Here is a 144,179-nt window from a genome sequence, read left to right on the forward strand (position 1 = left end):
TAAACAAACTAGGGAAATGAAGTCTAGATGATATTGCTATAAAGTGGGTGCCCAAATGGTTGAAAGAGTAGTTATCATTGGTTTGCTGTCAAACTGGCAGCGGGGAGGGGGGGCGGGATATATTGTGGGACTCTGCAGAGCTCAGTCCTGGGTCTGGTACTATTCAATGTTTTCATTAATAACTTGGATAATGGCCTGGAGAATATGCTTATAAAATTTGTGGATGACATCAAGCTGTGAGGGGTTGGTAGCATTCGAATTCAAAACAACCATGACAAATTGTAGAGTCAGCCTGAAATCAACGAGATGCAATTCAATAAAGACAAGTGCAAAATACGACGCTTGGGCAGGAGAAGAATCAGATGCACAACTACGAAATAAGAACTAATTGGCTATATCATAGTGCTGCTGAAAAGGGTCTGGGGTTATAATGGATCACAAATTGAATATGAGTTGACATTGTAGGAAAGATGTAGACAAATTGGAGAGTGTCCCAAGGTGAGCAACAAAAATGATAAAGGTTTACTAAACCTGGCCTATGAGGAAAGTTTGAACAAAAGGGCTTGTTTAGTCTTGAGAAAAGAAGACTGAGTTGCGGGGACTTGATAACAGTCTTCAGATATGTTTAGGGCTGTTATTAAGAGGAAAATGGTCAATTGTTCTTCATGTTCAGCTAAAGTAGAACAAGAAGCAATGGGCTTAATCTGCTGCAAGAGAGATCTAGGTTAGATATTCAGAAAACCCTTCTAACTGCAAGGGTAATTAAAATCTGGAATAGGTTTCTAAGGGAGTTTGGAATCTCCATCACTGAGGTTTTGAAGAAGAGGTTGGACAAATGAGGTTTACTTGGTCCTTCATCAGTGCAGGGGGCTGGACTTATCATAGAATCATAGAATCATAGAATATCAGGGTTGGAAGGGACCCCAGAAGGTCATCTAGTCCAACCCCCTGCTCGAAGCAGGACCAATTCCCAGTTAAATCATCCCAGCCTTGACTTGATGACCTCTTGAGGTTTGGGGGATTCTGTAACAGGTTTGGGGGATTTCCTCCATCGTCAAGTCCCTCTTCCCCACTCCAGATTTCAAACCAGAAATTCTCCGGGGGCTCTGATGCTCTCAGAAAAGAGCCAGTTTTCATAGTCCTTACCATCCAGACCCCAAAACCTGTGCGCTTTGTAATGAAAGTTTAACATAAAGATTTCCCCCAATATGTTTGCAAAAACAGCATTAGAGTAATAGTAAAGGATTAAAATAAATTGAAATTAACAACCTTATATATAGATAATTTATATATAATTTGGTAAAACTTTAGCTCTTAGTTGGTGGGAAGAATCAGTGCATCCAGAGTGTAATTATTTTTACAAAACACAGATTTAATGTAGTAGCCAAAGTCAGATTAAAGATCCCACCTTATCTATTGGCAATAATATTTCTAAAGATGTGTATGATTAGTAGAAAAGTATACAGTGGCATTCAGGGGCCTCCAACCCTGGGAGCCAAAACCCTTCCTCAGGGCCTCCCACCCCATATTTCTCTGAAATTAATTTGAAAATGTTGGTCAGTAGGGCTAGCAAAAAGACTGCTGCAGATTACTTCCCCTGGAAAAAAGGGGAAGCAGAAACCTGATTGTGACTCTGCTTCTGTGACTTTGCTCCTGGGGCAACACAGCTATGAACTATCCTTTACTGATGCTGAATTGTAGGGTTACAATCCCGTTCTTAATATTTACTATGAGAAAGATTTTCAAAAGCACTCAGTGGGAGCAATTAAGCCAGTGCTGAACTCAATGGTAAAACAACTGACTTCAGTGGAAGCAGACGCAGACCAATGCTGAACACTTTTTGAAAAGCCATCCAATTATTTAAATTGTTAAATGCATATTAATTAATGCCTTTGATTAAATGTAAGTAACATACTGAAAATATGCTGAGAAATTGTTAGAATCTGGGGAAAATTGTCCTCTGAATTCTAACTAAATATATGTTAAACATCTCTCTCTCTTACAAAGAAACTGTAAACAATAGCCAAGGTTTATATAGCATCTACTGTTCACAGACTTTAACCAAGAAGGAACCATCATGATAATCTAGTCTGACCTCCTCCTGCACATGCAAGCCACAAAACCTCACTCACCCACTCCTGTAATATACCCATAATTTTTGGCTGAATTACTGAAGTCCTCTTTAAAGACTTAAAGTTACAGAGAATTCATCATTTATTCCAGTTAAAACCTCCAAGTGACCTGTGCCCCATATAGCAGAGGAAGGCGAAAAATTCCCAAGGTCTCTGCCAATCTGACCCAGGGGAAAATTCTTTCCTGACCCCAAACATGATGGTCATTTGGACCCAGAGCATTTCAGCAAGACAGTCAAACAGTCAAGTACCTGGAAAATAATACTCTGTAGTAACTCAGAGCCCTTCCCATCTAGCATCACTGTTGCTCCAGAGCTGAAGAAAGTGGGGATGTTAACAAACTCTGTTCCCAAAACTAGGCTAGCATCACAGTTGATTCACAAAAAATGATGTGAACAAAAAGAAAATAGTTGTGTTCACGTGTGCTAAAAAAAAAAAAAAAGTGGGGGTACCCCAACAAGTTTGCCAAATAGAAAGAGGCAAAATGAATCGGGAAATATTAACTTTAAATTTTTAAGAGGGTACCACAAGCAATGGAAGATAAAAATGAAAAAGTATTTGACACTCTGTAAAAAATTAATTATAGACACATGTATTACTCCACAGTGACACTGCACCCCATATTCTTCATAGTGATATTACTATGATATGGTGGTAGCATAATTATGATGCATTTTATGCAAGATAAATCATGAGAGGTATCATTGGAAAAGTTATGATTTGCTGAATATGATTATCCTATTTGTATACATGTATCATTTTTATCTGAAGTTATGAATACTGACTATGTATCTGTATTTCAAATGTAGTTACACCTGGATAACGCCCACTAGACAAGATGCTTTCAGTCTAGACGGTGGGGAAGGGCCTGTTCATGGCAATGGGCCATTAGGAAAGAACAACAGGCCTTAGGAGACGCTTATCTCCCACCTGGGAAACCTTTCTGAGAATGCTCAGACAATGCTCAGACAATACATAGAATGCTCAAGTAATGGCTGCTATGACTCTCTACAAGGACATGGGACCAGACCACGTCTTTGGACTCCATCTTGGGATGTCAGTATTTTTCCACAGACTGGTTTGGGAACCAAGCTTTGGGAACAAAGGCTTCCTGCCATATGCAAAAGCTATATAAGGCAGGGAGTGACATCATCTGTGGTTCTTCACTTCCCATACAAGAAGACTCCTGGTAACACCTGAGGAACAAAGACTGAACTGGGGGAAGTGCTGGACCCAGGCTAAAGGGATTTTTAGCCTGTGAATGAAATTCCTGGGGATTCCAAGCTGTAAAGCAAGTGCAGCTTGCCCCTTAAGAACCTGCTTGTATAATCTCTTACAGTGAGAATCTGCTAATTCATATCCAGTCTATCTAGTATATTAGGCTTAGTTTGTGTTTTTTGTTTATTTGCTAGGTAATCTGCTTTGATCTGTTTGCTATCCCCTATAATCACTTAAATCTATCTTTTGTAGTTAATAAACTTGTTTTTGCTTTATTTAAACCAGTGAGTTGGAGTAAAGTATGTGGGAATTTTAGCTCAAGGGGCAAAGGTTGTTGCATATTCCTCTCCACATTGAGGGAGGGGGCGAGCTTTATGAGCTTACACTGTATAGTTTCCTGTGCAGCGCAAGATGATATAATTTTCAGTTTACACTCCAGAGGGGGTGTGTGCCTGGGGAGTTGGGAGTTGCCTTAGCTGTAGCCTTTCCATTGTTGGTTCATTGCAGGGACTGGACAGAGAGCCCGCATGTAACTGCAGCTGGATGTGGCACTACCTGTATGAAAGCTGGTAAAAGTGCAGGCTGGAGGGCTTTGCAGCTTGTCACAGCAATACAGTGTGTGAGGGAGCCCAGGCTGGTGGGTCTGGGGGATCAGTGGTACTCTGGGGAAAACCCGTCACACCCATGTTGGCATCAATGAAGCCAGAATTTTACCCAGTGGCTAAACTCCCATTGACTTCAATACGGCCAGGATTTCAGCTTCTGTATTTATCTAGATATGATCTTTTTAAAAGAATCCAATATTTTAACATATTTAGAAATTGAATTTTGCATTGCTTAACTACACAAACTCCCCCACACACACACCTTCCTTGAAGACACAAATTAGCTGGCAATGTTAATTTTAAAATATTTTGTCATTAATGTATACTAATTTGGGCCCCTACAAACACTTGTGCATGTGCTAAACTTTACTCACATGAGTAGTCCCATGGAACTCAGTTATTACTATTGTGTTGAAAGCTAAGCAGGTGTGTAAGTGTTTGCAGGATTGGGATCTTACTGAAAGAAACAGTTCATTGTTTATATAAAAATGAGGTTTCTGGATTTGGCTGATATGTAAAATTAAATAGCAAATACTGCATATCACTTAACTTTTATATCAGACGATTTGTCGGAATCTGGCACTGGAAGTCAGCTAGTCACCTTACTGTTATAAAATCCATCTTTATGGCATAGGACACAGGGACAGACACAAAAGGTTGAAAGCATAGAAGCATATCTTCATAAGAACTAAACAGTCCCCATTGTTGGATGACCAGAGTGAATCATCATTTATGTAGGTTATATCAAAGTTCACAATCTTCAAGTCCTTGTTAAGGTACATGTAATTCAATTTGTTTAACGTTCGAGCAAAGGCATATTTAGATGCACAGCTATGTGCTTCCCAACTGTAGACCTTCTCAAAGTGCATATCAAAATATGGATTATCCTAAAAATGAAGAGAGAATGAAATTACTAGCTTTACAGGCACTAGAACAGCAACATTTATTGTTTTATGCTTAGCCACCTTGTAATCTTTGTCTCACTGTAATGGATTCATAAAATATTAGCACTGGACTTCAGAAATATTTCCACAATCCATAGACAGTCCTGCGGGGTGGTTCTTTTAAATTTTTACCAAGAATGGCCCTAAAACAGTAGTCCTTAATCAGGTATAACTCTCAATGATGTGAGCAGGGGCTTCAGGATTTGGCCAAATGAGCACACTACAATTTACGACAATTATAAGACACAATTTTAAAATGTACAAGGACTGTAGTATTGTCCAAAATGTACTGTATGAAGAGCACTTATCTCCTATTATAAATAAATTCCCCTATCAAATTAAGATTATTGATTGCCTTCTTTGCTTATATTGCAGATCTCTATGTTTACAGGCTCCTCTGCTTGCTTAATGCTAACAATGGCTTTAAAATGAAACCTGTTAAATTAAACTTTGTGAATGTCATCAGCTGTAGTTTATTATGACCATTTATACTAATGTTAATGACTTTATGATTAAATGTTTTTTCATCAGAAATAAGACAAGCCTTGATCATACGCTCTTATGAAAAAAATCTGTGGGAGGAGGTTCTGGAACAGGAAATCTCTGGGAGGATTGCCTCAGGGGATAGCTCCCTCACATCATTGCATTATGGGAGTGGAGTTCATTGTAGCCATGCTATGAGCAAGTCCTTCTGGCTGACATGGCTGTGGGAGCTCTGGGATGTGAAAAGTTCCAGAGGAAAGATAAATCAGCCTTAAACTGTTACTTTTTTGGCCTAAGCTGCATGGAGCCAGAAGGGGCTGGGAGTGGTTGGACATATCCTCCACCCCCAAGCCTCATTCACCCAGATTTACCATAAACACAGAGAGTGTATAAAGTACTCAAAGTATGGGAAGGGGAATGGGACTGACTCTACGCCCTCGTGGGCATGAGGGGAGAATCATGTTCTTGTACCAGACATGGATGAGCTACAGAGCTTGCATATACGCACCAGATGTGTTCATCATAAAATCCTTTCAGGCTTTGCCAGGTGTGGCTGAGATTTGTTTAAATAAGGTATTTTACACACACATCTAGTGACTGAACAGTAAAATACAGTTTAGCATTCCATTACATCTCCCCCTTCAAGTTCTACATTCCCACCATTTACAATATTTACACTATCACACTCTTTGATGTTCAGTACGGATCAGTCTGTTAAGTCTCTGAATTGTGCTGGTTTTCTAATTACATGACCTGAACACATAACAATTTGGTCATTAGTTGCAGTGACTGTCTCTGGTCGGTTTGGAATCTGAGTGTTCTTCTTCACGTTCTGCATTGGCCATTTGTAGAGTTTGTTCAGTTCATTGTTCTTTCTGAGGAACAAACTGTAGATGTTGACAGTTTTTTTTGAACTCTCCACTGTTGGTCTCGATCACATATGATCGTGGCGCTGAATTTTTTCTTTACAGCAGCTGGAGTTGTCCATCCCTTTTCTCCATCCAATTTGACAAAAACATGGTTGCCAGGTTCTAGATCTGGCAGTTCTCTAACCAAGTGACATCTGTTGTAAAAGTGTTCATAAGCTTTTTTAGCCTTTTTATCCTATTGGGCTACTTTTTTCATGTTTGGCCATGTTGGAGATAGAACTACTGCTCAAGCTTTGGAAAAGAACCTGAGTTGTCTTCCCATCAGGAGTTTTGCTGGACTGTATCCAGTAGCTGCTATTGGTGTTGATCTGTTACTCAGAAGGGCAAGGAATGGATCTTCCTGCTGTAGGATTTTCTTGGCTGTCTGTACAGCTTTCTCAGCATCTCCTTTTGCTTGTGGGTAATGTGGGCTGCTAATAATATGATCAAAATCATATTTCATTCAGAATGACTTACATTGTGCTGCAGTGAATTGTGGTCTGCTGTCTGTCATTAGTTTTTCTGGAATACAGAGGTGATCAAAAGATCATTTCAATTTCTCAGTAACACTATGACACGTTATGTCTTTCAAGTACATTATTTCTATATACCTGGAAAAACAGTCCACTATGACCAGATAATGATGTCCTCTGAATTTGCATAAATCGGCAGCTAGTCTCTTCCAAGGTCTCTTTGGTAGGTATGTTTGTATACTGTATGGTTCAACATTGTCTTCTAAGTTGATTTGTACTGGATCTCCTTTCAAAAGTCCCCTATCATCATATCTACCATCAATTTCTTCCAATTTCTTTCACTAGCCCATAATGGTTGCCATATTGCAGCTGAGAAGGTTGTTGGTCTTTGATCCTAGGCACTCTGAACAATTGGAAAAAGGCAAATATAGTTCCCATCTTTAAAAAAGGGAAGAAGGAGAATCCGGGGAACTACAGACTGGTCAGCCTCACCTCAGTCCCTGGAAAAATCATGGAGTGGGTCCTCAAATAATCCATTTTGAAGCACTTGGAGGAGAGGAAGGTGATCAGGAACAGTCAACATGGATTCACCAAGGGCAAGTCATGCCTGACCAACCTGATTGCCTTCTGTGATGAGATAACTGGCTCTGTGGATATGGGGAAAGTGGTGGATGTGATATACCTTGACTTTAGCAAAGCTTTTGTTACTGTCTCCCACAATATTCTTGCCAGCAAGTTAAAGAAGTATGGATTGGATGAATGGACTATAAGGTAGATAGAAAGCTGGCAAGATCATCAGGCTCAACAGGTAGTGATCAATGGCTCGATGTCTAGTTGGCAGCTGGTATCAAGCAGAGTGCCCCAAGGGTCAGTCCTGGGGCCGGTTTTGTTCAATATCTTTATTAATGATCTGGAGGTTGCCATGGATTGCACCCTCAGCAAATTCATGGACGACACTAAACTGTGGGGAGAGATAGATATGCTGGAGGGTATGGATAGGGTCCAGAGTGACCTAGACAAATTGGAGGATTGGGCCAAAAGAATTCTGATGAGGTTCAACAAGGACAAGTGCAGAGTCCTGCACTTAGGATGGAAGAATCCCATGCACTGCTACAGGCTGGGAACCGACTGGCTAAGCAGCAGTTCTGCAGAAAAGAACCTGGGGATTACAGTGGACAAGAACCTGGATATGAGTCAACTGTGTGCCCTTGTTGCCAAGAAGCCCAGTGGCATATTGGGCTGCATTAGTAGGAGCATTGCCAGCAGATCGAGGGAAGTGATTATTCCTCTCTATTCAGCACTGGTGAGGCTACATCTGCAGTAATGTGTCCAGTTTTGGGCCCCCCACTACAGAAAGGCTGTGGACAAATTGGAGAGAGTCCAGCAGAGGGCAACAAAAATGAATAGGGGGCACATGACTTACGAGGAGAGGCTGAGGCTGAGAGATTACTGAGAAATTTAGTCTGCAGAAGAGAAGAGTGAGGGGGGATTTGATAGAAGCCTTCAACGATCTGAAGGGGGGGTTCCAAGGAGGATGGAGCTAGGCTGTTCTCAGTGGTGGCAGATGGCAGAACAAGGAACAGTGGTCTCAAGTTTCAGTGGGGGAGGTCTAGGTTGGATATTAGGAAAAACTATTTCACTAGGAGGGTGGTGAAGCACTGGAATGGGTTACCTAGGGAGGTAGTGGAATCTCCATCCTTAGGGTTTTAAAGGGCTGGCTTCACAAAGCCCTGGGGGGGATGATTTAGTTGGGGTTGCTCCTGCTTTGAGTAGGGTGTTGGACTAGATGCCCTCCTAAGGTCTCTTCCAACCCTAATCTTCTATGATTCTATGATTTTCTATGAATGCACAGATTTTATCTTTGTAAACTGTTTCTGTGATGAACTGGTCCATGCAGTTCAGAATACCTCCAGGGCTACTCAGAGCTGTGTCTGGTGACTTAAGCTCTGGGAGGGGTTGAAGTGATTGTACATCCCTTCTGAGATGACCGTGACATCAGCTCCTGAGTCAGTTTTAAAGTCAATAGTCTTGCCGTGAATATTCAGTTTCACTCTCCAGGCAGGCTCTATGTCATCACAAGTGACAGATTCCAGAAACAATGACTTTTGATTATCTATAATATGAATCAACTCTCTGACTGCTTTGGTGCAGCAAACAGATGCAAAATGTCTGTATATTGTACAATGATTACACCATGTGCCTCGGCTGGACATACATCATCTCTTGGAATATGACTTTTTCCATGCTGTGATGGGGTGTTCACCCTACACTTGCCCTGAAAAGGTTAATGAAGGCTGGGGCATTGTAGATCCCAGACAGACAGCAGGTCTGGAAAGGCTATGAATTCCCTGGAAGGTGAGGATCTTAGTGATCTGGATGGAGGGCTGAGTCATGATGAGGCTGCCATGGTTCCTGGAGTGAGGTGGGTCTGCAGAAGGAGAGGACAATGGGAGAGGCACCACCTGAAGAGAGTGCACCATCTGGCAGAACTAATCCCCAGGATGGCCAGCGGGAGGTGCCACTGTGTGAGTAGACCCTGTGACACATACCTTGTGCATGTAGGCTGGAATTTATTCTTCTTAGACTGGGAGTTCTCTCTCCTTGCCCACAGCAGTTTTATTATGATGACTTTTAACACTCAAGTGTCTGTTATAGCGTCTAAGCTAGTTTCAGGCTTTTCAAGTTGCTCCTGCCTTTTGTTCTGTTTGACTAATTCTGACTGTTTTGCTATCTGTCTAGCTGTGGCTAGGATTAAATTTCTCAGCAGTTGTAGCTACTGTAGCAGGTTTTTATCTGTTAACCCAATTACCAGTCTGTCTCTGATATTTTCATGTCTTGCCTTCCCTAAAATCAGTTTTCAGCCAATGTAGACAGAGCTCTTATAAAACATTCAACGTTTTCCCCTGGTTCTTGAATTCCCTGGTGAAAACATGCTCTTTCATAAACCACATTTCTATGAGGTATAGAGTATGCATCAAACATAGGCAGAACCCTTTCATAGTTATCTTTATAACTATTTTCAGTAAAGTCAAAGGACTTAAAGATATGCTCTGCTTGCTTCCCCATAGCATAAATTAAAGACAATAGCTGTATATCTTCAGTTTCTTTGTTCAGCTTGGTTGCCATGCAAAATCTTGCAAAATATTATTTCCAGTCTGTCCACTCTGAAGGTTTGTCGAAGCTGAAGTTCTCTGGGGCATTGAAGAGTGGCATGTTGATGAGATCCTGCAACCTTTGTTGCTTTGTTTCTTCTGTTTGCAACCTTTGTTGCCTTTTTCCTTCTGTTTCTATTCTTAGTTTACTCCTGATACCATGTCATGTTGTTCTGTATCAGATATGGACTGGCTATAGAGCTTGCCTTTAAACACAAGATATATTCATCATAAGATCCTTTAATGCTCTGCCAGGTATTTTTTAAACGAAGTACTGTATTTCACACACAGAGCCATCTAGTGGCTGAACAGTAAAATACAATTTAGCATTCCATTGAAGGGACAATCTTTTTGGATTCCACTGAATGCATCCGATGAAGTGAGCTGTAGCTCACGAAAGCTTATGCTCAGATAAATCGGTTAGTCTCTAAGGTGCCACAAGTACTCCTTTTCTTTTTGCGAATACAGACTAACACGGCTGCTACTCTGAAACCAATCTTTTTGGGGTGAATGATTCAGACCAAGGTTTGTTTTTGTTGGAAGAAAATTGCACTGATTTTTCTTTGAGAACTCTGGATGAAATCATTTTTATGTAGAATTTATTCCTGTATTTCTACTTGAATTATATTCATTTGGCTGAATGTCTATTAAAATCTTGTATTGTAAATGCAATAAGGTATTTTCCTCAATGCACCTTCATCTTCTGTAAAATTTAATTTAATTCTATCTCTGGGGTTGTTCTTATGTCTGTTTTTAGTGTCAATTTTTCCCCTTCCATAGTTACACTTGAATTACTACTCTGACTTGAATCCCTTAGCCACAGGTCCAGTGATTTAGGGTACTAGGTTAGGACTTAGAAATTAAACCTGGGTCTCCCTAGTCTGCCACACACTTTGTGTGTGACCTTGGGCAAGTCACTTAGCTTCTCTGTGCCTCAGTTCTGTATCTTAATATGGAGATAATAGTACTTCCCCAACTTACTGGGGTGTTGTGAGGATAAATACATTAAAAGATTGGCAGGTGCTCAGATTAGTAATGAGGGCCGTATAAGTAACAAAGATATATAAATCGTGCTTACTTTACTCATGAAAAACATTCAGAGGAACCAAGTAATGTGAGCAAGATTTGGTCCCAAATATTTCAAGATTGCTGTTCATGGGAATGCAGTTGCTAGCTCCATGTTTTTGGGTCCACCTCTTTTTGATTATATTTGTGGGGGTTTTCATGGGAAAGCTCCAGTGTAATAAAATAGTGTATGGTCACTACATCTATTTAAAAAGAGTACATCACTAAAAGGTAAGTGTCTTAGGTCTTGTCTAGATGCACATGGACTTAACCTTTTAAAACTGATTTAGTTAAACCAGTGTGTTTGTATATAAACACTATTTTAGTTTTTTAATTTTTAAAAAGCAAGATTAAATCAACAGATTCGTTAGTTAAAGGTCCATGTTCCCACTCCATATCTATAGGTGCAGGCTCCCTTCTGTGCACATACATTTGTGCCACTTATTCCTCCACTCTGCAACACTTGGGAATGTTCAGGGACTAGGCATGGTCTGGGGATTCCCTGGCAGCACAGCAGTAGGCTGATGCTCTTGCATCCTGAAGAGCTGCTGAGAACCATGTGTACCTCAGAATTTGTGAGCTAAGGGGGCAGAATCCCCAGCTGCTGCTTCCACTGATAGGAATAATTTTGTTCCCACATTCTGCAGAATTTATATAAAGTTCTGCAACTTGAAACTCTGGAATTTTCCTCATCTTTACTCAGGTAATTCCAAGTTCAAATATCCTGCCCTCAGTTATACGTAAGCAACTCAACGGAAGACATTGAGTTAAATTTTCCTTTTAGTTACACCAATGTTAATCTACTGAATTACTCCAGATTTACACTGGTGGAGTTGAAGTCAAAAAGTGACTTGGATAATCTCTATTACTGCAATGACATACAAGCAAGAAATAGGCCATCTTGACTCTCATATCTAAGGTGAGTTTACAGAACTGACAAAAAAAATATTGTAAGCACAGCAAATGTGATCTGGAGTCTCTGACAAGTGATAAATCTGTATCCCCATTATGCCATCTTTTTTTTTACAGAATCTCTTTTCTTAGTAGAACTGCACCTCATCTGTTACGTCACAAATTGTAACATAAATGCATTGTGTTAATAGAAACTTACAATAAAATACAGCACTTACAGTGTCTGCTTCTTTTCCATCAATCATCTCCAGATCTTTCAATAACCACTTTTCAGCCATTTCATATTTCTCATCCAGATCTATTCTGAAGTGTTTCACCATAGATATTTCTACTTCTCCATCTTTAGTCACTGCAAGACAAAAAAATAGTTTACCCAAACAGATAATTGCTTTCCAAAATATCTGAAAATGAAATACTTCATCAAGCTGCATTTTAAACAATAAAAACTAGAGCTATATGAAACTTGATGGGTTTGTTTGCACAGCGAGCAGAATTTAGTCCAATGTTTGCAGCCTATAAAGTCTTTTTGCTTTTAATAGATTCTTTTTTTTTAACCCTAACCCATCCTGTAAAGGCGAATCTTGTTTGTGGGAAAGCTTTTTGTTGGATTTACTAAAGAATACATGCATTAAGGCCCTGATCCTGCCTTTAGATCTGTGCAAGTAGACCCCCATGGGTCTGGAATCCTAGTTACTTCAGTTGTGCACCATGCACATGCAAGGGTCCACTGAGATGTTGGACTGTGACCAAAATCAGTTCTGAGTCTGTGCATTTACATTAATGTTTGTATACTTCCCATGAATGGAAGATCTATGTTTTCCTATAAAATATTAATATAATACATAACAAAAATAACATGTAGTATTTAAGAAACACTACTTGAAGTTCCAACTTATCTGTGGTTATCTCTAGGTTTCATAGATTCATAGATTCATAGATATTTAGGTCAGAAGGGACCATTATGATCATCTAGTCTGACCTCCTGCACAACGCAGGCCCCAGAATTTCACCCACCACTTTCTTTCATGGAAGTTATCATTTTCCTGCTAATCGAGAGCAAGTGAAAGAAGAATAGAAAAACTCTTCATAATCCTCATCAATATTAATTAATTGCAGTAAGCATGGAAAAGGAGATCAGTATTATGGAATATACATGCTAATTAGTGGGGAAAGCACTGGAATTTGAACACCTATATTAGGTAGGTTTATTTTATTTTCTCTTTTTTAATTGTCAGCTGGTGTCTATGGCTTCACACAGAGATTTGTAACTCTTGCACCCTCCTGAGAAGTGGTACACCTCTGACCTAACGGCCTGCTTCTTCAGCCTAGTACTCCTAAACCATTCTTCCCCTGCGACTGCAGCCTGACCTCATCACTAGACATCATCACATACCCTCTGGGGGAGTGGTCTGGTCCGAGAGTAGAGGGCTGTAGAAAAAGGGTGAAGACCAGGTACCAGAGGCACAGCATACTTCAGGGGCACAGTATGTTTTTTAAATGGAATTCCTGGACATCACCTGGCAATAATTTCTTCTTATCCAAATTTCTTTTGCCCTGCCTTGTTAGCAAGAAATTGGTAGTCCTCATGGAGGAAGTTTTACCCTTTTTGTCAATCATTTTACTGTACTTTAAAAAAATAATAGAAACAGATTTAAAAAAAACAAAAAACACGTGTAGGGCCTGATCTTGCAAACCCTAGCTGAGGCACATAACTCCATTTACACAAGAGGGATTACTCCTATAAAAATTACTTCCATGCGCAAGGGTTTACTGGGTCAAGCCCATATTTCATCCTGAAATACAGAAACAAACAAACCCAAAACAACAAATACACTGGATACAGATTTTCCAGCAAATGCACAGTAAAACTGTGTGGCTTGCTTTTTTTTCTTCCTGGTCCTGTCTGTTGGGAAACCCAACTAATTAGTGCATCTTCTAGTGCTAGGCTCTAGACTCCATCTAGGAGTTGAAATCATATGACGTCTGAGAAGAATGTGAGTTAAGAAACAGTCCTAGAAATAGTGAAGTCCTAGCTCATCTAAAATATGTCCTCATTTCTTTGGTAGTTTAGGTTATCCAAGTTCCTATTCCTCATACTCCCTGACAAAAATTGTATAACATCAGCATTTCTCAGATTTCCCATTTAATTTAGGTTTAAAATTTCTTCTTGGGGGAGAGGAGAGACATTATAGTGCCTTGGATTGTTTAAATTGTTCCCTGGGGCGTTTTACAGAAGAAAAATAAATGCAGTTTGGGGATGCTTGTATTTTCCAATGGACTATATTAAGATGTCATTGCAATCCCTCCTAACCACATCAAAACACAGTTGCTAAAATTGGCTAGACATCTCTGCATTTCAGTTTTGCCACTAATTGGGTTGATTAGTGATTCAATGTAGGGGAGTACTAATGGGCACTAATTTCCTCATTCCAGACTTTTACCATTTTCCCCTATGAAAGTGAAGAGAGACAATATTGGGAATATGGCATGGAAATAGCAGCATTTATTTACCCGCATTGTGGTTTTATTGTAGTATAGCTTTAAATGGGACAGGCTCTAAAGGATTCTGTTTGCATCTATGCAAATATTGGTTATTTACAATATTTTCTCTTTCTTACAAGCTATTGACAGGCATAATACAAGTTAACCAGTAAGAATAAATTGAGACTACATTGCAAGGATAAGATTTTAGTTAGACTGTTTTGATCTTACACTAATTGTGCTGCTAGAGTATATACTTGCCACTTGTGAAGAATTAGGAAACATTTGGCTGTATTTAAATTATATTAAAACAGTAACCATTTTGTTTTAAAGGTTTCATGCCTGATATTTGTACATCTTCTAAATGCACAAAAGTACCAACCTGTTTTCAGGGTTCACAGAATTTGTTAAAATAGAAAACTCAGTCAAAAGTAAAACAAGTTTGGGCTCCTTTCCTCCTAATCCCTTATTGATACTGCACAAAGCCATCACCCATTCTGACGTTATCTGATATAACTGGTAGTCTCTATTCAAGAAACTTCCAGGATTAGAAAGGGCTGTTTAGGTCAGGATTAAGGACTATATCCTGCAAGGTGCTGAGCAACTTGAACTGCCAGTGACTGCAGTAGGAATTGGAGGATGCTCACCAACTTTCAGGATCAGATTTACTCTGTGCCCACCACTTACCCAACTATGCTAGAGTGGGTTTTTTCTCTCTCTCACACACATGCACACACACACTCACTCTCCATTCTTAATTTTCAGTATATTTTCCACTATGTCTGCAGAGATTCTCCATTAGGTGAATTTGTTTAGATGATTTCTTCACTGGTTTGTTCTTTTTATTCTGTGGAAACAACACTCAAATATTTCAGAAGGTACTTTTGCTCCCTTTTCCCTTTGAATGTTCTATAACAGAACTTTAGTCTGATTTTAAAACAAATATTTTTATATTTGTCATCGTTGCACAAACTATCAACCTTCACAAAAATTCCTGAAGCCCATATGTAGCACATGGTTTGAACCTCAAGGACAAAAAGGGAGTGGAAAGTAATGTTCACTTCTACCTACTAATCATAATATTTATAAATTCCCTAATTTTGAACAGCTTTCAGTGGTATAAAAACAATACAACTTCATGGATTTCTAAACGTATTTTACTAGGTGATATTTGTCAATGCCTATTTAATAAAGTTATATAGCAGACACATCTGAAATGATTTTTTTGGTAAATATTCAAGTAATAAGGTTGTGCCACCCTGAACGATCTTACTTTATTATAGTAATAAACATTCACAATCCCTTATCTTAAACAAAGATGTACTTCAGGCAGTGAATGACAAGAAACTATACTTCAACACAATGAGGGGATGGGGACTGCAAACACTCTAAAAAAAGACAAAGAGAACAAATGTTTACTGAAAAATGTTATGGTTATTATAAAAATGCAATTCGCATAAAATAGCATCAGTCTTTTAAAGGCAAATTAGCTACACAAAATATGCTTGCAAATTGTGAATAGTTTTCTAACATTTTGTATTGACGATCTCATTTCTTTGTGTATTATAAACAGCTATGTATCTGGTGCCTGTCAGAACTGGTCTGAAGTAGGAGGAAATGTATGCTCTTTTCCAACCCTATTTTCAAAATCCTAAATATGTTGCCTACAACTTTTCAAAAGTTCTGGGATTCTCAGCAATGCAGTAGGTTTCATGCTGTAGACAAGGAAATGCCCCGAACTAGATACAAATGAGAAACACAGAGACACTTAAGACAAGGCTAATGGTTTCAGGCTCCTCTTGCTTTATGTATGTCCACATTTGAAGACCACAAAGGAACTGCTTGATTGAGACTGACAGCAGAGACAGCAATCTGGCAACATACTCGCCTGTCCCAAAAGATTCCAACCCATTTAATGCCATTAACTACAGCGGAGGAAGTGTTGCAGTTTAGTTGCTCGCCACTTATTTCAAATACAATCTCGCATTATAGGCTCCGCTACTTTTTATTCAGGCAACATTCTCATTGAAGTCAATGGGAGTTATGCCCGCATTTGATCGTGCGGGATCAAGAAGCCCTATGTCATAGAACCAAATTCTTCACTGATTTGCCCTTTTCTTGTTCAAAGCATTGATTTCAGTGGCGATGCACTGCTATAACGGGGGTCAAATTTTACTCTCCCCCTCTTCTCCCCGCTGTGTGAACAGTTTATACCCAATCTCAGCGATGCACTTGGAAAATGCACGTGGCTAAGGGGCTATCCAGTTACTGTTCTACACTGTCACTCGCTTTATTACCACACTTACTAAATACAACAGCATGACAGTGTACTTATAGGATATTCCTAAACATCCTCATGTGGAAATCTCGGCTCTTTCTTACTGTGCAATTATAATCTGTTGCACATGCTGTGTGAATTCATGAAAGTGACGCTTTAAATCTTCCATTTAACAAAGGAAGATCCTCCAGACAATGGACAGCGGCGCAGACACGATCGTCAAATGTGGGCTAGATTCGTGTCAACAGCCATACATAAAGGAACGAGGCCCCAGACACCCGTCTCCTCAGGTTTAAGGTTAGGAGTCTGGCACGCAGCGGAGCAAAGGTAGCTGTCAGCTACACTTCAGCAAGAAGAGAGCCACACACAAGGTCTCGCGCAGGAGGCTTCTGTGCCATCTTCTTTACTTGTGTCTACACTTGGTTTAATATCCAAACTATTTTTTGTTCCATCTTAGCTCCTGAGACACAGCCCTGGGGAAGTGCGCCGCTTTTGTTTCAATTACACTAGGCCAAAAGGCTAAGCTGAACGCAGGATCATTCGTTAAAAACCTTTCTGAGAGGCACGGGCGTCCCCCCCCGCCTCGCCAAGGGGGGACAGAGCCTGCATTAAAGCCCTTTGAATACAACTGCAAAATAACAGGTTTCAGAGTAGCAGCCGTGTTAGTCTGTATTCCTAAAAAGAAAAGGAGGACTTGTGGCACCTTAGAAACGAACCAATTTATTTGAGCATAAGCTTTAGTGAGCTACAGCTCACTTCATCGGATGCATTATAGCTCTTCATCAGACTAGTACCCATGCACATCCCAATGGGTATGGGTACTAGTAGCCCAGGATCCGCGAAACGGGAAGGTGCAAGGTCAGGTGCCAGGCCAGCGCGCTGTGGGAAGACTCCCCTGAGTCACAAAACTAGGGCAAACATTCCCCTCCAGCGCCTGGCACCGTTGCCGTTAATGTAAGAGCCCGCTGTGCAATGCAGATGTTGGAATGCGCCTAGTGACCAACGCAAATCAGAGCCCGAGCGGGGCCAGCAGCGGGACCCAGCATCGCTCTCAGGCTCGCTAGGAGCCCGCAGCCCGGACGCGCGTGGGCTAGGGCGAGCCCGCCGCTTGCTCGCAGAGCCCGGGGCTCCTTCCTAGAGACGGATACACCTGCCCCCGCCGCCCCTGCCTTACCTGCGGCACAGAGGTAAAACCTGTCGTGGGCGGAGCACTCGATCTCTATGAACTCCCGCAGGCTCTGCCCCAGGGGGTAAAACAGCTTCTTTTGCAAGTCCTCCTTCACCAGCGAGGACATTTCCTTCGCGGCAGGCGAGGCTGATGGTTTCTCTCTCTCTGGGTCCCTTGCTGCCCCGTTTCGTGGCTCCCGAGCAGGTGCCCGGGGGTCTCGGTCTCTGCAGACACCCCGATCAGGCCTCAGACAAACCTCCAACTTCCCAGCCTCTGACAAGAGCAGCCGCCTGCTGCCACTCTTCAGCGCCCAGCACTGACTCTCTGAGGCTTGTCCGGAGTGTGTGTGTGTGGAGGGGGGGCATACTCGTGCATATGGGTGTTGCAGACGTATATAGCCCCCGGGCTGTTATCCTGCACAGGCATTTTTAATATCAAACCTTCAGTAAAGCCCCACGACCTCGGTTTGATTCCATTATATATCCATCAGTTAACAGCTGACTGGAGGTATCGATTGTGATCATCTTCCATTAAGAATATTACCGCTGGCAAGAGGAAAGGCAGAAGCAAGGCTATCTACCCACCCTTCCGCTCCTACAGTAGCGCGGCTGCTGAACACTTCATTTTCCCCACAGGTCCGTGTGCATTGCTTCAGCGCAAAGTGCCAGCCAGCTCTTGGCTCCAGCCCAAAACGTAGCTTCAGCATTAGCCCAAGTCCAGATTTTCACCAGGGTGAATCTAGCCTATTGGTTGGAAATCTGATCTTCCAAACTGACCCCTTCCTTATCACACAAGGTGTTTGCAGCAATCACTGCTGTGGCTTGTGAGACACCTTTTCAAGTTCTCGCACCCATCTCCTCCTAGGATGACCATTCCCTTCCCTTGTCTTCAAAATTAAATCAGATCTCATGTCCAACTAAAGGTGTGACAAATCTGTCATTATCAACCTCTGTTTGCAGGGGTTATAAACGTCTTTGTAGGCTAATTTCAGCCGAAAGGTGTCATGGATTTTTAATAGCAATTTGAATAGATGGTTTTGCTCCGATGTGATGCTTTTCTGATCTAGCGATGAAAAAAAATCTACTTTTTAACGAACTAACGGCTCTACTGACCCGTCAGTAATATGCACGTATGAAACTCTCATTTAATGGTACAACTTATATGAAGCTGTCCAGTCATTATTTTTGCACCGTATGGTAAGTGGCATGCAGAAACTTGTCGCTGGGAAGACACTACAAAGTCTTTTTTATTTGGAAGCAGAGAGTTTTACTTGAGATTTACAAAGCTGTGAAGGCATATTGTAAACTGATCAGGTCTGCCCTAGCCTGTTGACCTTGAGAACAGCGGGAGTCGCCAGGACAACTGAACAAACTAAAAGGTAGACCATTACAATCAAACAAAAGCTACAGTTCTTTATACAGCCGTGGCAACCTGTACAATGAACCTTCTTCAGGAGGCTATCAAGTCAAATAGTTAACAAGACCTTTTAAAGAGATTGGACAGTTTTATGATCAGTAATAATATCTGCTATTATGGGATAGTTATACCTCATGCTTCTATAAACTGATTACCTGCTTGAGCTAGGAAAGAATCTGCCTGTCCTCATGTAACACTATTCAGGATTGGCCAGATGCAGTTTTGGGGAAAAGAGGAAGCCATCCTCTGAAGTGTTAAATACCCTGTTGGAAGCAGAATACATAACAGGTATGGCTATGCTTATGACCTATGGTTAACTGTGCTTGTCACCCAGCAGATGTTTCCATAAGGTTCCTCAGCAGTACAGTATCCCTTAATTTCAAAACCTGCAATAGAATGTTCCAACCTTTGATTTTCTCCCATTAGATGCCTGTAGCAGCTGGCTGTTGCAATTATTTCTATTTTCATATCACATCCATCAACATGGTATTTAAGCGCTTCATTTATTTTTCATTTCTTGTATTCTCACCCAAATCATTACTTACAGCCAATTTTTATCTCACTGCCTTAGTAGATACTTTCCTTACAAAGGACCACCCCTCCCCCCCACTTCTTCCCTGTACATAGATTGTACCTATGTATGTTAATTTAATATTTTTCAACTTTGAAAACTCAATGGCAACATTTTCATTCACTTCTTTTCTTAAATGAAGTCCGCTCTTTAGCTGCCATATTTCTGGATCACATTTAAACTTTTAACTTGCCAAGTGACTGTCCTCTTTCACTGTCTGAATCATGTTGGTGCTGCTTCTTGTCAACACATCTTTGTTGCCTGGTGGGAGATGCTTAGCTCTTCTTCCCTGTGCACTGAGGCTTTAATTTTAGTTTGTAAAATAATGTTGATTGCAACAGCTTCTCTCTTCTGCAGGGATTGTTGTGTTTCTAATGTCACTAACTGTTGCAAGGAAAAATGATACCAGAGTATGATCTCAATTAGTATGATACAAATCTGTAGTAATGCCACTGATTTTTGCCTCTGACCTATGGACTCCTGCAATGAGGATCTTGCAGATGAGTTATGAATCTGAAGAATATTTTTTCAAAAATAGTTTTGTTTTCATTACTAATATTCTGTAGCATCATAGATAAAGTTGGTGGTTCACTGACATGAAATAAGATGTGGTTACTGAGTTATAGGCTTTTACATTCTCAGAGCCTAATTCTGCTCTTGCTTCCTCTGGTGTAAATTGGGAGTAACTCCAATGAAGTTATGCTGGTGTAAAACTAGTGTGCTTTAACAATAAACTGCCTAAGTATGGGGTAAGAAGAAAGGATACTACAAACAACCAAAACATTTGAATTGTTTAGGTTTGATCTGCATTTTGTTTGTTCCACATTTTTGAAAATATATTTAAGAGTCTTAAGTCTACAGATATATTTCTGCGATGTCAGGAATAAGGTCCAGCAGCTGCACCTGCTCAGTCTTCTGATGCCCTAACAAGCTGGGCCATATTAGCTAGGCTGGCTGACAGACTGCCCCTCCTGATTGGCTGAGGAAGCTAGCAGGCCTGTTCTTAAACCCTGCAGTAGCTTGCTGGCTGTTCAATGTACCTGCTGTGGAATCTCTGTTTCCTGGTGCTTGCCTTGCTTCTGCCCTGTACCTAGCTTTGTTCTAGTCCTCCTGTTCCACCCTCAGAACTAGCCCTGCTCCTGTCCTCCCAGACTCCAGATAATCTGGTTCTGATCTTTTGTTCCGATTCTTGGTTGGCTCTGACTCTGCTTTGACCCTTGGCTCTGGCATTTGGACTCTGACTCTGGGTCTGACCCTGCTCTGACCACTAGGCCAGATCACCCATGACCTGGTCTCCTGATATGCGACTGATTCGAAACATTAAACTGGATTAATTTTGAACAAACAATTCTTACACCCAGATCCTCAGTTACAGCTGAGGAAAGCACAGCATAGTTTAGGAGGCGTGCGAAGGTGGTGGCTTTTATGCCACCCTGATCCTAGGCCAGATCCTATGCTAGGCCAAACCCTGACATAACTTAGAAATGCCTATGGCTGGTATGAGCAACTGGGGATAAGCAAGGCATAATGGTGCTCAGTTCTTTGGCCATGACTCCTCTGCTGGGATGGGTTGGTGTAAGAGAGCCATGAATACTTGATCTTGACTATCTGAGGATGCCCCTACACTGGAATAATCCTCATGTGATTGGTATGCCAGTTCTATGCCCAAACTCTGCCAGGTTAATGCTTAGACTGTAAACTCCTCTTGGTAAGGGAGTCTATGTCTATGTCTTTCTATCTATTTACACAGAATTAACACAAAATGGCTCCTGCCATAATGTGAACACTATGAGATGATGATATAATAATAATAACTTACAATTGAAAATCCCTTAGCTATGTTGCTTTCATAAATAATTGCACTGACTTGACCTGACTTCAGTGGAGTTACTTTATTCTCACCACTGTTAGAAGGGACTCAAGTCCTCTTATTTCACTGGCAGTCTTTTCTGCATAAAGACTGCAGAAGGTCTGGATAGTAAGATTAATAAACACATTGCTTTTGTTTCAAAATATTAAAAGGCCTTAGCTTAAAAAAAATCTGTGTTTTAGTTTAGATCTTGTCAAGAGTTTCAAAAATGTTCGACACTATACAAATAATGAAGCTGTTTATAGATTTTTTTTAAAATGCTCTGAGATGACAATTTACACGGTTTTGTTCTCAGCCAGGCAGAATTTCAAATATCTGAGATATTAATTAAGCCATCAGATATGGGGCTTGCAAATGCATAATAAATATTCAATATTGCATAGTGAGATTTTGTCAATACACTTTCTTGCACACTGACAAAATTATTCTAACAGATTTGCATGGTGAAACTTTACACTGATTGTCTGTTCTCTTTGCATGCACAGAACTCCCCTAGCATATAGGCCAAACAGAATATCAGTCACAATCCACTGTGTGGATTCCTCAAGAGCCCCTAGATAGGCTGTTTACATGCTCACTGCTTGGACCAGGGCAATACTTTTTTTCCCATAACTTCAGGGAAAGTTTAAAAAATAATTGACTCTGCAGATGTACCTATTATCCCTTTTCTGGCTGTTCCCATGTTTTGGATTGGACTTTTTTTAAATCTGCAAATTCAGAGGTATTGTAGAGTGCAACTGTGATGTGGAAAAACGGCTTGCAATCCTCCCACTCTTACTGCCCAGCCTTTGTATCCATCTATCTGTCAAGGACCTGTTGAAGCTTCTGCTGCCTCAGACTTCAGTTCATCACCATCAGTATTTATAGTGTCATGATGAGAGGTTTCAGTGGTTCATAGTCAGTGTCAGAGTCCTCATTAAGAAACTATTATTTGTCTGACTCAGATACAGTACATGGTGCACACTCCGTGCCATGTGCCTGGAATATTTTTGTGACACTTTTTAAAACCATGGGCTTATAGGTACAAACTACCTCTTAAAAACATGTATGGCTCTTTCAAAAAAAGCTTCAAATATATATAAAATCTTCATTTATTTATTACACCCAGGTTCACTGCCAAGGCATTCATGGTGCTGAACAGTTAAAATGCAACTCCATAAAAACAAAATAATTAAATATTAAAAAGCAATCTGAACAGCTCTATTATTAGAGCTGTGCTAAACTCATAAGCTTCTGGAAGGAGGCACAGCAAACTTCCTTTTAGTTTCAGATTGCCTGGATTTGTGCCTTCTCTATTTCACTTTCAATTTTCAGGTAGAATGAAAATCTTTGTGGCTGTGGCTGACTTGTTCCTTTAAGCTTCACTTGAGCAAAACTCAATGAAAATTTGAAAAAAATTCTTGGTTTTGGGACAAAGCCACACATTTCTCATGGGCCCCTTTAGGGAGCAACAGAGCTAAGCATATAATACGGATTTCCAGCAGTATCCTTCCTCCCCTGGCATCTCAGGCAAAACTTTTTTTTATTAAATCATTTAATGTCTTGGTGCCTTAGTTTCTCCAGCTGTAAAATGAGAGCAGTAATACCTACCTCACAGTTGTGTTGTGAGATTTAATGTAGTGATATTTTGAAGCATATTGTGTTCTTGGGATGGAAAGTATTATTTTGGTTCTTAAATATCACTGCAATAGACTTTTTAGAAAAGCCTAGTTAGATAAGGTCCTGAGCCTGCAACTCACTGTAAGTGCAGACCACTGCTGGTCTGCTCATGCAATTCAGTGAAGGATCCAGGCCTAAACTTGGAAATGTCAGTGTACTTGAGCCAAATTTCAGGCTCCGTACAAAATATTAATCAGTTCTGTGTTATTTCACGCTTACTGAAACCTCTCAGGCACATTTACTACATTGAAATATAAAGTACATTTTTCTGTATTTTGAAATTCTTTAGGGAAGGAGAACCATTTCAAGAGGGAGAAAGTGCTTAACACTAACATACAATTTTTCTGTCCGAAGGGTGGGAAAACATTGAAACAATTTTCATGAAACTTTCTTTTATGTATTTACAGTACTTCTGAGCAGTGGTGAAAAGCAATATGCCATCTCAGTCCCAGTTCACCAGACCCCATTCTATTATAAGAAAAGGAGTATTTGTGGCACCTTAGAGACTAACAAATTTATTTGAGCATAAGCTTTCATGAGCTACAGCTCACTTCATCGGATGCATCCGATGAAGTGAGCTGTACCTCACGAAAGCTTATGCACAAATAAATTTGTTAGTCTCTAAGGTGCCACAAGTACTCCTTTTCTTTTTGCGAATACAGATTAACACGGCTGCTACTCTGAAACCTGTCATTCTGTTATACTACTGAGTAGTTTCTTTGCAACTCCTCTTCGATCAAAAATCAGCATAGGGATTAAATTACTTCTGTGACATTGTGACAGGGCAGAGTGGCCCCGTACTGGTACTGTAGGGGTTAACCCTTCCCTCCTTGCAGAGGAAGCCATGCCCCGGAAGCTCTGCTGGGCATGCTCCAACTGGAGAACAGGTGTAAAAGCCTGCAGAGTGGCTCAGTCAGGGCTGATCACTGGAGGGGAAGGAAGTGTGCTGCTGGCTCTTGAGGGGAGACTGCCTGTACTCCTGGATCCAGTGGCCAGCCAAGCTGGGATGTACCCTGAAACCCAGATGGAGGACCCCCTGAAGTAGAGAACCTGGTGGTTCTGGTAAAAAGTGTCCCAGGGGAACTCTAGAGACAAATGGTGTTGGAGCTGCAAGGATGCTTGGTGTGTTGTGGGTGGATCGCTGCTGAGCTGGGGCAAGAGAAAACCCACCATTAGTGGGATCTGGTGGAGAGGATGGGACCTGGTGGAGAGGGTGGGCCTGGGTCCCCCTACCATCCCCCCTGTGACTTGGGCTGTGTTATATGGACTCTGGCTGTTGGGCCATGCTGCCCTGACCAAGGGATGAGTGTGGGGAGACTGACCATTAGGCCATATCAGGATGCCCTTAAAGGGGTGGGTGTGGGAACTTGAGAGTGGCATGGTACCAACACCTCACCCACCCCTGCCACAAAGGGGTGCTGCTGTGCCAGACCCGTCACAGACCTGCTCTTATGAATTCTTAAATGCTGCATTAAGCACACTACCTTGACAATATTAACAAGCTTATGGGGTGGATTTTTATATATGATCTTTTATTAAGAGACAGCCAGTATTCTTGCCCACTGAATTTTGCTCTCTTGCTTAGGATTGATCTCAGAGCCAGCCTCAGCAGATGGAGTTTTTGATCAACACCTTACAGCAGCAAATAACATTCAGGGCTCAACTCACTGATTGGTAGATACGGACATTGGGGTGGTTTTGTAGCATAATGATTTAAACTGGCAGCCTACCCAAAGACAAGTAAAATGACTTTAAAATTAGTGTCCAAAGGAAATCCCAAACCTCTACAATCATTACTGCTGCGGATCATGTGAAAACTTGGAAGTCAAATTCTGCATGCCGATGGTGACAAACTGTTTTGTACAAGCAGCCATGTTTCGTTAGATCACACATTTGGGACAATGGTTCAGTCCCACTTGCACTCAGAAACCCATTGAAGCAGAAAGAGGGCTGTGGATAGCGCATTGCTGGGAAACGAAAAGTTTAAAAAACAAATAATTCATCTCCTTTTAAAAAGACGATAGAGATTTGAGACCCGTCATTTAGCTAGACTGGAACCTGTGGATGCATTTGCAAGTGCTAATATACCATTGGAAGAACTTTATCCTGCAAAGCTACATGAATTCATTCCATGGAATGTACAAAATGTCGGTTGCTTACCAAGTGCGAATAAGTTACAACAGCTTTAACTTCCAAAAGTGTGTACTATGCATTTTGAGACTATGAAGTCTCAAATTAACTTGTGAGTCTTTTGGAATTATTTTGGATGAGTCGACAGATGAGCAAGACAATACATATTGCATGTTTTGTTTGGTTTTTATTTCTGACAAGGCCAAAGATGTACAGACAGGAAAGCTAACAGTGCTTGCTGACAGCATTTACTGTGATGCTGTTAACTACACTACAGTTTCTCAAGAGATAATGAAAACCATTTCAAAATACGGTGCAGACTTTGACAGAGTATATGGTTTCATAAGCGACAATGGAACTTACATGACTAAATCTTTGAAATCTGTTCTCTAAGGTCTAATGCCAAATGCTGTCCATATTACATGTAATGCATATATAATTTCTCTTGTCAGTGATTTGTGGAGATGCAAGTTTTTGGTAAAGTTGATAAACTGGTCAGCTACATTAAAAAGAACTTTAAACACTGCCCTAGCTGCCAACTTCAAAACAGGCAGCATATTGCAAGCACGACTGAAAACGGGGAACAAAAAATTGTACTCCCTTCAGAGCCAGTAATTACTTGTTGGAATTTTGGTTTTGGGCTGTACAATACCATGCAGCTCACCTGAAGTACTACTGAGTTCATCTCAGAAGAGCTGACAGAGACCAAAACCGCAGGATTTAACAGAACTTTCAACCCTTCTAAACAGTGCTCGGCTGAATGAGGAAGTTCAGTTCGTTGCCAAGAATACCACAGAACTGATGGACTTAATCACTTGGTTTGAATCTTAACATGTCACAATCCACCAAACTTACAATAAAGTAACGGTTGTACTGTTCTGGGCTGAAGCACAATCAAACAAAAATCACCCTGACCATGCAGAGTTAAATGCCAGTGCTCAGCAGGTGTTTTCTTGCATGGATAAATGCATGGAGGTTAAGTCCATTAATGGCTATTAGTCAGGATGGGTAAGGAATGGTGTCCCTAGCCTCTGTTTGTCAGAGGGTGAAGATGGATGGCAGGAGAGAGATCACTGGATCATTACCTGCTAGGTTCACTCCTTCTGGGGCAGCTGGCATTGGCCACTGTCGGTAGACAGGATACTGGGCTGGATGGACCTTTGGTCTGACCCATTATGGCCATTCTTATGTTCTTAGTGGAAGGCAGAATCCCACACCTAGCATAGCTATCTGAGTGCTGTTTGACAGTTCCAATGAACTCCATGGATACAGAGAGAGCTCTGTCTAAACACGGAGAAGTGTTTTCAATGCAGAGACAGGGAATGAAGAAAGACAGTCGCTGGATCCTCTATGTTGACATTCAATTAATGATATTTGAAACCAGAACTTTTTTCCCCCACTTGCTTTTGTTAATTTAAGGCAGTGGCTCTCAAGTTTGAGGCTACCAATTGAGATCAGATCACTACCCTACAAAACCACCTTGGATGCCTGTATCTACTAATCAGGGAGTTAAGCCATGAGTGTTTGCTGCTGTAAAGCGTCAATCAATAAATCCTGTTAAGTTCACATGACTTTTCTTTATTTTATTGAAAAAAGCTAATAATTGCATCTGGAAGGGGGGACATTCCCCATATAGTGACCCCTCCTCCTGTAGCTGCAGAGGGATGCAGGCAGGAAGCAAGTGTGTGGGGGAGTGTACAGGGCTTTCTGCAGCCAGAAGAGGTACCTGAGAGCAGCTGTGCAGGGGAAGAGGAAGTCTTGTCCTTGCCCAGCCCAGCCAGGACTAGCAACTAGGAGCCCCCGGGTGGGGCACTGTCAGCAGCATGGAAGAGATAGAACCCAACTCCACCTCCAGGAGCCTCCTCTAGCTGCAGGAAGCTCCAAGGCAACACAAGTGAGGGTGGCAATCCCGCAACCCCCCCCCTCCCCCACTACAGCTTTGTGCCCCCTCCAGAACCTCTATTTGGGTCAGGATCTCCACAGTTACAACACCCTAAAATTTCAGATGTAAACAGCTGAAAATGTGAAACTGACTCATTTTAAAATCCTATTGCCGTGAAATTGACCAGAAAGAACCATGAATTTGGTAGGGCCCTAGTCATTACGTATCATTAAACTTGCAATTATAGTCTAGTCACTAGTTCTAGTTTTTAAATCCTTTCAGGCAGGGCAACCTGTGGAGAACATTGTTGTTTTGGAGATCCGCAAATGGAAGTGTGATCTTCTGCTCCAGGCCAGTGGAAGACAGCCATCTGTATACTAAGAAGATATTTAGATATCTAGTGACTGACCAGCACATCTTGGAAGGAAGAGTGGTTGTGAGTTACAGAGGTGGCCCGAATAAGTATGCCCTGCTCCAGAACATAACCAACTGTCTGGACTTCCTACTCCCGTGCGAAGTTCACTTTCATCACCAGCCAGCAGAAAACTTATAGTAAAATCAACAATCCCATTTACTGTGCTTTACTTAGTCTGGTTACCAAACATGAGGGAAACCGAGGATGAGAATGTTAAACCCTGTGGTCAAGTATTAACTACTACTATTGTCTTTTCTTGCCTTATTTTTTCCTTGCAAACCTTATCTGACTTTGTGTATATATTAATTATGCTCAGCAAAACTCCCATTAACTTGAGCAGGAGCAAGCCCCAAAAGAATAAACCATTGTCTCTAGTACTAAGCTTTTATGGTTTCTCAGACGCAATGTTCTGGGAAAAAGCAATTCATCAGCTTTAGAAAAGATATTTATGATGTGTCCATATAGCTTTTTTGGACTTACTAATGTCCATTAGTATATACATTTAACTGATTACTTGGATCCTGATCCAAAGACCATTAAGCCAATAAAAAGACTTTCACTGACTTCAATGGTTTTGGATCAGGCCCTAATGGAGCAGCAAAATATGCTGTGAATAAGAATGTTTGTTTCATTCTGGGCTAAAGAAAAACAAATTTTTCTGATGCTTATTGTAATTACTTTTAATATATACATTAAAAGTCTCGTAATTTAAACAAATAGCTTTGAAACAAACATTGGCCTAAGCCAATATTCTAGAGTGATTATTCTGTGCTGGTAGGGAGGAGTTCTACAATCAGTTCTTCTAGCCAGGCTCTTTGTCCCTGAATTGGACAGGGACAGAGAGAGCACACAGCTCAAGCCTGGATGGAGTGCCTCTGTTGCTCAATATTGAATCCTACATATATAGGACCTGATCCTGCTCTCATTGAAGGCAATGGAAAAACTCCCCTTGATTTAATGGAAGAAATTCTAGGTTCTTAGAAAGCAGTGTTGAATGAGACTGAAGATTTCTGTCTGTTTTTCCTTACTTGGAAAGATAGTGCTATTGGGGGTAAAGGAAGGAATTAAAACTGTGAAATTCTCAAGAATCTGTCTAAGCTATAAAGGATCCCTAGATACTGAAAGGAGGAGGGGGGGGAATAACTATCATTTTAGGGTACGTCTACACTAACCACAGGATCGGTGGGCAGCGATCGATCCAGCGGGGGTCGATTTATCGTGTCTAGACTAGATGCAATAAATCAACTTCTGAGCGTTCTCCTGTACTCCAGCTCGGAGAGAGGCACAGGCAGAGTCGATGGGGGAGCGGCAGCAGTCGACTCACTGTGGTGAAGACACCACAGTAAGCCAATCCAAGTACGTTGACTTCAGCTACATTATTGCGTAACTTAGATTACCCCCCACCAGCGTAGACCAGGCCTTAAGTGATCTTCATTAGGCTTTACCTCTCTCACAGTTATTGGTTTCAGGCTGTCTGCAGATGCAGTCAGACATCACTGCATCAGTTTACACTATGAAAGTTTTCTTCACAGCTGTAAGGGCTAGAGACCTACTTTTAACTAAAAGGCTTGTTTTTGGAGCACAAGATGGAAATCTTTACTTTAAAAAAACTGATTAGCTGTGCTGCCATGAGCTGACTCAATTCAGCCCTCCAAACAAATTTTAAGAGGACTTTACTAAACTAGTCATTTAATTTAATCTTTTCCATTCTCATTTATTCATGGATTCATTTTCAGTCATGACTTTCCCCACTATTTCTAAAAGCCCTTTACCCGTTATACGGCTACTTAATGGTAAGTGGTTAGTATCTGAATTAATAATAGCTGTAGTTTAGATGTATTGAAGTCTAAAATAAAAAGTAAAACTCTTTCATGCTTCAATAGTGAAATCACAATTAAACAGGGTAATTTTTAACTTGTTTCATGCATTGCTGAAGTAGAAATATGGGAACACTTTATAGAGGAGATATCAACTGGTTAAGAGTGTTTTCAGCTATCTGCTTTAGTACAGCATGTCATTTGAGATTCTGTTAAGAGTTGGAAAAGAGTTAAGAGATGGAAAAATAACAAGGTTTATGGATGCAGAAATGCTGTCTGACTTAGGAACTCACCAATCCTGGTAAAGCAGAACACTTTAAAAGACAACATGATGGGCTTCTATATTATGATGTAACATCTGAGTTTGATTTTTTTTTAATCTTGTTATCCTTTTTATAGAGGTATTTCGTGGGGTGTGTGCATAGATATCTATATTCAAGTTTTATATGAGAATTTATGGTATATTTTGAGGAAAAATATAATTTATTACATCTGAAGAAATATATCACATGTTGAAAAGCCTTCCACTCTGCTTCCCACATTTTTAGAAAATAATCCAGATGGTGGCAAGTATATGGAATCTATCAAAGTAGAGCATAACCTAGGCCTCACTTCTGCAAAGATTTACACATGTGCTTAATTTTAAACATGAGTAATCCCATTGAACTCAAATTGAGCCAATTATGCATGCAAGTCTTTTCAGAATTGGGGGGCCTTATGGAGTAAATCAAGTTAGTAATTTAGGTCCCAGTTCAGCAAAACACTTTAACACAAGCTTAAGTACTTTGCTGAATTGGGCTGCTTTGCTGAATTGCAGCCTTTATATAATTACCAGGATCAAATAGTGGTATGGTCAGCTCAGCTCTCTCTCCTTTTAAAGTAGATAAATGTAGTTCTGCATGGGGGTCTTTCTAAAGACAGATTTTAAAACTATGTGTGCCTAAAGGTAGGCTCTAAGTCCTATGTCTATATTTAGGCAACTAAGTGAGTGGTGATCTCCTGGCAGTTGGAAATCTAGGTTCAGTCACCCACTTTAAAAAATAAATAAATAAATAAAAATCTTGGATCAGAGTCCCCACTGCTGTGTGTAAACTGCAAATTCTATGACACTTTTCATTAGAGTAAAGAAAAAGACAAATAATATTATGTTAAATAAACAAAGCAAATTAGAATTGTTTATGAAATTAACTAAAACTTCCCTTTTGTTTTTTCCCTTTGCTTACATTTTTCTTTGGGTAAATATAGGTTGTCGGATTTTTTTGTTTTTTGCAGTTACCATCGGTCACATTATTAGAAATTCAGTAGCAAGTCTCTAATTTTTAATTTTTATTTACAGCCCTACAGTAAAGATGTTCATGTATCTTGGGCCAGGAACCATTTTATTCCCTCATGAAAAGTGAACATTATTAATGGAAAATAGTTAGTAACTTCAGATTAATATGCATGAGTTATGTTTAAAATCAATACATGAATGTGGGGCAAAGCACTCTTAAAACAGTAAGATTGTATTGGGCATCCAATACATTTTTTTTTAAAGTTCCATAAGGAATCAGGAAACCATAAACTGAGGTAATGTGAATGTGTTATACTATATTGTATATGGGAGATCAATACACTTAACGCTTCTTCTGCCTTAAAATACACTTTATTCTATTCAGTAATTCACAGGTTTATCATGCCTTTCTGGATTATATACTTTAGCCAAACACCAGTTATTGGGCTCAATAGAGGGTATACGGGTGAAATGTAATGGGCTGTGGTATACAGGTATTCCGACTAGATGAGCTAGTGGTCCCTTTTGACCTTAACACTCTCTGAATCTATGCATGGTGCAATTTCAAAATGTTATAAGTGTCAGTTAACAGGTGAACAGGACTTCTAACCCCTCCAGATCTCTCTGAGAACACCCTTCCTCAGGTCTCAAGCTGTTACCTGGCTCTGAGTAGAATCATGTGATTCTCCCACTCCAACTTATGGCCTAGTCAGTCCTCTTGTATTAACCATGTTTACCTCAGTTGGTCTGACTTGGGCTCAGCCCTTGCAGCTCTGTTCCCTCTGAGAGCAATGATAGTAGTAAGCAGTGACCAAACAAGTTCCTTAAAGCAAAGTATCATTTATTTAGCACCAAAACATTTCAGAGAAAACTATCTTAAACAATAGAAACAGAATGTACACATATTTTGCTTTTCCCCAAAGGCTTACCATTCTCTGGATCTAGGAAAGACCAGCTTCTTTAGACTCCCTCCCAAAGACTCTGTCAGCCTGTCACTTTAGACAGCTACTGGCTTTTTAGTCCAGACTCCTCGCTTTGGCAAAACCAAGGCTTGAGCAAGGAGTCAGGATTCATGAAGCAACAGCTCTCCCTAAATATATTTCAAGTTTGTGCTGAGGTGTCCTTATTTTGCTCTATTGTGTGGCTTTCCTGTTTACTCTTCCCACAGCCAGAGGTGAAAGTAAGCCGGTACAGTGTACTGGCAAGAGCTGGTGCGCCGTACCGGGACCGGCTTTCCCAGATGGCAATTTAAAGCCCTGGGGTAGCGGCAGCAGGGCTCCGGCAGGAATTTAAAGGACCCCGGAACTCCAGCCACCGCTACCACCCCGGCCCTTTAAATCCCCGCCAGAGCCCTGCTGCCGAAGCCCTGGGGTAGCGGTGGCGTGGCTCCGTAGGGAATTTAAAGGGCCGGGGCAGTAGCAGCTGCCAGAGCCTCAAGCCCTTTAAATCTCTGCCTGAGCCTTGCTGCCGAAGCCCTGGGGTAGCGGCGGCGGGGCTCTGGCAGGGATTTAAAGGGCCCCAGGGCTCCAGCCTCTGCTATGGCCGCGGGGCCCTCTAAATTGCCACTGGAGCCCTGCTACCCCAGGGTTCTGGCAGCAGGGCTCAGGCGGGGATTTAAAGGGCTCAGGGCTCCAACAGCCACTACCACAGCAGAGCCCCAGGCCCTTTAAAGCTCTGCCAGAGCCCCGGGGTAGCGGTAGCAGCCGGGAGTCCACAGGGCTCCTCAGTGATTTAAAGGGCCCGGGACTCTGCTGCAGTAGCGGCAGCTGGAGCCCTGGGCCCCTTAAATCGCCCCCGGGCTTACCAGCCACCTCTGCAGCTGGTAACTCAGGGGTGATTTAAAGGGCCTAAGGCTCCCAGCCACCACTATTGCAGCTGGAGCCCAGGGCCCTTTAAATCAAGATTTAAAGGGCCCAGGGATTTAAGGCCCTGCCTCTTCTGGTTGAGGCCATGCCCCCCACTCAGGACTCTGGTGTACCGGTAAGTCCTTTAACTTACTTTCAATGCTGCCCACAGCCATCTATTCAGTTTGATTAGTACAGTCATGCACGGAATTTTAATAACCTGCCATAGTTATGCAATAACTGTACCTCACTGCCTTACAATATTCATATGGATCATCATCAGGTGGCTGTTAATTATGCATCTCTTGGTGTGTCTCCCTAGCACACAGGCCCACTGACACCTTTTTATTATAGGATATACTGATATACACTGAGACTTATAAACATGCAGAGAGATTGCCATGTCTTTCCCGTATTTGTACTTCAACACACCACAAATTTTGGTGCCCCAATTTTCATAGGTTCTATCAATTCCTCTCTTAATCATTAACACCTGTCAATTAATCACGATAGCAGCTTGTGGTTAATATATTGCTGACATCTTATTTCAATGAAAATCCCCAATATATTTCAACTGGCGTAATTGGTATCTTGCAGTTATTTTATTTCCCTAATCATCAATGCTTAACAAGGTTATATAGTGGTTAATTTGTCAACTTCTTTTATGCCAAAAGCCTTATTTGGCTAAACGAATATCTCACAGGTCTGAGGCCTGTAGGTCTTGTGTTTCAGCCCTATTTAATCTCAATATTTTATCTATATGCTACATTAATACATGCCTGTCAGTTCTACCCCCCCCCCCCCCCCCGCCCCCCGTACTGGTTTCCCACTTATTTCTTACCTATTATTCCCCCTATTACTAATAAATCCCCACACACACACACCCAACTCCTAAATCATATATTACCAAATGCAAGCTAATTGGCTACAACTCATAAAATGGCGACAATACTGTCATGGTTCTGGATTTAACTGCACCTTTGCTTCCTTTATGGTCTCCTCAAAGATACCCGCTTAGATTTCAGGCCTCTAGCTATCACCTCTTTGTATGTGGGAACCCTCATTCCTTTCCCTGCAGACCAGAGTTTTAGGGTTGCAGTTCCCTTGCAATTCATTGTTCTTACCCCAGCAGGTCTGACCTAAGTCCAGCACCAGCTGTTTGGATGCCTAACATGGGCCAAGGCAGGGTTTACCATTGACCAGCCAACCTCCAGAACATAGTAGATTTATTTAGGACGAAATCATTCAGAAAAAAACATAATATCAAAACAATAGTCTACACACACACTAACCTTACCACATGTCACTCATCTTCCATATGGTTAAAATCTCATGCCCGTTTGAGGGACCTGAGTTATTTCAGGATCACTCTTTACACAGATTGGGGGCCTTTGTTCTCCCAGGCCTCCTGAAACAGGTAAAACCAGACAATGCCCCTTTCCCCAGAAGGCTAAGCTTCAAAGGACTACTCACATAAGTAAGGCAAATGGGGGTATATTGCTCTTTAAATTTAACAATTTCTTAGTGTATGAGACTGCATTAAACACCCCTAGTGATTCCAAATTCCACAGGAAATGCATCCAGTAAAACAGGAATATACAGATACATAAATACTTATTCACAAAAAGAAAAGGAGTACTTGTGGCACCTTAGAGACTAACCAATTTATCTGAGCATAAGCTTTCGTGAGCTACAGCTCACTTCATCGGATGCATACTGTGGAAAGTGTAGAAGATCTTTTTATATACACACAAAGCATGAAAAAATACCTCCTCCCACCCCACTCTCCTGCTGGTAATAGCTTATCTAAAGTGATCACTCTCCTTACAATGTGTATGATAATCAAGTTGGGCCATTTCCAGCACAAATCCAGGTGGGAGGAGGTATTTTTTCATGCTTTGTGTGTATATAAAAAGATCTTCTGTGAATGAAGTGAAGCTGTAGCTCACGAAAGCTTATGCTCAAATAAATTGGTTAGTCTCTAAGGTGCCACAAGTACTCCTTTTCTTTTTGCGAATACAGACTAACACGGCTGTTACTCTGAAATAAATACTTATTGATACAAAGGATATTTTGTGTGGCCATAGTGCTCTACATGTCATACAGTATAGTAGTCTTTGAAAATTTCCATGCCTCCAAAGCTGTACATTTCTTACAGATACTACATACATCACAAAAGAAGCATGAGGCTTGATTAATGTTTATAAAATGCATTTAAATCCTCAGATGAGAAATGCTCCTAAGTGTAAAGTTAGTATTTTCCTGTATGTGTGTTTTCTCTTCTTTTTTTTTTCTAAAGGTGAGTAAAATAGCATCAGCTGTTTTTCTTTCAATCATCATCGCAAAGCTGGGTGAAAGATATGGGGCCTGATTCTCCACTATTTTGTACTTTGTGAAATTATTTACATCTCTGTGCAAAGTGAATATAAAATGCAATCAGATCAAAATGATAGTGTTTTACACCAACTGTGCATATCTGTAGATGACAACATAAGGTGCAAGGCAGTGTGGAGCATCTGGATGGATAGATAGAAGTAGACCCCCTGAGCTTTGTGTAGAGCCATGCATGTTTATGGTGTTATACAAATAAGAATCAAACTCTCAAATATTTGACTCCAATCCAACTCCTGTTGAAGTTTATAGGAATCTTTCCCCTGCACTTGCCAAAGGGAGCTACCTCTGCATAAGGATGACAGCTTCTAATTAGGCCTTGATTATATGTCCTCCTGTAAACCTAAACACCTCTTCACTTTGGCAGTTTGTCTTGATCCTGCAAACTGATCTGTGCAGTGGGCCTCCATGGTCAGGCCCAGCATGGCTTGTATGAGTACATGATCCAAACCAAACCATGACAGCTGGGGCAGCACAGGGGCTGAGACTGACGGCAAGGAGCCAGGCTGGCTGGGTTCCGTTCCCGGCTCTGCACTGAGTCGCTGGGGAGCTTGGGTAGGTACCTTCTCTGTGCCTCAGTTTCCCGGGTGTAAGAGCGGGATATTAAAGTGCCAGGGAGGGGCGGGGAAGGCGAGGGGCAAGCCTGCGGGCTGCTGGGAGTGGCTCCCTAGCACAGCCGCTGTGTGACGGGGCCGAGGTGCTTGTGATGAATTAAGAGGCGGGCAGAGCGTTTCCCAGGTGCTAACCCAACGCCCGCAGCGAACCCAGCCCGGACGGGACGGGGGCAGCCAGAGCGTGGCCGGGCACCGTGAGAGGCAGCTGCTGCCCGGCCCCTGAGCGCGCCGTGACCGCGGCCCCGAGCCCGCCCGGACCCCGGCACGGCAGCGGCGCTCATGGCCTCCGCGCCGGGCCAGGGAAGCGCTGCCCTTGAGCGGCGCGGGGCGGCTGGGCTCAGCGGTGCCTGGCGCCCCCAGGGAGCGGGCGAGCCGCGGCGGCGCTTCCGCAGGGCGGCCCGAGCCCTGGCGCATCTCTGCGGACTGAGCTTGTGGCGGAAAAGGTGCGTGGGCCGGGCGGCGGGTCCCGCGGCGGGGACAGGGCTCGCAGGCGCTCCCGGTCCCAGGGCCATCGGCAGACCCGGCCACCACGGAGCGGGCCCGCTCGCCCCAGGGCAGCTCAGCCAACTCCCCCCGGGGGGAGGGGCGGCGGCAGCAGCAGCAGCTCCTCAATGTAGGCTCAGCCCTGCCCCGCGAAGCGCAAAGGGGTGTTGGCCATTGACGTCAGTGGGCGCAGGACTGGCCCCCGAGCACGCCCCAGAGCGGGAAAGGGGCTGCAGGGCGAGGGCAGGGGGCAGCGCCGTGTAAAAGCGCGCGGCAGAAGGCGGCCAGGAGCGGCCGCGCCTGTCTCAGTCATTAGCGCCCACGGTACGCAGGCAGACGTTGCTGGCGTTTAATTTTAGTAATAGCCGTAGCTAGAGTCGCTGGGGTGATCTGATCGTGTCTGTCAGCATAACAATAATCGTTGCCGCTGTTGTCAGGTTCTGCCCCACCACCAATTTTAAAATCAGTTTCCCCTAAAAATCGCAGCACTCTGCTGCTGAGACATTCACCAAGATACTGAGATTTAGGAAGAGATCCTCCGCTGTGACCATATCCAGGACCTCAGACTCAGGACTAAACTACTTGGCCGTGTCTTTTAAAACTTACTGCTATAGATACTCTTGAGGGCATTTCTGTGCCAAAAAAATTAAAAATTCTGCACACAATATTTTAAAATTCTGCAAATTTTATTTGTCAAATAAATGTGGAAGCTCCACCTTGGCATTGGGGCGCACAGGTCACTGGCTGCACAGAGGTGGGACTTGGGGGATCACCGTGCAGCTCCTCCCTGGGATATGGACTCAGCGGCGAGGTTGCACCTAACCCTGACACAGCACAAGAACCGGATCTCCCACAGAAACACCCCAAAGCCCTGCCCCTCTGTGCCAGGTGGGGGCAGGCAGGCTTAGCAAGGCAGGATCCAAGTGTGAAGGGGCTTAGTGTGGGTGGGATCCAGGTGTGGGTTGAGAGGGTTCTATGTGGGGCATTCTGGGTGCGGGTGGCTCAGTGGAGGATCTGGGTGTGGGGGGAGATCTGGATGCACAGGGGCTTGTTGGGGAGTTCTGTGTGCAACAGTAATGGGAGTCTGTAGGGGGATCCAGGTGAAGGTGGTGGGGGTTCAGCAGGGGGGGTGTCTGGGTGTATGTGGGGGGGATAGAGCTTGGCTGGGGGCTCTGGGGTGGAGAACTCAGTGGGAGGTTCCAGATGCTGGGGGAGTGGGGCTCAGTGGGGTGGGGATCCATGTGCAGCTAGTTGGGGCACAGTAGGGTAGGGTTCTGGGTGTGTGTGGCTTGGGATGATCCAGGTGAGGGGATGAGGGCTTGTCCGGGGGGGGGGGGGGTGGTTCTGGGTGCAGGTGAAGCTTGTCAGGAGGATCTGAGTATGAGGGGGTCTGGATGCACAGGGGTTGGGTGGATGGGGGAGCAGCTCCCTGTACAGGGATCCCTCCTCCTGCAGCTGAGGAGTGACGGGTGTAGGAAGCATGGGGCGGGGGAGAGTTTGCAGAGCTTCCTACAGCCAGGGGAGAAATCTGGGGGTGGGTCTGACACAGCCCCAGATACTGTGCAGGGGAAGAGGAAGTCCTGTCCTCTCCAGCCCAGCTGGGACTAGCTGCTGAGCCCAGTGCAACGTAAGAGCCACCAGCCGGGTCTTCTTCAGTCCTGCCCCATACCCCACAGCGATTTACCTCTCTGCCAGCTGCCATGGGCACCCAAAACATACTGCTGGGGAGGGTCGTATGACTGCTCTTGTGGCTTCCCTTTGCTTTCCCCATCAGAAAGTCATTTTTCTGTGGGGAAGCAAAAAAATATGTGGGAGACATAAATCCTGCACATGCGCAGTGGTGCAGAATTCCCCCAGGAGTATATAGAGACTTCAGCAGGTATCCAACAGCTCTGTATTAGCATCTCTGTTAATTATTCTGTAATTACTTCTCTTCCATGAAAACAAACATTGCAGTGTTAAGTATTTTCTCATTTTATATAGCAAACCCACAGTTGCACCCTCTTTTCTGTTTTTGAGCTACCTCATTGTCCTCCTTCAAATCCATCCTTATAATTCTCTCCTTTTTCTGATGCTTACACAAAATGTAGAGATAGAAGGTGGGTGAAACCAACTTCTGTTCATGAAAGAGACAGGCTTTTGAGCTTACACAGAGCTCTTCAGGTCTAAAGAAGACCCAAAGAAAAGTTTTATGTAAGCTTGACACCTTGTCTCTTTCACCACCAAAAGTTGGCTCCATAAAAGATATTATCTCACCAACCTTGTCTCTTTAATATCCTGGGGTCAACTTCACACAACAACACTGCATACAAAACACTTAACAGGCAGCTAGCAAGCTGAGATCACTGCCTGTGATGCTGACCAATATTGTCTCATTGTTTCCTTGTACTCCCTCTTCTTTGTCTGCATCAGTTTGTTGCTGCTTGTCTTAAACTTAGGCTGTAAGCTCTTTAGGGCAGGGAGTGTCTTTTTGTTCTTTGTTTGTACAGTGCCTAGCACAATGGAGTCCTGGTCCTTTTATTAAGGACCCCAGGCACTATGGTAATACACATAAATAAAAATAATAATGATTATTTGCTCAGTGGCAGCCAAAACTTCAAATTTGGTTATTGGAGCTGTGAGCCTTTTTGCTCAAGAAAATTAAAATGTTGTTTTACTGTTGCTGCCTAGGGTGGTCAAGGGACATTTCTCTGCATTCTGCTTGTCCTAGTTTGGATGATTGTGCCAGGGTTTCTAACTTTCATTCTCTTGGGTGCATCCGACTCTCACTTAATTTTATAGGTTGAGTTTTAATATTAACTAAAATATCATTTCTATCACTAATCTGGGAATGTGAGACCAAATAACTTATTTTAAATTCAAAATATTAAGATGTAAATAATATTGTGGACAGCGCCCGTCCATCTGGTTTAAAATCTAGATCTGATCATGTAGAGTGGAATTAGTCTAATCTTTCACTAGTGCTGCCTGTTGATGTTTAGCAATAACTATGACTTTGCCCATGAATATGTTTTTCCTTGGTTCCTGCTCTTCAAGTCATTAGAGAATGTGGAGCTGGAAAGGCTGTACACTTGGGCCGTTTGCTCATATATGCATAGAGTCCGGGAATGCCCTTTTGGGCATATATATGTGCATATATATCTATAGGCTTGCTTTGATTACATTGGGTGGGGGAAACATAGCACTGCAGAAGTTGAGACAGTGAGAACAATATTTCCATCAAAGCAATACATTCTGAAGGTCAGGTGGCCCGGTCATAAAAAACTTTGTTAAACATGCTTGTGCACTGTCTTGTGTAAATTTGTTGGTATTTAAATGTGATTTCAGAGGGAAATCACTGATGCAGGTCACCTTCCTTTTCCTACTCTCTCAGTATCTGTGTAAAGTGATTCTACCAATATGTCAACTGTATATTGCAATGAATGGACAATATATTTTTTTATTACTAGGTCACAGTGTGAAGACAAAACATTGAAACAATGTGAATGCCTGATGCAGTAGCCTGATGAATCTGGCATCCATGTATAGCTTCAAGCATATAGATCTGATTTTTCTACTGGTTTTCCTCTAGAGATCCAGAAGTGTTTAAATTTGTCACCTTTATATTTGCCTTTTCCTAAGGATAGTTGGCTAGACGGGCCACCTCTATTTTTCATTCCAGCATAGCACTTTATAGCTTTTGCAAAACCTCAGACAACAAGAGATCATCTTCTTGCAAAGTAAAACACATCACTTATAACGATGCTCAAGTCCATCATGAAATACTTGTCCCCAAATGTGTCAGTTTTGACCTCCTTAAGAATGCCCCTAACCTGGGCCAACGCAGCCCTTCACTCAGTTTTTGCAATATATTCCAAATGGATGACAGCCAAGTAATGATAATTAAAAAACAAATAAATTATTTCAGTGCTCTGGCTAGACGAACAACCCAGCATATATGGTGAAATGTTCTTTGAAGGTATTCAAGTATATTGCAACTGGTTGGGGAGTAGGGTGACCGGATGTCCCGATTTTATAGGGACAGTTCCGATATTTGGGAATTTTCTTATATAGGTGTCAATTACTGCCCCCCAATTTTTCACTCTTCCTATCTGGTCACCCTAATAGGGAGCTCTCACCACACCAGCCAAAAACAAAAACATTTTAGAAAAATTCACAGAAAATTCATGTTGGCATAAATTATACATGTAGGTATTGTAGAGTGTCTGTATTTGTTCTAGGAATGTACATGTAATGTCAAACATGGGCTCTTTCTTCCTTGATCTTTTAGGGCCCTAGCAAGCTGCTTAACCTTTTAACCAAATGAATAGTCCAATCAAAATAACAGAATGTTTAAACTTAAGCAGATTCGTAAATGTTCAAGGCCTTAGGATGATTTTCTTCATTTATTTAAGAAACTTTTTGAATACTCTGCTTTTTGTCTAGATATGTTGGAAAGAGTCCAGCATTACAGTGGGCAGTATTTCACCTGAAGAGGCAGACACGTCTTGGAAGTGATCTCTTATTCAACATCAACAATTATTCTACAACTAATCTTGTTGGTATTTTCGATATTTGTGCTATAACTCTGCCATAAGTGGTACCTGTGGTCCCAGTCCTACATTTAGATATGCCCATGGACCTGTGTGTCCATGAAGAGCCTCGTTGACTTCACTGGATTCTGCACAGGTGTAAGGACCTGCCTGTGCAGATCAGATTGCAGGTTTAGTGCCTATGCATTTTTGTGGCAAAAATTCCTATTAATTTCTGCAGGACATCTGGGTATGCAAGGATCAGGTTTTATGCAATTATTAATCTAGTTCTAATGAGGGATTGTTGAGATTTTTTCCTGTATATCTTTTGTCTAACAAAAAAATTAGATATTTGTTCCTGTATAATCTTAAAGCATATCTGAGTATACTAAAACTTCTCATTTAAGATAACTGAAAATATAAAAAGAAAAGGAGGACTTGTGGCACCTTAAAGACTAACAAATTTATTTGAGCATAAGCTTTTGTGAGCATTCCGATGAAGTGAGCTGTAGCTCACGAAAGCTTATGCTCAAATAAATTTGTTAGTCTCTAAGGTGCCACAAGTCCTCCTTTTTCTTTTTGGGGATACACACTAACACGGCTGCTACTCTGAAACCTGAAAATATAATATTTATCACAAGTATTTTAAGATAGATTATGATTACCTCAAAAAGATGGGGAAAAGAAGAATGTTGTCAACATGTTCAAACACTTCCCCCCCCCCCCCCCCCCCCCCCGCCCTCCACCCCAAGTCATTCAGTGGAGTCAGAGTGGAACATACTTGTAACAAACTCACAATGAAGTAGGTTGAAACTCCCAGCCAAATCCTTCACAGAACAATCTAGCTATTGCTAGAATTGTTTGCATATTTCAGTGCATTCAAATAAAATGATTTCCTTATCAGAGTTTTACAGTATGTATGAATTATGTTAATTAATGAATGCGTGTCTTGGAAATGTTAGCCTACATTTGTGGAACAAAAATAAAACCAAAATAAACACACCACTCAAACAGATACCCGTAACTACTGTAGAAACCTTTATTCTATTTAAAGTACACTCAGTGTCCATAGGGACAAGTAGAATACAGTAAACAGGAATACATATACTAATGTTTACATTTTTACTTTTGTTTTAGAGGGGAGATTTTGAAAAGCTGAAGCGTCTGTTGTATATTTGCCCTAAAGAAAGAAGCCAGCAAGATCTCAGGCAGGTAAGGAAAATAAAGCACTTTATTTGATAAATAATTAATCCAATGATACTAGGGCACAGTGATGATTTTCTTATGTCATTTTATTTTTGTAGATAACCATTTAACTTATGCAAACATAATTTAGAAAGAAGAAAACTGTGCTAGTACAGCATGCAAAATTAGTGATTGCGCTGAATGTTTAGACTGCTTCACCTGAAACTGATTACTACTCCCATCTGTTCAGACTTGAGTATTTGAGGACTATTCTGTCTGATGTCAGTTTCCAGATTTTGAGGGAACTCCATCCAACTAGTTCTACTGTGGTGTTAAGGGGTAGCAGATCACAGGCCTCCAATGTAGACACACTAACATTAGCAGTGTAATGTGGGTGGCCCTGGAGAAACTTGACCTATATGGGTATACTTGATTATCCAAAATTCTATACTATTAAGCTTATGAAGGTAAATTCAGATACTCAAATCCACTTCATACTTCAAAAGTAATAAAGTAGGTTGGGTGATTGGTATCAAATAAGGGGAGGGAAGAAAAAAGCAAAAAAAGAACAAAAAAATAAAGGGAGGGAAAGGAAAGGAGTGGAGGAGAAAGGAGAGCGACATCTCATTTTCCATCTGCTAGGAATCAAAGATTTCTAAAATGTCAGATCAAATCTTTTCAAGTCCACTTCTCCAAAAATTTATGCACGCTTTAGCTGCCAGGTCATCCAAGCCTCTGTGCCAGTCTTCTATCCCTAGAGGCAGTCTGTTCTTCAATCTGAGCCCTTTGGCTACAAGCACTGCTCTAGAGACCCAAGCTTTCTGTGAGTTTCAGAATTTCCAAGGTGATGGGATGGATCACAGCTCTGGGAAGTCAATTTTAAGGAAGTATCCATGATCATATTAATCCTCCTGCCTACTTCTAGCCAAAAGGACTGTATCCTGGGACAGTCCCAAAACATGTGAGCCAGGGTGGGTTCGGGAGCCCCCCATCTCAAGCAGCACTCCATTTTGGTAAGGCCCAGGCACTCAAACCTATGTGAGGACCAGAATGAATGAAATAATGTTTTCTGCTGGATCAGCCTTAATCATGGATCAGTAGAAGAGGTTTCTAATTTTTTGCAAGGCACTTCCCCATGGGCTAGGATTCAAGTATGTATGCCAATCTTTGTTCCAGGCCTGGCACAGGCAATCTAAGTTAGGGAGTGTCTTTTGGACCAGGAAGTCATAACAGGCTACAGATGATTGGGTGAACCGCTGGAGCTCTCTCTATATCAACACTTATTCAGGAGTTTCTGGTGCTCCCAGCGCATCAGGACCAAATATGTCCTTCAAGAGATGCTTAAGCTGCTGGTAATGCCAGGCAGCTACACCAGGTAGGTTGTATTGGTTTTGGAGTGCTTGGAATGGGAGAAACTGATCCACAATTAAGAGACCCAAGCTATCCCCTTATCCATCCACTCTCTCTGCATCAATGTTTTCTTGATCATTTTCAGCACTGGGTTGCCCCAAAGTATAGCATCAATGAATGAGAAGGGGTGGAATTTACATTTTCTAGCCAACCTGGCCCATGTTTGTCTGGTAGCCAATATTGTAGGGGACATTTTACAATCAAAATGTTAGTAGGCTGAACCTAAAATTCCTGCCAATGGAAGGTGATGGATCAACTCCTGTTCCACCAGCAGCCCAGGGAGTGATCTTCTCTGTTATGCTCTGGAGTGACAGGGCTGCCTGCCTGCGGATAAGTCCATATGATAATGCTGCAAGTTGGAAGCCTCCAATGTGATTGAGAGTTGCAGTTTAAACGAAGCCAGTCTTGTCCTCCCGCCCACTGGAATAGAAACTGGGAGATCTTTCAGGATACACCATGTTCAGGGAAGGACACATTCATTTTGATGACATTAATTTTGCCCCAAAGGCTAAGAGCATGGGTTCTTCATATGCCCCAAACTCTCACTACCTGAGCTAAAATGGACTCTAAATTAATTTTAACCAGATTCTCTATCTCATTGGGGATGATTTTCCCTAAATATTTAATCCTTTTGGGTTGTGCTTAATATTCCAATTATCATCGATTCCCCTATGAGCTTGTTTACTTATACCCAGAATTTCCAGTTTTTTCCAATTGTTTTTACATCCCGAGAGGTTTCCAAATGCATTAATTAGATTTAATAGGCTAGGAACAAAATTTTCAGGTTTAGATACAAGAACAAAAGCATCATCCGCATAAAGCATGATCTTGTGCTCCATTTGGCCTATCCTGATGCCATGTATATATTGACTTGTATAGTTAGCAGTAGCTAAAGGTTCAAGGGCTAGGTCAAAAGCAAAGGTGAAAGGGGAATGGTTTTAAAGTAATGCCCTGGGTGACAGCCCTGGAAGAGGGATTCATACAAAGAAGTTTAATGTAAGAGATAAATTTGGCAGTCAGTTTAGCAAGCATGTAAAAGTAATCCATGTGTAAAAGGTGTTCTCTGCATCCAAGAAGACTGCAGTTTTGATGAGTCAAAGGAGCCTCTAGCTGCTATGATGTCAATCAGTTGACACAAATTGTCAGCTCATCTGTTTAACTTGTTGACTTATCTGTTAAAAATACTTAACACTTACCACACTAATGCAAACTCCAAAAAGCATCAGGCCTGCATTTTCAGACTAGGATGCCTAAAGCTATGTGTCTAATAATATGGATTTAGATACCACACCATAGTTATCACTGTGTGAAAACACTGCCCATCAGATTTTACCAGATCTAATTAAAGTGCTGTGTTACATTGTTGGGGGAGTGAGGCAACTGCCCTGCATGGTGTCCATTCCCTTTCACTCCTCCCCAAAGTGCTTCTTGCTCACTGAGACATGGAACCACATCAGTTCTGCTACAGGGGAACTCTTCACTGCCATGAATAAGGGGGTAGAATTTGCTTCTTAGGGAGTATTCCGTATTCCTATTTGTACTGATGTTGTGTGATCTTGCGAGTCACAGAACTATCCAGGGTAAATAAAGAACAAAGTGTGTTTCTCTTTACCCACATATCTCAATGAACAATAAAGAGAGAAGAGTATGACTTCATTATGAATAATTTTGAAATCTTGCAGTGGATCTTTACACATATACCAAATATATAGGGTACAGTAAATTAAAGATCTGTGAAAACTGTTTAGATACTATGGTGATGAATGTCCACATTAGACCAAATTCTTTTCTGAAAATGTAGTTGTTTAGACTTTGATCATACTTCAGAGACCAAGAATAGGATTATAGCCTTTTCCCCCCCTTAGAAACTGGGTGGGGACAAGGGAAGGGTCATATTTTTATGCACTTTAAATTTTAATATCCCTAAGTAAATTGGGTAATCATCTCTCACGTACTAATGGACAAAGAAACTTACATTTCATTTTGTTAACTATGACCTTTTAGAGGTCAGATTTTTGTTTAATTTTTCCAGTATAAAAAGCTTTTATGTAAACACAAGGCTCATTCTAAAGCATCTGACAAATATTGACAAAAGTTGTTCCCCTTTTGAAAGACTGCATCATGTGAGTTGTGTGGAGGTGACTGAGAAGCTAGGAGTCCTTTCACATAACACACTTCAGATCTGAGTCATTGCCAGTCACTTGTTACCCATAGTATAATAAAAATAAATCATTTTTCACAATTTGATAAATCTGCTAATGAATTAAACTCCATTAACTCATTGACCATGGATCTGTAGTGTCTTCCAGTTGATTGTGTGGAATTTTAGCAGTAGCTTGGCCTTAGGGATGCTTTAGAATGACACTTGGCCTTAGGGATGGATTCAAGCTCCTGGATCCACCAAAATTTCATCCTCCTCCTTATTTTTTAAGTCTTCTCAGACAGACCCTTTCATCCATCTGCTACGCTGACAGCTGTCTGTCCCTCAATTCTGCTTTCCCATGATGGCAACAACCCCACCAGGCTCTTCCTCCTACACAGGCAGCCCAGTCCTGTGCTGCCAAGTCCCATCCTGGACAGACTGGGTCCTTGCTCAATTTCCCACTTCAAGGACCCAGTCAGAGCTGACTCTTTTCTGTCAAACCAGTATCAAGCTGGCAGTCTGTCTTCTCCTGAAGCAGGGCCAGCTCTAGGTTTATTGCCATCCCAAGCAAAAAATTTGCCACCCCAAGCTCTGAGAGCGCAACTGCCCAAGCAAAAAAAAGGGTGGCCGGAATGATGCCGCCCCTGGAATTGTACCACCTCAAGCACGTGCTTGCTTTGCTGGTGCCTAGAGCCGGTCCTGTCCTTAAGGTACCGATGGAGTGAAATTCACAACTAATGGGATACTTCAAAAACTGTCACAAGGCAGAATGGCAGTGTGGTGAGCATGATGAACCTGTTCCCTTATCCTCCTTCCCCACGCTATGACATGACTTGAAAGACTAAGAGGAGAGACAATGTCCATAGTGCCCCTCTTACTTGCATTATCCTGCTGCAGCAGCATCAGGTGTGTGGCTAGCAGCAATCAGTCGAGAGGCTTGTTGCCTCCTTTAGCCCTCCTGATATGAGAGGTATCAGCTCACTTTACCTTCTCCCCTGCGCCTAAATTTGGTCTCCTACCAGTATGCTGCTAACCAGCAAAATCCAGCTGTGAAGTGTCCATCTACAGCTGCTTTTCTGCATCTCTCTGATTCACTACCAGCTACTATAACTGCTTGAGTACTGGAACTTTTGAATTCTGATCCCTGTCACAGGGATCCATAGGTAATCTACCCTTACATGGTTCTCTTCCAGACTTGACCTAGCTAGAAACTTTCAAATTTGTATATTGCATGGTCCTATCCTAGCAATTCCATTTATCATAATATAAGTTGGTGGATATCAGAATGTAAAAAAAAAAAAAAAAAAAAGTAGTGAATTAGTTAGAATATTTTTCATCTGTATAACTTTTAATTCAGACAAATTATCTGGTTGTGCTGCTGAAAGTGAGATTCTGACATGCAACAAACGTTCTTAGTGCCAAATTCTGTACTAAGATATGTGCGTGTGGCACCCTTTAATTATGTCTGGAGTAACATCATGGGGCCAAACTCTGCTCTCAGCTACAGCAGTGTAAATGCAGAGCAACTCTGACTTTTGTGGAGGTACTAGTGGTGTAAATACAGAGTAACTAGGGGCAGAACTTGGCCCCATGTCTATCAGGCAAGCTCGAGATTAGAGTCACATTCTGAGACAGACAGGGTGAGGAAAGGAAATGGTAATAGTAATACAATAATGTGGTTACTAAATCATGACATTCACAACAGAGAATCCATTATGTTCTGAGAAAATCTTAAAATATAGAGAGAGCCCAATGCATTTGGAAGAAGCATGATGCAAAAAAAAAAAAAAGTACTATTTTCCTTTGTTCCTTATGAACAAGATCCCTACTTTAAAGGGGTTGAGAAGACTTTGTTAGCAGTATCCTCTCAGTCACAAATTTGGTCCTGAATATATATGCACACAGCTCCTGTCTCCCACTGAGTGTAATGGTGCTTAGAGCCCCCAATGAGTATAGAATCTGGCTCTCAAAACCCTGAACTGGAGCTGGGATGGAGGCCAGCCATTCTAGTGGAAGCCTTGGGAGGCATAGTACCTGAAGTAGGCCCAATGCTTCTTGGTGCTGTTTTGAGGGCAAGGAAAGCATGGCTACCCTACAACCCGTAAGGAGAGAAAATCATCCACTCTCCTCTGTACTGGCTGGTGTGGAAAATGGGGCAGGGCCAAGGAAGCCAACAGCATACTAGTCTTGCCGAGCTCAAGCACTGCTGTTGTGGCTGGGTCCTACATGAGGGCCAAGGAAATGGAAAATTCTTCCACCCTCTTCCTCGGCCTGGGCACACACGCAGGGGCTCAACTTGACCACAGTGTAGTTTACAATTTCTTTGGTGTGTTATCTGAGCCTGTTTATTAAATTGAAGTGTGCTGTCTTTTTTTTCCAAGATACAAACATGTCTGAAGAAGAACAGAACATTTCAGTGTTTACCTCATAAAACACAGCTCCAACTTTGCCATGCTGTAGTCTACCAAGAGTAAGTAAGAGACAAGAATGCTACTGTTTCCTTCAGAAACCAAGGTCAGAACATGCACATTTTTCAACAAAACTGTAACTCTTTGAATTAAATATTAATCATACTTCAGAAACACTCACCCCATTAAAATAAAATATTGACAAGCAGAGTGTGACAGGGTTGGGGGAAACCCCCCGTCCTGTGCAGGGCGAGTGTGCCCGCTTCTCTTAGGGAATGTTGTGGGGGGCATATGTACCTTACTTCTATGTCCCTCCCAGCCTGAGTCCAGACACTCATCCTTATCAGCAGGGTGGTGCAGCCTAGTGGCCAGAGTACATAAATTCACCATTGTCAACTGGGCAGTAAGGCCTAGGGGCTAATGTCAGTCAATCCGCCCCTTTTTGCAAGGCAGTAAGGCGCCTAGTGGCCCAAGTCAATAACTTCATCCCTTTTTGCAGAACAATAAGGCCTAGCCGCCAGGGTCAATAAATTCGCCATTGTGAGCGGGGCAGTAAGGTCTAGCGGGCACAGGGGGAGGGGTTGCACCCTCAGCAGAGGGGTCCAGGCCCTCCCTCTCCACCAGACCCCAGCCCGAGGCCCTGTTAATGGTTATAGCGTGGGTCACTGAGTCAGCGGGGAAAGGCTCCGACAAAAACACACTGACTCAAGGCTTTGGCTCACTCACCTGTCCGCCGTCTGATTGCCCTGGGCTGCTTCCTGCCGTCGTCCCTGCTGCTGTGGTCTGGGCATCCCTGTTACCTTTAGGTTCTCCGGTCTGCCCTTTCTCCGGCATCTCCATACCCAGCGTGGCCTTTGGGGTTGCCTTGGAGTCTGCCTGGGCTGCAGCATCCCCAGCTCCTACAGTCCCAGGCTTCCACTGAGCCCTGGTTGGAGTGGCTGGCACGCATCCTTCTTCCACAGCAGTCCACCCCAACTGAGGTGAACTGCTCTCTTTTATACCAGTGCACCTGGAGCATTCCCAGTAGAGTAACGTGGGCATGTCTTCCTCAACCCACAATGTAGGGTTAACCCTTCCCCGTCCAGTGCAAGGTGAGTGCACCCCGTCACCCAGAGCTATATAATACTTCTCTGGTATTTGGTGATTTGGACCGCAGTCCTGAAATGGAGAGCTTCCATACCTGAGATCTAAAAATCCAGTTGGAATGCAAGATCATCAGTGTGCTAGTACAAAAGGCTTCTCCCAAGAAAATACAAAAATAAAGACATAACTATTTAAATTAAAAGATCTCCCCAGGATCCAAGCAATTTAACCACTTCCTGCAGTAAGTCCTGGCTCCCACCTGCCTGACCCCCCAGAAAACCACCTTACCTTTCAATGTCTTGGCCCTCTTGTATCCTGTAATGAACTCGACATCACACTGATGTGTGGATATAGCTGGCTTTTGGGAAAGGCAGGTTCTTGCAGTGCAGAAACTGGACCTTTTGGTGTGAAATATACCATGGAACAGTGAAACATGGACTCAGAGATACCTTAAGACCTCTTTTGTGCTTGCCCCACCCCCGAGACAATATTAATCCTGGCTATGAAATCTACTCTTTTGTTTGAGCAGCATTAAAATTTGAGAACAAATCCCTCTACCCATGCAACTTCAGCAAGTACATTTTCAGATTATAAAAATGGTCTTCTTACATGCTGTCCTGTATCAGAAACGTCGTGGGAGCACGATGTTTTGTTCAAAAGGAATATGCATAATTAGCAAACAGCCTCTACATTTAGTGACAGTTAAGGCTGTGGCAGAGCATACCCCACCCACCCACAATCTTAAAGTGGAAATAAGCTAAGCATTGTGACTTGTGCATTTCTTTCCACTTTCCTGTGACCTACAACTCTGTTGATTAACACATTTTCAGCACTCCATAAGGCTTTTACTTCCATCTCCAACAGATACACAACAGCTTCATCAAATTTGCACTCTACCTCAGAGCCTTAACAGTGACCTCAGCAGTGATAAAGCACAATAACTTCCCACTTGCATGGAATGTGTGACATCCAGATGAACTCCTGTTGATAAAATCGATATAAAAGAGGGTTGAGGTTTTGCATTACAGTTCCAAATTTAATAAAGTTGGCATAGAAATAGCTTTGCTATAGCCTGTAGCAACAACATGTTACACCAGTAGATCTGCCTATTGCTCTCCCTCTTTCCTGCCACTATGAAGCAAACCTTTCAACTAGGGCTGTCAAGCGATTAAAAAAAGTAATCATGATTAATTGCATGATTAAAAAAATTAATCATGATGTTAAACAATAATAGAATACCATTTATTTTGGGGCTCTCAAGTGATTAAAAAAATTAATTGCGATTAATTGCATGATGAAAAAAATTAATCATAATTAATCACACTATTAAACAATAATAGAATACCACTTCAGATTCTTAAACCTTGGGTCGACTGCTGTATTTATCCTTAGAAATCTCACATTGGTACCTTCTTTGAGTTTTGTCAAATCTGCAGTGAAAGTGTTCTTAAAATGAACAACATGTGTTGGGTCATCATCCGAGACTGCTATAACATGAAATATATGGCAGAATGCAGGTAAAACAGAACAGGAGACATACAATTCTCCCCCAAGGAGTCACAAATTTAATTGCAGCAAAGAGTCCTGTGACACCTTATAGACTAACAGACATATTGGAGCATGAGCTTTCGTGGGTGAATACCCACTTCGTCACATGCATTCGACGAAGTGGGTATTCACCCACGAAAGCTCATGCTCCAATATGTCTGTTAGTCTATAAGGTGCCGCAGGACTCTTTGCCGCTTTTACAAATCCAGACTAACACGGCTACCCCTCTGAAGCTTGACAAATTTAATTAACGCAATATTTGTTTAACGAGCATCATCAGCATAGAAACATGTCCTCTGGAACGATGGCCAAAGGATGAAAAGGCATATAAATCCTTAGCGCAGCTGGCATGTAAATATCTTGCGATGCCAGCAACAGCGGTGCCATGCGAACGCCTGTTCTCACTTTCAGGTGACATTGTAATTAAGAAGTGGGCAGCATTATCTCCAGTAAATGTAAACAAACTTGTTTCTCTTAGCAATCAGCTGAACAAGAAGTAGGACTGAGTGGACTTGTAGGCTCCAAAGTTTTATGTTTTGTTTTTGAGTGCAGTTATGTAACAAAAAAACCCCTACATTTGTAAGTTGCACTTTCATGATAAAGAGATTGCACTACAGTACTTATATGAGGTGAATCGAAAAATACTGTTTCTTTTATCGTTTTTACCATGCAAATACTTGTAATCAAAAGTAATATAAAGTGAGCACTGTACAAGTTGTATTCTGTGTTATAATTGAAATCAATATATTTGAAAATGTAGAAAAACATTCAAAAATATTTAATAAATTTCAATTGGTATTCTATTGTTTAATAGTGCGATTAATCACGATAAGTTTTTTAAATTGCGATTAATTTTTTGAGTTAATCGTGTGAGTTAATTGTGATTAATCAACAGCCCTACTTTCAACCTTTAAATATACCAACGAGGGACACCTGCAGATCTGATAGCTGACATCTTGGCCAACATCAGGGATTGAAATGATAAATCCCAGAGCTAAAAGCGTAAGTTTTTATAATGTGCTAAGGACTGAGGCTCACAAGTAGAGAGCTGTCACAGATTTACATCCATTATGAATTGGGCATAGCGGGGCATATACACACACTGACTAGTGGGTTCCAAAAGTAAAATGTTTAGCAAATGACTGAAATGTGTATTCTGGTGATTAACGCCATAATTTAAGATATCATAGTTAAAGTGCAAAATCTGTTTTAAAGTGGTTTTTTTTCAATTTGTGAAACTCTCATAAACATTCCATCACCCCACATAAATCCTATTGCTGATCTGAATCTCTTGATCTTCAGATCCCTAATGTAGGCTCTTACTATTTGAGCTGTAGGCGTAACTCTAGATGAACCCCTGGAGAGGTCTTGAAACATGTTTTCTTAATTATTTACTCGTCAGAAGTAAAATATAGTTTATTAGGAATCTTGGATTCTATAACTAGCTCTTGGAAGGGAGTGTGGGTTTACAGCGGTTAGAGATAGGATAGTGGGATTTACTCCCTTTAAAATGCAGTGTTATGTACTGGATAAGATTGTGGTTTCTCATGTTAGAGTTTTGGGCCTATAGTGATCGTGTATAAACTCTTTGCTAATTTATTTTAAAAATGTGGGCGAGTGTTTAGCTCTTCCTTAACTGTCTTTTAGACTGAGGTTTGGGATTGTAATCAATAATCAGGGTAGTAAAATGCATGGGAATTTAAACAACACTTAGAAGAGGTGGGATTTGAACACCTGGTCTCCTCTTTGCCAGCTCAGGAAACTTTTCCTTAGGCTTCAAGTGTATTTGGGGTGTGTCTTTCTCTCTCATTTGCCTGCAGCAGATTTGTTGTCAAATTAAATATTGGTGGGTTTGCCTCAGTGCACATAACACTCTATAGATAAACACTACCCATGTATAACATACTCCATGATTCAGCACACAAGAAGCCGCAATGATGCCAAAGGACAAGTCCCAGAGTGTCTTAAAGTGCAAAAGGGGTACAAAAAAAGTGAGACAATCAATGACTAAAAAAATCACCAGAAGAGGTGATTTGGAACTGCTCTTATTCGTTCTGTGTCAATTCATTTTTCATCAAACCACCATGAAAAAATCCAGATAGAACTCAAAGTTTATATTCTATGCTTTATTTTTTTTTTTTGCCATTTCAATGGGATTTTTACAAAATAATGTAAAGCTTCTGTTAAAATTGAGCTTTGTAAGGCAGCCTTACCTATGGCATACCTACCATTGCATCATAATAAGTGATATATTGTGCTTATATAGCACTTTCCAACCTAACATCCCAAAGTGCCTTATTAACATTAATGGGTCTAATACTCATTTCACTAAGGCTATTTTATGCTGCTGTGCCAATGTAAAGGGGCCTTAAACAGGGTGTAAATTATGTTTACACCCACTTTAAGGCCACTTTACATGGTGGGGATGGTGTAAAGTTGCCTTAGCATCATGCATTTAGCCTCACCACAAGTCTGTGTAGTGGGTAACTAATGTCTCCGTTGGACAGATGAGAAAATTAGGGCAAAAACAGGTGAAGTGATTCACCTCATTTCACATAGAAAAAGTGTGCTACAGCTGGGAATAGAATTCAGTTTTCCTGACTCTGACTGCTTTCAGGTCTCTGTTAGTGCCCCAGATGTTTTGACAAAGTAGGCTGGCGAGTAGCTTTGTTCCACTGTGTTATTTTGTTATTGGTGACATCAGCTCAGATTCTGGGTTTAGTTATGTTTTTGTCCAGTGAACTAGGATGGAAGCTCTTCACAGCTGAATACGTTAGGCAGTGGTTCTCCACCTGCGGCCCAATCAGCACACAGCTGCAGCCCATGTGACATTCTTGGGGCCATACAGGTAGTATTGGAAGCGGCCCACAATGGTAAATAGGTTGGGAACCACTGCATTAGAGTCTGAGCTTTGGTGATAGTAGTCTGAAAAGTTAGGTAGTTGACAGTAAAGAGTAGCTGTCCTGATAATTATTTAGTGGATTCTGTGGTTCGGGAGAAGGACCTTCTGATTTCCTTCATGTATGTAATATATTATAGTCATTACTGTTTGGTACTTGGCACTTAAATAGCACTTTTCATGCACAGAGATTTAAGCATTTTATAGTGACAGGTAACTACCATGGGTGTGCAAGAACACCACCTTATGTTGTAACTGTGTCATCTTTTAGGAATTCCACTCTCTGTTTTGCAGATTGATCCTTATTGTATCCTGAAACTTAAACAAATCAACCATTAATTAATGGTTGATGTTACATTTCACATATCATGGAAAACATGTAATATTTAAAATTAATGTACCAATAAGCTGTATATCTAATACTAGAAGGATCCTTTTTACAAAATAAATACATGGTGAGATTTCTGAAGGGGAAAACTTTAAATTGGATGGGTCTCAACACAGGCTAAATCATGTGTTATAACTACTCTGATAGAATTCCTCTAAGGTTTAGCAGGGATCCTTGCTGATAAGTATCTTGGCATCAAAGGCTTAGACTTTTAGAATGCTGTGTGCACAGTTTATGTGCAAAAGTATATACCATTTCTGTGTTTAATTTACATGCATGACTGATGCACTTAGGAATGCAGTTGCAGGAAAAGTGCACTCAAATTTGCATTTCAGTACTTGCACACTCATGGTATTTATGCAGTCATGGTAATAGCAGGTGCAGATTAAGTGTATGTACCAGCTGTGGTTCTACAGCTTTGTTCTCCTGACATAATATCAAGTTAGTCTGTTATTAGCGGTTATACTTTTTTCAGTGTGTCATGTTAATTATGGAATAATTTTCATCCAGTCTACTAGGATACGTTCTGATGTCTGTATCTTTCTGTTTACATTTTGCATATTGCAGTCATTGTTCATTGTCAACATTACGTAACTTTTACCTTTTGGGATTTTAATTCTCTTTCTAGGTGTGAAGCTGGAACCATAGTTATAAGGCAAGGACATGTTCCAAGTGAATGTTACTTAATACTATCTGGAAAACTAAAAGTCATATGGGGTGATGCAAATTTCAAAGACCAAACTTTCACCTCTGAAATATTATGTGAAGCTGAAGAAGGAGACTTCGTAGGGGTAAATATTTTCATTTAAAATTTTAATATTATTTGAATGAAAATATGCTTTAAAATGTTTAAAGGGGATATTTCCAAAGACACAAAAGGAAAGTCAGTAGAACCTGGATACCTAATTACCTTAGTCTCTTTTGTTAAGTTTTTAATAACATTTACAAAATTAAAAATAATGTGGTAAAAATTCCTCCTAAGGTGAAGTGTTCCATGAATCCTGTGATCTGTGCAGGAAAAAGGGGCAAGTTGGAGCAGATGTGGGGCATGGACGAGGAGGTGGGCAGAAGAGAGAACTTGGCTCCAGGTCCTATTATCTTTCTGTGACTGCACACCGCAGTACATTCCAGTTGATCCAGGCTTTCATGTTTTGTTTGTTTCTATGGGGCGGGGAGCAGAGGGAAGGGAGACATGCTGTTTCTGGTCTCCAGTGACAGCCTGTAGGAATGTTTGGAAGAAATCTTATATAGATTACCTTCCTTCTCTTTAGCCTCTTCCTTCAGTAAGGGACAATCAGGCCCTTAGACATTTGTTAATAAAAAATTAATTTGATGGGCCCAATAGATTGTCTAGTAGCAATGCAACATGCTGCTATGAGAGAATTCTTGTCTCATACTTCCTGCCTAATGGGATTAAAGGAAAATGAACCTGTGTGATTAAATCTATTTTCATTTTAAAGGCGTTTGTTCCTCATACAATACAAATGGTGGTAACTCTCTTTAGTTTTGCACCCTAAAAATATTAGGCTGGATTTTGCCCCAAAGTACAAGTGTGCATCTTCCACAGAAGGCAGCATTTGGCCCTTTGAAATTAGATGCCCATTTAGAAGGTTGTTTACATTTAGAAAGCCCTCTGATTTCTTTACCTGCAATAATTTTATTTTCCCAACATTTACTTTAGAATTTTCAAGCTTTTTAAAATGTGTCCTTGAGCAGAGTGCATTTGATATTAATTGCAAGGGGCAATTAGGATAAAGCAATATATTACAGTCAATGGAAGTAGATAAAACTTAGTTCCTTGTAGGACTGGGTGCTTACCCAGTGTACTATTATTAATTTATCTTTATACCTTTAATTAAAAGTTGTACAATCCTCTATGCAATCTTAAGTGTTTTATTATAAAAGTAAACTGTACAGCTGAAAGAATTATGCTTCTTGTTTTTGTTTTGCAGGAAATCTGTCTTCTGACTAATACAAACCGATCTACTTCCATTATATGTAAATCCAATGTGGAACTTCTAGTGATAAACAAAGAGGTACTTGGAAAAAAAATGAATGGCAAAATAAGTGGTTTCTTTAATTGAATTTATTCTCTCCTAAAATACTTTTTAATACATTTCACATCTTTGAAGACAAAAATGTCCATTTAAAAATTAATCTCTGAACAATTAATGTTCTGATATTTAATTTCATTAGTAAATTGTTGTGCAAATTCTTTACAAGGAATGAACTCTGAATGTATAATCCACAGTATTAGGGTAGTTTAAAATGATACCGTTAGATGTTAAAAATAATGCAGATACAGCGTTCCAGGAGCCAAAGTATTGTGATGAAGAAAAAAGGCACCTGAGGTAAGCTGCTACAAAGTATTATTTTTTAGGAAATATATAGTGTGGCTTGTTACAGTGGTTTCTTTATATTTTCAGTTAGAACCCCTCTGAGACTCATATCTAACAATACGACGTAGTGGTGCATGAACTGCTAATGTTACAGCAGAAAAACCATCTGATCGCATTTGTATTGGCAGCTGTATCACAATTTGGCATATAAGTCTCTAGGACCGAAACTTAAGTTTTTCAGTGTTTTGGGGAGATGGATTATAAATAAAGAACAATTTTTATTGCTGGTTCTGGGTCTCTTTTTATTTTAAAAATATTGACAAGGTAAATCTCATGAGGCAAAAAGAAAAGGAGTACTTGTGGCACCTTAGAGACTAACCAATTTATTTGAGCATAAGCTTTCGTGAGCTACAGCTCACTTCATCGGATGCACACTATGCATCCGATGAAGTGAGCTGTAGCTCACGAAAGCTTATGCTTAAATAAATTGGTTAGTCTCTAAGGTGCCACAAGTACTCCTTTTCTTTTTGCGAATACAGACTAACACGGCTGTTACTCTGAAACCTTTCATGACGCAGTAAGTCTTAATTCGCAGGGTGATCGCCTAATGCTAGAAGTCTCTTTATGTGGCTTTCTAAAGCTGTTTAGGCCATGAATTCCTGATGTAATGATGACAATAGTTTATCTATCTTGATGTGCCAGGTTGTAGAGTTTATTGCTTAGTCCCTCTCTAGGGAACTTTGAGTAACAGCCTTGATTTGCCTCTGCTGAGGGTGGGGGAATAGGGGAACTCATTGGCTGTTCTGGAACATTATAGATTATCTGTAGGAAGCTTTGTGGCATTAGACTCTAGCCCAAAAGTGCTTTTGGGTGTTGGTGTGGTTACCAGCATGGCCTGGAAAAAGAGCAGAGAGAAAAGAAAAACCATGATGTGGTGGTTTACTCTTATGGAAGCAAATAATGGTTCTGGATGTGTGTAAAAAGGTTAGTTTTTTTTTTCTAGACACCTTTGTCAATACTTATTATGTAAAAATCAATACTTGATATTTGCCAAGATAAATCAGGCTGATATTCTCCTGCTCCTAATAATAGTAGAGCTATGCAAGTGTGATGCATTTCAATATGAAAATGTTAGAGGAAATATCCTGACTGTTTTAGCACTCAAAGATCTCATTAGTTTAATGTGATCACTTTTATTTTTTAAAAACTCAACAGAAGCCCTAGGAATCTGATTACCTGCAACAATTGTGAGAATGGTTAATGTAATAAAATAGTATTGCGATACTGCAAAAATACACCATAAATAAAATCATGCCCTGGATGTGGTTTTCTCTTTTTGAATATCATATTCATTGTATTATTTATAAAATAGAAAAGGAAAGAGAGAGCTCTATTAATCCAATGACTTTTTTTTAACAAAGAATGATAACTGAGTGCTAATGGAAACATTCAAACAGTAGGTTATGTATGTTATGTATATGTAGTGCCCCAAACAGTGTTGTTACATGCTCATCAGTGAAGATTTTCAATTAGTTTTAGCAGCATTTTACAGGCACAATGATTTAGTTTCCTATATGAAAAAAAACATTGTTCATATTTTTGCATCTGGAAGGCTTCCTCCTTTCCCCAATGTTAACTTTTATACCATTTGTTTATGTCAATACAACAGTATTTCTTTTGCTAGCACTTTTCATTTTATTCATGAAGAGAATTAGCATTTTATCCACTGCTGTTGTTTCAGTTCACTTCGAAGCAGAACAATTGTTGTTTTCCACTGCCACTAGTTTCATTCTCTTTTTAGAAATGTGCTTCAGTATGATAGGGCTGCTTTTGAAAATGGATATTTGTTGTTCTGGAAGACAGTCATCACCAGCCTGCCAGGGGTGCTGGAACAATTTGTATAGTGGGGGTGCCGGGAGCCATTGAACCAATCCGTAAACCCTGTCTATAATGAAATCCACTTCAAGCTAGGGGGTGCTGCAGCTTTAATTTGCAGTGTCTAATCTGTATCCACAGTCTCTCTTTAGAGTTTCATACAAACCCCAGTTTTCCTGTTTTGTACATGCTGGGTTAAACTGCTCTTAAAGCTTTCAAGAAGGTGTGTTACCTTTGCTCATCTGGAGTGAGGTCAGGCGAGTCCTGTGTCTCTGGAGTATGAGAGACAGGATGTTCAAATAAGTGTTGCTCTCTCCCCATGGTCTACTGAAATAGGTTTCATTGCACAGTCACACAAGGATAAGCACACAAATTATGACCTCCTCACAAACACATAACACAAACTGCATACTTTACCTGCGTACATATGTTAGCAGTGAATATTTGCTTATGTCACTGAGGTTGTAATTACAGTTTTTTGTTACTCTGTGAAGGAAATTAATATGTAACTTGCCTGTATGGAGGCAGAAGGGAGCTCCTTGTGAAATTGCATGTCTGTCACTGTCAGTTGAAATACACTGTGTGAGCATTAAGGAATGGGTAAGAAATGTCCTACAACTTGGCATTTCCTTGCTCTGAATTTGATATCCCCAAAAAACATACTTATTTAGCCCAAATTACTTAGCCCCAAGCTGTCAAGGAGCTGGACTGCTACTGGTTCAAAGGGGGAAGTACCCATCTCCCAGGAGAAGTTACGTACTTCTGTTAGGGTGACCAGATAGTAAGTGTGAAAAATCAGGATGGGGGTGGGGGGTAATTGGCACCTATGTAAGAAAAATCCCCAAATATCGGGACTGTCCCTATAAAATTGGGACATCTGGTCACCCTAACCACTGTACTAGTTCAGGCATTTCCCAGCCATTTGAGACTGCTCCATTCACAGGCGTAAAAATGTCCACCCAGACTGATCATTGTAAATAGCAATTGGGGTAATGGGAATGAATGCAAATGATCCTCCCTCCCATGTCCTTAAGGTAGAAAGGGTGAGTTGTTTCTGGGTTGTCTGGCTAAATGTTAGTTAGAAAGTCTCCGTGGCCCAGAGATTCCTCTTCCCCACTCTGAAAATAGTGGGGCGTACACGATGCCACTGAGAACACCTTTCACTGAGGGTAGACAGTTCATTCCCCTATCTCTCTGGATCTCCACCCCACACTTAAAAAGACTTCTGAAATAGCCCATTATTCCCGCCTTGGGGTTGAAGAAACTTGTGTGCTGCATACTCCAGTTGGGATGATGATCATTTCTCCCAAGCCACTGAGCTCTTTTTCAAGCTACTCTGCAATTCCTCACCATGGACACATAGTTTTAAAGTTAGAAGAGGAGTTTATACACCATTTTTTGTAATGGAAACACATTAACTGGTGTCTTCATTTGTACCAGCCGCACAAGAAAAGCTATTTCAGAGTTTATAGAGGCTACAGTGTGATCACTGAAAATATGGTAATATGATGATGTAATAAAGTTTATTAAAGAACCTAATTTAACAAAAGATGAGAGTGCTTTGGACTAAAGTCAGAGGTGGAATGGCCTGGGTACAGCATATTTTTTTTGCCAGGGAAATGCCATCTGGGATTTTATAATAATGTGTTTATCACTTTTGTACTATGGCTAATATGTCTATAAATTCATGTCAGTCAACAATAGTCTAGCCATTTAAAAAGAATGTTTCTCTCTCTCTTCACCTTATATGAAGTCATTTATGCATATTTTGACTTTGCAGGTTCCTTTCAAAACAGTGTGTCTGCCAGTCACATACAGAAATATAGAGCTGCCCGTCTACCTTTTTTATGTATTATTAATATCTTTGACTCAGCAGTGCATCTGATTCTCTGTTTGTTTTATATTGCAAGAGGTTGAAGATTAAACTCCATAAGAATCAGTCTACCTAGGGGAATTGAATAATGGAATAAAGAAATAAAAAGATACTTTAAAAGCCTTGTCAGCTCTTGGGACTTAGAGAGGCAAAGTGAGGGAGGCTCTTCTTAAATGCTTTCATTTTATCACCTCTGGAACTGCAAATAAACAGTAGAGCGGAAACAAAAACCATAGACTTCTCCAGTACTTTAGCAATGGTGATCATGCAGTCAATAGGCCTTATTGTGTACTGTAAATCTAAAAACAATTGCATTGATGCTGGACTTTGCCACTCCAAATATTCCACCAGAGTGTGGTGATCAGTGCTGTGGGCCAACCTCCAGACTGCTAAGAATTCTCTTGTGCATATGGGTCATATGGCACTAACTCCATGTGGAGCAGTTCAAGTACGTCTGATCATCCAAAGATTTCTCAGCCAGTAACTGAGTCCAGACAGCTATAAATAGTATTCCAACTTTGGTTAGAACTGGCTTCAAGTCTTGCCTCTGCTGTTCATTTTGTGAACATAAAGATATGACTACCTTCTCATATGTAGCCACCTTTTTTTCCATACACCACCTCAGATTGATTTGTGTACAATTGTTGCTGTTTCAGTTGCCTAGAAGGCAAGTGAAAAACAAAAGCAAGAGGATGCAGCAAACATAGCTGATGTACCATTAGGCTGGAGGAAATGCTGTAGTATGCAACACAGTCATGTTTGTTGAAAATGGGTCAGATGAACATGTCAGAATCTAGTTAAATAAATATGGAGTGTGGACGGGGGTGAGTGAGTGGGTATTTTTTCCTTGTTTTGTCTTGTTTTCATTTTGTTCTGTTTTAGGTTTAATGTAATTTGACTGTGCGATATATGTGATTTCTAGTAGTAATAGTATGTTGTAGATGACTGTCCTGAAGCCCTCCCCAATTGAAATAGATGGGACCCTTTTCCCCCTAACTTTAATGGAAGTTGGATCTGTCCCAAAGTGTGTATGAAAAATAGCTCCACTGTAGTTAAGTACATGCACTACAGCCCATAGATAATATATCAGACAATTCTGTTATTTGAATGAGAGCAGAATCATAGAACTATTTATGTCAATATTATGTATTTTTTCCTGGCTACTACGCAGTTTAGGTACCACTGTGTGGAACAGTGGCTAGAGCACTGGATTGGGACTCTCAAGGGTTGGGTTTTATTCCCAGGTCTGACACTCACCTGCTGTGTGACCATGGCAGAGTCAATTCACCTCTGCATGACTCAGTTTCCCCATCTGTAAAATAGGGTTAATCTTACTGATCTCCTTTGTAAAGTGCTTTGCGATCTAATGGTGCAAAGCGCTTTGTAAAGAGTTATGGTATTGTTGTTTTGCATCTGTAGGTACCTATATACCTTTGAAAATCTGGCCTCAAGTGCCTAAGTGGGACGTGAAAGTGGGACTTGCGCTTCTTAATCATGCAGGTGCTTTAGAAAATATTACCCTTAATTTATAGTGCAGTTGCATCTGTTCCTGTGTGAAAGAGGGATTTTACACTGTATAGTGTACTTGAACATTTTGCTTAGATTTCCATGACTAGAAATAAATTCAGAGGATTTCACCCTGTATTTTAGCTGTAACTCCTGTGTAGCTAATGTATATGATTTTGTGGTATTTACATTTATCAAAACTGTCATTTCAGTTTAGTGTTTCAAATGAAACACGAGCCCAGTAATTCTTTAAACAGTCTGAATTTCAACGTTTAAATGGATTTGAAATGAGGCAAAAATTAATTGCATCCCTAATTGAGACAGCCAACAAAGATGCCAATTAGTGTACTTATAACTTTGTGATTGTTGATATTGTCGACTAATAAATGGACTGTGTTCACCAACTCATTTCACATAGGTCACCTGTGATGGGCCGGATAGGCCCCACACTGGCATCAAGGGGTTGAAGAGAACTTGTGAGCCCAGCTGACCCCACTCCACCACTACTTGCAAAAAATGTCCAGGAAAGAGAGCAGAGCTCTGCTACTTGCTTGACAAGGGAAGCCTTGATTCCAGCCAAGAGCCTGAGGTGTCCCAGAGCCCGGGCTCCAGCCTGAGCCTGAATGTCTCAAGTACAATTAAACAGCCCCTTACCCTGAGCTCCGGGAGCCTGAGTCAGCTGACATGGGTTTTTAATTGCAATGTAGACATGTCCTAAGACACCTTGCTACCTAGATGAGCTATTTGGTGGATGGGACAACTAGGTCCAGGAAGACGGACAAGAAGGGACTAGCTGCATGGAGACCATGCAGCTCCCCAGCCTTACACCCCAGAGCTGTACCATCTTACCCTGGTCAGAAGCCTGACCAGTGTAAGTTTATTACCCAGTCCACCCCTCCCCCAGTGTGGAGAGAACATACACTAGCCTCTTTTTGTAACCTGAGCTGAGATTTCCCAAGCACTTCAAGGAAAATACACCCTTTTAGGTAAAATATAAAACAGATTTATTAACTACAGAAAGATAGATTTTAAGTGATTATAAGTGGTAGGCATAAAAGGTCAGAGATAGACATTAAAAGAAAAAAGATATGCGCACAATCTAAATCTTATGTCTTATGTGACAGGACAAGGCCAGATGGCTATAGAAAAGTAGTGGGAGATAGATATATTAGCTCCAGGCTAAACAAATCCCTGGTACCAGGTTAAGTGAAATGGAAGCTGCTCCAGGTCAATTAAGACACCTGGGGCCAATTAAGAGCTTTCCAGAAGGCAGGGAGAATGCTATGTTGATTGGGACACCTGAAGCCAATCAGGGGCTGGCTGAAACTAGTAAAAGCCTCCCAGTTAGTCAGGTGGGTGTGCATGTCAGGAGCTGTGGGAGGAAGTTGTGCTGTTGGAGAGGCTGAGTAGTACACACCATATCAGGCACAAGGAAGGAGGCCCTGAGGTAAGGGTGAAGTGGAGCTTGAGGAAGTGAGGGCTGCTGTGGGGGAAGTAGCCCAGGGAATTGTACATGTCATGTTTCTAAAAAGTCAGCTACCATAGCTGATACTATTAGGGTCCCTGGGCTGGAGCCCGGAGTAGAGGGTGGGCCCAGGCTCCCCCCCCCGTCCTTTGCCCCCTGATTAATCACTGAGACTGAGAGACAACAGAGACTGTGCAAGGAAGGATAATTTCTCCTCCCCTCCCTCGCTGGCTTATGATGAAAATGGCTCAGTAGACTGTGACCCTTGTCTCTAGAGAAAGAAGGGTTACGTGCAGGGTCACAGTGAGCCTCTGAGGCAAGCGAAATCTGCCAGGAAACGCGGGACCACAGAGGCAAGGACAGAGCTTTGTCACACTTATTACACTAGACAGTATTTAGATCAAGCAATTTTCTCAGCCCACTGGATATTATAGTTCTTAATACACAGGCTTCTCCCTTAGCCTGGACTAGTCTCCTCAGTTGAAGTTTTCTTTTTTCCCAGCATTCTTGTTGCTTCTAGCCTAGGTAGGGGAGGAGAAAGGAAAAAGCATGATGCCACTGTCCCCTATTTTATATCCTTAGTCCATATGCCTAGAAAACACTAGCCCAGGCATGTCTTGGTGAGCTTTGTTTAGTCACAGGGTTGAACAATTCCCCTGGTGTGATCTTGTGCAACTGAATCATAGAGTTCAGTAGTCCCTGTTGTGTGGTGCTTGGGCAGTCCTCATTGAATTGCAAATCCCTTGATTACAACTCTCCTGCTGATTAATGGTCTTTGAGCACTCTCCTGGGAGTTGTTTGCCTTCATTGTATGTCACTAGCAAACTTATAACATATTTCAGTAACAACCATACAGCAAAATCTCATAACTATACACACACTAATGATGATATACGTATTTGTACAGAACAACAGGTTTCAGCAGATCGTGACATTTCATATGATATCTTACATGGCATGCTTTCTATGAAATATCACAACCATATATGAATGATGAACATGGGGATTATAGGGTGCTATTTTGAGGTACATGTCACAGCTAAGAGTAGTAAACAATAAAAAAAATCTTATTTTTGCCAATAATCAGGTGTTGCATGATTATATAAAGGGACCAGTACTATAAGATAAGAAGGTGTCATTGTTATTAAGCCACTTTTCTGACTGTAACCACAATTTAAATAGTTCCCTTCTTTGCTGGAACTGTTGTGGTAAGGTACTTGGATCCAAAGACTTTGAGTTATGGTAAACATAATTTTATTAAAATTACTTAACATTAAGTGGGATGCAATGCTTTTGCTGTGGTTACCAGAAGAATGAATGGTTGTGCACAATATAGGGATATGACTTTAATTATGTTGTTAGCTGTAAGAAGAGTTTTTTGTATGGTTTTATAAAAGTGGGAGTGCTCGCAGAAGAGAAATTTCTCTCCCTCCTTCCTGCACCTCATTTTGGGCCTGATCCTATGAGGCATTGAATACCCTCAGTGAGATATTCAGCACCTTTAACTCATTACTTTTGATGGGGATTGAGAGTGCTCAGCACTTGCAGGCAGGTTCACTCAGTGACTCTCAGGCTTGGGGCCCTTTATTTGTTTTTTTGGAGGATCTTTTTTTTTAAGTATAGAGAATGACACATGGTATACAGCAGGGATCAGCAACCTGTGGCATGGGGCCCATCAGGGAAATCCGCTGGCGGGCCAGGACAGTTTGTTTACCTGCAGCGTCCGCAGGTTTGGACGATCGCAGCTCTCACTGGCCGTGGTTCGCTATTCCAGGCCAATGGGGGCTGCAGGAAGTGGCGTGGGCTGAGGGATGTGCTGGCTGCTGCTTTCCACAGCCCTCATTGGCCTTGAATGGTGAACCGCGGTCAGTGGGAGCTATGATTGGCCGAACCTGTGGATGCTGCAGTAAACAAACCGTCCCAGCCCGCCAGCGGATTTCCCTGATGGGCAACATGCCAAAAGGTGCTGATCCCTGGTATACAGTGTACATAAGAACGGCCAAACTGGGTCAGACCAATGGTCCATCTAGCCCAGTATCCTGTCTTCCGACAGTGGTCAATGCTAGGTTCCCCAGAGGGAATGAACAGAACATGTAATTACCAGGTAATCCATCCCCTGTCGCTCATTCCCAGCTTCTGGCAAACAGAGGCTAGGGACACCATCCCTGTCCATCCTGGCTAATAGCCATCGATGGACCTGTCATCAATGAACTTATCTCGTTCTTTTTTGAACCCTGTTATACACATGAACAAGACTCATATTATTTGAAATATGCTGACAACCTCTGAGTCATAGATGTATTAACAAAGGGATTATACTTGTATTGCATTAAATACCCATCTTTGTGGCAGTTCTGTCATAGGAGAGACAAAGACAAATGTCAGCTGTCATCAGAGGAAAAAAGCTATAACCAATAGGATCAGGGCTAATAAAAGATTTGTTATGAGACATCTGAGGTGAGAAGTGGTCTGAAGGTTTGGGACAATAATTGTAATGTATAGACTGACAGCATGTTTGAGAGAATTTTCAAAATGTACTTGTTTTCAAAACAAAAAAAAACCTGGGTCCTTTTAAACCTTGGTAGCAGTGATTAAGTATGGCACAGATTTTCAAAACTTAAAGTCTTGGCCTATTATGTAACCTATACAGACCAGTTACATGAAAGCATTAATTTCCGGATTTTTTTTCCTCTAAGAAGTCAACCTAAAACAAGATATAAATTAATGAAATCTAAAAAAATCAAAGCAAAATCCCTACCCCAAGCAGAGTTTTTATCCTGAAAAAGGAGAAGTGCCAGACACATTATGGAATTGACTAGGGTTTTTGCAATTACTATTGATTTTAGGTGGAAAGTACTCGGATACTGCTAAAATCCTAAAATAGAGTCAAGTCACGGAGCTACCTCTGCCAGCTTTTTGTGCCTATGAAGATTCCTCCTTTAAAGGGGAATTCTTCAGTGCAGATCCCTTGCCACATTTAGTTCAGTTTGGTCTGCATAAGACTGAATTTAGCAGACTGAAGACTCTGGTTCAAAATGTTTAAAATTAAAGGAGAAAGATGAAGATGATCTATACAGTCAAGTCCAGCACTTCTTAATCAGTGTAACAATTGATGCCATAGAGCAAACTTCGCATTAACTATATTTCATGCCTTGGAAAGTGGGAGAGTCCTATAATACGTTTTTAAGACAGTAATTTGTTTAATCCCCAGAGGCAGCACAATAATCTTGGGTTATTTTAAATAAAAAATGCCTGAGGGGAGAGAATCTCTATCAGTACCACCTGGGTCAGAATGAACATTTAAGGAAGTAGTGTGTTAATACTTAACAGAATTTATTCATACATATTTTATAACTTCTAGCTTTTGTAGCTGAATATAATGAATGGCGCTCTAAGAGGTTGAGTCATCATGCTGGTAGCTGGTGCCAGTTTCCAGGCATTAACTTTAATTATTTATGCTTTCTCTAATAGAATTTGTGGCACATTTTAAAAGTAAAGAATTCTGTCTTACCAAAGGCATGCCTTAGTACCTGGCACACAGACTGAGGTTGGCAGAAGTAAAAATTTAGTTTCCACTTTGACTTAAGTCAAAGATTTATTTTTGGGTTTTGTTTAATTACAATGTATAGTATTTTCACCTTTAGGACTGGTTGTTGTTTTTGAAAAAGGAGCTGTCAAGGTTCCTTCCCCATTCTGAACTCTAGGGTACAGATGAGAGGACCTGCATGAAAAACCCCTCTAAGCTTATTTTTACCAGCTTTAGGTTAAAACTTCCCCAAGGTACAAACTATTTTACCTTTTGTCCCTGGACGTTATTGCTGCCACCACCAAGCGTCTAACAAAATATAACTGGGAAAGAGCCCACTTGGAAACGTCTTTCCCCCCAAAATCCCCCCAAGCCCTACACCCTCTTTCCTGGGGAAGGCTTGATAAAAATCCTCATCAATTTGCATAGGTGAACACAGACCCAAACCCTTGGATCTTAAGAACAATGAAAAAGCAATCAGGTTCTTAAAAGAAGAATTTTAATTGAAGAAAAAGTAAAAGAATCCCCTCTGTAAAATCAGGATGGTAAATACCTTACAGGGTAATCAGATTCAAAACATAGAGAATCCCTCTATGCAAAACCTGAAGTTACAAAAACACACACACAAAAACAGTAATATACATTCCATTCAGCACAACTTATTTTATCAGCCATTTAAACAAAACAGAATCTAACCCATATCTAACTAGATTGCTCACTGATTTTTTACGGGGGTTCTGACCTGCATTCCTGCTCTGGTCCCGGCAAAAGCAACACAGACAGAGAGAACCCTTTGTTCCCCCCCTCCCTCCAGCTTTGAAAGTATCTTGTCTCCTCATTGGTCATTTTGGTCAGGTGCCAGCGAGGTTATCTTCGCTTCTTAACCCTTTACAGGTGAAAGTGTTTTTTCCTCTGGCCAGGAGGGATTTAAAGGTGGTTAGCCTTCCCTTTATATTTATGACAGGAGCGAATTAGTGAATGGAAGAACAAGCCAAGTGGATGGTTGGCCACAACTTACAATGTGACATAATGCTGCATTTTGTGGCCTTGTTGGATTATGGAGTCTGAATATACAGACTCATGCATCTGTCCTAAATATAATGCCAATATTTTGTACTAATGTAGCATTTTTCATTTTCAATGCATTTTACATAAACTAAGTAATTTTCACAATACTCTTTTGGCAGGTAATTATTATCTCCATTGTACAGATGGAGAAGCTGAGACAAAGATGAAATGGCTTGCCCAAGGTTACAGAGAAAACTAGAGTCAGAGTCAGATTTAGAGTTAGGAATTCCTAACATGGAGGGCTAGTATATGCACAATTTGGAACCAAATCATGTTTTAATTCACACCTTCAGTTATAAGAAAAGGAGGACTTGTGGCACCTACCTTCAGTAATGTTGGTGCAAGTCTGTGTGTGGACAGCCATATTCCAGAATAAAATTTACAAAAATGACATAATGTAAATTGAAAAGGTGGTCTTATTCCAGAATAAGTGTGTCCACACACACACTTGAACTGACATAAATAAATTTGTTAATTAAAACCATTTTAGTTGTTTGGGATCCCTTTTGTATCTAGATGAACCTTTACTCTTTTGCATAGACCACATTTCTCATTTAAATGTATTTGATACAAAGGACATTAAGGGAAATGTTGTCAATCTAACTATTTGTGGGTTTCCCTTGTGTTATGCTAGTCAGGGCTCAGTGTAACTGTATGTTAAAGATAAAAGCTTGCAAAGGATTGCTGTTATGAATGAAGCGGTAATGAGAAGCAGCTTTTTTTCTTGTGGATCAAGCAAGGGGCAGGGAGCCAAATTCTAGCCATGGCCCTAATGCTGATTCCCTGTGTCTTAGACAAATCACTTAACCTCTCTGTGCCCATTTCATCATCTGTAAAATGGAAATAATACTTCCCTACTTCATTGAGGTTGGAGGATGAATTAGTTAAAATCCAATGTTCCTGTCCCTCTATGTAAGCAAAGATGAATTTGACCGGATGCAATAGTGGGGCTGTTAGCTCCGTAACATGCTTTCTTTCTCACAACCCCATGTAAGCCATTTAGCAGAATGTAGGCTCTGTGGATGGGGGATGAAATAGGAGGGAGCAAGTTTTGGAGGTGGTTGTCATGCACAACTGCATTGTGCCACCTTCAAACACATGGATGGGCAAACTAGCACAAGTAATGCTGATTGAATCAGCATTATCTTCAGTAAGTTCCCCATCAACATTCTAATCCTCTCAACACCTGAAGGAGAGGTAAGGAGTCATACTTTGGGCTCTGTCAAACAGCAACATCGGATTCATGCTGTCAGTGGGTTACAGGTAACCAAGAGCCAGAGCATCTAAGGAGATGACAGAGTCCTCTGGTGGCTCTCTCGAGATCTCATTAGATGTGTGGACCACTCCCTTTGTCATTTCTGCAGAAGTGCAACCTTCCATGGCCCCAGTAGAAGAATGAAGAGAAAAGTTTGAGTGCAGACTCATGTCATTTCCAGACCCTTGGATTTAGGGGAGTCTGGGGATCTTAATGTTTATACAGCATTTGAAAATGTAAAGCATCATATAAGAACTGTATGTTACAATAATGCATTTTTTCATTCTACCACAGGTAATTGACTCTTTGCATTCCATAGGATTTAAAAAAATATGTACACTTAACAAATGTGGTTCTAAGAGGTTTTACTGAGATTTCCTTTGCTGTATTATTTATATTGTTTATTATTGTTAAGCACTGACTGCTGAACAAGAGACAATTCTTCCTGAGGAGTGTTTAATCTAAATGGACATATAATGCAAAATGCATCGTGAGATTCACAGAAAGGTCAAATATATATCTTCACTTATATATGACCCTATGTATTATGCAGCTGCAGAACACATGCGTTGGCTGCCTTTTTCAGCAGACTTGTGGTAAAAATCCCCTAAGTTTTCATTTGTTTTCAAAAACTTTCTAGCACCTTGAAAATGTGAAGTGTGTAAACTGAATCAATACTGTATTTGTGAATCTGAAGACAGTCTACAATAAAAGCCTAAGAGGTGTGAACTGCCCCATTCATCTCAATGGTTGAATTCTGGAACAAAATAATTATACTTAAATGTCAGTATTGTCTGTCTGTCTGTAGCAATGAGTGTTGCAACTGTGATGGTCCCAGGATATGAAAGAGACAAGGTGGGTGTGGTAATATCTTTTGTTGGACGAACTTCTGCTGGTGAAAGGTGCAAGCTTTCAAGCTACACAGAGCTCTGCTTCTCTGTGTAGCTCGAAAGATTGTACCTTCTACCAACAGAAGTTGGCTCAATACAAGATATTATCTCTATCTACCTAGTCTCTCTCATATTGTGTTTCACTTCCAGTGATTTAAACAGAAATATACATCTAATGTAATTATCCCACAATCCCAAATTGCCTTTCATTTCCCCCCAGATGCTAAAAGTCCCAGCAGTCTCTTACTGAGTTGCGTAAATCTTCAGCTTCCTTTTGTCACCATTCATGATGCAATGATGCATTGTCAATAAAAAAAAAAAAAAAGTCTTCAGCATACTGAAAACTGGCAATGTGGGTATAGCATAAAAAAGCGTATGTCTTATCTTGTCCTTATGGTGTGTGCTCTGGCTTTTTAGACTGATCATGCTAAGATTTAGGCATACGATTATTTTTGTCCACTCTGAATAGTACTGTTGAAGTTGGGATGTTAACCATGTGCCTCGGCCAGATTTTTTAAGGTATTTAGGTGCCTAAAAATGCAGATAGGTGATTTTGAAAATCCCATTAGGACTCCTGTTAAGTCTTTAGGGTGCCACCAGACTTCTTGTTCTATTTAACTGCATCTTTAGGTGCCTAAACACTGTTGCCCTTTTTCAACCCAAGTGGCTAGTATATTTTGGGGCCTTGGGGATGTTCTAGTTGGGAGTAGAAATTAGTGATAGGTATTTCTGGAATGCAGTTTTTGTTTGTTTACCAAAAAAGTACAAACTCCTGTGTTTCTGAACACAGAAGGAACCAAGAACAAAAGGAGACTTTTTTTTGTTTACAGCCCCAAACCCCCTTTAGCCAACAGGCTGAAAAACTCTCCTCCTCACTTTTTCCAGGGACACACTATGCTTACAGGCTACTGTTTGGCTTTCTCACTTTTTGCCTGTACCTCTGTCTCTGTTTTTGTCTGTCCTCACCTCAGTTTTTGTGTGCTCTCCCATACACCCACCCACCTGGTCGAAATAACCAGTTAGACCCTCCGCCCACCTGGAGCTAGTTTCTGGCAGACTCTATTAGGCTTTGTTTTAGGTATAGCCCCTTAATTGTATCTTACAACTATCTTAAATAGAAAAGGAGGACTTGTGGCACCTCAGAGACTAACAAATTTATTAGAGCATGGCGACCACGTGGTTGCCATGCTCTAATAAACTTGTTAGTCTCTAAGGTGCCACAAGTACTCCTTTTCTTTTTGCGGATACAGACTAACACGGCTGCTATTCTGAAAACTATCTTAAATGAGGATCATATGAACAAGATCTTAACTCAACCTATAACAAGGTTTCACACAGCTCATAACTGTACTTTTAAAATTCTGGCCCTACAGCTAGGTGTACACTACAGATATCAGTCAGCACAGGATGTTGGTCAGGGATGCCGAGAGGTGATCTCAGACTGACATAGCTGTGCTGGCAGAAGTCTATAGTGTTGATGCATTTAGGCCAAATTGTGCTTTTACTGGTACACAGTGTTACATGTGTGTGGGATGGTTCTATTATATTGGTGCAAAATACAGCTTTGCCTGTAGAGCTATGTCCACAATAGGAGGCTTTGCTGGTGAAGTGTACTGGTATTCCTATACTGGTAAAGCACTCCCCTTGTATAGACATAACCTTCTGCAAAATCAAGATCTTCAAACAAGAAAATATTTGTTAATTAAGACTTTCCAAAACCTGTCATCAGTTTGTATCTAGTTTAATGGATATTGATACTTTGTTTCCAGTTGTAGCTTGTGTTCAGATGCACGTTTCTCTCTTTTATTGTAGGATTTTGATTGTATTCTTGCAGATTTACTACATGAACAATACCGCGCAACATGTAACTTTCTAAGGTAAAATTTCTTTCCCTAAATGTTGGATATTGGAGATAAAGTAGTGGGTATGTCTGGAATTCAGTTGTATCTGACTCAGTTCGACTTTGTCATGAGAGTTTCATAAAATACTCATGTATTTTAGCTTTTTTTTTTTTTTTTTTTCCTCCCTGTTGGCATTTATATGAATTGAGTCTGAATTGAGTGCATTGGAGTTAATTTGAGTCTTTCCGCTGACTCTCGTGGGCTTTGGACCAGGCCTTAAACGACAGACAGGAGGGTGCTGATAGATTTTCTTATGGATCCATCATCCATCCACATATTGAGATAAATTTATCTCTGGTGTAAGCTGGCACCACTCCCATGGAAGTGTCTGGATATCCCACGGAAGAGTCTGGGATAAATTGATTGGTGACTCAAGTTACATGTAGAGTGTAAGTGGGCTGGAAAATGGCTGTAACTTAGTGATGATATAATGTAACCTGCACCAATTTGGTATTCAGTGGATATGTAAAATGAATGTATTTTACACATCAGAAGCACAAAGAGGGATCTAGCGGGAAAATCAGCTAGAAGGGGAATGTAAAAATAGACAATTTTATCTTGCATCTTCCTGTTAGCTGCTTTTCCTGTTATACCTATTTCTTGCTATACTCATTCTACTCCCTTTTGATCCTTTTATCATTTATCTATTTTATTTGCACTTTCTAGGTCAGAGTTTGAGGTCAATTATGCCAGTATAAATGGAAAGAAGGCAAGAAAGGCATGCAATTGATGCCTATTCCATGAGACATAGAACCAGATTCATGGATGATTTAAACTGAGGTACATGTGGATCAGGAAAGAAGTGTTAGCTTCAAAAACACAAATTGCATCAGTTTAATTAAGTTGGATTATAATTGATTTAGTTAAATTTGTACAGACCCTTGTGTAGTTACACGTATATTGGTTTTAAGCTGATTATTTTGGTTTAGCTTGTGCCTGTAAATTTGTCAACGCAAGCTAAACCAATATAAGCAAGTTGTAAATTGAATTAAGAAGGTTCAGACATGGTTTTTCATTAGGTTAACTAAATCACCTTAATATCACACCTTTAGTTTGACAGATGCAATTTTCTATGAAGCCCTGGCCTTAATGGGCTTAAATGATAAAGCAATCTGTCCTGCACTAATCGGGTATTCACTGAGTGTGCAAAATTGGCCATATTTGAATATCAGTTGCTCCTACCCATGCCTGCTTTCTGACCCACTTCCACCCATGTGTGTAACTTAAACTACTGTTTGAATCACCATTTACTTTGGCTAATTGCATGAGGGACTATGCATTAGCAACATCATTTGTCTGCCTTCTTTTCATATTGTCATTACTAGGCCCCTGCTAGACCCTGCAATATAGTCTTGCTTGTATAGAGGCTAGCTATTAGTATTGTACACTTTGAGAAGTTGTATGACAAATGCTGGTTTGGCAACACAGAGCAGTTTCAACTCATCTGACTGAATATAAAATGCTGGCTCCAAACTGAAATTCTGGAAGGCTTTATTCAACCCCTCCATTGTTCGAAAACGTTTGTTTTTAATTTCTTTCCAGAATAAACATTATCTTTTGGCTTTGTCTATTGCAGTGGTTCCCAAACTTTTTTTTCACAGACCACTTGAAAATTGCTGAGGGTCTCAGCGGACCACTTAATGAGCTTTCCAAATGTTGTTTGTCCCGTTAGCTAATTATTATAAAGCACTTTGGATAAAAGCACTATATAAAAAAAAAATTAATAAAAATAAACATTTTTTGTTCTACAAATAAAAGCACACAACTCATATTTTAATATCAGTTGTCTTACCTTTCTAACGCGATGGATGTGCCCTCTCTCCCCCACTGTGGCAGCCCCCGAGCTGGGGCTGGGAAGGAACTGGGGGGGTCTCTCCCTTTCTCCCCTACTGCAGCAGCCTTCGAGCTGGGGCTGGGAGGGAGCACTGTCTCTCTTGGCAGCCGGAGCCCTGGAGCTGGGGAAAGTCACCTCTTTCTCTGGCTGCTGGAGCCCTGCATGTCCCAAATTCCTCCCCATCCCCTCTTCTCACCCCACTGCCCCCTCCCACCTACCCTCTATTCCCCCCAAGGCCACCACCTCACCTTACATGCGCATCTTCTCCAGGGTCCAGGCACCTAATTAGTGGAGCTACCCATGCGCGGCTCCACTAATTAGGTGGGTGGCCCTTCATTTTCTGATGTGCGGCCGCCCAGGTGTGCACCTTAGAGGGAACTATCCACGGAACACCTGAATAGAGCAGTGGTCCGTGGACCACAGTTTGAGAACCTCTGGTTTATTGCTTTGAATGTATTTTTGGTAATATGAGCTAATTTACCTGTCAGATGCTCATTTTGTAGGCAGTGGTATGTGACCAGTCTTTCCAAAATGTTTGTTTTAGGACATTACTGTTTTATTTTCCAAATTTTTCCAGATTAAATTATGCTTTTTCTATTTGTTCTCCCCCTCTCCTTGTATTGTTCTTCTTCAAGTAATATCCCTATAGGTGCTCCATTTTGGGTGCGCATATACTCCATGTGCCTTTGATTGGAAACATTTGGTAACAATGCCCATTCAGTCTACACATGCACCCTAGCTATCCTTGTGCCCTGTACCAAGGATATATAGAGCCATGTGGGACAAACTGCCATCAGTTCGTTTTCAACAGCCTTGGCCTGAGACGGAGTGTTTTGCAGTGCCCTCTTCTTAGCTAGTTTACCTTAGGGAATAGCTGTTCTTGTTTAACTATTGTTGGTTTTAGGTTTTACCTTTTAGCTCTCTCTAGGTTTTTTTATCCATATTAGCAGGTTTTTTTGAGGAGGGACTTCTTCGGGAGACTCCCCCGATGTTTCTCCTTCCTTTGAAGGAGGCTATCTTGGTTTATGCCTAAATACCTGGATTTGTACCTTGCCTTACTTGCTGGGATCCTATCCCAGTTAGTGCAGTCACTCTCACTTTATCCACTGCTTAAGGGATACCTATGTCCCATCTAAGTGTAAAATTTGCTCAGGGTTTATGAGTGGGTCTAGAAAGAACAGGGCTTGGGCTTGGGCTTCTCATTATGGTACACTCCCTTTGACCTGCCTCTGACCCAGGCCCTGATACCCCCCTATACAACAGTTTTCCAGTGAACACAATGCCTCTGCAGCCAGCTCACCCATTAGATCTTTGCAGGAGAGAACCATGGGAGATAGTACCAAGACTTCCAGAAAGAGGAGCTCCAGAAACCATCAGAGAGAAACAGGTGCCTAGGTTACCACAGAGACCTGCGGCTCCAGAGAGCTCACATCCCAAAAAGGGTACTGCTGAGGCTCAAAGCTCTCCTGGTACTGAGGGTCCCTCCTCTTCTAGGGCTTCAGGTACTTCTAAGTCCCATTGTACTCAGCATCGCTTGATACTGAAGCCAGCCCTGGTACCAGCCAGCTAGGATCGTGGTGCTAGGATCTCTAAGGACTCTGTGTTGAAGAAGCTGGTACTGGCTGCAGCCTCTGCTTCTTCCATGTTATCTACCATACCCAAGTTGAAATCACAAACTGATTGACCGGTGCCATTGAAGCCAAAGTCACCATCAATATCACTAGTTCTCACTGCCAGGCCTCTCCAGGTTGCTGCACAGATTCACCTGGTACCACGGGAGTTTAGATTATCCAGGGACTTGTTTGTTTTTGATGAATCTGAGTCCCCTCTGCTATGGGTGCAAAAGACTCTTTGTATTGGAGCTTCATCTGTCACCATTATCACATCATTCTCCGGTACAGCCTTGCTCCCCAGTACCCACTAGAAAGGACAGACAACTTGCCTAAAAACCACCTCTGACTGCCCCTCCCATGGGCTATGAGGAGCATAACTTCTCTGACGATTTCCATTTGAGGCTCATGTGATCACCAACCTAGAGTTACCTCTGCTGAGATCTTTTCTGAGAGAGAAACTCCAAAACACAGGCAGATTCTAGTCATACCAGGAGGAATAAAGAGGGACGCATCTTGGGTACCTCCTTTTCCTTATGGCCCCCCTCAGTTGCCATACTGGGGGGACCTGTGGGCTGCTTATCGGCAACAGTTTTCCAGAGCACTCTGCTACACCCTGGGGAGTGCCAGAGGCAGCAATTATCTGCTCTTCATGTCCCTCCACATCTCTGTCACAGGAGGAATCTTTAGAGGAGCAGGAGAGAAGGGCTGCTGAGGACGCTACATCACAGACATCTCCTCCTCTTCACCCAGTGAGGTGGTGATCCCTCCCTCCCCCTCATATGTGGATGATTTTAAGCAGTTCCAGGAGCTTATGAAGAGGATCACTGACTCCCTCCAAATCCCCCTGGAGGAGGTCCATGAGACTCAGCATAAACTCTTGGACATTCTCCATGCTGCCACCTCTGGTCAGGTAAGCACATAAATGAGGCTTTACTTGAACCTGCCAAAACAATCCAGCAACCCTGGTCACCAGGCCTCCAAGCTGTAAAAGGGTAGATAAAAAGTATTATGTTCCTGCCAAAAGTGCAGAATTTTTGTTCATACACCCAGCACCCAATTCCTTCATGGTTGATGCTGTGAACAAACTTAATAGGTGTGACGGGGTTCAGTGTGCAATCCAGACCAGTAAGGGATTGTGTCACCTCTTACTGTGTACCCCTGGTTGCCTCACAATGCCTTTCTACTTTAATTGCCTGCCTGGGATGCCTATAGCCTGCCAAGAAGCATGCAGGTATCTGCATATAGCTGAAGCCCTGGTCCAGCAGACTCTGATCCCAACAGCCAGCCAGCAACACTCCAGTTACACTCTGGCTTCCACCAACCTTGGTTATTACTTGTAGAGTGACCCCAGCTCGCTCCCAGTCCCAAATTTTCCCCAAACCATGTGCTCTGTAATGTCCAGCCCTATCCTGGACAGTTCAGAGAAATAATCAGGGTGGTTTGTTCTTGTAAAGACAGAAAAGCACATCACAGCTTATTAACTTAACTAGGTTAAATACATCCTTTCATTTAAGCACCACACTGCTTTTATAGTAAAAATAAAACAAATTTATTAACAATAGGACATAGTTTAAATGATGGTGAGTAATAGAAATAAAGTTAGAAAGGATTAAAAGCAAATAAAAGTGAAAACATGCTTCTAAAAATCTAAAACTTAATCTAGCAAGATACAGGCTTTGTTCAAGATGGTTTCTCTCACCAGGCATTCTTTTCCCAGCCAGGACTGACTTTCCCTCAGTCAGTACCTTGCACAAAAGTACAAAGTACTGGCTTCCCTTGTCTTTCTAGGTGAAAGACCTTTACCTACACAGGTTTCTTACCTATATTCAGTTCCACAGACTTCTACCCCTCCTTGGTTGAAGGACCCATCTTTCTCAGCTCTGTCCTGTTATCTGTCTAATGATGGATGCCAAAGTTCAATGACCTTGTTTCAAGAGGCAGGATGACCTCATGCTGTTCTTCCCTTCTTGTGGGCTTCCCATCTCTCTGTATGATTTCTATGTAAATGGAGCTTCCGTTGTTTCTGATTCTACCATTCTTAACTTACATGGGAGGCAATTAGAGAGCTGTGACATTCCCTCCTGCCTGGGCAGACTACAGCCTAGTATCAGTGAGGATCCATAATTCCTTATATAGTATTAATACATACATTTCACAATGATATTAATCACCAGTGTGTCATTAGCTTTCAGAAAGATCTCTCTATACACTTTTATAATACAGTAATGTAGTATACCTTCAGTTGCTTAGCACTTGAGATTCAGTCCTTCCTGTCTTTATAGACCAGTAAACCTTTCCAATGTATTCTTTGAAAAGTAAAACCCAGACCAAGCTTCTCTATCCTGCTCGGTGTGGACACCATGCTGTCCTTTTCCCCCACTTGTTAGTGTGAGGTTTGCCTCCACCCTTTGTTAGCTGGATGGGTTTGTTTACCCAATATGTAAATAAATTCCCATTGTCTTTCAAAATACTTTGGATGTAATCCCAGGTGGGGAAAACACATTCCTTTGTCTAGTGCAGACTTGTTTACCAGCTCCTGCTGGCAAGTCTGGTTTACATACACTTTAGTCATATTTATAGCATCTGTCCATAACTTTGAATACCCATGACATACATACACCATACAAGAATATTAATGATCAGTGAAAAGAAAAGGAGTACTTGAGGCACCTTAGAGACTAACAAATTTATTTGAGCATAAGCTTTTGTGAGCTACAGCTGAGTTATTAGTTTTCAAATGATACCTCACAAGGGATATTTTGTACAAAGGTTTTTACAGTAGTGTGTGGGGTGGGAATACAGGGGTGCTTAGTGTCATAATAGGTAACACCATTCTAAAGCCACCCCACACAATAAAGACCAAAGACACCTGAGCCTATTTGGTTGCAGGAGTCACTCATCTTCATTAGTGCAACTTAGAATAATCAGTTCCCAAGCTCTGATTGCAAAATATAACCACAGCAACTACAGAATACTTGATTGTAAAGTAAATGTTGATGCCTTGGTTGAGGGGAGTTGTTTGCAGCCCCCTACCTATAGGATGTGTATTTTCGTATCATGATTTATCCGTCTCGCAAGAGGTTTCTATGCAGGGATGGATTACCCACTAGGCAGACTAAGCACGTGCTTAGGGCACCAGCAAAGCAGGGGGCACAAAAAAAATGAGATTTTTATTTGAAAAAAATTGATATTTAATATTTCAAAAAAAGCACCTAAGTAGTCGTCATGGGAAGAATCGGAACTTTGTTAGACTTCCTTACACTCCACTACACACTCTTCCTCCGTTTTTTGTTCTCTTTTTATTACTTATCCCCATCTAAACCAGGGGGGCGTCCTACTAACATAGATTGAAATAATGCGAGGAAATCAGATCCTGTCATGTATTGCAATACATTTGTTTTATTATTGATATATTCTTCTGAGTTATACGTACTTGATTCATTTTTTTCTTATATATACAAAAAAATTGTTGGTTTTTTTTTAAGTTCAGATAACTGAGATAAGGGGCAGGATGAAATGTAACCAACTGAGTGGAGCACAGAAATGTAAACTGGCGGAAGGAAAGAAACAAAAAACTAGTGAAATTTTCCAAAATCTTCCAAAGCTGACATCATTTTTCAAAGCGAATACATCAGAAGCAACATCTTCTCTCAGTAGCACAGACATCGTTCAAAAACCTGTAGGTGTTTCAGAGACTGACCCTTCTTTTATTGATGAAACAAACACCATTCCAGAACATGTAGATGTGTCAGAGACTGTAACTGATCATCCTACTCCTGGTGGTAAAACAGACATTGTTCTAGAAGGTGTGGATGTGTCAGAGACTGAACCTGCTCATGCTGTAAATAATAGGAGAAAAGATCCTGGTATGTGGGTTGATTTCAGTACTGACGATGTCGCTTACTGGCTAGATCGTGGACCCAATGACTGTCAGCACCACACTGGGCCATTTGAGAAATCACGTCGGACTTTTACCAATGGCAAAGAAACAAGATATTGTCCACAAAAAATATTTTTCTGCATGAAAGCGAATGGTGAGAAATACACTCGAGAATAGCTACTGTGTTCACCATCAACAGGGTCTGTGTACTGTTTTGTTTGCAAGCTTTTTGCATATAAACCTTCAACATCCCAGTTTGCTGCAGATGGATTTAGGGACTGGCAGAATACTGTTTTAATTGAACGACATGAAAATAGCACGACTCACAGAGATTCAATGCTGACATATTTAAATTGAAGACAGGGTTTTGGATTGACACAAAAATTGGAAAAACAAATTAAAGGGAAGTGTGAATACTGGCAACATGTCTTGCAGCGTGTTATAGCTGTTGTTCAAACATTAGCTAAATGTGGTCTGCCTTTCCGGAAGGCAGACCACATTTGGATCATTGCAGAATGGAAATTTCTTGGGATTGTTGGAGCTTGTGGCTCAGTTTGACCCATTTTTAGCAGGCCATATCTCAAAATATGGGAATGCTGGCAAAGGTAACCCATCACAATTATCCAAGACAATATGTGATGAACTCATTGGTCTGATGAGTGACAAAGTTCATTCGGCTATTGTGGATGAAATAAGTACTGCTGGGTACTTCAGTTTATCTGTCGACGCTACACCTGATCTTTCACATATTGATCAATTGAGTATTGTACTAGGATATGTGCTTCCCACAGATGGGAAACCAGTTGAATGATTTATAACATTCCTCAATTTGAAAAGCCACACTGGTGAAGAAATGGCAAATCAAGTACTGCATTATCTGTGCCAAGTTTGCAAAATAGATGTCTCAAAGTGCAGAGGTCAGTCTTATGACAACGCTGCCAACATGTCAGGGCGTTATCAAGGAACGCAGAAGAAGCTTTTAGAATAGAATATGCCATATTCATACCATGTGCTGCACACTCTCAATCTTGTTATCCGCAGTGCTGTTGATTGATGTCCGGTGGCAGTAAGTTTTTTTTCTCAACAGTCCAGTTACTTTATACATTTTTCTCTGTCTCAACACACCGATGGGCAGTTCTTAAAACATATTTGGGCAATGATCGTGTGTTGAAATCTCTTTCTAATACTTGCTGAGAGGCATATGCAGTGGCAACAAGTGCAATTCTGGAGTCCTACTCAAAGATTGTGGATGCATTAGAAAGTATAGCTGAAGACCAATCACAAAAGGGAGAAACTACACAAGAGGCAGAAAACATTGCAAACAAGACACAAGAACTAGAGTTTGTATTCATGTTGACCATGTGGAATGAAATTTTACAACACTTTTTTTTTTTTACCACACAAGTCAAGCTCTCCAAGAAAAACAATTGGATTTGAAAACATGTGCAGACCTCTGTCAATCATTAGCAGACCTCTTACACACTTTGAGGAATGATTTCGAAAGATCTGAAGACATATCAAAAGATATCTTGCCTGATATTAACTACAAAGAAGCCCAGTCCCGCAAGTGAAACGATAGCAGTGCAACAGAAACAGCATTGAATCCTAGAGACACATTTCCCGTATATATTTACTATGCTATAATTGATACACTTGAAGCTCATATGGAGAGGAGAGATGAAGTGTACAAAGAAGTATCAAGTAGATTTTCTTTTCTAAATGATATGGACTTATCTGACAAACAATATTCACAAGGTTCCCAAAAACTAGTTGACTCATACCCTGTTGACTTGAACGTGAATCTTTGTGGAGAAGTATGGCAGTTCCACTGTTATATGTGCGCAAAATTTAATGAAACAGGAAAAATGAAATTCAGTCACATTGATCTTCATGGCACAATATTGAAAGATGGAATACAGTGTGTATTTCCAAATGTAGAGATCGCATTATGTATTTTTCTAACATTGATGATTACTAACTGCTCTGCAGAACTCTTTCTCAGCTGAAAAGAATAAAAAACACTCAGAGAACAGCAATGTGTCAGGACAGACTTGATTCACTTTCCCTGTCATGTATGGAAGCAGACATGCTTCATCGAGTCAGCTTCTATGAACATATCCAGAATTTTGCAATCAGAAAATCTAGAAAGAAGCAATTTTAATTTCAGCGTACATGTAAGTTTTGTGTCATTTAGAAAAATAAAATTTTGTTTTACGGTATAGTATTTTTATTTTGAATTACATATGGGGGGGCACCATAATATTTTCAGTGCTTAGGGCCTCTAAAGGTCTTAATCTGGCCCTGTTTCTATACTTCGTGGTCAGACAGGGAGTACTTGAAATATAGAATGCTCTTTGGACTCTCTACTGCCCCCAGCATCCTTATGAAGGTTCTGGTGGTAGGAGCTTCTTAACTACATCCATTAGGAATAATTATCTTCCCATGTATTGACAATTGGCTGATCAAGCAATGAAGTTAATTCTGCAGTAAGGAAAGCTATGATCTTATTTGACAAATTGGGACTTGAAGTCAACAGAGAAAAGTCCACTTTGACACAGTCCAATCAATAGTGTTTGTAGAAGCCATCTCGGATGCCACAACAGTCACTTTACCTACTGACAGATTTATGACACTGAAGAACGTGATTTCAGAGGTTCAAATGAGTGCACAGAAACACCCTTGTCTGTGGCTCCTAGGTCACATGGCAACCTGCAATTTTGTCACACTTCAAGCCAGATTGCTCCTATGTTGCTTCCAAGAATGGTTGAGAACTGTTTACACTCTTAACACACACAGTCTGCAAATTAGTGTCAATCCCTCACCAGATTTTGATGTTGCTCAGTTGGTGGAATGACTTGGAGAAGATCTGTGCTGGAGTCCCCTTCGCTCCACCTCCCCACTCTCTGACTAGGGCATTGGATGCATCTCTCATGAGGGGGAGCTCAATTTTGAATGCGCACTACTCAAGGCAAATGAACTGCCCAAAGGTCCATTCTTCATATCAACCTCCTGGAGCTCAGAGCAATCAGACATGTCTGCAAACATTCCTTCCCATGATCAAGGGCCAGTCCAGAAACATCATGACAGACAACACAGCCACCATGTACTATACAAATAGTCGAGGAGCAAGATCCCCTTCACTTTGTGCAGAAGCAATAAAACTATGGAACTGGTGCATAGCTCAGCAAATCTTCATCTGCACTTCAGGCTTACTGGGTCGTCTTGCTGATGGTTTGAGCAGAAACTTCTGCGAGGGCGAGAGGGAGATCAACAACCTCAAGCAGATGTAAACAGTGTCAGAATGAGCTCCATCCTGACATCTGGTGGTGAGGTGTGGCAAGTTGTGGAAAAGAACTTCAGGGGCCGATCTCATTTGCATAGGCACACCCACCCCCTAGAATGAGGCCATAGCTGCCCAAATGGTCACTTTGGCTGCTGTGGGATCCCCAGTGTCTCTGTTATTGGGGCAGGAAGAGTAAATTGTTATTACCCTGATTATGGGAACTGTGCTTGGAACTGTACTGGGCCTTTTGTTATGATGGAGGGACTCACCGTCAACTAAGTAGCACTTGCTAGGCAAGGGTCATGGGTTCCAAAACTGTGTGAGTTGAGAGAGGCTGGGGACAAGTATTAATACTTGGTGCCATGGGCCCCTTGGTGAGGGCCTTACATGCTAATTGCACTTCCTCCTCTCTCCACTGTGGAATATCAGAGCTAATTTTGATTCCATTAGGAGTCTAGTTACAGGCTGCTGAGCTCACTTTGGGCTAATGGTGTACCAGCACTGAGGCTCCCCTACTACAAGCTGAATTCACCTAAGAGCTGAAATCACTGAGTGTTGTGTTAAGTAGTGGGGAAGCCTGAAGATATATTGTGGAGCAGTTTCTGGGACGGCTGGAGTGCCTTGTGGACAGGCTGGTGGAGCAGTTCATAGGACGGCTGGAGCTGCTTGTGGGACGCGGAGCGGAGCAGTTCATGGGATGGCGGGAGCTGCTTGTGGGCTGCAGAGCGGAGCCAAGCAAAGCAGTTTGTGGGGCAGCTGGTGGAGCGGAGCGAAGGCCTATGGAGCTGTGGGGCGGTCAGCTTCAGATCATGTAAGGTGCCCCTTACCTCTCTTCCCCGCCCCCCACCCATCTCCACCCAGGTTGGGAGGTAAAGCTCTGCAGATAAACTTTCGAATTCTGGGGCTGCCCTGACCAGGGACAGAGACTTTTGGGTCATTGGACTTTTGGGACTTTGGGTGATTTGGGGTTGCTGGACTCAAGAACCAAAGGGAAAGCGCATGCCCCAAATTTGCTTGGGGTGGGTTTTTGCTCATGGGTTGTGTTATGAATCCTGTTGGTGGTGTTTCCCCAACATAATGCCACATTGTTTCTCTCTGTTATTAAAAGGCTTTTTGCTACACTCAGACTATGTGCTTGCGAGAGGGGAAGTATTGCCTCTTGGAGGTGCCCAGCGGGGGTGGTTTATATTTGTCCCAGGTCACTGGGTGGGGGCTCGAGCCAGTTTGCATTGTGTTATTGGAATGGATCCCCTAGATATTGAATCCGGCCCTTGTTGCTCCCAACTCTGACGGGCAGAAGGGTTACACAAATATTCCCTCATCTGGGTTTTTTCTAGAAATAGACCTCTTTGCCACTGCTATCAACAGAAAGTGCTGGAAGGTCTGTTCGATAGGGGGTCTAACCCATCAATCTCTAGGAGAAATCTTCCTCATTTAATGGTTGAGGAATCTCCTCTATGTCTATTCTCCAATGCCATTGCTCCTCAGTGCATACACATCTGAAGTGGAGCACCCATAGGGACTAAAACTCTTCGAGATGTTTGTTTCTGTACAGGGTAAGTAACCTCTTCTGTGCAAAAGGGAAAAACGCAATTTCAGGGATTGCATGGAAATTTTAAAATTAGCCCAACAATGTGATTTCCACCCCCAATAGCAGGGAGGCAGAGGCAGGTATCCCCACTTCCACCTCCCTAACTAGGCTATAGCTCAGGGATGGACAAACTATGGCCTGTGGGCCACATCCAGCCCACCAATTGATTTTAATATGGCCCTCGAGCTCCTGCTGGGGAGTGGGGTCTGGGGCTTGCCCTGCTCCCGTGCTCCAGCCGGGGAGCGGGGTTGGGGGCCACTCTGCGCATTCATGCCACAGCTCTGCGCGGCTCCAAGAAGCAGCAGCGTGTCCCCCCTCTGACTCCTACGTTTAGGGGTAGTAAGGGGGCTCAGCGCACTGCCCCCACCACAAGCGCCGCCCCTGCAGTTCCCATGGGCCAGGAACTGCGTCCTGAGTCCCTCCCCTGCTCCAACCTCCTGCCCTAGCCCTGATCCCCCTCCTGCTCTGGAACCCATTGATCCCAGCCCGGAGCACCCTCCACCCCTATATCCCAACCCCTTGCCCCAGCCTGGAGCCCCCTCCCTCACCCTGAACTCCTCATTTCTGGCCCCACCCCAGAGCCTGCACCCCCAGCCACAGCTCTCACCCCACCATACCCCAATCTTCTGCCCCAGCCCTTATCTCCCTCCCACCCTCTGAACCCCTTGGTCCCAGCCTGGAGCACCCTCATATGCTCCAAATCCCTCATCGCCAGCCCCACCCCAGAGCCCGCACCTCCAGCTAGAGCCTTCATCCCTCCCACACCTGAACCCCCTGGCCCAGCCTGGAGTCCCCTTGCATACCCTGAACTCCTCATTTCTGGCCCCACCCAGAGCCCGCATCCCCAGCCAGAGCCCACACCTCCTCCTACATCCCTACCCCAATTGCATGAGCATTCATGGCCCGCCATACAATTTCCTTACCCAGATGTGCTAACAATGCAGTGATTAGAAGCCCTGGCCTTGCTAAGGGGAGGCACTGCAGCACTGGCTGGTATGGAGCGGGGACTGGGATCCATCTCCCCACACCGTACTCAGCATAGTAGCCAGTGCCACCACTGGTTGGAACATGTGCACGTGTGTGAGGGGGCCCTGCCCCAGCAGGGGGATAATGGTGTGGGGTGGATCCTGGGCTCAGTTCCTCGCCAACCAGGGTCTCCCCAGGGCCTTATCCATATAGTGCTGTCGTTGGTACAAAAGAATTATGAAATCTTTGAACACATCAGAATGTATCTATACACTTATCCAGTGACTTTATTATGACAATTGCCAAGAAATGAAGTTCCTTTTTTGGAACATCCTTCCCTATACAGTATGGCTGACTTCTTTTCATGCTTGCCAAAATATCAGTTTTCTGAACTCCAGCAAGACTATGAATTGAACCATGACTGTCCTAAGACAGTAAACTAAGCGTCTCTGTGGCATTTAATAGTTATCATCATATTTCTAGGTTATTTTTGCTTCAAGACTTAAGGTATATAATGTATCTCTTATTAGGTATATAATCAAGGTTTGCTGAGGTAAAATATGAAGCATTGTTAGGGTTATTTTTAGAAATGTGACGCGAAAACTCATCAATTGGATTTTTCTGCCATATTTGAGGTTTTTCTTAAATATTTTCCCTCTTTTATAAGAACGTAACATGGCAGAGCTTTTTTTTGCAATGGTTTATAATACTAGAATTGTTTAGATAATTAATACTTAGTTATTTTAATTTTTTTGCAAAATATTTGGGCAGTTTAATATTTTTTTCTTTCAAAAGATACAGTAAAATAAACAATGTACATTTAGCTCAGTGTTGTGCTCATGCCATTTGCAGTAGAAGTGCTATAGTTGCTGTCTTGGAATATTTTTCTTTTTGTGTATTGTAAATGAGGAGAGAGTCTAGGAGAGACAGAAAATTTGTATCAAGTTGCTGCTATTACTGACCCATTTCTAATCCTGAAGCTGACCTACAGAGTGCTGACATGCATGTAGTCGGTGCTGCTAATGGTTTGCAGTGAGGTCAAATGTCTTGTCTACAGAGCTCTATAATGCAACAAGTGAGAGTGACGATAAATTGCTTACACTTTTTTGAGTCTTTAATTTTGCACCAGTAGTGGTACTGAAACCTCCCTATTCTTCACCCCACCCATCCCCACCCCAACATTATGAAATTAACTGCAAAAAATGACCACCACCAAACAAAAAACCAGATGGCTGGAGGGTTTGCATGGCTTATGGTGCTCTCAGAGCCAGAATCTGTTTCATTGTCAGCTGGCGTTCAGACCCAAGGGAGTACTGCTATAGAATGCTTTGCTAGACTTTCATCTCTAGTGGATCTTGCTTTTCCTTACTTTTACTCAGGAACAAATAAACATGGTTAATTAGCTACAAGCCTTTTCATGAATAGCCATTCCAGCAGCCTGTCTAACTATAATGGCTTTTTAAAAGCTTAAATGAGAAGATGAATTGGAGGCACTTTTCCTTGGAGCTATGAATGAAGAATCTAAAACTATGGCAAGTGGTTTTTGTTTGATTTTTTTTTCCAAAATAAAAAGCCACTGACTTGGCAACTGGTTTCTTGTTCTACTCTGTGACATGGTCTATCAGGCCGCCTTTATCCCCCTGCTGGAGGCATCCATGCCCTGACATCCCCACTTAAGGAAAATCCACTCAAACTGGGCTCCCAACAAGACACTCCTCCAGAGGCCTAGAAAGGCCTGGAGGACATACTAACCAATCAAGAGTCAGAAAGCCAGTTAATAAGGCTTGCTTGCTTGCTCTCACCTCAGTGGTTGAGCTGGTGAGAACCTGGAACAAAGGAGGAGGTTCTCTGTTCTAGCCGAGAAACTGAGGTCCAGGTGAGGGCCTTGCCTTCAAGCACTGCAACAAAGGGCTTATACTTAAGGTTTTTGTTTCTTTACTTAAAGGCACAGAGAGTCAAATCCTGAGTTTATTTTGTTGATTAGCTGTTGAGAGACTGATGCCCCACTTACAGCATGGGCCACACATAAGGAGTGTTACAAAGCAGGGCTGCCCACAGGGCGTGCTAAAGAGCAGTCTCACCTGCCACATATTTCATGATGAGAAACAAATGTATGTTGCATGACGGGGTTTCTACTGAATAGGTTTGCACTCCCAAGCTGTGGCATGCCATCACTGATGAGTAGAAATACTTCCACGACATCTGTTATGGTTGCTGAGCTGAGCATTCCATGGTTGTGACTTACAGTATATTATTCAAGTAAGACTAACACCCGTTGGTGGGGAGCTTTTTTTTCCCTATTTGCCTCAGGCTCTGAGCTCATCATGGGATGTAACTTACCTGTTGAATGTTTCTAAAAATAACTATTATGCCTTCAGTAAAAGTAATTAGCATTCAAAGAGCGCTCTTTGTGGCCTTTACTGACATTGGTCCAAATCCTGTTATTTTAAGTCAATGGAGTTACTTTGAATTAACACTAATGAGACTGAGAGTAGAATGTAACCTACCGTCTAATCTTCTCAACAACAGTGTGAGAGGGAGACAAGTAGTAGTATTCCCTTTTTAAAGGTGGGGAAATTGAGGCAGAGAAGTTAAATGGCTTGCCTAGGGCTATAGTGGCAATTAGTGTCTGTTCAGATTAGAACCTGGGAAAGCCTGTGGAAAGGCTTACTAGATCACACACCTCTCAACAAATAAAGCTCTAATTTTGGCTTATCAAGTTATTTAAGACAAATACAATTCTATATTACAGCTAGAAAAATGACCGCCAGATGGTGCTATGCAATAGCTAATGAAATAATTCAGCCAGGGAAAATACACTGCTGTGTTTCATTTTGTGAGGGGCTGAGCATAAGGAGTTCCTCTGAGGGGAAATTATCATGTAAGTAAGGGACCACCATCCACAATCATTAGAAAAATGGGACAAATTTATGTATATTCCTAGCAGAGGCATGTGATCTCACAAGGCAATAACATTCTTAAATCTTCTGGGGTTTCGCATATTGCCACCAGACTACCTGCTGATATGAGTGGATATAAATTGAGGACAGCAATTGTATCTAATTATACACAGCAAATTGTGTGCTGCTGCATTATGCACCATATTCAGAATCTGGTAGATTTAAGATGTAGCCACAAATAGAGCACATTGCAGTAGTCTAATCTTATGCAATGAGGACATGAATCATAGTGAAGTCCACATCCAAAAGAAAAGGTTGCTGTTTCCTAGCCTGATGCAAATAAAAGAAAGTTGTCTTGCCTATTCAACAACTGGGAATCTAACCAAGCTCTCAAGTTGTAAATACAAGTAGCCTCAAACAGACATAATCCTCACCTTATTCCCCAACCCACCAATATTCCCTCTGTATAATATAAATTGAAGATCTTCTCCAAAGCATGTTAAAAATCAATGGAAAGACTCTTATTGATGTCAGTAAATTTAGGATAAGACCACTCCGTGAGCCTTAGTCTACTCACTCTCACCCATACTCATGTTCATCCAGGCACTGGGTAAAGGTACACAACTGTAACATCTGGCTCAGAAGAGAAAGAAACAGATAGGTCTTGTGTGTGTACTGAAGGCATCACAATGACATGTTATCACTATCCCTTCTACTAGCCCCACATACATTTTTAATAGGAGGGGGGACATGATGGGACCCTGTAGAACTCCACATGAGAGGAAGAATAGCAACAGCCCAATGTGACGTTCTTCAAAATCTGAGAGAAAAGACAGAAGCCATTTAAGGGCAATGCCATGCACTCCTCCTGGAGGTCTGCGGATGGGTCAATAACACTTTATAATCAGTAATATCAGTATGGACAGCTGATCTTCATTAATGGCCAGTAGGAGGTTGTCAACCAGTGCATCCAGCTCAGTGCTGGTATTCAAAATGGCAAGGTTCTAGGAAATCTGAACTATCTAGATGCTGTGGGATTGTCTTGCTGCAATCTTTTCAGTAATCTTAACCATATTGTCAATGTGAAGAGAGAGCTTCTTAGGCGAATCCAGCAGCCTTGCTTTTTGTAACAGAGACGCTGACAATTTCCATTAGAATAGGCTCCAAATATATTTACCGGACTTCAGCAAGGAAGAAGATATATCCAGAAGTGGGGTTGTGGCACCTGTTCTGTCTCCTGCTCTCTGTCACATCACATGCCCTCCATTGGGGCTTTCAGCCATGGAACACCTTGTCTTAAAGGGACCTTGATGAACAGAGCGGCTGCACCAGACTCAGCTTGGCTCTTAAAGGGCTACTGCCTTGTTATAGCAGCTTTCTCCTTCAGAGAAGCGCTATTTGGAGAAGACCTGGAGAAGGTAGCCAAAGAGTTCTCTCTCACATTTCTTCTTCTTCTTCAGCATCGTAGGTCCTTCTGACTCAGAGCCACAACCTTCTCCTGTCACAGCACTTTTTCATCTTTTTGTAGAGGCTCTTTTGAGCTGGGGGAACCTTATAAGATTCATTAAAAGCCTCACAGATATGATCAATTTCCTCTTAGTCTCCCCAAACACCTTTTGAAGGATAGCCCCTACTAGTTTGCTTAGAGTTTGCCAGGGGTTTGTTCAGATACCTAGGCTCGAGAGGAGGTTACATAAGGAAACATCTAGAATCTGTCCCTTGTTGTATTCCTTTTATATTTAGAGAGACAGCCTGGCTTATACATTTTTTTCCTAGACAAGCCCTGGAACTCTCTCATAGGCAAGTCCTCATGGGAAATTCCAGCATGGGGCTTCCTAAAGTCTATTGTGATAATCTCTTTGGAGGAGCAAGGCTGGAGATTTGTTGGTCCTAGCCTGTTTTGGTCCCAAACAAGTTGGAAAGATTTTGACCCATGCTGGACTTAAACCACTTCAGAAATTGAATTTGCAGCATTTATTTCCAGCTGGAAATCCTCCATTCCATTCCATTCTGCTTTTCTGGTTCCTGGAGGATTTCCTTTACTCCATAGACCTCAAGGATGCATATTTTTGTGGGTCTGTCATTGAATTTTCCCAAACTCTATGCTTTGGCTTGTTCTCAGCTCCCATGGTTGCACAATCAGACCTTATTATCCATAACAGTTTGCCAACAGTATATTTTCCATTAAGTGGAATTTTCCAATTTTTTTCCCCCTGGGAGATAAAGGAAAAAATAAAAAGAACAGGAGTACTTGTGGTACCTTAGAGACTAACAAATTTATTTGAGCATAAGCTTCCATGGGCTACAGCCCACTTCATGGGATGCTTAGAATGGAACATATAGTAGGAAGATATATATATATAGATATAGATGTACACACATACAGAGAATATGAAAAGGTGGGGTAAAAGGCTAATTAATTAAGATGAGCTATTATCAGCAGGAGAAAAAAACTTTTGTAGTGATAATCAATATATTCTATGCATCCGATGAAGTGGCTGTAGCCCACGAAAGCTTATGCTCAATTAAATGTTAGTCTCTAAGGTACCACAAGTACTCCTTTGCTTTTTGCAGATACAGACTAACACGGCTGCTACTCTGAAATCTGTCATAAAGGAAAAAATAAAATCCTCCTACTGGCAGATCATCTTTCGCATATTTCTGGCATCATGTAAAATTATTGACATGAAGTTCTGTTTAGATCAGGGAGTTAATGATTTTTTTATTGACATTAAACAGAAAATCACTTAATGTCAATTGATCATCAATCATTTAACATAAATTGGTGCTCAGGTATTATTGTGATGGATACCCAGGGAATTCATTGTGATAGACAGATCTGAAGTAGATGCATCTGCTAAATTATTTGCTACATAGAAAAAAACATTTATATTAAATGGACTTGAGATTATATTAATTCTTGACTGTATTACTACTAAGAAAGAAGTGGATTGATTGGATCTTTAAATGATAGTGATTGACTGTATTTTTTCCTTCTTGTTGTCTCGTAGAGGGACTCATACTACTCACTCTTAAAGAGTGTTTCCTTGGAGAAACAAAGACAATGAGGACCACTGCGGCCTGCCACCTCCCTCCCCTTATTAATAGGAATCCAATCATGTAAAATACCCTGAGATAGACTCAAATGGGTGTATGTCTTCTCTGCAAAGTTAGCCGGGACTAGCCCAGCAGGGGAGGAGCATCCCCATTGCAAAGTGCTACCTGTGCCAGACCTGTATTACAGAGTCCACAGTGGTGCTGTACTGGCCTGGGTGCTTGAATGAATTTCTGGTGGGATATCCCGTGGTTCTTAGTGGTGAATAAACTGGACTGCTCTATGAATTCATTCAAAAGAGGCTCTCTTCCCCCTCCCCCTTCCCAAAGCGGGAACTGCTGTCCATGGTAATGACATGAGAACAATACTTTATGTAAAGAACTTCCAACTGGACTTACTATTTATTAGCACAGACAGTTCTGAAGGCGAAAGCGAACAGTGTTTGGCAGCAATAACTTTCAGTGAGAATACCATTAGGGAATGCAGATTGGAAACTGTAAAGCGATTTATAATGTACCTGACTGGCTTCTCGGCCTCTCTTTCTTTCCTGTCAACTGAATATAAAATTATGATTTTGGGGACACTTCCCCAATTTGAGTTTTACTGATATCACACCACAGCTTTACCAGAAGGCTGGTATCAGCCTCTGGCTAATGGGCAGCACAGAAAGGAGGATTTCTTGGATGGCATCTGTTCAAATGCTGTGGAAACGCTTCAGAAAATGAGCTGGCAAACAGGGGGTTAAAATGCTGATCCAGTAAAAGTAAGTTAGACAAGAATGTACAGCCCAGGTAGAATTGTGGAATAGGACTGGAAGACTAACAGAACCCAGGCTTGATTAGCTTGCATTTACATGGCATTGTAGATAGGTTGCCAGCCAGAGCTGGAGTGAAACCTGAGCTCAAGCCTATACCCTCAGCCATGCCTGTAGCTCAGGGTTAAAGCACTCTCAAGCTTGGGTTAGAAGTGTATGGAAAGGAGGTTGGGGTGACACCTAGGCTAGAGCCCAGGCTAACTCTGCAATGAAGACATACCCTTAAGTGTTTTATATAGCCACCCATCATCTTATCTGAGCACCTAAGGAATAGTCTCTGCTCAGTTCTTCAGAGGTCTGGGGGGTTATTCCTCCTTGGCTCCAAATTTGACAAGCACTTGTGGATCACAGGTGAAAAAGTTCACCATAATTGAGCATTTTTTCCCATTTATGTCCTGAGACAATGTCCGTATTCAGGTAAATATCCATACTCTCTCCACCTGATCCTTGAATTTCTGTAAAATGGATTTTTTTCATATACCTTAAGTGCAGAGTTAAAGCTGAAATCTCATTATGAATTAATGTGACTGAGCTAAATTTATTGTTGGTGTAAATCTTGTCTTCAGGGACTCCATTTGATCCATTGTTGCCTCTCTCATATGTGGTTCTGTTTGGACAATCAATCATAACGGGAAAACATTTGTATAATTACTCAACAAAACATGTTATAGTCAAATTGTTAGCTGTGTTTTTCACTCTCTTTTTTCAGATTCCCTCTTCCTTTCTCTTGACAAACCATCACTTACTTCCTCTTCTTTTGTTATCCTACACATTTTTCATTGTATACCACTGGGTATCAGCATTACTCACACCATAGGTGTTTCTTTTAGTAGTCTTTTGGATTGCCTGTGAATTAACCATGTCCTCAGAAAGAAAACTTACTCATAACAGAGTGAGATAATGATAGAATTTGAGTCTTTAATCTGCATTTGTGGAACCTTTCCTCATAGTTTGTGTGTGCATGTGAAATTTTGTGCAGCTTTTCCCCCCGACTTTTTTTAAACGAACATATTTGATGGAGTTATATGAGAAGAGACAGTGTTTGTTTTACATATTTATTTTTAAGACAAAAAATGAGCTTTATCTGTAAATGACTGTTCAAAAGAACATGGTAAATGGTCACAGAAACAAGAGTCTAATGCATTTCACAAAAAAAGTGTTATATTTATTTCAGTGTTTATTTCTCTAAATTTGCTTGTTAATTTAGGTTCATATACAAGCTTCTGTTAAGGTCTTTACAGTCCTTCCACTATTAAGTAATAATCTTTTACATTTTTTTACTTGATAAACATAATATTTACCATATCTAATATGTAAATGCATTGAAACGTATGTTTATCATATAAGTGCAGCTTTAACAACTTTTGAAATGTTTAATTTACTTTTAAACCTTGTTTGGATGGTACAATCTATCATGGAAATTCATATTTAGTAAATTTAAAGAAGCCTATTTTTCACTTCAAATGCCACAGAGCCTTTATATGTCACATCAACGAATACATAAAATCTTTCATTTATCATGTACAAGCACAATAATAGCCATATTCTAATCTCCAATCAAGGGCAACCATCACAGTTTATTGGAAAAGAAACTGATTACTTGAGCATACCATAAATCCTCCTAAAGTCTGCATGGTAACAATCACTGTGACATGCTTATTGAACTCGATGGGAGGTTTTCTGAAGATTTCAAGTTGGGCTTTGAGTCTGCCCCAAAAGCATATGATTCATTATCATTTGGCCTCTTCACAAAAATATTGATTTATTACATATATTTTTATCATATCAATTGTAGATTTCCAAAAGTATATGAACCCACTGATATTTTTATATTAATTATATTTTGGGGTGGGAGGTGACAAATTTCATACCAGAGAGTTTTTTAAAATATATTGAATATTGTGCACAGTTTCCAGATTTTTTAGAGATAATGAAAGATCAAGTTATTTTCAGTGTGTCACATTAATGTCACCAAAACTTCTTCCAAAGAAAAGAGTTCTGTTTTTCATTTTCCGATTTTCCTTTTATTACGTCTAGCCTAGTCTGTCCATATTTTTTTTGGTCTTTTTAGTTTGATCCATGCTTTCTGATTGCTACAGTGTGTGTCACTTCTTATTTGATTTTCCTATCTACTATTTTAAATCCCTGCCTATTTTTCTGTTCATTTTTTATAGATATTTTGCTGTTTCTTTGTGCTGTTTCTATCTCAGGGCTCAGTCCTGAGTACAAAGAGCTGCAAACTCCCACCAATGTGTGCGGTGTTTATCCCCAAAGGCCTTCTCACCCCCTTGTGGACCATGCAGGGAATGAAATTGTGAGATGCTGTCGTGTCAGGGGTGTAAAAAGGCTTCTTACAGGCTTCTTTCCCATCCCCCTCACGTACAAACGCTAGTCACAATCTGAGCCTAAATTATTAGTCTAACAGCAATACAATGAATATAATCCGAAATAAAACAGGTAAGCACCATTTCTTAACCCCTCCTTGAAAACTCTGTCTAGTCAAAGCATCAATATTAACAAGTGTCACCAAAGAGTATTATAAACTCTCCATTGTATGGTCTTGTTCCCCTTTTGAAGATTGCCTCATGCTGTGTGGGGTGGAGATTCTTTTTAAACATCACTGAACTTTTTATGCTCATCCTACAGTATTTCAATACATATGCACACTATCTATCTGTATCGATCAGTTGTCCCTTGTCTTGTCTTATACTTACAAGTTAAGTTCTTCAGGGGCAGGCGCTGTCTTTTTGTTCTGTGTTCATACAAGGCCTAGCAAAATGGGGTCCAGGTGAATAACTGGGGCTCCTAGGTACTCGGTTAATACAAATAATGACAGTTACTATTATCAGTGAGCCCTTGAGGAAATTCAGGGATATGTCTATGTCGCAGGGTCTGCTCAGACTTCCCCTCCCTCACAGTGCTCCCATTAGCCCCTAATTCCTCCAACCGCTATCCCCCTACACACCCTTCCCAGGGTCTGCTGGCCTTTGAGCCTTCCTTCAGTTGGTACAGAGGCAGAAATGCAGCCCTCCTGTCCCCTACCAGGCTAGTCCTGACTGAACTTTTCTCAGGGCTTATATACAGCTGTCTCCACTTGGCTCAGCCTATTCCTCTGGGCCAGCCCTCTTTAGGGCCTGCAGCTGGGCACCCTGCTGAGTGCCTGGGCCCCCGGTACCTGGCCACTCTGCCAGGAAGCAGGGTGCGGCCAGCCCTTTTTAGCAGGGCGTTCACAGGGTTTACTTCTGCCCTGCCACAGTCTGTTTAATGTATTGGGTGCCATTGTGTTCCTTTATTGTAGAACATGCTTCTTGAACACATTGTAGAACATGTGTTGAGTATGTAATCATTTATGAAGAATGACACCAGGATGATTATCAGATTGAACTGTCATCTCTATGCATTATAATGCAATTTTATTTAGTTAAGCAGCAGATGTATAATGACGTTAGAATTCATAAATCATTTATCAGATAATTTCTATCATTATTCCATAATAGCCTAGTCTTTTTAGGGAGATTTTCTTCCTTTCCTGGTATCCAATTTAATTTAAAACAAAAATATGTCTGGGTTTCTCAGGACAGAAGCCCTGAAAAATTAAATTTTTAATGGCTTCTGGACATTTTAAAAAATTGAATCAGGCGCCTTATGAGAACATTGATCCTTCCTCTGCAGATCTCTTTAAATTTATCCTATGAACGTATAATTTCCAGGCACTGCAGCCTGGCTGGAAATCCATCAGTCACATGGAAAACTGATAGTATTTTGTTCTGACAGATTTATAAATGCTAAGTATAATAAAATTGGTAAAATTGAAAAAATAGATATTGTTTATACAGTGAAAGATACCTTGAGATAGAATTTAAAAGTTCCCGTTAAAGGTTACCTTGTTTCATGTATTTAATTCTGTGCACCAATCAGTTTGGTTACTGACCATATGATATATTTAAAACTAACTAATTAAATTCAGTTTCCCAAAACATACAGCCTGCATCATGGGAAGAAAGTTCCTTCTAGTTGATCCATAGTTGAACAAATGCTTGATCAAAATTATTTGCCTTGTGCGGCACATTTAAGATAAGTACATATGGGCTGAGTGAGTGACTTCCATAGTGGGGAAAACACTCTGGGTCTGATTCTTATTTACGGTAAGGCCCCTTTGTATTGCTCTGGCTGTACTAATTTAAGCTGTGTGTAAAAAGGCACTAGTGTAAATCAGAATTTAGGCCTCTGCCTCTAGTCCTTAAAAGTATCTCACGTGATCTTAGTGATTCAGCTGTAAAGTACTTCTCCCTAGCAAACCTTGTATATTGTAGATTTGTGGGTATGATACTGCAGTTATAACTCCCTCTCCGTCTTTTGCATTTTGATGAGCCACTGAAATATGTCCTGATATTTTGTTGCTGTCTTTGAAAATCATTAGTAAGGCTACGTTTTAGTCATGGGTATTTTTAGTAAAAGTCATGGACAGGTCACAGGCTGTAAACAAAAATTCACTACCCGTGACCTGTCCATGACTTTTACTAAAAACACCCGTGACTAAAACTTGGAGGGAGGGCTGCCCCGGGGGCTGTGGGTGCAGGGGGAGGGTGTCCCAAGTGCTGGGGAGGGGGCAGGTGGTGGCACGTGGCCCGGGATCTCTGCTGGTGCTGGAGGGGGAAGGGGGCGGCCCGGGACTCCCGCTGGTGCTGAGGGGGCATGGGAGGCAGCGTGTGGCCCAGGACCCCTGCTGTTGCTGGCGTGAGGGGGTTTGGTGGGGCCGGCAGGCTTCCTACCTGGTTCCGCGCCTCCCCTTCACCCCCAGCAGCAGAGTGTGGGACTGGGGCACAGAACAGGGTGAGACGGCTCTGGGCAGAACTTACCTGTGGGGCTCCCTGGAAACGGCGACATCCCCCCTCTCAGCTCCCTGCAGAGGCGTGGCCAGGCAGCTCTGTGTGCTGCCTCCGCCCAGAGTGTTGGCTTCGCAGCTCTCATTGGCCAGGAACCGTGGCCAATGGGAGCTGCGGGGGTGGTGCCTGCAGGCAATGTCTTTCTCTCTAGGAACTTATACGGACCTCATTATATCTCTAGTGTGTGATTGCCTCCCTAATAATTAAAAATCAAACAGTACAAATAACCTCTTTCTCCTTTCCTCACCTGTTAAAGAAAAACCTCAAAATACATATTGGTGTGTTTAACTGGATGGGCTGAGTAAATGAATGCACTGAAAGAAGCTATTGTGCAGATTTTTAAATGTTTTTTGTTCAACAAAGTACAGTTTTCAGTATTATTACTTACTGTTTTATTACACTAGTGCCTAGAGGTCTCAAATAAATACAGTAATTTATTTCTAATTTCATCTGAGGGTTTCAGAAGTAGAGCAGGAGTTTATTAACAATTCTAATATCTCTTTTCCTTTCTCTACAGGAAACTCACATTATTCTCTTCATGGCCAGCAGAAGAAATAGACTTTCTTGTTCACTGCTCCCTACAGAGATTTTACAGGTGGTTGTTAGGGAAATGCAACAAAATTTAATAAGAATAGATAATACTTTTCCTGTAAAATTAGATAGGCTATTTTATAGGCAGGTGCAAATGTAGCCCTATTTTAATAACTCAAGAAGTGTTTGTTTTGATCTATATTTGTAGACATTAGATTGTATTTGTGTGGACTTCATACTTCATCAGTATAAACATTAACAATAAGATTGATATAGTATTACTCTGGATTTACATTGGTGTAACTAGGAATAGAATGCAGCCCACTGACTTCAGTGGAGCTACTCCTGAGCTAAGTGAATGGAAAATCTGCTCCTAAAAACTGCAGTTTCCTACATAACTAGAACATATAACACATAACTTCTAACACTGTTGCAAAAAGGGGAACAGCAGTATTTTTCTACTCGTGAGCATTAAGTTTTACCACAAGGGAAACTAAGGTATTTTTCGCAAAAAAAAACAAAAAACAAAACCCTAAGGTATTTTTGTAAACATTCTATGTTAAGCCACTGAAGCTTTTGGCTTGTTTCCAGAGCTCCAGCACTGTCCACTTACGTGGTACTGAATTGCTATAAGAAAGTTTTGGATATTGGCATCACTGACCCTTTTGTTTCAGAATATCTGTGGAAGGAGTTTGTAAACGCACTGACATCTATTCCGTTTTTCTGTTGTCTTCAGGACAGGAACAACTGTTGTTCCAGAAAGTTTAAACTCTTACTTCTTAGTAGTTGTAAAATCGGTAAGTATGTTAAAGACACATCATATGGCAGAAATGACATCCTATAATTCCTGGTGTAAAAGCTCAGATAACTGGAGGTCAGAGTAAGGAATAAAACTGAATATAAGAAAACTTTGTGAGCATGATGCATGTGAAAACTGGTGCTAGCCTCATGCGGGGATGTAATCTTTGAATACAGCCTATAGGGAGCTATTTGCATTTTTTAGTTTACATTGTGGGTCTGACCCTGCATTCCTCATTCAGACAATAGCTTCTCAATGACTTTCCTTTCACTTTCAGCTCTTTGACTACAGTGGGAAGTTTTGCTTGAGAAGGACCTCAGGATCAGGAACATACTGTAAATTCATTCTATTCTGAGGTAGCATGGGGATCCTGTTTTTCCATAACAGTGTTTTGAAAGATGTTATTAATCCATTACATGTCTGAGATATTTTTCAATCATTATAGCTATGAAGAAATCTATCTCAAGTCATATTGGGCTACATTTTTAGCCTGTATTGGTTTTGTGCCTTACAAAACAGAAGCTGAAAACTTGGCCCAGAATATTCATGTATGAATCAAGCAGTTAAAGTCTTGTAAAAATATCTAGACCATGAAAATGATATTCTCAGGTTTCAAATCTTGGATATGGTTTCACAGAGTACAGTTTATAATGGCTTGTCCTAAAAGGATTGCATGTTTGTGAAACGCTATTTAACATATGTATTTCTATATATGTTATTAGCAGATCAGTCCTTTCTTCAAACCCAGAATTCTAAGGCAGTGTGGTCTGGCAGAATGAGCATAGGCTTGGGAGACAAAAAGTCCAGAGTTTAGCTCCAGGCTCTGTCACTGACTCACTTCATGGCTTTGTGCATGTCACTTAGCCTTTCTGTCTCAGCTTTAGCACAATGGGGATAATAATACTTAGCTGCCTTACAAGGGTGTTGTGAGGATTAGCTAATGTCTGTACAGTGCTTTGAAAATACAAAGCACCATACACATTCTAAGTATTATTTAGTTTATAAATGATAATAAACCTTTAAGAATTAAAGGCCAAATTGCCCATCTTGTGGGGAAACACACCAGTGGTGGAGAGGAAGGAGGCCAGAATAGTATGTGAAGTTCATCTTGTGGAGTTTCCCTCACACTGTTGCACTGGGGTAAAGAGGTTAACTCCCCGACCCCACATGCCCCAGAATATAGTATGTGCATTCCCCAAGATCCATTTGAGGACAGTCTGCCTCAGTGGCGGATTAGCTACTGGGCCGACGATGTTTGTGCCCCCAGAAGCCCTGGGCAATTGGGGGCCCCTATAAAATGGGCACCCCCGTGCCCCAACCCACTCTGCCCTCCCGCCCAGCATTCCTATGGGGTCCCTGGCAGGAGCACCAGGCAGAGAGGGGCAAGCCCCTGTACCCTGACCCCATTTCCCTGGCAGGAGCATGGGGAGGGGAAATGCAAGCAGAAGGGGTGGAGAGGGTCCCCCACTTGCTCTGGCCCAGGGCCCCTCAAAGCCATAATCCTTCTCTGCTCTGCCCACCTGGAGACCCTGTGAACACCCTCCAGCCCACTGTGTTTTTTTCCTTCCTTCTGTCTGCCAGCTTCTGCCACTGGAACTCTCTTTAAAGGAGGCCTCCACAGTGCAGAAGGATCTCAGTGGAAAGGCTAAAATAGCCTTCTAAATTTTGGGCAGGTTGCATCGCTACCGACCACCCATCTCTTCCTCTCTGTAGACCGCACAGTCCAGTGAAGGGGAATCTGCATGGGACAAATGGGTGGGGATGGTATCACGGAAACCGCATTCTTGCCCCTATCAGCTAGGCAAGGAGAAGTCCTTGCAGGGAGGGTGTCCTGTGTGCAGAGCATCAAGGATTGCAATCTGGCTCTGTGTTTTTTCCCCTCTAAAGGCTTGTTTTTCTACATATTTTGATTCATTCATAAATGAGGTGACATTAATGCAGTCTAAAAAACACTCATGTGCTGCAAACTGTTTTTCATGCTGCTGTCTGACTGCCGCCTAATTAATCCTTAGTATGCTAATTGCATCACCTTTTCCATGGTTCATTGCTAAACTGGAAGTTTAGAGAGGAAACCCATACAAAAGCTGATCAGGACTTGAAACAGAGCTTTGAGTTATGTGAAAACTATAAATCTGATCCTAATTATGGCTGGGGAATTCATATCCGATTTTATAATGTCATGTCATGTGTATTCCTAGTGGAAAGTAAGAACTTGTACATCAAGACTTTTTATTTAAAATTTATTGGTGTGCTTTGATATACACCATGGAATATATATGTATATAAATAATTTTCCTGACTTGGAAAGCAGTTAAATATTCCCCCTGGGTTTGGGGAAGCAAGGTAGGACCCACAGATGGTTTAGAAAGCCTGATATAAACTGCAAGAACTATGTAACCAAAATTAGGAGAAACTAATTTTAGGACTGTTGTTTTTATAAATAATGGCAAAAGTAATTGTGTTTTAAATGCTGGCAAAAACCTTTTAAAAATAAAACTTGTATGGTCTGTTGTTCTTGCCCCAATAGTTATATAATTAAATTACTTTGCTAGGAAATATTAAGGAGATGCGTTCTTATATCAAATTATGGAGATTTGCAAATGCAGCTGGTATTAACAGTAATGTAATTTACACATTTACCCTTTGCATCCAGTGAATTTTTTTTCCAAAGTGCTGTATTTCACCGATGTGAACATTTTTTACTGGAGATCAGTATTTGAATAGGTTGTGTGTCTAGGGGCACAGGTGTACATTCATGGTTATCCCATAGCTGACTTATTACTATGTTTAAATGCTCTTCTGAATTGGGGCCTTTATTAGCACAGTTTCAGACAGCTGAAAGTTATTTTGAAAAAGCTGCCTTATGTTTAATTTGAACAGTCAAAAATAAGTTTTAGTGCTTAGTAGAACAGACAATGCATTTTAATTACCTTTACAGTGTGAACTTTTTTAGAACACATTCTTGCTTGGAGTTACTTTAGCAAGTCTGACAAAACTTATATTCCTTGCAAGCCAAACTCACTTGTGAAGAAATCAGACAGGCTACCTGAGTAATTCAGGGGAAGTAAATTTTGCAATTGTTCAGATAGATATTGCATAACAACCCCCACTATTACTGTAACATTTAAACTTAAGTGAAAATCATACAGTGGAAACCTTGTGCAATATTTTGAAAATGTATCCCTTTATTCTTGGAAGATGAATTTCAAAGATTTGCTTCTACAAAAGCTTCTATCACAGAACATCATATTAAATAAGTCAACTAGTATCAGTATGATGGTTTAATCTGCACATTTTATTTTGCACATTGTCAAAATAAAATTGTAGGTCAGACACGGAAAAGAGTAATGGTAACATATTAGGCAATGTAGAGTAACAAAAACATCTTTAAATATTATTTCCATCTAATTATAATCTCCATACATTTCCAGGGTCGATGTCTGATAGTGACACAACTGGATCAAGAGAGAATATATGCACACTCCAATGAAATGCAGAATTTTTCTTCTCTTTGTAATAATTTTAACACAATATTGTCCTTAAAAGAAAAGAAGGATTTGACTAGAAGACTTTGGGAAAGTAAGTGTCTTTGTCATGGTAGGTAACAGTGTAAAATACTTTAACCCTTATTTGGAGGCTAGATAACCAGCAGTTCTGAATATTGTAATCTTTTTCTCTATGTAAATGCTATGAACAAGGGGTGGGATTTTCAGATGAGCCTAAGCTGTTTAGGACTACAAGTCTCACTGACTTTTGTTTCTAAGACATGTAGGTGCTTTTGAAAATTCCACACATGGCAATTACAATAACACACAATATAGTCTGGAAAAAGTCTAAGCATTCAGAATATATTGGTCTATTCCACACTGTCTGTTGTGGTAACATTTGGGGAGCTCATGTTTAGTAGTTACACATACATCTTGGTTGTTGGGTTTGAAGCACCCACAGGGAGTTGGGAGGGGAAATACGTGTAGTGTCACAGTATCAAGCATTTGTGGGCTATCCACTAAGGAGCATCTTTTAAATCTAGGAAAAGAGTTCGTTGTTACCTTAGTGGTGCAATGGAGCTGGGAGGGACTATAGAATTCTAAAGTGAAAACTGGTGGCCATACTTAAAATGTTAATTAAAACTCCAAGTTCTTAATGAACCAGCTAGATCTCCTAGGATCATGTAACTGGAAGTGAGGGCATCCTTTGCATATGCTGTCTTAAATTAGCAAATCCCCTCATGGAAGGAAAGAAAGTGATGCCAAAACTTACTGCTATAATTTCCATGGTAACACTAATGTAAGTGACTTGACTTACTTTTATTTTCTTCTTGTTTTTATTTGTTAAAAATCTCCATTTTTCATTAAAACAAAATTATATTGAGGCCAGCAAACAACATCAAATTAAGTCCTACAAATTACAATGTGAGTTGTCAAATTCTCTCTCTAGACTGGGAATTAAATTAACAAAACAAAAGCAAATTAAGTCACCCTGACTTTTATAATGATGTAGTTTCAAGGATTTATTATAATATCTGTTATGTTAATATCTCAAATTGCTGTTACAAAAGTTATATTTGATTTGATTTTAGGATCTCCGTATTCAGCTGCTCAGAGAACGCCTCTTACCCAGATGCCCAGAAGACAAAGACCTCAAGTAGGACAACCATTTCTACCTCTTAGTTTAGAATTTTCCTTTTCTGGGTCATTTCTTAGGAGGGTGGGATCATCCCCTTCCTATGGTGCAGATTTGCAGAAGTTTTTAAACTCTTCATGTACCAGTGAAGGGGATCTTCTGTTATAGTTTATCCCTTGAGTTCAAGATGCAACAGCCAGTAAAGAGGATCGTGAAAGCCCTTGAATATAGATACCTGCTGACAGAACTTTTCTACTTGTCCCACTTACATAGTCATTGAGAGAGAGAATGAGAATGATTCTATATCCTGGAGGTTCAGGCACTCACCTGAGAGGGAGAGACCCAGGGTTTAATCCCCCTGCTTCAATGACTATTTAAGTACTTATCCAAAGTGGAACAGGGACAACAGGAGAGATGGAAAGAGACTACATCAGAATATCCCAAAGCCAACTGTTTGGGGCACCCTTCTCAGAGGTGGGAAATCCCTGTTCAAATTCTCTCTGTCAGGCAGAGGGGGAAACTGAACTTGCGTCTCCCTTATCCTGGGTAAGTGCTCTAAGCAGTGAGCTAAAAATGATAAGGGAGGCATCGCTTTATCCAGCTGGATTTTTGGGTGGTGCCTGATCCCATAGGCGTGCTCTCAGCAAACCCACGGGATTGGACCCCACAGGCGAGATAAGGATTGCCCCAGCTATCTTTACCTGGTCTGAAGATCATGCTGGGCCTTAAGCATGAGATAGGCATTGTGCACATGCTGAGTGGCAGAAATTTTAATAGAGAGAATTTAGGTGCTAGGGAATTTTAGGTACCTACAGGACTAGGTAGCAGCCAAGAAGGGGTTTTGAGGGTCTGACTGGTGCCTACATTTTGGACGTAAGCACCTCTAGTGAGGAGTTAGGCACCTAAGTACTTTTATGAATCTGGGCCTTTGTGCCTAAGCTGGTAGAACTGAAGATAATGGGAGCAGGGCTGGTCTGGTCCCATTAATAGTGTGCTTGTTTTTTGTTTGTTTATTTGGATAGCACCAACGGTGTGCACATAAATGAAAGGCAGGTTGTGAATAATTACTAACAAATAATCGTAATCAAATAATATCTTAAACATATTGTAAGGTGGTAAGCATGCATTTTGAGAAGACCGAGTATGCAAAAATACTTTAACAGTAAGACGTCTGCTGTGCAGAACTGAGCAAGTGCAGAATTTGTGAAAAGAAAATATTCTTCTTTTCCTATACCTTGCTCGTGATTATATAGCATAATTCACTCATTTCTGATTTAATATACTGTTTTTATCATGGTGTTCAGATTGTAATATTACATAGCATGAAATGACAGTGTGCCTTTAACTGGATTACTCATGCCACACTTGATTTTATTACAAGAATATTATAAAAAGGCAGAGAAAATGAATCATTTCCTAAGTTAATTAATGTATCACTTACCAACTGTCATTAAACCCTAGTTAATTAAATATAGTGGCAAAGTTAATTAAGAAGACGGATACTTTCCTAAAACAAATGAACAAGTTGCTTAAAATACAGGTTCCTTTAACATCTTCCTTGATTGATTTAATAGACAGCTGCTGTACTATGTTATTCGCTCAGGGATAGAAGAGCCTTTGGTGATCTGGAACAGAAAGGTAATGAGGCATTGCATGCAAATCTAATAGAAGGTAAGCATGGTCTGAAGTGACAAGTGTGTCAGAAATAGGATGACCAGATGTCCCAATTTTATAGAGACAGTCCCAATATTTGGGGCTTTGTCTTATATAGGCACTTATTACCCCCCACCGCCGTCCTAATTTTTCACACTTGCAGTCTGGTCACTCTAGTCAGAAAGCAACATACAGTGCTGAAAAGCATATTGAGAAGTTCCGAATTGGAACTTCTTTTCCTTATAGCTACCACATAGTTGCAGACAAACTGATAAAAAATAAGTAGAATTTTATAAATTACTAATTTAAGTACTAATTTAGCAAATCTAAGTCAAAAGTGTGGAACTGTGGAAATAGTGAAAGTAAAAATCCTAATTCTAACCCTGCATATTATTATTTTCTCTTCTGCAACTGGAGCTGTCACCTACCTTTTGTAGATGTACCTTTCTGTATTTTAAAATATTTCTCTGCACAAAAATAGCGTTAGCTAGTTTTCTACTCTGTGCAGTTTAAAACAATTATTCTGAAAAATCTCTAATTCACAAATTATTCACCCACAGAATCTATGAAAACAAGGGAATTTAAAAGTCATGAGTTGTCTCTATTCTGTTATAATCTGGTTCTTACCCTAGTGAGGAGCACAGTGTATCTGATTGCCTCTTAAAATATTTCTTTTACCAGTCAAACTGTAGTCGTCTTTGGGATTATATGTTGGTAAAGTAGTTGAAGCCTTTGCGCTGACCATTTATCTACACATGCTAAAAGTTGTTGACCTCTTTAACAGAATAGCAAGAATACCTGAATCCTATAAACTAGTTTCAATATACTGACTGTACTGTAGCAATGCAGCAAGAATGACACCATTAAAACAAATGGAGCTTCTCGTTGTGGTTTTGCTGATGATCACTTAATAGCATAGTCTACAAAAATCCAGACCAAAACAAAAAACCAACAACAAAAAAACCACTTACAGCTCTGACTTGGTGCTTCTTCAATATATATTTTTAACTATTAGATTTTATGTTGAGCCTCCTGGCCAAACTATATGTGTTACTATGCTATACTTTAGGTACCTAGGAACTTTAGAGGTGATTTTACATTTCATATTCTTCATCTTTCTGATATCTTTAGGGTTTCTTGTAGATTTATGATTGTGAGATTTTTTTTTTTTTTTTTTTTTTTTTAGGATTAGGTGAAAAAGATGCTGAGACGAAGAGATGTGGCAGGAAACAAAAGGCATTAAAATATTGCATTTTTCTCTTGAATCTGTTTTTTTAACATTAAATGAGAAAGTGAGAATAAGTTTTCAACATAAAATTAAAATAAATGAACCATACAAAACTTTCTTATAAATTTACTTCAATTCTCTGTTAAAAATTTAGAAGAAATTTACATTTTGGTTAAGAAAACCTTTAAAAGAAATAAAAGTAGAACTAAAGATGCCTATATGATGATAAGAAAGATCAACATCTTTATTTAACTTGGCATGTGCAAATTTATCAAGAAATGATCATTAAATTTGATAGAATAACTAAAGTATTATCAAAAAGTAGTAATCCTATTGAAGACCCTGATCCTGCAAAGACTTTTGCATGTACTTAATTTTACGCACTATCAGTGGCTTCAGTGGGGCTACTCACAAAGTATGTAAGGTTAAACATGTGCAAAAGTCTTTGTGGGATTGGGATCTAATTTGGTTCTATACTGAGAAGATAATTTTGTTATCAATATTGAAACTAGGCACCTATGATACAGGACCTTAGTAAGTGCCAGTCAAACCCTATGGAGCCCAATCCTGCAAAGATTTAAGACTATACCTAACTTTATTCATGTGGATATTCTCACGCAAGTCATACCTTAATCACTGGATTAATCACATATAAGCATAATATCTTGATACATTATGCACATTGCAAGTTAAATTCAAATATTTAACTTTATTACCATCATCCTGTAAGCATCTGTATTTCAATTTATGACTAATGTTTGTCATACTTTGAGCCAGAATTTTTAACAGATCTTTTAACAACCATTCATAGGCAATGGTGCACAAGCCAGTACAGTGAATCATTATAAGGCATCCTTTAAATCCCACCCTGTGAACGCTGTACCTGCAATAAGCATAGTTTACTACCAAACCCTATATGTGATGTATACATACATGAAAAAGATTTTGATTAATTTATGGCTAAGTAAGTTCTTCAGGGGCTGAGCACTCTGTTCCAATTCAGCAAAGCACTTAAGCATATGCTTAATCTTAAGCATGTATTGGCCCCTTTGATGCTTAAGTTCTTTGCTGGATTGGGGCTAGAGTGCTCAGCACCTCACAAGATTGAGCCCACAGAGTCAGTTCCAAAGCTCATTGAAGTCAGTGGGAGTCATTCCATTGATTTCAAATCAATGGGCTTAGGATATAGCTAGGTTTGGATTGGAGCAACCAGGGATTTTACCATGCTCACTCCAACTTGGTATTACAACTGTTCACTACTTTGAACCTTCTCATTCCCAGACATAGCATTCTTGGAGAGAGGAGAAAGGTCTGTTTCCAACAATGACATAATTGTGCAAGCCTATAGTTGGCCGTTGCTGTGACATTTTTCTGAATTATCTCCTGTATGGGACAAACTTTTGGGAATGATGGAAAGAACATAGCATATTTCATATTGCTTTTCCTGTGATCTTACCTCATAGGGTATCACCAACAGAATAAGAGAGGGGAAAAATTAGTACACATCACAATGTCAAAATAATTTTATTTGCAAGACAAATTATTTGTTAATCCCAGGGGCCCTGATTCAGCAATTCCCATAAACGCCTGCTTAATTTTAGCCACATACTTAAGTGCATTGTTCAGTAGTGATAGGGTTAATGTGCTTAATTTCAAGCACTTAATTTCAAGCAAATGCTTAAGAGTTTTACTGAATTGGACCTAAATTCTTAATATCCTACAGGATATATTCTATAACACAACCTATTCCTTAATATCTGTACCAGTCCCTACATTCATAAAGTATTTTAATGGTTTCATTTTTTCTTCTTTTAATACTGCACCCCGGCAAACATTAATACTGATCATTCAGTTAGTCCAGTTTATTATCTTGTTCCCAGACTAGGTTTAAAAAGTGATGCCAATGTTAGTCATATAGCTGTAGGTCTGGTCAGTTACTGCACTGTAATCTTCTCCCGCAAGAACAATCAATATGTTTCTTGGTAATCTTTCATTCCCAAGACATTTCCTTCCTATTACTTATGATGATTAAAACAAATGTACACAATTTTCCTTCTCAATCTCTAATTATATTGTAATGATATTTTCCTCCTTAGGATTTGTTGCACCAATTTAGTCAAATCTAAATCTTTGCTTATTAACTTTCCTTCACCTCATATTTAAATAACTACTATTGACAAATTGCTATCCCATTTTTGCTTTTATCATTTTCTCCCACTTTTTTATTACCCGATACTAAACTTCTAACATGATTTCTAGTGTAAGCCCCATCTGCATTACAAGCACAGCCTTCCTGAGTGACCTGATCACAGTACAGTTGTTTCTTGACACAGTTAGAGCACAGTTCCAAATATTTAGGCATGTGCTTAATTTTGTATGAGTGAGCAGCCTCATTGACTTCAATAGGGCTACCCGTGTGCTTAAAGTCTTTGCAGAAATGGGGCCCAAGACTTACAAAACTACTACAAAACAGTGTTTCCTCTGTCTAGATTCCTTTCCTTACCCTAATTACTAGAATATCCTATAATTAAATTTTGCTAGTTTTGTAATTGATATATTTTAAAAAAACATTGTATAAATCTGTGCCAGAAGAATAGTTTGCTGTAACTTAATAGAATACTTCAGAACTTGACATTGCTGCTCCTACTGCTTTGAAAGTCACATAACTAATGGTTTAGTTTTAAGAATACATCTTTTGAACTAAAAGAATACTAGCTGTCATTTTCCAAATGATTTAATACATACTATTGATGGTTTCTCTTTGTAAAAGTAACATTGATGTGTGGATTTGTAAAGACTAAGTTTATATACTGGTGTGACTGTGAAATTGTCTGTAGTGGTTGTTAGATTCTCGGACAGAAATCAGTTTCTCTGGTGATTACCTTGTACTATAAAGGAAATAGTTTGTACCATATTCACTCTACAGACAGGACCCTCCTTGGCTGGTGTAAATCAGCACGGCTCTAATGCAGCTAACAGAGCTATGTCCATTTACACTTGCAGGGGATCTGGCCCACTCTGTTTCAAAACATGACGTATTTAAAACACAGGCATACATATCAGTAACCCTAGATTTAATATTCTGGTGTAACTAACATAGCAATGCATTTGGATTGCAGCATGTAAATAATACTGACAATATACAATATCTTTAATGGTGTAAAGAGATCTCATATGTTTTGTCAAGCATGCTCCTATTTTACCTCTGGCTTTACCTCTTTCCAGTTAATGGTCATAAGTGTTTTATGGTGGTCTTCTCTCTGCAGGTGGCTTCATCAACTCCTCAGTTCCTGAAGATAAGGGCTCTGGAACAAGGTGGCATTTTTGTGAGTTTCTGTGATTAAATCTGTTGTGAAGTTGTGTGTGTGGGTTTGTGTATTTAAAAAATAGCTGTAACCTTCCCAGTGTGACACAGTGAGTCATTGACAGAACTGGGAACGGAACCCAGGAGTCCTGATTCCAGGACATTCCCTCCTTTACTCTTAGCTTTTATACCAATAATAATAGATTTAGAATTTGGGCAATCCATACCAAAAGTCACTGGGTGCTTTAGCAAAATATTTTCAGAACTCTTAACCTAAATAAATAAATGTTTAAAATATATTTTTAAAAGTTCAACTCTATACACATTCCAGGCAAAGAGGTAATTAAGTGTGACATATTCTTCACTCTTAATTTCTATCCATACTACTGTGAAAACTACAATGATAGAGAATAGGTGGTAAGACACATCTCTATGGAGAAACAGCATCTGCCGTGAATGGCATAAGCAAAAGCTTCAGTTAAGCTATGGTTGTCCTGAGAACTTTTCATATCACAGAGTGGAGCAATGAGGCAACAGTGGCAGAAATAAGTGGTCATGTTTTGAACATTACGTAGCTCCTCCTTGCATACTTTTAAGACACTAACACCGACAACAACCTTTGTGTAGTGCTTGAGCTACCGGGAGGGCAGAGACCATATTGGCTAATCCCTGGGTACAAGTTTCTCCTCCACATAACATCTAAAGCCATGTGAAAATTACTTTAAGTTGGTGTTTAGCAGTTTGTCCTATCCCACCCCACCAAAAAAACAAACAAGCAGGATATTTAAAAATTATTGTAATGGTCACTTTCAAATCAGTCCATACATCACTTACATCTATATCTTTTTTTTGTGATATATGCCGATAACATACATACGCCCAGATTCAGCAGAGCACTTAAGCATATGCTTAACTTTAAGTAAATGAGAATTCCCATTAAAGTCAATGGGCTTAAAGCACTTTTTAAAAGTAAAGTGCATGCATAAGTGCTTTCCTGAATTACAGTCTATATTTCCTACACTGAAATATTGCTGTGACTGTATCCTTCCTCTGAAAGCAAGGGGGAGGGGAGTCACTTACCCAGCTCTCATGGATTACCAAGGAGAAGAAAACAACTTTTAAAAATTGAAATATTGCACTACACTGGAGCAGACATTCCATCAGAGAGGATGGCTTATACTTTTACATCATTTGGCTTATACTTTTCTTGCGCTGTATTAAGTTGCAATGGATTCCACTTAGAAAAAATTCATATAGTTTGGCCCCATATTAAATCATGTTAACTTTTTAAAAAGTTCTTTATCATTGTAGGGTTTGGGAGAAACAATGGACAAGTTTTGTCGCCTTCAATTCAGCTTGGTAAGAAGATTGGAAGGGAGGGTAGTAAAATGTTGGGGTTTTTGGTTTTTTTGTTTTGTTTTGGGGTTTTTTTTTTAAGATTTTAACCAACTGGACCTATTTAAACGGAGGCAGCTGCCATTCTGCACTGAAATTAAAAATTTTGTATTTAGACAAATGTAAGTCTGAACTTAAATTGCTGCAGTTTGGGCTGAGACCATATTCAGTTCCAAAATATATGTAAAAAATAGGCATTTCCAGTAATTGTGAGCCTGTCACAGTAAAGCCTGTGTGGAGTTGCCATTCCCCCAGTAGGACTTGTTCTTAGTCTGAATGTTCCTGTTTCTTTTAATAAGAAAAATGAGCCTGAAAACTAAAAGAAGAAGAAAATCTTGAGGAAGTCATCTTGAATTGCTTATGTGCTCTGTAGGCATCACCACTGGGCTCTCTCCCTCTTTGTGATCATGCAGATGTGAAGAAGAAAGCCGTGACTGGTCCAATGGTTGGGAAAGAGGAAACTGATGACAATAGTCTTCATCCCCTCCATTACCTGCACCAATGGTCACTGAAATAGACAAAGCTATGGCTTGTGGTTACCTGTGACAGCTCTTGTTCTCCAACATATTCCTGAATATAGTTTGCAATTTGTACACCATTATATCCCACTTAATAAAAGACAGGGGGAAAAGAAAGAGAAAAAAGCCCTCTCTACACAAGCCATACTCAAGAAGGATATAAACTTGATCTTGGCCCAACTGGATTTCAGTATATTTTGGCAAACACATCTGGATGAGACCAAAGCACTTCAGAAAAAATACACTCTATCCTAGGTCTCTACCTGGGATAAAGCATGATTGTTAAATGGTTAAACCATAACTTTAGCCACATCTACACTGTCTGGTGAAACTAGTCTGACGTGCTTAGATTATAATAGAGTTTAAACCACATTTAAACATGGTAGTCACAACACAGTTGTTATAGCTGTTTAGATGGGGCCTATTATACTAGCTCAACAAGTGGGTGTTATTCCAAAAAGCAATTGTTTCAGCTATTCAGTGGTTTTCAAAAACAAGCTGCACTTTGCATCTCTTGAGTTCACAAAGATTGCATTACAGCTAAAATACTATCAAAGCCTCCTAACATCTGTGTGCAATTTCCTGTAGTTTGATCATCATTGACCAGGTGTCACATTTTGGGGTGCAACCCAGACCAGTGAAAGGTTGTTTCACCACTTGTCCTGTAACCCTGAGTGCCTTAAAATGCTCTGCTGTGCTTGCTTCCTGTCTGGACAGATAAGCATGTACTGAGTGTCTGTGTGTTAAGCAGCCCTAGTTCAGCAGCTCTGACTCTAGCAGCCTGTTTGTTACACAACAGCCACACTCTGGAGTCCACCAGCCTTGGTTACTACTAGCCTAGTGACCCCAATACACCTCCAGTCCCAGATTTCCCCATAACTGTCTGCCCTGAAATGTCCAGTCCCTTCCTGGAATGTTTAGAGAAGTAGTAAGGTCCATTGCTCTTTTAAAGAGACAAAAACAGCAATGTGTTGCTTTAACTGGAGTTAATAATCACTTCAATTCAAACACAAACACTGGGTTAGTTTAGATTAAAAGTAGAACAAGTTTACTAATGGAAAGAGAGTGGATTTTAAGTGAGTTCAAGTATAAGGGATAAAGTTAGAATTGGTTACAAGCAAATAAATGTGGAAAGTGATTTCTAGTTACTAAGATTTAACTTCAGCAATCTTTGTTCAAGGTAGTTTCCCCATCAGTCTTCCAGTCCCAGAGACTTCAACCCCTTGGTTGAAGGGCCCATCTTTCTAGGCTTGCAAGAGCTCCAGCCCCTTGTGTCTGTCTAGTAATGGATGTCAAGATGGCTCCTTCTCTTTCCTTATATCTTCACAAACTCACTGTTTTGTCCCCAGACTTAGGATTACCTCATGCTGTCCTTTCCTTCCTGTGGATTTCCCATCCCCCTCCTGATTTGTATGTAAATGGAGTTTCCATTGTTTTTGGTCACACTTTGCTCAATTTCAATGGGGACAGGTAAATAGCTGCCTTTCCTCCTGTCTGGGGGAAACCTGTTTCTCCCTGTAACAGCCGTGTTAGTCTGTATTCGCAAAAAGAAAAGGAGTACTTGTGGCACCTTAGAGACTAACCAATTTATTTGAGCATGAGCTTTCGTGAGCTACAGCTCACTTCATCGGATGCATACTGTGGAAACTGCAGAAGACATTATATGCACAGAGACCATGAAACAATACCTCCTCCCACCCCACTCTCCTGCTGGTAATAGCTTATCTAAAGTGATCATCAAGTTGGGCCATTTCCAGCACAAATCCAGGTTTTCTCACCCTCCGCCCCGCCCCCCCCCCCACACAAACTCACTCTCCTGCTGGTAATAGCCCATCCAAAGTGACCACTCTCTTCACAATGTGTATGATAATCAAGGTGGGCCATTTCCTGCACAAATTCAGGTTCTCTCACCCCCTCACCCCCCTCCAAAAACCACACACACAAACTCACTCTCCTGCTGGTAATAGCCTATCCAAAGTGACCACTCTCCCTACAATGTGCATGGTAATCAAGGTGGGCCATTTCCAGCACAAATCCAGGTTTTCTCATCCCCCCACCCCCATACACACACAAACTCACTCTCCTGCTGGTAATCGCCTATCTAAAGTGACCACTCTCCTTACAACGTGCATGATAATCAAGGTGGGCCATTTCCTGCACAAATCCAGGTTTTCTCACCCCCCCCCACACACACACACAAACTCACTCTCCTACTGGCAATAGCTCATCCAAACTGACCACTCTCCCCACAATGTGCATGACAATCAAGGTGGGCCATTTCCAGCATAAATCCAAGTTTAACCAGAACATCCGGGGGGGGGGGGGGTAGGAAAAAACAAGAGGAAATAGGCTACCTTGCATAATGACTTAGCCACTCCCAGTCTCTATTTAAGCCTAAATTAATAGTATCCAATTTGCAAATGAATTCCAATTCAGCAGTTTCTCGCTGGAGTCTGGATTTGAAGTTTTTTTGTTGTAAGATAGCGACCTTCATGTCTGTGATTGCGTGACCAGAGAGATTGAAGTGTTCTCTGACTGGTTTATGAATGTTATAATTCTTGACATCTGATTTGTGTCCATTTATTCTTTTACGTAGAGACTGTCCAGTTTGACCAATGTACATGGCAGAGGGGCATTGCTGGCACATGATGCCATATATCACATTGGTGGATGTGCAGGTGAACGAGCCTCTGATAGTGTGGCTGATGTTATTAGGCCCTGTGATGGTGTCCCCTGAATAGAGATGTGGGCACAGTTGGCAACGGGCTTTGTTGCAAGGATAGGTTCCTGGGTTAGTGGTTCTGTTGTGTGGTATGTGGTTGTTGGTGAGTATTTGCTTCAGGTTGGGGGGCTGTCTGTAGGCAAGGACTGGCCTGTCTCCCAAGATTTGTGAGAGTGTTGGGTCATCCTTCAGGATAGGTTGTAGATCCTTAATAATGCGTTGGAGGGGTTTTAGTCGGGGGCTGAAGGTGACGGCTAGTGGTGTTCTGTTATTTTCTTTGTTAGGCCTGTCCTGTAGTAGGTGACTTCTGGGAACTCTTCTGGCTCTATCAATCTGTTTCTTCACTTCCGCAGGTGGGTATTGTAGTTGTAAGAATGCTTGATAGATATCTTGTAGGTGTTTGTCTCTGTCTGAGGGGTTGGAGCAAATGCAGTTGTATCGCAGAGCTTGGCTGTAGACGATGGATCGTGTGGTGTGGTCAGGGTGAAAGCTGGAGGCATGTAGGTAGGAATAGCGGTCAGTAGGTTTCCGGTATAGGGTGGTGTTTATGTGACCATTGTTTATTAGCACTGTAGTGTCCAGGAAGTGGATCTCTTGTGTGGACTGGACCAGGCTGAGGTTGATGGTGGGATGGAAATTGTTGAAATCATGGTGGAATTCCTCAAGGGCTTCTTTTCCATGGGTCCAGATGATGAAGATGTCATTAATATAGCGCAAGTAGAGTAGGGGCGTTAGGGGACGAGAGCTGAGGAAGCGTTGTTCTAAATCAGCCATAAAAATGTTAGGCTTAAATAGAGACTGGGAGTGGCTAAGTCATTATGCAAGGTAGCCTATTTCCCCTTGTTTTTTCCTACCCCCCCGGACGTTCTGGTTAAACTTGGATTTATGCTGGAAATGGCCCACCTTGATTGTCATGCACATTGTGGGGAGAGTGGTCAGTTTGGATGAGCTATTGCCAGTAGGAGAGTGAGTCTGTGTGGGTGGGGGGTGGGTGAGAAAACCTGGATTTGTGCCGGAAATGGCCAACCTTGATTATCATGCACATTGTAGGGAGAGTGGTCACTTTGGATGAGCTATTACAAGCAGGAGAGTGCGTTTGTGTGTGTGTGTTTTTTGAGAAAAAAGGTGGGGGGGGGGGGTGAGAAAACCTGTATTTGTGCTGGAAATGGCCCACCTTGATTTTCATGCACGTTGTAAGGAGAGTGGTCACTTTAGATAGGTGATTACCAGCAGGAGAGTGAGTTTGTGTGTGTATGGGGGTGGGGGGATGAGAAAACCTGGATTTGTGCTGGAAATGGCCCACCTTGATTACCATGCACATTGTAGGGAGAGTGGTCACTTTGGATAGGCTATTACCAGCAGGAGAGTGAGTTTGTGTGTGTGGTTTTTGGAGGGGGGTGAGAGGGTGAGAGAACCTGAATTTGTGCAGGAAATGGCCCACCTTGATTATCATACACATTGTGAAGAGAGTGGTCACTTTGGATGGGCTATTACCAGCAGGAGAGTGAGTTTGTGGGGGGGGGGGGGGGCGGGGCGGAGGGTGAGAAAACCTGGATTTGTGCTGGAAATGGCCCAACTTGATGATCACTTTAGATAAGCTATTACCAGCAGGAGAGTGGGGTGGGAGGAGGTATTGTTTCATGGTCTCTGTGCATATAATGTCTTCTGCAGTTTCCACAGTATGCATCCGATGAAGTGAGCTGTAGCTCACGAAAGCTCATGCTCAAATAAATTGGTTAGTCTCTAAGGTGCCACAAGTACTCCTTTTCTTTCTGTTCTCCCTGTGTTAGGTCACAGACTTTAAAGCATAGTATCATTGAATATTCATAATTCCTTATGTAGCGGTTCAGACTCCCTGTCTTTATACACCAGAGGCTATCTTCTCCACTCGCTAGATGGATGGCTTTGTTTACCTTCTAAGTAAATGTGCCTTCGTTGTCTCTGCCTGACAATCAGGCAGGTCAGACACAAAATACTCATTCCTTTGTCTAGGGCAGACTGGGCTTAAGCAGTGCTTGCCAAACACATTTTAAGAATATAATTCTAGCACATATCCATAACTCTTTGTACATACCCCATACCTACATGCAAAAATATTAATGATCAGTGAGTTATTAGTTTTCCAATGAATTATATCATGGCACCCGTTGGGTATATATCATGACAACAGTTTGTTAGGTGTAGTAAGTATGTCAAGCCTGGTCAGGTTCTTTCTTCAGTGCACTGCTCATCATTAGCAGACAAACTTGTTTGGTAATAATGAGCAGTGTACTGAAGAAAGAACCACAGATACTTCTCTCCTCATTGGCCTAAGAGCTGCTCAATAAACTCATACAGAGCTGTAAACACAAAGAAATGTCATTTCTTCAAGCTGTTATGAGTTGGGAAAGAACAACTATAAAGAAAATAGATTGAGTACTGAAGTAGGGACTAGGAGTAGGAGAGGTAGGGATGATTTTAACTGCTCAGTTCATCGTACTTGGCAAGCGTTGGCATTTCTGCTCTCTCTTCAGAGCTGTTGTACATATGCATCAATGCAGAGACAACTAATGATTCATGCTGTAGAATCAGGGCTTGACTTGTCCCAGCAGATCAAGGAGACTTACTTGCTGTCTTCTAAAACCATCATTTTTGTCCCAGTAATTTTTTTTGTTGGTTTCTCCAGTACATTTCTATAAACACACACAATTGTATTAAGATTCTTAGTGTCTGGAACTGGTAGAGTTTTTATGTTATGAGCAAATTTCTTTTATTATGCCACAGTTAGAAGTTTACTTGTGATTGTTGTATTTATCAGTATGTTGTTAAGAAAATGAGTACTTGGGGTATTTGTTTGCTAATTAATAATGAAGCAAAGACAATGTTTTGAAGAGCTCAACTTTTCATGAATCTAGTAAATATGGGATTCTTTCTCAAGGTTTTATGGATGCTGCCATTAAATCATACATAGACTATATGGCCAGATTTTCAAAGATGTTGAGCACATACAACTCCCAATGACTTTACTAGGAACACCTCTGAAAATCCAACCAGTAGGTTCTGGTTATAGTCATACTGCAAGGCTACTCAGAAGCATTCATTTTGTGGGAAAATAGAGATTCTGGTCCATTATAAAATAATATCAGATTTCTTAATTTCATGAACATATATAAATAGATATACAAGATAGGTTTAGAGAGAGATGGTAGAGATAAAAATGTTAACAAGTGCTTTTAATAGTAATAAATGGATAATAAATAAGGAATGTTTGCTTGTGAGGGCAGTGGTGTTATGAGATTAACATTAGATAAAAATGAAAAGTACAGAAAGTGACATTTTCCATTAAGAATATAAAAAAAAAGTGTCAAGATAGAAGTTATGTGACTGGCTTACCATGCTGACCAGTATTGTTTCATTGTTTGCTTGTGCTCCCCTTCTCTGCTTTTGAATTCATCTGTTCTCTCTCATCCTATACTGTAGTGCGGACTGTGGAGTGGTGTGTGTAAATTATAGAGAGCATCAGAGTGTTGGTGTAACTACCTGTTGTGTACATTGCTGGCATGAACAAAGAGGTGCCTTGTTCATAGTCCCATTTCAAAGAGTACGTTACCAAGAACTAAGAACCTCTTCATTTGCGCTAGCACTGTGCACGCAGGGCAGTTACAATGCAACACTTTAATGCACTTTGCAATTTACTCCAAAGCTCCCATATTCCACACCGAGGCACAGTGTAGATGAGCCCTTAGTTAAAACTGAATAGAGAGCTGTAAGGTATGTCTACACTTCAATTGCACAGTCGCAGTTGGCCCATGCCAGCTGACTTGGCTCAGGCTAAGGGGTTGTTTAATTGTGGTGTAGACATTTGGACTTGGACCATTTTTAAGAGCGTGTCGAACAGGGTGTTATTTTATAGCGCACTGCCCTCCCCCAACCGGCGTGACCTCAGATGCATGAGAGGTCACAGTGGCTGGGAGAGAGCAATGCGCTCTTCAGAATGGCATCTGATATTGGACAAAACCACATCCAGTTTTATCTCAGCTGCATCTGATTCGTTAACAATCTCACCCTGATAGGGGCAGGCCACCCTGCTACGAGAGCTTTAAAAAACAGTGTCACACACATGCTAAGTATGACATTTGTTTTGGAGGGATATCCTTTCTATTTAAGGTTGCAGCCAGTGTCCATTATAAACCCTATATGAACTTGGATTAGCAAATCTGGTTTGGCCTGAAAACTGACAAATTTCCTTAAAAGCTAAAGAGAATGTATTTACTTCCCTGCTATCATTTTAAATCCAAGCAATTTCTCTTACCGAATCAGCATCACTCTCTATGCAGAGCACAGTATGATAATTCCATTTAATCCTAGTTTAAGCTATCACAACATTCATAAATGTGAACTCAGATTTCATTATCCTTAAGATAAAAAATAAACCTAACCTTTTTTAAAGGAGGAAACCATTTTATTTTGGATAATAGTGTTTTTGATCTTTTCCATCTGTGAGCTACAGAAATAAAACATAATGGCTGGGCAACTCTTACATGTTGTCTATCAACTTTCTGAACTGATTTTGAAAGAATTCTTAATGTGATACGTAACGTAAATACAGAACACACTGTAATAAATTAAGATGCATTTATAAACCTATTTGTAATTAATAATTTACAGTGAAGATATAGGAAGAGAGAACAGTATGAAGTTTTAGTACTGCCTAGAAACCAATATAGTTATTCTGGGTTTTTCGTTTGTTTTTTCTTTCCCACAGATCAGTGAAGGAGCAGAGTGCATTTTTATTCCCAAAAAACTTTTTCTAGACAAAGCACCTGTCAAGTCGAGAAAGATGGCTCTCGAGCTGGTGAAAAGTTACCCCTCAGAGAGCATGATTATGGAGAACTATACTAGGCATCAAGCTTGGAATACTTACAAGGCCAAGCTTATTGGACAACAGCTTGAGAGACAAGCTACGCCAACTTCAGCTCGCTTTTCTTTTTAAAAGCTGTTTATGGTGGTGCCTTATGGCCAGATATTTCTTTTAGTGAATGAGATAATGATGATACTCAAGCATGTGCTAATGGGAAAATATGTACTGTCCATGACTATATACACACAGGATAATGCAGACATGTTACATGCCTTTTAAATAAAGTTTGTTCCATTGTATAAAACTGCAAGTGTTTCTGTTCAATAGGCCTGATCCTAAGAGCCAACAAAGACTCCAATTGGAGTTGCTGCCCTCGAAGATCAGAGCCTAAAAATCACCCGTTTTTGTCCTACACTTCTCTTTTAAATAGTATGTTGAAGTTCCTAGCTCTTCCTCTACCACTCCAGGTGTGCCACAATTCTTATTGGTCTGGCTATAGTCAGTATCTGAGTATCATTGCTGTGGCCACAGTGCAAACAAACCAGCCAGCACATTGTAATGGAGATTTTAGTTTTCTTCTACACTGTAAAAACTCATGTTAGATGGATGCCATTATAAAAACATTGATAAGCCTCTTGTAAACAAAAGTCAGGGGAGCAGACAATCAAATACCCTGTGGTGCCAGTTTACCATTATGGGGAAATGGATGGAACAATAGAAGAGGTAGAGCTAAGGCTGATATTAATCTTAGAATAAAACAAGGAGTTCTGCATTGTATAGGTATACACTTTATATTTCTTCTTTCTATTGTCATAGGAAGGAATGATTCCGACTACAGGGTTGGGAGTTAGTCTGAATTTGAGCTTGCTATTAATTCACTGCATGGTCTTAAGCAAATCATTTCACTTCCTTGCCTCACTTTCACTATTTATAAAATGGGCATAACAATCTACTTCACAGAAATGTTGTGAGGATAAATTACTGAATATTTATATAGTGCTTTGAACATATCAAGTGTTATATACAGTATGCAGGGCTTCCAGTAAATCTTAAGATGCAGCTTTCTGTATATTCAGCCTTGTGGGGATTAAATTTTATCTCTGCAAGGCCTTTGCAGGCCTGTCTTCTGCTCTTTCTATAGCATTTCTTGTGCACAGGAAAGACGCAGTCTATGGCAACTGCAAAAAGGAATGGCCCTGCTAGAGTTAATAATCCCTGTGCCTAGCCCTGTGACAGCGTGCAGAAGGGCAAGAAAAGGCTGTAAGGAGCTTGTCCTCACCTTGTGTGACAGGAGAGCAAAGGACCACAATTGCACCTGGCTCAGTGGTCAAATGTAGAAATAGAAACTCTATGGGGTGGCTTCCCTTCCATCTCAGTCAATAGAGCTAGCCAGACACTGTACCCTGTTGGAGGGTGTAGCAACAGTCATTGTTGTGCTTCTTCCCTCAGTGCTCCTGACAGCATGATGCTTGCTCAGAAGTGAACTCAAAAGGAGGGAAGAGACAGAAGCAGAAGAAATCAACGGAGGTGGAGTAAATGCCATCCCTTCAGAAACAGCAGGTCTTCAGGAAGAGCAACTGTCGTGATTTTAAAAGGGAAAAGCATCTTATTAAGAAGGGACAAATTTAGCCCTGGTGTTAGGTACCCACTTTAAATTAGGGCTGAATTTGTTCCCCACACTTTACTTAAGTTATCCTCCTAACAGAATGGAGAACTTAAATAAGAATTTCCATGGGGATATCCTCAGAAACATGTTGCAAAATCAAAACATTTAGTTTCAAGAAAAGCACGTAAGGTTGCTAGGTGACAAGTAGGTATCTATCACATTTAAAAAACAAACCTTAAAAGCGATGAAATTAAGTTAATAATGGAGCCCTACCTTGAACACATTGATACCTACTTTTATCCCTAAATGAAGTAATTTAAAACATGTTAAATCCCAATACATGTGATATAGTTTATTCAGCATTCTCAGAAAATGTTCACATTGTCTGAGAATTTTTTTCTTTGTCTTAAAGTTAAAAAAGGGCTCAAAATCAGAACCTTTGTTATTAGCTTAACACCTGAGAAGCTCTGCTAAATCACTGTTCCCCCTCTGTCACTAGATCCCTTGTGGAGTTCTGTGCTAGAAATTTTGAAAATCTATTTATGAAAAGGTGATTGTAACAGGGTGTACCTGGCCTTTGCAGCTCCCTACAGGAGGCCCCATAGCCCTACTACTCCCCACCCCAGGAAGCAGTAAAATGGGAGGGAAAGAGTTGCAAAAAGTGGGTCCTCCAGGCCTGCATAAAGAGGCCTCCCTGGAGCAACCATCTTGGAAACTAGAGAGACCTGGCTGTCAAAGGGCTAACAGGGCAAATGACAGCCAATCAGAGCCCAGCAGGCTCAGATAAAAGGGGCTGCAGGGCGTTAACAGTTCAGTTGCTGGGTGGAAACAGAGGGATGAGGGAGGGTGCTTGTCTCTGGCCAAAGATGCTTGAGGGATAGCTAATGTTTTTTTTCTGGCTGCATTTTGCATAGCTGGGTTTATAGGGGAGAAGAGGACCTGAGAACCTTAACCCTGAGATAAGGGTGAAGCTAAAGGCAGGAAGAGACCCAGGGAAATAGCAGCAATGAACTGAATCAAGTATGTGGCTGATGTTTTAGGGTCCCTAGGTTGGAACCTGGGGTGGTGGTTGGGCCTGGGTTCCCCTACTGGCCGCAAGTAAAGTGGCATAAATTGGGCATAAATGAGGGGACAGGGCTTAGTTGGGAGCTGCCTGAACAAAGAGCTGTGTTTAAAGGGCCCAGAGCCAGGGCTGAAGACCCTAATGAGGGCAAATAGATTGTCTATTGATTGGACTCAATACTCTGGAAGGGGTTCATTTGGACTTTGTGATTTGGCTGGCAGAGTCTTCAGTGGTTTGACTCTCCAAGATTGACTGATAGCCTGTAGGTGGACCAGGGGCAAGAAAATAACTCTAGTATCATACCCTGCTGCTTGGAGGTGATCTAGAGGTGAGTCCACTGTTACAGTGATGGAGCAGAATAATGCTACCCACAAATTTGTTTTTTCACAATTATTTTAATTACCATGTAAGATATGTTTCACTATTACATTCACAGAAGGAGAATACAGCATACATCTATTGAAAGCTATGAAAGGTTGAATTCCCCCCCTCCCCTAAACTTAGGAAAAGATTCTACTCAGCTATAAAATTTGTACATACTCATACATCCCTTCAGTGCTCCCCAATCATGCCTCTAAAACCAACAATGAAAAAGTTTTGCAACTGAACACTGATTACATGAGTGACGTTTTGCTGACCTCCTTTCTCCTCCCCCTTCCCCCCCTCCACCCCCAGCAATAGCCAGGTTTCAGCTGCCTGCTTCCATTGGCCCTGTGTAGAATTATCGGATTTCCTCCGAAAAGAAACCCAGAAGCTGTGAATATGAGACTCTTATTACTCCAAGGTTTCTCAGAGAACAGCTTTGCCTATGCTGTCCATTGACTCAGTGTTGTGGACCATACAAAACTGCTTCCATAGGGCATTCCCTTGTGAGCAAATTATCTCCATCTGGAAACTCACTGCTGGTAATTCTGGTTGCAACTTCTTCTGAAAAGAGGATTAGAGCAAAATCACTGGCATCTATAAAAAAAACGCTCTTTATCGAGTCTTGTTTTTCTTTTAATTTTGTCTTCCAACTAGTGGAATAATTGCCTGTATTTATTAATCTCATATAGAGGAGATGTTTATTTGTATTCTAATATGAGCAACTGTTTTCCTGGGCTAGAAAAATGAAGGAAAGAACAGTTGCTGAATAGACATATGTGCAAATATCAAGGTAGCAAGTTGGTAACTAAATATACATATCTAAAGCCTTCCGCCCAATGTGAGGCCACAATAGAAAAAGCAAACAGGATGCCTAGCAACAAATGCCAGAAGAACTGGTTATGGAGCAGTTCTGCAATCAGGGAGTGCACCCCACAAGGTCCTGTAACCCAGCCTCACAACTTCATATGAATAGGAGACCTAAGTACAGTGCAGAATTGCAGAACTGTTCATCTATTGCTATAGAAAATCCAGGGCATGCATGCATATTAACAGACTAGGATTCTCAAGGGGGACTTTGGCTGAGCATCTAACTTCTAGAGGCCCTGCTATCAAGGGGGATTCTCAACCCCGAGTTATGTGCCCAGGCTCCCCACACAAGGCATTGGGAGCATTAGGTGCATAAAAATGGGATTCACCGAGGCCAGCACACACAGCAGGGAACTGCCTAAGCTAACCAGTTGGAAATGCTGAGGGGAAGAGGTGGCCTAACTCCTGCACTTCCAAGAGTGTTAGACCCCTAAGGCCAGGTCTACACTATATAGTTTTATTGTCATAGGTACGACAGTCAAAGGTGTGAAAAAACACACCCCATCGCTGACATAACTATGCTAGCAAAACCCCCAGCATGGATGCAGCTATGCTACCATATGAGTGCTTCTGTTCACATAGCTGTCATTGGGGTGGTAGTATAATTATGTTGACAGAAAAACTCCTTTTGGCATATGCTACGTGGCATAGCTATACCAGCAAAGCATTTGTAGTGTAGACAAAGTCTAACTCTGTGCTGGAGATTCACAAAGGTGAATCTTCTCCTGAAATTAGGGACATAAGCCAAGTTAGTCCTTTTTGAAGAAAAACTGATAGAGGTGGTGCCCTGTGACCACATGCACCCCTGTATGCACACCCTACACACTAATGTAATAATCTTTGTACAAAATATGCCTTGTGAGGTATCATTTGGAAACTAATAGCTCAGTGGTCAATAATATAATGGTGAAATGTAAGTAGCAACATTGTGTATAACGTTATGAACAAAAACTGAAATGATCATAGAAGCATAGGACAGGAAGGGACCTGGAGAGGTCATCTAGTCCAGTCCCCTGCACTCATGGCAGGATTAAGTACTATCTAGACCATCCCTGACAGGTGTTTGTCTAACCGCTCTTAAAAATCTCCAATGATGTAGATTCCACAACCTCCCTAAGCAATTTATTCCAGTGCTTAACCATCCTGACAGTTAGGAAGTTTTTCCTAAAGTCCAACCTAAACCTCCCTTGCTGCAATTTAAGCCCATTGCTTCTTGTTCTGTCTTCACAGGTTAACAACAATTTTTCCTCCCTCCTCCTTATAACAACCTTTTATACGCTTGAAAACTGTTATAATGTCCCCTCTCAGTCTTCTCTTTTCCAGACTAAACAAACCCAATTTTTTCAATCTTCCCTTATAGGTCATGTTGTCTAGACCTTTAATCATTTTTGTTGCTCTTCTCTGGACTTTCTCCAATTTGTCCACATCTTTCCTGAAATGTGGCGCCCAGAACTGGACACAATACTCCAGTTGAGGCTTAATCAATGCAGAGTAGAGTGGAAGAATTACTTCTCATGTCTTGCTTACAAAACTCCTGCTAATACATCCCAGAATGATGTTTGCTTTTTTTGCAACAGTGTTACACTGTAGACTCATATTTAGCTTGTGGTCCGCTATGACCCCCAGATCCCTTTCCGCAGCACTCCTTCCTAGGCCATCCTTTCCCATTTTGTAAGTGTGCAACTAAAAAAAGGCTTATCCACCTCTTCTTCCTGGTTAGGTGGTTCTGTAGTAGACCCCTACCATGACATCACCCTTGGTTTTTTTTACCCCTTTTATCCTTACCCAGAGACTTTGAACAAGCCTGTCTCCTATTTCCATCTCAACCTCAGTCCAAGTGTATACATTTTTAATATACAAGGCAAAACCTCCTCCCTTTTTCCCTGCCTGTCCTTCCTGAGCAAGCTGTACCCTTCTATACCAATATTCCAGTCATTTGTATTATCCTGTGATGCCAACTGTATCATAGTTGTATTTACTAGCATTTTGAGTTCTTCCTGCTTATTCCCCATACTTCTCGCATTAGTATACAGACATCTAAGATACTGATTTGATTTCCCCGTTTTTGACTTACCTGTGGGCTTTGGTCACCTGCCCCCTTCGAACCTAGTTTAAAGCCCTCCTCATTAGGTTAGCCAGTCTGTATCCAAATATGCTCGAAAGGTGGGCCCCATCTCTGCTTAGCCGTCCTTCTTCCTGGAACAGCATCCCATGGTCAAGAAAGCCAAAGCCCACCTGGTGACACCATCCTCGCAGCCAGGCATTCATCTCCAGGAGGCAACTGTCTCTGCCAGGGCCCCTACCCTTGACCGGAAGGATCAAAGAGAACACCACCTGTGTTCCCAACTCCTTCACCCTTGCTCCCAGAGCCCTGTAGTCACTTCTGATCTGCAGAGGGTCATACCTCGCAGTATCATTAGTGCCCACATAGATGAGTAGCATGGGTTAGTAGTCAGAGGGCTGGATGATCCTTGACAATCCCTCTGTAACGTCTTGGATACGGGCCCCTGGCAGGCAGCATACCTCCCGGGATGTCATGTCAGGGCGACACATGGGTGCCTCCGTCCCCCTCAGAAGAGAGTCACAAATCACCACTACCCTACGTTTCCTCCTGGGAGTGGCGGCTGTGATCCTCCCAGCCTTGGCAGTACATGGCTTCTTCTCCTTCACCTTTGAGGGTGATTCCTCCTTGCTTGTTGCCAGGGCAGCATAATGGTTTTGCATCACCATGGTGGGTAGGGTGGGAGTAGGGTTGAAGCACTGCCTGCTGCCAGAAGTAACCAGCAGTCGGTGTCCTCCCTGTACCAGAGCCATATCCTCCTCCCCTGGTTGTGTAACAGCAGTCCTCTCTAGCTGGATAGCTTCCTCAGCCTTGGATGTCTCCCTGTGAATACTCTCAAGGAATTCCTTGTGGGCACGGATGCTCCTCAGCCTAGCCACATCCTCCTATAATTCTCCCACCTGCTTCCTGAGAGATTCACCAGCAGGCACCTTTTGCACAGGACGGTTCCCCCAGCCTGGCTTTCTGTTAGTGGGAAATGCAGGCCACAGTCTCTGCAAATCCACACAAGGATCTGGCTAGAGGCACCCATGGTTAGGTTCTCTGTCTGGATACAGGTGCAGGTGGAGGAGACAGGAGCAGTGTTGGCACTGGCGATGCGGCCTTCCTAAATGTAGTAATTATATTACATCTCCCTCCCACAAACTCCCTCTCTAGTTCCCCTTGGTTGCTTAGCCCCTGGCTTTTAAGGCATTTTCTCCTAGGTCAGCCCTACCCCCTCGTTAATCACACAGGGGGAGGGTGATCACAAGGCTGACTGAGGCTGATCAAAGATAATCCAGGGAACGAAGGCTCAAACAGTCCCCAGACACACAATCCCAATTGACCCTGTAACTGAAATAACCTGAAAGAGAAATATCAAAAGCTTTCCTAAAGTCAAGGTATATCACATCCACCACTTTCCTCATATCCACAGAGCCAGTTATCTCACCACAGAAGGCAATCAGGTTGGTCAGGCATGACTTGCCCTTGGTGAATCCATGTTGACTGTTACTGATCACCTTCCTCTCCTTCAAGTGCTTCAAAATGGATTCCTTGAGGACTTGCTCCATGATTTTTCTGGGGACTGAAGTGAAGCTGACTGGTCTGTATTTCCCCGGATTCTCCTTCTTCCCTTTTTTCTCACAGCTCCTGGAGTTAGACTGCACCAGGAAGTGAGGCTATAGCTCCTTCCCTCGGGCTACCAGTGCCCTTTTAGACTACCCCTCCACTTGGAGCATGCCCTGCAGCTCCTGAGGAGTGGGGCCTCCATAGCCCAGTACTGCTCTTTTCCTTGCTCTGGTTTAGCATGGGGTCTGTAAACCGCATCACAAGGACACAAGTCCAAATTGATTTCTTTTTAACAATATGAGAAATGATGAATAATCGCTTGCTTACATTAGAAATTAATATGGTATATTGCAAATGAATGGTGAATCAGTCAAGAAAGTTTGAAGTGATTATTTTGAAAGAATGATGAATGAGGAGAATCCCAGGGAGGAAGTAAGCACACGTAAGCCAAACCAGGGCATGAGAGATTGCATACATGAGGAAGAGCTGGCAGAGGTACTTAGGAAAATGAAAAAGGAGGAAGCATCTGGGACAGATGAACTAGCCATGGCTGTGGTGAAGCTATTGGGAAGGGAGGCATCAAATATCTTACAAGTTTGTTCAATGACATTCTTAGAAAAGGAAAATGCCAAATGAATGGTGTAAAAGCTTTGTGGTGCCCATTTTCAAACACAAAGGAGATATTACACTTTGTGCTAATTATTGCCCGATTTAGCTGATGTCACATACTATGAACGTATGGGAGAAAATAATTGAAAATCGTCTCCATGGAATGGTTGAAATTTGGAAGGGTCAGTATGGATTCCTGCTAGGAAGGAGCACAGTTTATGTCATATTTCCACTATGAATCTTCATGGTAGAAGTTCAGAGAAGAGAGATGGCAACTGAATATGGGCTGTGAGGACATGAAGAAGGCGTATGATTGTGGTATACCAAGAGAGCTAGTTTGGTGAAGTTTGTGATGGAGAGGAGTGCCTGAAGGATATGTCTGTCTTATCCAGGATGTGTGTGATGGAAAGACTACCATAGTCAAAACTAATGGGGCTACAGAAGAGAATTTCTGGTAAATGTTGGCCTGCATCAGGGGTCAGTGTTGAGCCCTTTTTTGTTTGCAGTTGTCATGGATGTGATAAGTGGAGTATACAAAGGGAGCCACTAGTGACTTAGTGATATGTGTTGAAGATTGTGAGACTCTGCAAGCCAACTGTGTCTCCTGCCTAAGTGTAGCTGTCCAGTCCAACCCCTCCTTTCGCTAACAGGTTGTGATAGCTCGCTGGGCAAGCAGCAGATCCTTGCACAAAATATTGGGGAAGATGATCGTTTCTCTTCCCAGCAGGAAGTGTGAGGTCAGTCAGCTGCCATGCTGGCTAGTTGCAGCTGCTGTTTGATGTCAGTGATGCTGTGAGCTCTCTTACGGGGGAATAGCACAGATCTTGTTTCTGACATTAATTACCATATTTTATCGTTCCAGATTGGTTAAAAAAATCCAGGTGTTAATTATATACCATATATCTATACATGTGTCCATGGTATATATAGATATATTCATATACACACTAAAGGAGCCCTATTGTACCCATAACTGCTTCTGAATTTCTAAATAGGTGCAGAAGCAAGAGTGCCTTCTTCATCTGTGCTTTGCAAGTGCAATGTAAATCGCCCCTGCCGTTGTCATTCCAGACTGGATTATTGCACCATTTTTAATTTGGACCTACCCTTGACCAGTACAAACTTTAGCATGTGCAAAATGCATCTGTGACAGGTTGGATCACAGAAACCCCCTCGTGACTATCACCTGATGTGCCAAGACTACTTCTGCCCCTGCTTTCCCTGCTAGCTTAAGACTCCAGCACCCTGTCTTGTTGAGCCAGACACACCAGTCTGTTCCAACACAGACCCAGGGTCTGATCCACGTGCCCCAAAGCCGCAGGCTTGATTGAAAGCAGCTTACAGAAGTGTTCCTGTCTTTAACACTCAGATGCCCAACTCCCAACGGGGTCCAAACCCTAAATAAATCTGTTTTACCCTGTATAAAGCATATACAGGGTAAACTCATAAATTGTTCGCCCTCTATAACACTGATAGAGAGATATGCACAGTTGTTTGCCCCTCCCCAGTATTAATACATACTCTGGGTTAATTAATAAGTAAAAACTGATTTTATTAAATACAGAAAGTAGGATTTAAGTGTTTCCAAGTAGTAACAGACAGAACAAAGTGAATTACCAAGCAAAATAAAATAAAACCCACAAGTCTATGTCTAATAAAACTGAATACAGACAAAACCTCACCAGTTCCAGTAAGCTTCCTTTTACAGATTGATCTCCTTCTAGTCTGGATCCAGCAATCATTCACACCCCCTGTAGTTATTGCCCTTTGTTCCAGTTTCTTTCTTGGGGTGGAGAGGCTCTCTCTTTAGCCAGCTGAAGACAAAATGGAGGGGTCTCCCACAGGCTTAAATAGACTTTCTCTTGTGGGTGGAGACCCTCTCCTCTCTCCTATGCAAAGTCCAGCTCCAAGATGGAGTTCTGGAGTCACCTGGGCAAGTCACATGTCCATGCATGACTCACAGTTTTTACATGAAGAAACCATTGCCCACATGGTATCCTGAATGTCTCCAGGAAGACTTCTTATGTGGATTGGAGCATTCCAAGATGCATTGTTCCTTAAGTGCTTCTTGATTGGGCACTTAACTTTGCGCATTCCTTTCTCCAGGAACTGACCAAATGCTCTTATTTGGAAATCAAGCCAGTATACGGCCAATATTCATAACTGCGAATACAAAAATGATATATGCATACAAATAGGATTAATAGATTCAGTAGATCATAACCTTTACATAGATATGCTACATGGCATATGTAGTGTAGAACATATTCCAGTTATGTCATATATATTCATAAGCATATTTCCATAAAGCCTTATGGAGGGCACCATCACAGCATCTGCCCACTTACTCAGCAGCAGTGTGCACGGAAGGCATATTGCAACTCTAGTGGCTGCACTGGCTGCCAGTGGGTTTCCAGGTGCATTCCAAAGTGTTAGATTTGTTCTATAAAACCCTTTGTGACTTACACCTGGGGTGACGAGGGAAGCTTGGCAACTGGTGTCAATTGTCATAGTTCCATTGCTCCAGAGCTATGACAATTCACACCAGTTGATCTGCCCCTGAGTAGCTAAGAGACCTCTCTCTTTGGGCTCCATCCTGCAAACATTTTCTTATGTGAGTAGTCCCACTGACGGCAACTACTTGTATGAATGATGGTTTGGGGAAGCAGCCACTTGGTGCAATACCATGCCAATTGAGATCTACTGGACTGCTCAAGTTCACCATCTCTATGAACCCAGGTGTTTGGGGAAGGATAGTCAAAATGGAGGCCTCTGGACTTTGGAATTTGCTTTTTTCCCACAGGTCCAACAAATATGAGTGCATTGACAATCTGGGCATACTGCAAATACACATCTACTGTATATGCTCCAGTGTTTCTTGAGAGAAGAGGGTTTTAGTTGGGGAATGAGAGATCCTTTTAGTATCATTTCAACACTAGTCAGTTATTGTATACGAATTTCAGTGGATTGAACCTAGAGAATTATTAATAGACACTGTATATGTCAAAAGAATATATATCCATATATACTATATACAAACACATAATGGTATGAACCAAAGGCTGGCCTGACTGAGATGCTATGCACATCTCATTGAATGAAATGACTTTGCATGGATGGGAGGTAAGAGAAGAGTTTGGATATATGTAATATTTGACCATTCTACTGGGGAAACTCAGGAGAAAATGTTAATGCTGCTGGGATTGCTAAACAGGGAAGGGGGCAGTAAGCAGGGAATTTCTATGTGATGTTAATGAATGCAATGAATATGCTGAATTGTAGGAATTAGACACTGTAACAGGGAACTGAAAATTATTTGTAAAAAATGAGAAATGAGAAATAGATTTGGAAAATGCAGTTCCAGAACCCTTGAACTGAGGGGAAAGAGATGTGTTAGCCTGCAGGCAAGCTGAGTATTTCTGGTAGGGCAGGTTATATTGCTGCCTGCTGCACTTTTAATCCTCCTCCCCACACAAAGGGAAATTGGAGTTAGACCGGCCCTGTGACCTTGTGTCTCCTTGAGGCTTGTTTCTGCCTTTGGCAAGCCTCTTGTCCCACAGGTGCCAACAGCCTGCCCACTCTCAGCTGGCTCACCAGGGCAGGACTGCAAAGTGCAGGAAGGCAGCAACCTAGAACATCAACATCCATTTGTGCCTCCTGCTACTCTTCCAGACTTAATGGTTTCATTTTCTGTGGACACCCCCCATTGCATTAGATCTTTATTAGCACCATTTAAAAGCACCAGTGCCTTTTCCAGACATAGGGTCTGAACCTGAAGATCCAGAAGTCTGCCCTAATATACCCCTGGTCGCAACCGCCTGCATTTTTCTCACTGGCTTACAAAATAAAAACTTATTGTTAGAGGCATAGCCACTACGTTTTAATCTGGATCTCAACTTTCCCAGAATGCAGGGCTGCTCAGATCTGGAAGTTTGGTTTAGCTTCTTGGAAGAAGAGTAGGCCAATATCAAGTATTTGAAGTTCTGAATCTCATACCTTCTGAGTTAAGGGTTTGGATGTCATAGGTCCTGATCCTGCTATCTGCTCTGTACAGCTGGACATCTCTGCTGATGCCGAGCCCCACTGACATCAATAGGGTTCTGCATAAGCGCAGGGGTCCACCCATGCAGAATAACTTGCAGGATCAGGACTGTCCATTGTGAATTCTTTGGGTCAGGAACTGTTGATGTGTGTAAGCACAATACATAATTGCTTTTGGAAATGAAGACAGCTGTGGTAAAACAAAGTTAATACATTACATCAAACCACTCGAGAGGGCTATTTTTTTGTGAGAGATGGCAGAGAAACCCCAAGTTCTCCATAATCGGAGGCAAACAACTTGATTTTTTCATGTGCTTTAGTGATCTATCATTGCAGTAGGATGAGATTGGATTAAGATGCTGCATCTCAAATTTTAATGACATTATACATACACAATAAAAGAACATGTCCATATGGATCAGGGTTTGTTTAAAATTGTGTGCTTGCATACCCTATAGTCAAGATAAAAATAAATGTGTATCATGACCTCAGAGTAGGTTTATTTGGATTAAAAACTAATTTCATGCATTATGAAGTATAGCAGATCTTCTCAACAAATTAGCACACGACAGTTTTAAAATACAAGTTTAATACATGAAAAGTTTTAATATGGATTTTGTCTAGAGAGCTAACTATTAAATTAAGAATAAATTATACATAAATGAAATCATTAATGAATTATCACAAGTTAAATTATAAAGATTTTATGGGCAGTAAAACATAGCAGAAAGAGATGATTGACTATACACATGCCTTGTACTTTTAAGGGCTTGTAGCATTGTGTATGTACCCCCACTGCAAGAAACAACCATCCCAGACAAGGAAGTATAACAGTGTATTTAGTACTTTAGGGAGGCAGCATGGTATGACGGCATGAGCATAGGGTTAAGGATCTGGAGAACACAAGTTCTAATCCTGGGTCTTCTAATGATGCTGTGGGCAAGTTTCTTTGCTCCTTTCCCTCAGCTTCCCCATCTGTACAGGAAAGTATAATCGTACTTAATCACCTCACAAGGTTGGGAGGTGATTATGTAGCCTTTGTACACTGCTTCAAAGATATGAAGTGTGATATGCCTGTTGAGGGCTATTAATAGTCTCTGTGGGGTGTGTATGGAATAGATGTACTTTTGCTGGTGGTCATGCACAAGCAGAACCCTTGGCAAAAGAAGTGTTAACTTCCTAGTAGATACCATCTGAGGAAGGATGGGCCAAAACTGAACAAGTGACAAGTTCCAGAGATTTGCAAATAGAACCAGCGAAAATGTACTCAGTGATAAGTGAAGGCTAATTCTCTTCAATGAGTAATTGCCCAGTGGATGGTCTGAAGCAAATAAGATGAAGCCAGCACATGCTGGTTGCTTTTTACTTTACTTTGTGTGAGAGGCCACCCTTGTAACCCTTAGGACACGTAGCTAAGTGTTAAAGTATAAAAAGGAGCACTGGAGGCATTGTGCCAGAAATAGGGACAGGAGAGTGTTTGGATGTTATGAGGTGAGCTTGGGATCTTGAGTGTATTCCTGTCCCTCTGTTTAGAACATTCAAGCTGACTATACTGTACTTTTTTGACAGGACACTGCCTAGCAGCTAAAAAGCAGGACTGAGAGTCATGAGTTTTAGGTCCTAGTCATGACTCTTCAATCTACTGTGTGCATTGGGTATGTCACCTTCTTTAAGACTGTTTCCTCATCTGTAAAATGGGAAAACCATCACTTACCTACTTCACAAGAGCTTTGTCAGGCTTAGTTTACTAATGTTTGTAAATTACTGTGACCTGTCCCAGTAGAAGTCAATATAAGAGTGCCCAATATAAAGGGTTTATTATCCTTGTACATGACTTAGGAACTTGGTTGTAAAAAATCCTTTTATTTTCTCAGTTCAGTGGACATTTTTAATGGAAGGAAAACCATGAGAACTAGAAACTTGTGAAATTACCTTTTTACTGGTACTAGTTTTGCCTAACTTGATAGAAAGCTGTGTAACTTTCCTCACCAAAATGTGTGCACTTAAGCAATGTAACACAATTTTAGTTTTATTGTATAGGTTTTTTAAAAATGTATAATTCCTAACATGCCCAGCTGATGTTCTGTGTAGTTGTGAACTACACAGGGGGTATCTCTGCATATTTGCTGTTTACCAGCTGCAAGGCAATTTACAATTGTTCTATTGATTTGCTTCTTTTTAAGCCTGTAATTGAAGGGTATTATACCCCCCTGTCTTCACGCACTCAAACATTCTTCTTCTGGGCTCTGACTTTCCATGCTGAGGTGTCACCTCACAGAGAATTGTACGACAATCCGTGTTTCAGCTTCATGAGCTCAGTGGAGCATTCCTACCAAAGCTGGGGCTCAGCTCGATTGCTATCACAATCTGAGGTGAGTCTTGCTCACTGAAATGTGTGGTGCATTTCAGATGAATCAGAATTTTGATCAGAAATGTTGTGCTGAAATTAGTAGAAATTTTCTGTGGGTTATTCAAGAGCAGAAATGGTGAATTTCATCCCAGCATCTCTGCATTACTGTAAAGATATTATTAAAATACCTTACTAATGGCAGGGTATTCTTGCAACAAAACAAGTGCACATTGCTGGGAAACGTTACTATTACTTTTCTGGTGAATATGGAGCAAAAGTGTGTGCGGGGGGGAGGGGGACCAGAAACAAGCATTTCACATGGGAAGAAAGCGGAAAGTGATTGGAACTGGCAGTCACACAAGAAAAGAAGTTATAACAAATGAAAACAGGCCAAACTCTCAGTCACTTCTTCTGAGAAGACCGTCTTAGAGCTGGAAAGTGGAAGAGGTAGCTCTGTCTCTGGCTGAACTGTGTATTGAAGGACTTTGGCAGGTTTTGCAGATCTGTATTTGTACACGGTGGAGCTCTTGCAACAGATGGATTTAAATGCTTCCTAATTTGAGTAACCAAGAAGTAGAACAATGAGAGAACCATCAACACTTACACTCTAAGCTAACTTTATTGTTCATCGTATTGACATTATGAAGCGGGATTATTTAAATACATTGTGCTACATGGATGCCTTGTGTAACTCCAACTAAGTCAATGGAGTTTTTTTACCAGGGATAAATGTGAACCATGACACGATCCACTGGGGAACTCCTCGAGAGCTTTGAGCGTACACTTGTAGAGACATTGGACTCATACCCTTCTGTGATCTTGCTTTAATTAGAAAACTGCATTTACTTATTTCTTATTTGTGCTGAGCCATAGATGCAACCAGCGCCACCTTCTTTTTACGTATGGCAATAGCGGAACAGTGAACGCAGTGGTGTGACTAAAGGTGGATCTTAAGGTCTCTTATCCAGCCCAGAGCACCACACAACAGTTGCAGTTCAGTATTTCCCTCACTTTCCATCTATGGAGTAAGTATATGCATCTTCCATGTTGACTGCAGATACGAGTTAAGAGCTGTCCATATATGCCATTTGGAGAAGAAGCCTGGCACTTGCAGATTTTTTTGTATTGGTATTTTAGCAGCTGACCAGGCTTCAGACGATCTTCTGAGAACATCCTTATCTCCCGCAAAGAGGGCTTTGTTATCAGACCAGAAGTCAGCAATGAGGGGAGTGTTCTAGGTCACGGAGGAGCGGTCATGTGGTATTTGCCATGATCCTTATGTACTCGCTAATTGTCCAACATCTCATCGGATAGTTGCTGGTGCAATGTTAGCCAGTACCAATAGCCATGGAAGTGACCACCACCTAGCAACTTTACAGAGAAGATGTCTATCCCCAAAGAACTTATATACAACACTTCAGTGCCATTCGAGCTTTCCATTGTAGTCAAACACATCTGATGATAGTAATGATATAATAGATACCAGCCTGAGTATAAATTAAGCTTTCATGGTCACTGGATCTAAAGTTAAAAGGGAATTCAAGAGAAAGGAAGTTTAAAAAAATATTTGAAGGACATCTCACAAATCCTTAGGAAAATAACAAGTATTCATGTTATCCAGATTGGTGAGTTGTGTAAGCATCTCAGAGGGAAGAGAGCAAATTTCCATTTCTCTAGAATGCCAGCAGCGAGGCCACCAAATGAGGCTCCATTAAAGCATTTTCCAGCTCATCCAGGCTGCTTTGTTTTGTGCTTTTCCACATGATTAATTTGTGGTTAGGACACATGACAAATAAGCCAAAGGGTAGTCAGAGGCAGTGAAAATGGGATTAACAGTTTCAGCATGTCATGTATTCCAGAAGTTAGGCTGTGTAATTGGTTTGAAAAGTGTCAGAACATGGCACTGAACAATGAGCTTCTGACAGACATGGAACCTTGCTCCTTGCATGCTCCCCATGAATTTGACAGGAGTCCCAAGTCTCTTCAGAGTTAAGCCTTGAAACAAAGCAGTTTAGCTTTGACTGATGCATAATAAGCAGTTTATTTCTGCAGTGCCCCCCCACGAGGCATTTGCTGTTTTGCTGAAGTGCATGTTGAAGAAATCCAATAGTCAGTTAAGTCTTATTAGCTGGAGCTCATTACCTTGAAAGCAGGGTTTAAAGAGACCCAGCAGAAACAGAGTTCTGGCACTTAACTCTCAGCCTGTGTTGTGATATTAATAGAGAAAATCAGCCTGGACTTGTGCACTTTTTTGCTACTGTCTTACATGCAAAGCCTGAAATCTGTGTTCACTCCCCGAGCAGTGTCAAGTCTGATGTTCCTTGGTATTACTGGAGGACTTATTTGAGGGGGAGAAGGGGACAGAATTTACTTATTGGCTTTTCTTTGGCCCCATCTCTGTAATAGCTGAATGACTGACAGTCAATGAATTTAACCTCCTATCACCCCTGTTACAGAGGGGAAATAACGTTCTTCATAAACCTGACTCTTTCACTTCTCTCCCTGAAAGGACCATCTCACCAACTTCTGCCTTACCCCCAACTTGTTTCACTCTTGCTGCTGACACTTTGGAGACAGTCCCATGACTACTGAGACTATGTCCACTACAAGTCAGCTCTCTTCTACTTCCACTCTGCTATTTTCCTTGTCCAGCAGCACAACTCCTCTCAACTCCCACACATTCAATCCCAGGGCAATCCTTATCTTGCTGTTTGTTCCTCTATAATATTAGGAGCTTTCTCAACTGTGAACTGGAAAGTGGGGCATTTGCTTCCTTGTTAAGAGTTTTTCTCTCAACAATTCTAGTTGTACAACCATTAAACACGAACTAACACTGCCTCCACCATTTGCCTCCTATCATCTTCCACCTCTTCTTTCTTCTGAATCCCAATCTTTCTGTAATGACACTGTCTCATGTTCCCACTCATGTTCCCATCCTCACCACCTCCAACGCTTACCCTCACCATCACTCCCATTCCTCATGGGTCATCTGTTAGTAGCTATGTTGTGTAGGGAAAGAAGAAAAAAGTTTCCCTTTCTGTTCCTTCTCGTACAAGCCAGAGCTCTTGAAAATCTCTGTCATGTGCTTTTCCAGGGAAGTTGATGCAACTGCCCAGGAGCTGGGCTCTGTAATCCATTAGGGCTTTTATTTCGTGCAGTTGTCGCCTTTCAAGCTATTTGCCTTTTGTGAGTAGGGGCTTGCAAAAAAACAATTCCTTCAATAGCTTCACTGCAGTTGGGGAAGCTCCATTCACACTAAAACCCTCCCTATTCTTATCAGGAATATTTTAAATCAAACTCTCACAGCTCTGCAGGACGTTATTGCACTGCAAACCTTTTACCCAGTGAGCCCAGTTGCAGACTTGCCCATCACAAACATTTTAGCCATGAACGGAGGGGGCCAAAAGGGACCACAAGGGTCATCTAGTCTAACCCCCTGCCAAGATAGAGGATTTGTTGTGTCTCAGCAATTCAAGACAGGTGGCTATCCAGCCTCCTTTTGAAAACCTCCAGTGAAGGAGCTTCCACAACCTCCCGAGGCAGACTGTTCCATTGTCCTACTAGTCTTACAGTTAGGATTTTTTTCCTGAAATTTAATCTAAATCTGCTATGCTGTAGTTTGAACTCATTGCCTCTTGTCCTACCCTCTGTGGCAAGAGAGAACATTTTTTTCCTCATTTTTTTACGGCAGCCTTTCTGTATCTGAAGACCACTATCATATCCCCCCTAATCTCCTCTTTTCTGAACGAAACATACCCAGTTCCTTCAACCTTTGCTCATATGGCTTGCATTCCATCCCTTTGATCATCTTTGTTGCTCGCCTCTGCATCCTTTCCAGTTTTGCTACATCCTTTCTATATATTGGTGACCAAATTTGGACCAATATATAGTTGGACCTCCAACTGAGGCCTAACCAGCACTGAGTAGAGTGGTACTATCACCGCCTGTGACTTGCTTTTTCTGCAGCAGCATCGCACTGCTGACTCATGCAGAGGTTATGATTCACCACAACTCCCAGATCCTTCTCAGCAGTGCTGCTGTCAAGCCAGTTTTCCCCCATTCTGTATTTGTGCATTTGTTTTTTCTTTCCTAAGTGCAGGTTCTTACATTTGTCTTCCGTGAATTTCATTTTGTTGTCTGTAGTCCAGTTCTCCAATTTTTCAAGTTCCCTCTGCATTTTTAGCTTTATCCTCCAAAGTATTGGCAACCCCACCCCAGCTTTGAGTCATCTGCAAATTTTATCAGTGTGCTATATTTTATATATATAAAATAGCATCCCCCATGATATTGCACACACTGTGTATACAAGGTGACACTGGTGGAGTGGCCCATGCCATTCCCAGAAGTGCCGCACTTCTGGGAATGGCATGGGCCACTCCGCCAGTGTCACCTTGTATACACAGTGTGTGCAATATCATAGGGGATGCTATTTCAAGAGGGCCCTGCCCTGTCCTTACCAGTATGATCTCGAATGCAGCGTGCATATGCTGTCACACCAGTGGGGGCAGAGTGGCTTACTATTCAAAATGGTGTCCCCCCATCTGATACTGGACAAAACACATGTCTAATTTTGTCTTAGTACTGGATGGGTGAAACAAACCAGCCAAGAAGAGGACTGTCTGGTATAAAGCCAGTGGTCTGCCTAGTGGGCGTGGGACGGTTCCAGGGAGAGTTTAATGGATGGGTGGCAGGGGTTGAAGTTGTGGTGGAAATCTAAAAGGGAGTTTAGGTCATCTGCCTAGAGGATGAGTTTTTTCATCCTCACACTAGCATCAACTTCCTGAATTTTCATCCTCTGGACAGATGACCTAAACTCCCTCAGATTTCCATCACAACTTCAACCACTGACACCATTAATATAATTCTCATTAGAGCAATCCCATGCTAGCATCAGCTTTCTGGACACCACAATCAGCTTCAGCACTGGAACACTACAGACAACTATATACAAGAAACCCACAGATCACCTCACCTACCTTCACAGACCCAGTAACCACCCCAAACACATCGCGAAATCTCTTCTCTACAGCCAGGCACTCAGATACCAGAGAATATACGCTGAGGAGAAAGTCTGGGATATACACCTTAACACATGTAAACCTGCTTTCACTAGATAAGGACATTCCTTCAGAGAGGTAGATTGCATCGTGGAATGGTCCACCCAAATACCCCAAGAAAATACAGAAATAAAATCCCCTCTGACCACGCACCTCTAGTTGTCACCTACCACCCCACAGTGGAATCCATACAGTTTATGACCAAATATTACAACCCAAACTCAATGAGGACCACATCCTGAAAGGAATCCTTTTCTGAATCCCCTCTTCTGGCCTTCAAACAATCCCCAAACACCATCAGAAGCAAGATACCTACAGACCAGGACCCCCCAACTCCAAGCAGCACCACACCCTGCCAGAACAGATGCAAAACCTGTAGACATATCGGCACTGCTCAATGTTATCCGAGGTTCTCTCAACCCAAAGCTCTTGGTAACTTTACTCTTTGTGAGGTGGTATCAGGAAATCAATCAGATGGATGGGCTATGTCTCCACTGATTTAAGATTGGCATAAACCAAAAGTGCTTTTTTCCAAAATTACTATTTTATTAGATCTCCAGCACACAGAGATATGCAAAAGTGTTAGAGCACCCCCAAACAATAGTTATCCAGGGTCTGGAGGGGCCTTTGGTGGTCAAATGACAAAGTTTAAGTGGCCAGCTATCCGCCTGTCACTGGAGATTCCAGGAGATACTCAGAAGGTCAAATCCAAATCACTCAGATCTTTCCCTTTTTATGTTCAAAAAGTCACATAGCTTGTCAATCACCAATAACCACTGAGCAAGCAGTTTGTTAAGCAAGAAGTTTCAAGCTATTAATTATATAGATGTGTTTTTGCAGAGTCCACAGTCTCATGGGCCCCAACACACACACACACACACACACAACAGAAGTCAAATACAGACAGATTTCCAGTCTTTCCAAAACCACATACTTCACCGGTTTGAAAGTAGCAAGACAGGATGGCACAGGATCATGCTCAGTTCTCGTGGTCACTCCCCCTCCCCTCCTGGCCTGCTGAATTATGCTAAGGCTGCTACAAAGGCCTTACAGCTGCTTTTGGAAATAAGCATAATAATCAATATTCCAGCACTGGCAGTGGCCTAGGCATTTTGCTGGGCTGTCAAAATCTCACCTAACAATCAACACCCCTCACAACGCACCTTTCCAAGATCCACGAGTCCTACACATACCTATCAACATGTGTTGTACCTCATCCAGTGCACTAAATGCTCCAATAACTATGTGGGGGAAAACCAGATACTCGCAACGCTCTCGAATTCATAGAAAAATGCTAAAAGATAAAAACACCATATCACCGGTGAGTGAACACTTTTCACAAAGTGATCACTCTATATCTGATCTCTCGGTGCTCATCCTCAAAGGAAACTTGCACAACACCTTCAAAAGACAAGTCTGGAAGCGTAAAGTCACAACTTTGTTAGACACTAAAAGTTTTGGATTGAATAGAGACACTGGCTTTATGGCTTATTACAACACTCTACCCTGGGACCAAATGTCTGCAACACTGCATACATTATAGTTTGTGTCCTTTTGAGTGGGGGGGGGTGGAAGGGGCTAGAGGATGAGTCCAGAGCTACAGGAGCTGGTAAACTCCAGTTCTGTGGGTGACATGCAGCCTGATCTAAAATCACAGGGCCTGGCTCAGGGAACACATTTCAATTCATAATCAGTACTGCCAACTCTTGTGATATTTGGAGTGTTTCTTAAAGTCCTGTCTCCTGAAGTCCTGTGAACATGCAAGAATCTCAGCGTTCATTAAAAACCCAGTGCAGGTTTCTAAGCCTAATGGGTGCAGAGAAAAGCTTGACAATGTGAGGGTAAATATATATATTTTTTAAGTTTCATGATTTTAAGCCAGTACCATGACTTCTGGGGACCCTGGAGACAAGAATAGTGCAAAACAGACTTTCCTATGAAAAGAAGGACAGACCAAGGGAAGAGTGAAATTCAATTTTCTTCACAATGAATCTATAATGTGCCTTTTCCCCATGAATAAGGCACGTGAAACACACTCTTTACAATGTATAGCCACCAGAAGCTACTCTACAGTCACATTTGATATAATGAAACATGCACTATTGGGGTTAGAATGTCAAATTTATTTTTCCAAGTGTTTCACAGTCAGAGCATTGAAAAACAGATTCAATTTTTATGCAAAGCCATTTTAAGAGCCAGGCCAAAAAGAAAAGTCACATTCAAGATACTCTAATGTACCTCTATATAGAACAGCACAACTCAAGAAGAGAGAACTAAATAAAGCCAAATTATTTTTTTCCACTGACCCCTTTAAAGAGCTACTTGAAGAAACAGACTTAAGGAATCTAATTCTTTTACAATGTGGCTCTAGAAGTAGAAGATGCCTCTTGAGACTTGATATAATTTTTAAAATTAGTCTCACTACTCAGAAAACCCTACAGAATCATGACTGGAATAAGATAAGTCCACTTTGAGTACTGTAGCTATGGATGAAATTTCAAACATGACAGCATACATTAGCACATCCCCATACAATCAGGCATGGCAGTGCAGGTGAGTCCTGCCTTGATTTCTCTTCATGCGGAACATGAACAAGTGCAGACCAGCTTTTGGAATTAAAGGGCAAACTTCCTGGAGAATCTCTCTTTATTTAACAGTGTCCCCCACAGGCATACAGACATCTTTTATCTCAGCTTCCTGGCTGAGGGACTCAATCAGTCCCAGTCTGTCTGTCACCTGTCTTGAGTTTAGTAGTCCCCTCCAGCCAGGTACTATATCTGGTTGTTCTCACCTCAAGGCTCCTGATGCTGCCTGGGTGGAGCCTCCCTCTGACATGGGGATTTATGGAGGTCTCTCAAAGGGGCCACCCCAAATACTAGGCAGGGGCCTCTGGGCTGTCTGCCCACTGTGACTCTCCCTCCTGAGTCCTCCCCTGTCCTGAAGTATTTTTTCCAGGCTCCCTGGCCTGGTAGGTTCCCCAAGAACCTCTCTGTTTCCAGAACCCCCTTTTAGGCTCTCTACCCTAGGAACTTACTTTCTGCTTAACCCAGATTCCTGCCCTGGGAGCACAGTTTTTGTTTAGCTCAGGCTTCCAGTCTCAGGAGGAGATTCTGCCTAGCTCAATCTCCCTGCATCAGGAGCATGGCTCCTGCCTAAATCAGGCTTCTTATCCTAGGCACACAGGTTCTTATCCAACTAGCAGAACTGCTGATTTTGAAGCTTTCAGAAACCTTTTAATCTTTCTATAATTTTTCTTGTATATTTGCATTTCAACTTCCCCTCAGGCTTTAGAGGCTAATTGAATTCTAATCCTCCTTTGAAACCTACTTCATTCACTATCACTATATACATTTAAGAAAAAAAAGTTAACAAGAACTCTGTAATGCAGCTGCTTTCCTTCACGCTGCTATTTCACTAAATAATAATATAATGTAAGTAAAGAATTCAAGGAGACAGACATTGCCACTTGGTGTAGATCACAGGCCTAATATTTATATTTAATTCCACTGAATTGTTCAAAGGAGAAGCCACCAGCTAGAACCTTGTCTCTGAAAGAAATATTGATGGAAGGCCTTTAAGGACTCAAGAATAGCTTCTGAGGGTGGATGGGGAGAACTTTACTAACCACTTACCTAATGTGAAAGAACAGATAATTATGCAGTAACTATGAAATTGTAAGGCCCTGAAAGGGCAGAATTTGTAGAATAACTTAATTCCTAGAGACTGGGGGATAGCTTCATAGAATCATAGAATCATAGAATATCAGGGTTGGAAGGGACCCCAGAAGGTCATCTAGTCCAACCCCTTGCTCGAAGCAGGACCAATTCCCAGTTAAATCATCCCAGCCAGGGCTTTGTCAAGCCTGACCTTAAAAACCTCTAAGGAAGGAGATTCTACCACCTCCCTAGGTAATGCATTCCAGTATTTCACCACCCTCTTAGTGAAAAAGTTTTTCCTAATATCCAATCTAAACCTCCCCCATTGCAACTTGAGACCATTACTCCTCGTTCTGTCATCTGCTACCATTGAGAACAGTCTAGAGCCATCCTCTTTGGAACCCCCTTTCAGGTAGTTGAAAGCAGCTATCAAATCCCCCCTCATTCTTCTCTTCTGCAGACTAAACAATCCCAGCTCCCTCAGCCTCTCCTCATAAGTCATGTGCTCTAGACCCCTAATCATTTTTGTTGCCCTTCGCTGGACTCTCTCCAATTTATCCACATCCTTCTTGTAGTGTGGGGCCCAAAACTGGACACAGTACTCCAGATGAGGCCTCACCAGTGTCGAATAGAGGGGCACGATCACGTCCCTCGATCTGCTCGCTATGCCCCTACTTATACATCCCAAAATGCCGTTGGCCTTCTTGGCAACAAGGGCACACTGCTGACTCATATCCAGCTTCTCGTCCACTGTCACCCCTAGGTCCTTTTCACGCAGCTTGTGTGTATCCAAACCAGTGAAGGAATGTAGAGGGGGACAGAACTCTTATTTAGGTACTTTGTCATAGAACTAAGGCCACCACTCACAAATGGGGTCCAAAGAAAGGATAACTGTTAATGTGGAGGAGGAAAGGTCATTGATACTAAACTGCACCATTCATACACTCTGATTTTAATATTAGGGACTAAAATTTAAATCTTTTGATAAACCTTTTGAAAAACTTCAAAGCAATAAGAAATTAGATGACTTATCAGCCCTGGACATTTCCCATTTATACATTAATTAGTGGTGAGTAATTGACCTATTATTGGGGAGGGGGAAGGGAGCTTCTCTGTGCCTTTAATAGTTCACAGATTTTTATTTTCCATTTCAGTGATATAAATCACCCACACATTACATAAAATTGAAGCCTGTGACAGCTAAGATTTATACATGAATTTATGTATGGTCTGAAATGTGTACTGCATCCCAGGTGTTTAACAGTAGATCACTTTTTTTCCCAAATAACTTTATTTTTTCATAAGATACTTCTACTTTATACTATATTTCTGTAGAGCCAAGTGAAGGATTGCATAAACATACATGTATACAAAGGTATCCTGGTTTCAGAGTAGCAGCTGTGTTAGTCTGTATTCACAAAAAGAAAAGGAGTACTTGTGGCACCTTAGAGACTAACAAATTTATTTGAGCATAAGCTTTCGTGAGCTGCAGCTCACTTCATCGGATGTCACATGCTTGACCAACATATAGATGTAATTTTGCTGAGTGACTCTGAGGTTTAATCAGGTGTGTCCATGTAGCACCGCACCAGACTAGCTGTAGAAGAGGGATGGAACATATCCGCTGTGTACGGTCAGAGGCACTGTGGAGACACCCTAAGAACAGTCGTATTCAGGGAGAAAGCTTAGCTTTATTTTCTATGTTGCCAATGAAGTCAAACCCCAAGAACGGACTGAGTATATACAGTATATATCTATTCAATATACATATTGAATATATTCAGCTCATGTTACTCACAGTAACATGAGTATTGTATCAGATTTATACAGTAGAACCTCAGAGTTATGAGCATCTCTGGAATGGTAACTTTGAAATGTTCGTTACTCTGAACAAAATGTTATGGTACTTTCAAAAGTTTACAACTCAACATTGACTTAATACAGCTTTGAAACTTTACTATGAAAAAGAAAAATGCTGCTTTTACCCATCTTAATTTAAATGAAAAAAGTACAGAAACAGTTTCCTTACCTTGTCAATTTTTTAAAAACTCCCCCCCCCTTTTTCTTTTTAGTAATTTACAGTTAACACAGTGTGGGAGGAGGAGAGGGTCTCTGCTGCTGTCTGAGTGCGTACTTCCGGTTCCAAATGAGGAGTGTTGTTGACTGGTCAGTTCGTAACTCTGAAGTTCTACTGTATATGTATAATATGCCTACACAGATGAACCATGTACTCAGTAGATTTCATATATATATATAGTATTGAGTTGTGTATATACTTGTATACGGATGAACCATACTCATTCTGCTTGCTCAAGGGCCAGTTTTATAATAAGCTTTAAATATTTAAATTACACTGACCACTTTTAACAAAATATATATTTTTATTTCATGTGGGAAATTAAAGAAGCTAATAGACTAGATGTGGACATCAAATCTAAAGGTATATGGCTGTTATTCAATATCCATTGACCTTACTGAAATTGGGCTACTTAGCTGTCACCCACTGGTGCTTAGCACATTAACTATGGTGACAAATGCAAGGAAAATCCAATATTGCAGGAGCCCTTCTACATACCCCAGCAGAGACTGCAACACCAAAAGAAAATCAGAGGGCAAAAGAACCTTGATAGTGAAACTGAAGTTAAAGGGAATGAATAGGATTGTTTGGTTGCGCCAAAGGAGATGGAAACATTAGCAACTTCTGATTGATAGCAAGCCTCCTTTACATCAGTACCCACAACTGCCACATTGCATTCACTTCCCTCCCCAAAAGAAAGGATTCGTGAGGAAACTCTACAATAACGGTGCACTCTTGGGCACAGTGTGAGAGACTGCATTACCTCACCACATAGGAGGGTGACTTGGCTTGAAGCCTTCCAGAACCTGAAAAACCAGGAAACCCAGCGATCTTTGCTTTTTCCATATGTCCTTCGTTCTATGGGATTGCCTGAAAATACCCAAAACGAAACATAACAAAAAGTGAAATGCTGATGTTATGATTTCTTTATGGTTTTATGCCTTGTATCTGTGTGTACTTTTTTGGTACATTGTATCTGATTGAA

The 144,179-nt window shown here is 41.3% G+C and overlaps 2 protein-coding genes across 2 annotated transcripts; one reads left to right on the plus strand and one right to left on the minus strand.

Moving 5' to 3' along the window:
- Positions 1-4,529: 4,529 nt before the first annotated feature.
- EXOC1L (exocyst complex component 1 like) lies at positions 4,530-18,224 on the minus strand. Its single transcript, XM_027833197.2, has 3 exons — positions 17,826-18,224; positions 12,111-12,241; positions 4,530-4,842 (listed from the first exon to the last, which is right to left on the minus strand). The coding sequence occupies exons 1-3, from the start codon at positions 17,944-17,946 to the stop codon at positions 4,579-4,581; spliced, it is 516 nt and encodes a 171-aa protein (XP_027688998.1). The 5' UTR covers positions 17,947-18,224; the 3' UTR covers positions 4,530-4,578.
- Positions 18,225-35,745: 17,521 nt separating this feature from the next.
- LOC114022198 (cyclic nucleotide-binding domain-containing protein 2) lies at positions 35,746-118,171 on the plus strand. The gene is made up of 17 exons (XM_043546199.1): positions 35,746-36,144; positions 40,610-40,721; positions 41,833-41,907; positions 47,815-47,903; positions 54,388-54,550; positions 54,742-54,819; positions 55,712-55,795; positions 71,369-71,433; positions 96,797-96,874; positions 97,547-97,607; positions 101,041-101,188; positions 102,189-102,253; positions 103,807-103,870; positions 105,072-105,121; positions 108,380-108,439; positions 109,729-109,776; positions 117,797-118,171. Exons 1-17 carry the CDS (start codon positions 35,981-35,983, stop codon positions 118,022-118,024), a joined length of 1,632 nt encoding a protein of 543 aa, XP_043402134.1. The 5' UTR covers positions 35,746-35,980; the 3' UTR covers positions 118,025-118,171.
- The last annotated feature ends 26,008 nt before the right edge of the window (positions 118,172-144,179 follow it).

This window comes from Chelonia mydas, chromosome 4 (assembly GCF_015237465.2).
Source record: "Chelonia mydas isolate rCheMyd1 chromosome 4, rCheMyd1.pri.v2, whole genome shotgun sequence".
Lineage (NCBI taxonomy): Eukaryota > Metazoa > Chordata > Testudines > Cheloniidae > Chelonia > Chelonia mydas.

Bases quoted from the DNA above. Each gene is read 5' to 3' on its own strand.
- LOC114022198 (XM_043546199.1), top strand. From the start codon at position 35,981: ATGGCCTCCGCGCCGGGCCAGGGAAGCGCTGCCCTTGAGCGGCGCGGG. The intron at 102,254-103,806 runs GTAGGACAACCA...TTGATTTAATAG, and splicing joins CCAGAAGACAAAGACCTCAA to ACAGCTGCTGTACTATGTTA. The intron at 105,122-108,379 runs GCATTAAAATAT...TTCTCTCTGCAG, and splicing joins GATGTGGCAGGAAACAAAAG to GTGGCTTCATCAACTCCTCA.
- EXOC1L (XM_027833197.2), bottom strand. From the start codon at position 17,946: ATGTCCTCGCTGGTGAAGGAGGACTTGCAAAAGAAGCTGTTTTACCCC. The intron at 12,242-17,825 runs GTAAGGCAGGGG...TTTGTCTTGCAG, and splicing joins GTTTTACCTCTGTGCCGCAG to TGACTAAAGATGGAGAAGTA. The intron at 4,843-12,110 runs GTAAGTGCTGTA...CTTCATTTTTAG, and splicing joins ATGGAAAAGAAGCAGACACT to GATAATCCATATTTTGATAT.